This window comes from Nuphar pumila, chromosome 2 (genome assembly GCF_984573655.1).
Source record: "Nuphar pumila chromosome 2, dmNupPumi1.hap1.1, whole genome shotgun sequence".
Classification (NCBI taxonomy): Eukaryota; Viridiplantae; Streptophyta; class Magnoliopsida; order Nymphaeales; family Nymphaeaceae; genus Nuphar; species Nuphar pumila.
Window position 1 is genome coordinate 130,021,224 of NC_143250.1, and position 144,179 is coordinate 130,165,402.

At 37.9% G+C, this 144,179-nt stretch overlaps 2 protein-coding genes across 4 annotated transcripts; both read right to left on the reverse strand.

The window, feature by feature from the left end:
• Positions 1 to 26,361: 26,361 nt before the first annotated feature.
• On the reverse strand, positions 26,362 to 47,146 carry LOC149847103 (uncharacterized). Its single transcript, XM_089998297.1, has 5 exons — positions 46,940 to 47,146; positions 46,327 to 46,580; positions 45,993 to 46,204; positions 39,068 to 39,335; positions 26,362 to 26,794 (listed from the first exon to the last, which is right to left on the reverse strand). The coding sequence occupies exons 1-5, from the start codon at positions 47,028 to 47,030 to the stop codon at positions 26,501 to 26,503; spliced, it is 1,119 nt and encodes a 372-aa protein (XP_089854423.1). The 5' UTR covers positions 47,031 to 47,146; the 3' UTR covers positions 26,362 to 26,500.
• An 11,290-nt stretch (positions 47,147 to 58,436) lies between these two features.
• Positions 58,437 to 82,014, reverse strand: LOC149847104 (uncharacterized). 3 transcript variants are annotated; one of them, XM_089996813.1, is made up of 16 exons: positions 81,640 to 82,014; positions 80,510 to 81,081; positions 80,010 to 80,283; positions 79,052 to 79,329; positions 71,915 to 72,088; positions 71,019 to 71,795; positions 70,830 to 70,921; positions 70,655 to 70,717; positions 70,455 to 70,543; positions 70,300 to 70,365; positions 63,076 to 63,741; positions 61,813 to 61,887; positions 61,382 to 61,452; positions 61,252 to 61,309; positions 59,476 to 59,749; positions 58,437 to 59,343 (listed from the first exon to the last, which is right to left on the reverse strand). In XM_089996813.1, the coding sequence occupies exons 2-16, from the start codon at positions 80,932 to 80,934 to the stop codon at positions 58,649 to 58,651; spliced, it is 4,077 nt and encodes a 1,358-aa protein (XP_089852939.1). In that variant the 5' UTR covers positions 80,935 to 81,081; positions 81,640 to 82,014; the 3' UTR covers positions 58,437 to 58,648. The 3 variants fall into 3 exon arrangements, with proteins under 3 accessions (XP_089852939.1, XP_089852938.1, XP_089852940.1); XM_089996812.1 differs by having other exon boundaries at positions 80,004 to 80,283; XM_089996814.1 differs by lacking the exon at positions 80,510 to 81,081 and having other exon boundaries at positions 80,004 to 80,283; positions 81,640 to 81,947.
• Between the last annotated feature and the right edge of the window lie 62,165 nt (positions 82,015 to 144,179).

A 144,179-nucleotide genomic window follows, 5' to 3' on the forward strand; every position in this document is an offset into this window, starting at 1 on the left:
TGAGAAATTATAACCCGAGGGTTGATGAAATTCTGAAGATATTGCAACCAGAGGTTGGGAAACTGATAGAATTTTAAAAGATTGAAGATCTTGAAGGTTTTGGAAATGATAGGATTGAGAAGTCGCACCCTAAGGGTTTGATCTTCTGGAATACATGACCAACGGAAGCTGGATCTTTTGGAATACAGGACCAACGAGATGTTGGATCCTCTGGAAATACATGACCAGCGAGATGCTGGATCTTTTGGAAATACATGACCAGCGAGATGCTGGATCCTTTGGAAATACATGACCGGCAAAAGCTGGATGAAGTTTTGGAATATTTAAGTCAGAACTTGAATTTAGAAGGAGAAAGGTCTTTGGTCAGAAGACTGATTTTAGAAGGTTACCGGTGTGAGAACCGGGTTTTTCAAATGTGCTCTATATATGATTGAAAAGTTTGAAAACAACCAGTGCGAGAACTGGGTTTTGAAGATGAGCTTAGATTTTCCAAAATGAATTTTTAGAAGATAATTCAGGATTTATCCCCTTATCCTGAACGGGGGAAATAAATAGAAGAATACCTCATTGAAAGGAGGCATCAGGTTTATCCCTTATCCTGAAAGGGTGCATTTTAAAGATAAAGGTAGATGAAATTTTAATAAGATTGAAAAATTTGTTAAAACTTGACAGGGATGGGCATTAGCTTGATGTAAATTTGATCAAAGCAAAATGAATCAAATGAAAAGACAATAAAGATCACAAGATCAATTAAGAATTAACAAAATTTGAGGAGAAGAACTTTCGTCTAATCCTGTCTGCATATGATGGAAGAAGATGATTATGGATTAAAATAAAATGCCCCAGTATCATGGAGAAGAATGTAAGAATTGATAGAAGATCATTATTTTTATTGAAATGGCTCTTTGAATAGTACAAAAGATCTTTGAATGAAAATTCTAAGTATAAAATTTCTTCAAATGCAGAGCATTGATGGGATCTGGCATCTCCACTCCATCTGCATTGATTAGACGATACGAATTGCGAGGCAAAGCTTCCTTAACCATATAAGGGCCTTCCCAATTGGGTGACCACTTGCCTTGTGGTCGATGCTTGAGATGAGCTGTCGATCTGAGCACCAAATCGTTAACTCAAAATTTTCTCTCAATGACAGACTTGGCATAATGTCGAGCTATCCTCTGTCGATAAGCTTGAGCGTGCTCTGCTGCTTTGAGCCTCTTTTCATCCAGTAAATCTAGCTGCACCAATCTCTGCTGCTGATACTGATCAAGTGGCAATTCTATAAGTGAAGCAAATTTGAGAGCGGGCTTTTGGATATGGAGAGGTAACACCACTTCAGTCCCGTAAACAAGTTCTGAAGGAGTGGCATTAGTCGGAGTCCGAATGGTGGTTCGATATGCCCAAAGCGCGTCATGAATTTTCTCATGCCAGTCTCGACCTGTCTTCACAGTCCTTTCCAAAATACGAATCAAGATTTTGTTGGTGGCCTCTGCTTGGCCATTCCCTTGAGGATAATAAGGAGCTGAGAAGTGATGGCAAATCCTGAATTTAGAACAGAAGGTTTTCATCCTCTCATTTTTGAAATGGGTTCCATTATCTGAGACAATATCATGTGGAATGCCAAAGCGGCAAAGAATGTTCTTGTGAATGAAAGAAACCACATGGCGGCCTTCTACTGTGCGTAGAGTAACAGCTTCAACCCATTTCGTGAAGTACTCTGTCGCAGCCAGGAAGTATTTGTGGCCGTTGGAAGCAGAAGGAGTAATCGGGCCGACGACGTCAAAAGCCCACATAGAAAATGGCCAAGGAGAAACAACTGATTGTAGATATGTGGCCGGAGCATGAATATAAGGCGCGTGTAATTGGCACTTGACGCATTTCTTCACAAATCTATGACAGTCTTGCTGCATGGTATTCCAATAGTACCCTGCTCGAACGATCTGTTTGACGAGAGTTTGATAGCCAGCATGGCCACCACAAATCCCTTCATGTGCCTCTTGGATAACTTCCATAGCTTCTTCTTTGTCTAAGCACCTTGAATACTCAGAACTGAATCCACGGCGGTAGAGGACATTGGCGAGAATGAAATATCGGGTAGACATATGCTGGATTGCACGTTGCTCCCTTTTAGGCATTTCTGGTGGAAATTCACCAGACTCAATGAAATTCTTGATACTTTGATACCAAGGCTTCTCCTTCTGATTGACCTGGTTTACTTGCATAATTGAAGCGAAAGCAGGTTGCTCAAGTCTGCCAACTTCGAAAGAACGACATGATTCACCACCTTTGAATGATAAAATGGAGCCCAAACTGGCTAAGCCATCGGCTATCTGATTATGCTCTCTTCTGATGTGATTGAGCTGAAATTCTTCGAAGCTGTCCACAAGAGCTAAGACGATCTTCTGATATGGGATCAATTTGGGATCTTTCACTTGCCATTCAGTGTTAACTTGACTGACAACAAGTAGTGAGTCGCCAAAGGCATGCACTCTCTTGACATTGAAACATTGCAGAATTTTGAGGCCTTGTATTAAAGCTTCATACTCGGCCATATTATGAGTGCATTGGAAACCAAGCTTAAGAGAATAAGGGATCATTTCTTTTTCTGGAGTGATTAACAAGACTCCAACCTCGATGCCAGACATGTTTTTAGAGCCATCGAAGAACAAGTTCCAAACTGGGGGCTGTTGGACATTACAGATGTGCTCGTCAGGAAAATCATCCTCTGTTTTAATTTCTTCTGTCAGAGGGAAATCTGCCAACTGATCTGCGATCGCTTGGCCCTTAATCGACTTTTGAGAAACATACTCTAAGTCATATTGCATCAACAGGACTTGCCACTTTGCGATTCGTCCAGTGAGAAAAGGTTGTTCAAGAATGTATCTGAGCGGATTGAGCTTTGAAAGAAACTTAATTTCAGAAGCCAACAAGTAATGTCTCAATTTCTGGCACATCCAGACCAGAGCCAGACAAGTTTTCTCCATCTGAGAATACTTCTTTTCATAATCAATGAACGTTTTGCTCACGTAGTAGATGGCGTGCTCTATCAAACTGCCTTCTTCATACTGAGCGAGGAATCCACCACAGGCATTCTGATTGACTGAAATATATAGCAAGAGAGGCTTTCCCAGCTTTGGCGGCTTCAAAACTGGTGGATTAAGGAGATACTGCTTGATGCGCTCAAACGAGAGTTGGCATTCTGATCCCCATTCGAATTTAACTCCTTTTCTTAGCAAATGGTTAAAAGGCTCACATCTCATAGCCAAATTGGAGATGAACCTGCGAATAGACTGAATACGCCCTTGAAGGCTTCGCAGTTCTCTCTGATTAGTTGGAGGCGGTATGTCAATAATGGCTTTTGCTTTAGCCGGATCCACCTTGATCCCTTTCTTGCTGATGATGAAGCCGAGCAGCTTGCCGGACTCGACTCCAAAAACACATTTCTGAGGGTTAAGTCTCAATTTGTAAAGAATAAGTCTTTCAAAAACTTGACTAAGAGCATCAAGGTGATCCTCTTCTTCTTTAGACTTAACCAAAATGCCATCCACATATGCATCCATATTCTTGTGCATTTGATCGTGGAAAATAACGGCCATCGCCCTTTGATAAGTTGCCCCGGCATTCTTGAGCCCAAATGGCATCACTGTATAGCAGAAGGTTCCCCATGGGGTAGTAAATGAAGTCTTTGACTGATCACGAACGGCCAACTTAATCTGATTATAACCTGAATATCCGTCCATGAAGGAAAACATGGCATGACCTACTGTGCTATCGATCAACAGGTCAATATTAGGAAGTGGATAATCATCTTTCGGGGTGGCCTTATTGAGATCCCTGAAATCAATGCAAATCCGAACTTTTCCGTTCTTTTTAGGGACTGCTACAATATTTGCCAACCAATCTGGGTAATCAATGGCCCGGATGAAGCCTGCTTTTAATAAATCTTCAAGTCCTTCCTTGACTTGTTGCTCAATTCGAGGGTCTAATTTTCTCAATTTTTGCTTGATTGGTCTGGCTTCTGGTTTCAACTTGAGTCGATGCTCAACCAGCTTGATATCCAATCCTGGCATATCTTCGTAAGTCCAGGCGAATACTTCTTGATGCTTTTTGAGGAATTGGATGAGTCTAGCCTTTTCAATTTCGCTTAGACTCGACCCGATTTTGAGAATTTTCGTATCATCTTCCGATCCAATGTTAATATCCTCAGTTGGATCCTGAACCAAAGATGATGGTTCATCCTGCTTCTGAATGTGAGCAAATTCTGGCAAATCCTGAATAGTGGAATCAAATTCAGCTGGCTCTTCAGTCTGTTCCGCTGTCTGACTGACCTCTGCTCTGTTTTTCATCTCAGGAAACCTTGCCAATTTTAGATACTTGGGATTGATAACAAATCTTGTCATTGATTCAGGAGTTAATGGTCCTGAAAATGTAAGAAAGGTTTTTATTTAAGAGAAAGTACGAGCCAAATCAAACTTTTGTATAAGTAAAGAACAATGATATAGACAAAAATATAAGAAGAAATGATGGATGCTCAAAATGTGAAGAGAGAATTGATTTTTCATTGATTGGAAATGAAGTATTTACAAGACATTGATAAAAGATGGGATCGCGTTGTCCCTACAAGATTTAATAAAAGATAAGAAAAGAAAGCAGGAAAACTAAGGCATCATCTTCATTTGTTTCCTCTGACAAATATTGTTTTCTCGCTGGAATCCTGGCCGGTAAATCCCAACCCTGAACTGTCCGCATGCCGAACTGGAATGATGGGCTCTATCATGCCATCTTCATCTTTCCCCATGCCTCGGAATGGCTGGTATCCGTGTTTTATCAGCAGATCAAATCCCTTTCTTGCTTTAGAAAACTGAGGAAATAAGGGATGATCTTTGAAGGAGGCGTAATTAATGCATCCTCCTAGCTTGAAGAAACAAGGTCCCTGCCATTGGATTGTGGCTGCAACATTTTCCTCTCCCATGACATCTTTTAGCTTCAGCATCTCTAGACTGTCACTGAGATTGATCTCATCCGCTTCTCGGATGCTTGGAATATCAGCTGTGAATGTCGGAAGAGGAATCATAGGCTGTGGCAGCCTCTCTTCAGGATCTTCACCCAAAATGGTGGTGATCATTCCACCTTTGGACCACTTTATGCATTGGTGGAGAGTTGAGGGAACGGCATTAGCATTGTGGATCCATGTTCGTCCCAACAGAAGATTGTAAGTCGGCGATACATTGACGACATGGAACAATACCGTATGCACTGAGTAGTTGATGAAGATTTCCAAAAAGACTTTGCCTTTGGCAGTTTGCCCATGATTATCGAAGCCATAGATGGTGATGGGATCAGGCATATATTCTTCCTCTTTTAATCCCAATGCTTTCGCTGTCATTTCTGGGCAAATATTCAGACTGTTGCCCCCATCGACAAGAACATGTGGGACGGTCATGCCTCTGGTCCTGACCACTATATACAATGCATTGTAGTGGAATGAATGAGGCTTAGGCAAGTCCTCATCTGAAAAGGTAATAGGCGCGTTAGTCATTGCTTGGTTTACTATCTGCGCCATGTCTTCGGGCGTGGTGCCCGGCTTTACTTTGATCTTTCTTAATAGATCATTGAGCTTTTCCTGATGCTGGGGAGAATCATGAGTCAATTCGAAAATGGAGATGTTGGAGAGCGCTGTGATGGGCTTCTGAAGGCTTTTGGCCCGTTCTTCTGCTGCTTCCGAGGTTTCTGCTTCCTCTATGCAAGCTTCCCTTTTCACAAATCTTTTTGGAAAAACTTGGATCTTTCCACTCTCAACTGACATGTTTCTAATATTTAAAAATGAGAGGATATCCCCTCTCTGAAATGCAGGTTGATTCTGATGTAGAACCATCACCTGATGCTGCAAACTTATTTCATTGCTGGAGCAAGGATGTATGTGGCTCTGCGGGAGAAAAGAACCTTCTGAAATGGTTGACACTGAATGTTTTGGGAATGGGGCGGACAGAATGTCCATTTTGCCCTCTTCTTCATCCTCGATGAGGATGCTTTTATCAATACAATCCTGAATCAGATGCTTCAGGACGCAACAATACTCAGTGTCGTGGCCCATCGCTCTGTGGAATTTGCAGTATTGTTCCTTAAATCTTCCCATGAGTACTGGTGGATCTGCCACCTTGGGAAGTTTTACCATCCCGTGAGACAACAAATACTCCAAAATTTTCTCCAGTGGCTGGTCGAGGGGAGTAAACTTCTGATCCCTGCTCCAGTTTATATGTTTAGGTTTTTCTTGAAGGCCCCCCTTTTGTTGAGGACCGGTCGGGAGAGGCTTATCATTGTTCTTGAAGAATTTCCCTTTCCTTCCTCTGTTCTGCTCGGGCTTTGTGCCACTGCCACTGCCCTGTTTACTGCTACTGCCTTGATCATCCCCTAGAACCTCGGCGGAGTAGGTGAAGTGTGCCTTCTTCTTTGGGTCTTGCACGTTTTTGGCTAAGGCGACACCTTCATACATCCCGTTCTCTACCCCCATCTCGAGCCATTCTGCTCGCTCCGTTAGTTCGATGAATGATTTGGAGGGATATGGGAAGAGGAGGCTTTTTAGGGGCTGGGAGAAGTTGTTGAGGATGACTTGGAGGGCATGTTCCTCGGAGATAGGGTTCCTCATTTTGTTGCACAGACTTCTCCACTTGTGGATAAAATCCCTAGCCTTTTCATTGGGCTCTTGCTTCAGGTTGCATAGGTGGTTCAGGGTGGGCAGAGCTTCCGTGTTGAATAGGAAGCGTTCAACAAACATGTTGACCACCTTGTCAAAATCCCTTAGTTCGATGGGATTGACGTGCTCAGCATACCATTTGGCAGCTATCCCCTCCAGACTGCGGGGAAAACAGAGAAATAGGGCACGGTTGTCTTCGCTGAACCGGGCGCATTCTGCGAAGAACATGGCAAGGTGGGCCTTGGGATCTCCGGATCCATCGAATTTAATGAATTTTCGGGGGAGATTCTCCAAATTGATGTCTCCCTCCAAACCAAGGTAGAAATCTTGTCTGGTGTATGACCTTTTTCCTTTATCCCGGACCTGTAGGTCTTTGACAATTTTGGTCAGTGCCTGGATCGAGTCTTCTGCGGGGGCCCCAGGCTTGGGCTTGTTCACTGATACTGGCTCTTCTACCGGCCTCTTGGACTGCCGCAGATGTTTCGGGATGTAGATCAACTGCTCTTCTTCAGAATTTTCTTCTGCTGACTCAGAATCTTCAGAGGTACTGTCACGCTGTACCTTTTGCTTGCTGATCTTGACGGGCTTTTTCATGGGCTTCTTCTTAGCCTTGGTCTTAGGAGCCGCCTTCTTTGGAGCCGCCTTAGCCTGCTCGGCCATCATTTTAGTCATCATTTTCTGAAAAACCCGGTACATGGCCGGATCAACATCGCTTTCATCTCCGGAGTCATGCTTCTTGGACAATCTAGGAGAATTCATCTCTTCTGACTCGTTGTCACTGTGTTGTTGAGCAGCCCTCTTGTCAGCCCTTGTCTGAACCATTTTTCAGATGCCAGAGCTTTCCTGCAGAATATGGGAATGGTTAGAGTATGGAGAAGCTTTTTTTGAAAATCATTATTTCTTTGAGAGAAAGCAAGAAATGAAGGGATTTGGTAGACAATTTCAAGAGATTATCCCATTACCCGGGATTGGGTCATCACACGATTTGTGATAATTGTGTTACCATTTGATGATAGCAGAGAAATGTGCCTTGTTACCTAGGCGAGGTCGTCAACCATGATAAGATATATTGAAGAAATGCGGAAGGAATATCCCTTTTTCCCGGGATTAGGTCGTCATCCAAAATTTGTGACTTTTATTTGTGCTACAAACAAAATATAAAGAACAACATTTTTGGCCAGAAAAGTAAATTTTTATTGATATTTTTAACTTTCAAAGACAAAGAGAGGGTGGACAGACAGTTTGCCACCACTCCTGATATTCAGATGATACATTTGGTCCAGGAAATATAGACAGAGAAATAAAGGAGTTCCAGGTATATTTTGCGACATGATATGCCCCAGACCACTGATCCGACTGCAGGTTGAATTCTGACACGTTGCCTGTCGGGAAACGGGTGTTGGCACGAACCTGCCGCTGCGAAAACTGCCTCAGACATCGTTCCGGCTGATAATCAACACAAAAGAAAGGTCCCATCAACTTGTAGCGCTTGTCACGGGCATAAGTGTATCGAGGAACAGTCTCTTTTCTGTCAGAGAAATCCCAGGTGATCTCCTCCTGATGCAGCATCTCGATCAGAGCTCGGCATTGGATGACCGTCTTCGGCTGCTTACTGTTGAACCTGAAAGAATTGGCCTTCGAGGGAACGTGGCGTAGGAACCACGACTGCAAGGCATAAGTGCATCCTTCTACCAGAATGGTCTCCCCAAGAGCGAATCGAGCCAAACCTCTGTAGAGGAAGGCTAATGCGGCCATGGAGACTGAGAGCTGACGGGTCTGCTTGCTTCCCCATCTTCGAAAGAGCTGAGCAACTCTGATGTCTATAAAATTCTGACCATATTGGAAGAAGGCTAACCCCACTGTGCACAGGATCATGGCGTGCTTAATTCTGTCCTTCGCTGCTCGGGACAAAGTGTCAACCCCTTTGTAGGCTCCGTACTTTTGATATAATTCGAACAGGTCGATGAACTGATTCCCACCAATATCGGTGAGAGGCCAGGATCTGCTCCCTGTTGCTCTTGCTAAGGCTTCTCGAACATCTACCCCTTTGATGTTGATCAAAAATTGCTGCTCGACAGGATCATCTGGCTGACCAGCTGGTTCGGGCAATCCCATAATGTCATTGAATTCGTCCATCAGCAGAGTCATCTCTCCCCAGGGAAACCAGAAGGTGCAGGTACGTGGATTCCATCGTTCTGTCATGGCCTGAATCAACGCTCCATTGATGACTCGCTTGCCTACCGCTGATGCCATCTCCAACCCGCAGTCATCCAAGTGGTCTGGGAACATACGTGAGAAGGTGGCGAACCAAGAATAATACCACCGTGGGAAGAAAGTACGAGACTGGATGACCCGCAGATCTGGGGTTCCATCCCTTATTTGATAGAAGACATGATCCCAAGGAAAGATAGTATCGGGAGATTCAGATGCCATCGGAGTGATACTGAGGCAAAAAGAGGAAGCGAGTCAGATAGAATGCAGGACTTACGGATAGACTGGAAATTTTGAAAGATTGAGGGGATTTTTTAAAAGAGTTTTCCAGGGTTTTGAAGAAAAATTGACCTAAAAAGAGAAAAAAAAAGAAGATGTAGGTAGATAGAAAATATACACCTGGGGTTTTTGAAAATAAAGGTAAGTTTTGAATGATACACCCAGGGTTTTTTGAAAAAGGTTTGATACATATATGAGAAAAATAAGAGAAATATCACACAACCAAAGCTGCACAAACAAGGATGCGCATACAGCACTCCCTAAAGGCTGACTCTAAATGCAATATTTGAAAATGGCTTGTAGGACCTTAATCCTAACTCTAAGGTTCAAATTATCTGATTCCGATCAAGATACGCCGATATACCCAAGCCGAAGCTCGAAGTACGTGGCATAGAAATATTTCTTCGGTTCTAAGATAATGGCTTCCCAACATCCTTGAGCACCTACCGATATACCTCGGACTATGGCCCTTAGGTACGTGGTAGGGGGCGCGAACCCAAATAGGTGGTCCAGTTGTGAGGCTCTCTCCCGAACTATGGTTCAGTGAGACAGCCCAGCAACGTGAAGACCGGGACAATATAGGTAAGGGATGTTTTTGAAAACATGTTCAACATGCAAAAGTCAGATGGTTCTAATGCAAGTCCTAAAGAGATAGATCTAAAATGAAAGGAAGCATACACTTGCATACATTGTTTACATTCAATCCCTAGAATTGAGGAGAGTTGTATTCAAGACCTAAGTCTAATGTGAGCATGGAATAATCTCCTCAATATGGTCCTACCAAACCATACTTAAATCCTATATGCAATAATGTCAGCTTTAGGACAGAGTCTAGGCTCCTAAGGTTTGCATGGAGATGAAGCTGACATATGAAGAAGGAAGACTTAGATAATATCAAAGCAAAAGAAAAAGGCATAGATTCAACCAGACGAAGACGGGTCCCATCACGGTCGCCAAACCTGTGATCATCGCAAAATTTTTCCTCTCGTGGTTTCTTTCTCTTCCTTCTCCTTCCCTTTTCCAACCTCTATTTTCCTCCTTTTTGAAGGGAGTAAAATAAAAGAAAGAAAAGAAAGAGAGAATAGAAAAGAAAGAAAGAGAAAAGAGGAATTCTTTTGCGGGTTTTCACTTGACCTTAATTTTAAAAAATATTTTGAAATAACTCGCCTCCGTTTTTGAAATATTTGCGGGAAAACTGGGAGACAGGATCCGCTCGTCGGTACGAGGTTTGATCGTTCCTGGCGCCTTTACCAGGGGTAATCGAACCAAGGGTCGAATTAATGCATTTTGCTTTGCTAAGAAATTATCTAAGTATTTATCGTAGGTCTAAAATGCACAATGAATCATGTTTGTGCAAATGCAAAGATGTATGCTCCTTTTGAAAATGTTTTGAAGAAATCCCAAGTGAATCCGATAAAGTGAAGAAATGTTTTCTAACTTAGAACTTAAGATTAAAGTTCCAATTTTTTTAGAATAATCAGGAGCTTGGGAAAATAAATCTGGAATTTGGAAGTTGATCTTGAAGTCTTGAAAAAAAAGAGAATGAAGGAAATTTTCAAAGTCATAAATGGACTTTGAATTTAGAAGTTTGAACTCAGATGAACATTTGGAATGGGATTGAATTTTAACTTTGAAGTTTTGAATTTTAGAAGGAAATGTGGGAAATCTAAAGGAATTGAGAAATGAAATTGATTTAAAAGTTGGGATCCGAATCCAAGGTTTGGATTCTGAATATAATTCAAAGTTGAATTTTGAATTTAGGATGGGGAAATTGATCTGAAATCTAGAATGAAATGGAATTGGTTTTAGAAGTTGTTTTAAAATATGGGATTCAAGATGGGATTTGAATCTGGAACTTTTGGAATGGAATTGGATTCAAGGTTTTGAATCCCAAGATGGTTTTTGGATATGAAAATAGAGTTGGACTCTGGATCCTAATATGGAATTGGATCTGAAATTTGAGATCCAAAGTAGAATTGGATCCTGGATCCTAAGATGGAATTGGATCTGAAATCTGAGATCCACAATAGAATTGGGTTCTGGATCCTAGAGTGGATTTGGATCTGAAGTCTGAGATCCAAAGTGAAGTTTGAGTCTGGATCCTAAGATAAATTTGGATCTGATGTCTGAGATCCAATGCAAAGTTGGGCTCTGGATCCTAAGATGGATTTGGATCTGAAATCAGAGATCCAATGTAGAGTTGGGTTCTAGACCCTAAGATGGAATTTGGACCAAAAGTCTAAAATCCAAAGTGAAATCGGAGTCTGGATCCTGAGGAGGAATTGGATTTGGAGTCTGAGATCTAATATGAGTGTTGAATCCTAGATCCTAAAATGGATTTGTAGTTAAATTCTGAAAATGAATCAAGAATTTCAAAGTTAATTTGAACTTTGATTTTGATTGAAAATGTGAATATAAAATGAACTTGGAATTTCAAAGTCAATTTGAACTTTGAAATTTGATTTGAATTTGAATAAAATGACTTTGAAATCTCAAAGTTAAATTGAACTTTGAGAATGAAAATGAAATTGAATTTTGAAAATGAAAAGGATGAATTGGATTTGATAAGGATCGAAGATAGATTGAAGAAGATATTAACATCACTTGGAGTTTTTTTTTGAAAAAGGAAGTTTTGAAAACATGATACAATTCTATCCTATATGATGAATGAATTTGGATAATTTTGAAATTGGAATTTGAAAAGCTATTTCATTCTTTAAATGAATTAAAATAAGATTGGAAATATAATACATCCTTGACTATGGTCATTGAATGTATTATATAGTAATCTATATTAAAATTCTAGTGAAGAATGAAACACATTTTTTTGTGCTTTTATAGAGTTTAGAATGGAATTAACTCTCAATATACCCTGACTATGGCCATTGGTATATATATTGAATTAATTCTAAGTTACACTCTGATAAAAGGTAAAATATTTGAAGAATATGATGATTTTTGAAAGAGGATCCAGTGTGGATCAAGTGTTATTTCATAAAAGATAAGAATACTAAGTCTTGTTTACACCCCGACTATGGCCGTTGATGTAAATCGTCAACTTAGAATTAACTTACCTCTTACGAAATGGTGCACGTGCCATTCGTGTTTCACCATTGTGGGGATTTGAGAAATAAAATAAAATGATATGGAACAAACAATTTGAGATCTATATGCACATACATTTTAATCTAAAACTGGAAAGTAAAGCTTCTCATTATCATCTAGCTATTACAACTTTGAATTTGAAATTCGAAGTTAATATCCATAATCTAAGAAGGAGATCAGCATCTTATATGTATTTCCTGCAAAATAAGGTTATTATATGGCAAAACCACCATGTATGAAGAGAAATTCAAAGGTTATAATAAAACTAGAATGTACATGATGATATATGAATGTTAATGAAGAAATATACATAAAATGTATAAACAATGTATGATGATGATAAAGTATATATATTGAAGTATACGTGTAATATACCAAGCTACTGAGAAAACGAATGCTATGCATCTATACATGATACCCTAAACTGATGATGAGACATAAAAGGTATATGGATGATATGAGGATAATGACTGAAAATAGATGCTAAAAAGTATTAAGTAAAAGGGGATTTTGCAAGTAGGCTATTAACCAAAAGAATTTTACAGTTTTTGTTCTGGAAGGGAATGGTGGAGTATGAGGTGATGAAGAAGGTAAAACGATATGGGTAAGTAGTAGCAGTTGAAATAGGGTTGGATCTTAGGAGGCTGATGGAAATGTACAGAGGGAACAGGGTATGCTCCTACCACTGCTAAAAAAAAAAACTGTAACAGGGAGATGACAGGGTAATAAATGGGGAGGCTATTACTTTTGACTGTTGTAGGTTGACCTATAGCGATACTGGCAGCTGAGCTTTGATGATATCAGTGGGCGTGTTCTGGCAACACCCATCCACGAATTTTGATACATCATTAAAAAAAATCTAACATAGATTTAAACTAGTAGATCCTTCATAGTGTTGAGTCATTTCTAACACAGCCTAACCAGGTAAGTCCCCAACCAGTATATTAGCACAACTTTGATTTTGGATAGATCAACTTTTCAAACTAGTTATATGTTGTTCAGTAACTTAAGTATTTGATCTGCTGAGGCATTAAGGCAGTGATGATGAAGCACTAGTAATGTATTTCATATGGGCCAGGAACTGGAATACTATGGATGACAACCCAGAGGTTGTCCATTCAAATTAAGTCCCAATAACCACCAACCGTGTGAAGCACAGGGTGTGAGAGCACAGTTATATGCTAAAACATCTATCAACACATTCAGCAGAGACTACAAAACCCCAAGCCATCCTTTATGCTACTGACACCCAAAATGTAATGGTTGGAACCAATAACCAATGAGCTTGCTTCACGTTTCAAAATATTCAAAAGCACATATCACATTCAGCAAATTAAATTCTCAGCAATTTCCATTTCTATATCTAATAAACCAAAAAAAAAAATACTAAAATTACCTTCAGAGCACGATATGCTTGGCGCATGATACCTCTATCAAGCTGCCAACATGGAAGCAACCAGAATCAATCATTATAAACCCATCAATCCAGCATTGGGTCAATGACGCCCCCTTTTCTTTTCTTTTTTTTTTGGCTGAGAACCATATATGCTCTCAATGATAACTATACATTCCACAGAGGATATTCCAACATTGGGGGCAACCAGAGATGTTATCCATAAGATTATAAAAAAAAAAAAAAAACTGAGGACACGAGTAGCTGAAGGGCACTCTTAACAACTGACAATAACCTGGAAAGACATGGTTAACAAATAAAATCTATTGCAAGCAACTCTCCTATCAGCAATTAGAAGCATTAGTTCAGAGTGTCATATTTCAGTAGTCCGAGCTGTTAAGGGAATGGAGATGGTGGGATGGAGTAAGTTTGTAACAAATGGCAAGAGCAGGGAATTAAATACAGATGGGTATAGACGTTGGACTGTGGTTTGAAAGGGGAATACAAATCAGCACAAAGCCCACCTCTGTAGGGAATCCTGGTCACACGTCGGATGCTACTCCAACTCTGATCTGAATTTAAAAACAATGGCGTTGGATGTCACTCTAACATCCATCGTGGCAAATTCAGAAGTCCATTTATCATCCAATGCCTTGTTGAGAAATTCAATAAGAGCTCCAATCAATGCAGGCCCGTCTTTTCTTGAGAGCAAAACACCAGACCAAGAGGGAAAAAGTGCAGTATTCCCCCCTCCATTAGTAAGCACGTCAAGCCTTTGACGCCGTTGTAGCTTTTGTTTTTCCTCTTTTACCCCTCTTTTTTTTTTGACAAGGCAACATCCAGAATTTGTGAATCTCGTTAAACGAAGGACCAATAAACTCTCGTTCATGGGATTATTCCTCTGTGTGAACTATACTGAAACATAAGATGCAACTAGTTTCCGAAATACAAGATGCAGAACGACTGATGAAAACAGGTATGAGCATATTATTTTGACAATAGCAATGCAATATCAAATGGCAAAAGAACAGGGATTTTAACGAAAAGAATGATCCTAATGTTGTATTAAACCCAATGCAGATGCGGTACTAAACTAAATATGATGCTATAAACTCTAAGATAAGGAATCAATCAAATGAAATACGTTACTGAACTTGAAAGAAGGAAAAGGAAAAGAAAAAAAAAAAAAGAATGACAGTGATAGCATTACATCAGAATGAGAAATTAATCGTGTAGAGACAGGGAATCCATGTTACACAGAAATTAAAAAAAAAATCAAAAGGAAGTTCAGAGATAAATTGAGGAAAAGAAAAATGAATGTCGGAACCAGAAGGTCCCGTTAATGTAGCAATGGATGGGTCGATCCTGCTATATGCAGGTCGATCCCATCCTTAATGCCTTGAGGGGAAAACAAAATTCAAAACAGGAAAGGTGATAATATGAAATTCCTATAGAAAATCAAAATAAAAGAAAAGGAAGGAAAACTTAAGAAAATCAGGGACAAATACGATAAGCAACAGGAAAGGGAGGGGAAGGGGAAGAAAATCATGAAGAATTAAAAGAGCTACGATGAGAAAACGTAAAAGAAATAAGACAATCGAAAAATTAAAATAAAGGGAAGAAGAAGGGTGTTACCTACCGTAATTTGATGGAAGATCCGATGGTAGAAGGATGGAGTTGATCCTTCGATGCCCTCTGTGATCGCAATCTATACTCCGATTGGGAGGGAAGAGGCTCTTCTGTTATAAAGCTGCAGGGGGCTGACCATCGTAGCACTTCTGAGTGATAGTTAATCTTCGATTGGTTAGGGAAAAAGACCAGGAAACTAAGAAGAAGGAGAAAGGGAGAGAGAAGGAGGAAGAAGATTGAGAAATGGGGCAATGCGGAGGTGAAGAAGTGGTTGTCGATTGAGAGGAGGGGGGCTGGGGTGAAAACCGTTGGTGATGGAAGGTGGAGAAGGAGATGGATCGAGCGGCAATGGAGAGGAGATACCAGAGTGAGGGAGGCGGCTCTCTTTCGTCTCTTTCTCATTTACGAAGGGTTTTAAAACCCTAAAAGAGGATTTTGCGTATGACCCCTCTGGTTTTTGAGTTTTTACAAAAACAGGCTCTCAGGGCTTTTTAGCGAAAATTTGACTTTTAAAGTTTAAACTAATTCATTTTTTTCTCACAATTCTTCCATTTTTTTGGTTTTTGGTGTTATCTCTCTATTTTTTTGTTTTTGTAAAAAATCCTAAGATTTACGAGAAATAAAGATTTTTAAAACTGATTTTTTTTTGTAGTTTTGCAAAAACATTTATAAAAGAGTCTTTTGAGAATTCGGGTTCTTATTTTTTGAAATTTTTCTCAAAGCGGGAGATCGGATCCGATTTGGATCAAAATTGGGTCAGAGCTAAGACTTTGGGTCCGAATTCTAACGAATCCAGGGGATGAATGAAATTTTTGGTTAAAAATTTACCCGATTATTCAGAGGACGGAGGTCAGGGGCAAAAAGGTCATTTTTTGATTTTTTTGGAAAATTTGTGGTGTTCACAATGGCCATGATACTTCCTGAGTTCATCTCATGTCAGTGCCCTCATCGGTCACGTAAAGTCCCTCATATGGGTTATAAGACAGATAGTTTTGGCATGGATGAGTCTACCGCATTTCAAGGCTAGGTCTAAAGAATGACACCCCCATCAGTCTTGTAAAGTTTTTCACGTGGGTTATAAGATAGATAGCTCTAACGCATGTGAGTACCAAAAGATGAACCTCTAGGACCCTGCATTTCAAAGCTCAGTCAAAGAAAGACGATGTTCTAGCACAAACTAGAAGTAATATGGAGAAGATGGAGGAGAAGATGAGAGTGATACAAGAATAGTTGGGAACAAAGCAAGCACGAGACCAGAGGAGAGCTCGAAGAACCCAGTAGTCAGAATATGAGAGGGATCGATCAGATAGAGAGGTTAGGAGAAGAAACAAACAAACTCAAGAGTTTTGAGAGGAGTACAATCAGTGGGGAGAGTCTCAATCTAATCTTATTGGACATGGTGGGCTATGATGTTATTCTTGGCATAGACTGAATGTATGAACACTATGCTTGTATGATATGTCGGGAGCGACATATCTAGTTTACTCACCCAGATCAGCCTGTACTTGAGTACAAGACAAGTAAAAAGGAAAGAAAGGATAGATGATCTCAATGATGAAGGAGCAACAATGTATGGAGAAGGGTGTGAGGCCTTCTTGGTCAGTGTTTCTTTGATAGACCCCATCATGACCCCGATGAAGGACTTAGACGTGGTTTGTGAGTTTGCGGATGTCTTCTCAGATGACTTGTCAGTCATACCACCTATAAGAGAGGTTGATTTTGTCATAGATTTGGTGCTTGGTATGACCCCAATATCTAGAGCTTCTTATTGCATGGCCCCTGCATAGTTGGAGGAACTGAAGAAGCAACTACAAAAATTGATGGATAAAGGTTTTATTCGGCCAAGCGTTTTACCGTGGGGTGCTCCAGTTTGTTCGTCAAGAAGAATGATGGGTCAATGCACTTATGCATTGACTATCACATGTTGAACCAAGTGATGATCAAGAATAAGTATCCTCTTCCATGGATCAATGACTTGTTCGATCAACTTCATGATGCTAGGGTCTTCTCCAAGATAGATCTTTGATCGAGTTACCACCAATTGAGGATTAAGAAATAAGATATGCAGAAGATAACTTTCAGATGAGGTATAGCCATTATGAGTTTTTGGTGATGCCTTTCAGGCTAACAAATGCTCCAGCAGCGTTCATGGATCTGATAAATCGAATTTTTTGACCTTACCTAGATCTGTTTGTAATCGTGTTTATTGATGATATATTGATCTACTCAAAGAGCGAGGAAGACCATCGAGCGCACTTGAGGATTATCCTTGAGACACTTAAACAACATCAGTTGTATGCGAAGTTCTCCTAGTGTGAGTTTTGGTTGGATCAGGTCATGTTTTGGGGACATATGATCTCTAAAGACTGTCAGTGGACCCTGCCAAGGTAATACACATCAACGATTATATTTTGAGGAAATTTTTTCTTGGATCTGCATCTTAATCTGTTTGAATATTGTGTTTGGAATTAGGCGGAATCAATCTTAGACTGGAAATCGCCTAAGTGTGTGTCAAACATTCATAGTTTCTTTGAACTTGCAGAATACTACAGGAGGTTTATTCAAGACTTCTCAAAGATCGCGACACTGATGACAAAGTTGCTTTGCAAGGAAATAAAATTCGTATGGACTCAGCAGTATGAAGAAAGCTTTTAGGAGCTGTGTTGATGCAACATGACAAAGTCATAATGTACGCTTCGTGCCAACTGAAAGTGCATGAGTGAAATTACTTTACATATGACCTGGAGCTAGTAGCAATGGTCTTTGCACTTAAGGTTTTGTGGCACTACTTATACGGAGAGCAATTTAAGGTTTTCTCTGATCATAAGAGCTTTAAATATATCTTCTCGCAAAAGGACCTTAACATGAGGCAGAGAAGGTGGTTAGAGTTCTTAAAGGACTATGACTTCTCCATATCATACCACCCAAGAAAAATCTAATGTAGTGGCAGATGCTTTGAGCAGAAAGGCAAGAAGTCTTGCAAGTTTGATTAGCAACGAGTGGAGACTGCTTATGGACCTAATCAACTAGAGGTTATTCAACATAGATTCAGGTCACATCTAGATTGTTAGTTTAGTTGTGAAGATGAAGCTTATAGATCGGATCATTGCTCAACAGAATGATGACCCAAGCTTGACGAAAATGGTTGCAGCGTGCCAGCAGGATGAGACAGCTCCACATCTAGAAGAGGATAAAAGTATTTGGTATAATTAAAGGCTTTGGATACCAGAGGATCCACAGTTGAGGAAAGAACTACTAGATGAGGTGCATTGGACCAGGTTTACTATACATCTGGGTAGCACAAATATATATAATGACCTTTAGAGGAACTATTGGTGGCACAACATGAAGAGAGACATTGCCAAATATGTATCAAGATGCTTAGTTTGCCAATAGGTCAAGATAGAGCATCAAAGGCCTAGCAACATGTTGCAGATGATAGAGATTTCACAGTAAAAGTGAGGAGGACATTATCGTGGACTTTGTGGTAGGTCTGCCCAGGACACGACACAAGTATAACACCATTTGGGTTATTGTAGATCACCTTATGAAGTCGGCACACTTCTTACCGACTAGGGTGAATCAGACATTGAAGAGTCTGGCAAATTTGTACATCAACGAGATCGTCAGGTTACATAGAGTGCATGTCTCGATCATCTCAGACAGAGATTCGAGGTTCACATCAAAGTTTTGGGGGCAACTTCAGAAAGCTTTGGAGACAAAGCTTAAGTTCAGTACAGTGTTTTACCCACAGACGCACAGACAGTCAGAGAGGACTATCTAGACCTTAAAGGATATGTTGTGATCTTGTGCTTTAGAGTGAAAGGAAAATTAGAGCAAACATCTGAAGCTAGCTGAATTTGCCTATAATAATAGCTATCACTTGAGTAACAACATGGCTTCATATGAGGCATTATACAAAGGACCTTGTAGATCCCCAGTTTGTTGGAGTGAGGTTGGTGATCGAGTTACCAAGTCACTGATAGTTTTGCAGCACTATACGGATCAGGAGAAATTGATTCAAGAGAGACTTTTGACTTTTTAGAGCATGAACATGCTCCCACATGAGGAATCAATCATTTGTTTGTCTTTCTCAGTCAGGCCATCATAGAAATACTACACCAGTTGCTATCAGGGCACCTGGTGGTGGAGGCACTTTCTAAGTAGGTCTTTTAACCTATCACATGTCTCATAAAACTATTCTCCCTTAATCTGAGAAAAAATGGTGATAGCCTTTCAAAATTGGTTCGTCTTACCAATTGGGAAGTATTTCTTGAGAAACTCTCTTTGCATCTGTTTTCAAGTGGTAATCTGAACTGTATCTAAAGACTTAAGTTAGTGCATGGCTTTATCCTTGAGGGAGAATAGAAACAAGGTTAACCTCAATGCATCATCTCTGAAATTGTTGATCTGCACCATAGAGAAAATCTCGAGAAACTCATCGAGATGACGGTAGGGGTCCTCGTTACTAAGGTCGTAAAAAGATGGTAACATCTGGATAATACTAGCCTTGATCTCGAACGGGTTTGCTCCTACAGCGGGTCTAGCAATGTAAGAGGTGAGAGTGTATTCAATGAAAATGAAAGACTCTCAAAGGGGACGGGTCAACTACTGATCCTCAGCCATGGGGCCGGATCGACAGGCTCTGCTAATGATAGACTCGGGGTCCTCTACTAGCTCAGCAAGCTCGGGGTCAAGCGATCATCGCCCTTGCATACACCTAAGGGTAGATCGGTGTAGCAATCATCCTAAAGAAAGGTGTTCTACTTAAACCTAGTGTGCACACGTGATCAACCACACAAATCATAAAGCAGGCAAAATAATAGAAATAAATAAAGCAGAAAACACACACCACATACTTGCATCCAATCAGATATTTTGTGGAAAGCAAACTATGTGCACAGTATCAATTGTGTACATTCACCTACTAAGGAGGTAACCTACTAGGTGGGTCGTGCAGGAAAAGTAAATTGATCTCTAGAGCTTGCAAGCAACGTGGTTCTACAAATCCTAATTACAAAAATAAACTAGCAATCCTAATTAATGAGCAGGAAAATAAACTAGCAATCCTAAATAAATAACAAAAATGAAACTAACAATCCTAATTAAAATGAGAACACACTGGAGGCAATAAAGTGAATAATTGTTTCTATTGTCGTTCCCCAACAATAGTGCCAAAAAAATGGTATAAGTTTTGTGAAATGGATTTTTAAAAGAATTTTTTGATAAAAATGATTTTGTGAAAGTCAGACACCAAATAATAAAAACTGGCTCACACTAGGGTGAGATCCGGGTCGAACTCAAGGAACGGGAGAAAAAACTTTGTATTTCATAGAATGACAAGTTTTATTGTGTTTAAAATAAAAATAAATGAAAATAACTAACTATTACAATGAATTACCCTCTTGCAGAGGGCTCAAAAAGAATAATAATTGGTTTTATTACAAACCCAAATTAATGAAATAAGTAAACCTAATCTAAAAGAAAAGAAAAAGAAGTCTTCAGTTGCTTGAGTATAGTCCCTTTGATCTTCATTGCTTCCCTTTCGAACCTCGAGAATGCTACTGGTGTTTTATTCCTATTTAAATGTCTTACATTCATGAGGGCTCTCTAAGGGCTTGAAGGGCCTTTTGAGATGACCTTTTAAGGACCTCAGAGGGCTCTTCAGGGATACTTTTAAGGGGCTATCGCATGTCCAACCTCTTTCCTGCAAAACAAAACGATAAAACACCAAAGCAAACGAAAAAAAACTATACCAAAATCTAAGGTTAGTTTTATCAAAAATCATAAAAGGAATATTCTAACAAACTCAAAACAACTAACCAACATGTAACAATTTTAAAACAAACTTGAAACTAACATGTAACAACTAACTAACTGAATAACAAACTATGAAACAAACTAACCGGCATGAAACAATAAAAAAACTAACTTAATAACAAACTAATTAACATAAACCAAACTAACTAAGTTACAATAAGATCTAACCGAATTTAGACTTAATCAATTAATATTAATAAACAAAATGATAACTAGCAATTAAATTAAAACTAATTAACTATAAAAAAAATGATAATGGAATAAAATAATTATTCTTAATCTAATTACTTAAATTAAATTTCTAAAATTAAACCAAAATAAAATTTAACTAATCAAATAAGAATTCAATCCTACTCTATTCAGTGACTAATTAAAATTAAACAACTATCTTATTTTATCGATTTCAAGAAAACAAATTAATTAAATAGCAACTAATTAAAAGAAAAGCAAAATGTTGACTAATCTAATAGAATAACACAAAGACGCATTTTAAATATTATATATTCTAACCTATTAACAGAAATAAATAACTAAAATATAATCTATACTATGGTATTTAAAATAATTAAAAAGAAAGATAACACTCTACACTAATCAACTACTTAAACTACTCTATTTTAACTCTAATCAAGAACTAAATATGAAAAACTATTTTAAACTAAACCTGAATTAAATTTGTCCTAAACTGAATGAAATATAACGTGATTAAGGGAAAACATCTAACTACATGCATTGATCCAATTAAAATAATATGATTAAGCACAAAAATCAAGAAAATCGATCAAAACTAAATTAATCTATTTTATTTTTTTATTTTTATTTTGCAGTTTATAAAAACAAAACTCATCTAAACTATGTGCAGTGGTTAAACTATTCTATATGCAATGATGAAATACTATTCATGTATTCTACGAAATAAAATAAAAAACTAATCTAAATAATAAACTATGGCGAGACGGGGAAGAAGAAACAAACCTCACGATTCGCCTCTGATAGAGGGGTTGAGAAGAAGAATGGTCTCTCTTTGGGCTGCACGTACCTCTGACGATGGGGATAAGAAGAACCGGTGCCAAAAGGGATTAGAAGCAAGAAGAGAATGGAGAAAAGGAAGAAGAAAATTAGGGAGAACCGGTTGGGAACAAAAAGGAGGAGGAAGAGAAGAGAAGGAGGAAGGCAAAGGCACAATTTTCTCAAGAGGGAGACACCCCTCTCTGCTGAAAAAGATGTTTTTATACTAAAAAATTAGGTCACACAATTTTTCCTGAAAGCCCCAATTAATTTTTAAAATTTTCAAATGCACACTTTTTGAAGAACGTGTTTCCAAAAAAGAACACTTCTAAACCAACTAAGATATCATTTGACAAATCCTAAACTAATTAAACTATGAATTAAAAAGTCTTAAACTAATCAAAATACTAAAAAATGCAGGAAATGATTTAAATATACAATTTTATCTTTATTTTGAATTTCAAAGCCGTTTCTCAAAAACATTGATAAGAATGAGTTTTTAATTCAATTTTTTGATGGATCATGCATAGAAATATATGTATAAAATGCAGAATTTATGCATGATCAGCAGTGTATCCAAAGTTTTGAGGTTGGGGTTTTTTTTGTGCCCAAATTGACACAACTTAAGTAAGATTTTAGGTGAGCTCATCTTCCAACCAAAACTAGTAAAACCATGATAAGATTTTGCATAAGTCATAGTTTCATGCAATACTAGAACAACAGTTCATGAACATAATCATGACCATATTTGAATATTCATGGATTTCATCAAAAGTTATGCAAGGCCATATAAAATATCCAACATCTTTCACTTTGCCTAAATAACTTTTCAAGAAAGCATAATCTCACATACATGTAAAACCAACGTCCTTATCTCCCCGACAATCCCAAGATCACCATATCACCCTCATTCTGGGTGCAGAATCTATAAGTGTTCCCTACCGGTATGCATACTCCTAGAAGGATGAGATAGAAAGACTGATTTAGAAGATGCTTGATAGTGGGGCAATACGACCAAGTTCAATCCATTACTCATTACCAGTCTTGCTAGTAAGAAAGAAGGATAACACCTAGTGGTTCTATATTGATTATGGTGCTCTCAATGTAGTAACCTCAAAGGACAAACATTCAATTTTAGTCATTGATGAATTATTGGATAAATGGTATGGGGCCTGGGTATTCATGAAGATTGATCTTAGAGCAGCAGGGTATCACTAGATTCGAGTTGCGGATGATGATATACCAAAAATGGCATTTAGGACTCATGACGACCAATTTTAGTTCCTCGTAATCTCTTTCAAATTAACAAATGCCCCCACTACTTTTCAGAGAGTCATGAATGATGTCTTCTAGCCGATGCTTAGAAAGTTTGCCCTTGTGTTCTTCAATGACATATTTGTCTATAGTCAAACATAGAAAGAACATATGGAGCATGTTGGGGTAGTCCTACATGCTCTAAAGGAGCATCAATTTGTAGCCAAATAAACTAAGTGCAACTTTGGATAACCTTGCATGTCCTACCTTGGCCACATCGTAGGTGAGCATGGCGTTAGTGAGAACCCCAAGAAAATTAAAGCAATGATCTCTTGGCCTAAGCCTACTTTCATTAAGGCCTTGAGAGGGTTTCTCGGCCTCACTGAGTAAAATAAAAGGTTCGTGCAAATTTATGGAATCATTGTTTCCCCATTGGCAACAATGTTGAAGAAAAATGCCTTCTCATGGATGAATGGAGATGAGCTCACCTTTGAGAAGCTCAAGCAAACCATGTATGAGGCCTTGGTACTTGCCCTGCATGATTTCTCTAAGGAGGTCATCATGAAAACTGATGCTTGTGACATCGGTATTAGAGTCATATTAATGCAAGAGGGCCACCCATTGGCTTTCATTAGCAAGAGCCTTGCCAATCGTACCAAAGCACTATCAATATATGAGAAGGAGATGCTTACAATTATTCTGGCTCTCGAAAAATGGAAGCCCTATATGCTCGTAAGGCACTTCATGGTCTGCATCGACCACAAAAGCCTTGAGTATCTTATGGAGCAACGCATTACAATGTTGTTTCAGTACAAGTGGATCACCAAGATGATGAGATATGACTTCAAGCTCCAATATAAGAAAGAGCCTGAAAAGCGAGTCGTCAATACACTATCTCTGCAAATGGAAGAAGCAAGAACAAAAGTCATCACTATCAAAGCAGGAGGATTCTTGCCTAGTGGACTAGGAAAACCTCAAGGAAAAGGGGATGATGCAGGCCAAGTTGTGAACAACCCAAATCTGACTCCTTATTCCAAAGACTTGAGGTGGATCCAAGAATTGCATATTCAGACCCAGAATCCAAGCTCTAGTTGCTCTAAGCTCTGAGACTTGCCCATGGGACGCCACCTCAACACTCCATCCAAGTGGGACAAGTGAGACCCTCCTAAGGAATGCCACCTCAGCACCTCAACCAAGTGGGACCCATCTTGGAACATCATATCTAAAATCATCCAATGAAGGTCCAATGGGCCTCACCCCTTGGGCACCATTAACCATTTTAATGGCCTAGGAAATTTGTGTAACCCTCTTAAAGTCTTACCCTAAATGGTCTTGAGAAGACTAAGTGATACATTGTGAATTTGGTTCTTCATTAAGTGAGTCCAAAGAGGTATCTAGAGTGAGTAGGTTTTATTTATGTTTAGGCTTTTTCTAATTATTATGCTTTGTGGGCAGTGGGAAGCTACCCGACTGCATCCCTACCATATGGTACTTGATTGCTTGGGACCATCAATTTTCAATGTTTTTTCAAAATTCTGACCTTAGAGATGTGTTCAACATGATTTATTTACTAGGAAATTGACACTTAGATCATTTGATTTTGATGCATGGATAAGTTTTTATAAGGTTCAAAAATCACCTATCTATAATTTTCATAAATTTTTGAGGCTTCAAATATCTTTTTTTCATCCAAAATGCACCGATCTATAATTTTCGTAAATTTTTGAGGCTTCAAATATCTTTTTTTCATCCAAAATGCATGATCCAGGTGTCAATTTCTAGTAAATCAATCATGTTTTACACATTTGTAAGGTCAATTAAAAAACAGACAAAAAAACTCTTAGTGGATAGGATTGGTAGTTTTCTATCTGGTATGTTTATATTGTGTAGCATCCTTAGCCTATATAAGAGGTTCATTTTGTAGTGTGAAGTATGAATGAACAATTGAAGACTCGACTCCCTCTTTAAAATCGTCTCCCACCTCTCTTTGGGTGTCGCCCTCTCCTCTCTCTATCTATTGTGAGTCCCTATCTTTTCTCTTTCTATTACGAGTTCCTACCCTACTTGTCTCACTCTCGCTCTTTCTTTCTAAGGGTTTATCCCTTCAACATTCGGTGAATTAGACCCTACTTGGGTCTAACCTTGGTTTGTGCGATCTAGTGTGGCAACAAGACTCAACCATCTTAAACTCATTTGTGGAACCTGGCCAACTTCGAACAACTCAGCTCCATACCAGACCTCACTATACCTAGACCAACTCTTGTAAGTCGTTAGAACCCTTGCCTTGAGCCAAAACCAAGCCTAAAACCCCCCTAAACTAAATTTTGTCTTAAACCTATTTTTTGACGAAGCTTGTTTTTTGTCAAACTTCCCTAGGTCACCCAACCAAAACCATAAATTCCTTGAGCTGAAAATTGGACCCAACATTTCTCAACATATTTAGTTTAAACCCTCCAAAAATTCTGATTTTATCATATCTTAATACTGATACATTATTTTTTTAAGTAAAGTCTGTTTTGACCAAACCTAATCCAGCCTACAAAACCTTAACCCGACCTGCCACTTGCCCGAATCAGTTTTCCTAAAATACTAAGCTTTGACCCGGAAATTTTAGCCAGGTGTGAAATCATCTCTTCAAATTTAAGATTTTTTTCTCCATACCGTCTGAGTGTACATAATTTTCTACAACTTATCTGAAAATTAGAAACCTGTCACCCGAAATTGACTTTGACCTAAACATAGACCTAACTAAGCCTTCTAAAATCTAACCCTAAGTCCCAGCCATACATCAATTGTGGGCTTAGATGTTTTTAACAGATATTGCAACAACCATGATCAACAAAGAAAAAGTATCGATAATAGCTGGCAGGAGAGCCACTTGATGATGAGGTATTGAACGGTAATAGAGCAAACACCAACTTATATATATATATATATATATATATATATATATATATATAGAGAGAGAGAGAGAGAGAGAGGTTGCCAGAGTACTAATATAAGATCAATCATACAGACGCAGTCTTTAGGAAAAGAAAAAGGAAAAGAAACAGATTGGAGCACTGAACCATGGACATGGCCAACTCAGCCTCAAAGACAGTAGAAGATTATTCTCCCAGCAAAAGCGCCTTCAAAATTGCACTGCTGAAACCATCTTTGAACATGAACAGATGGCCTGCACCTTTGACCTCGTGATAGTGGACCCAAGGAAGCTTTTCAGAAACGTAGTGCTGAAGAGTTACAGGAACCAGCCCATCCTCATCCCCATGCCAAAGGTGAACAGAGGCTTCATTGTTGGGAAATGGGTTATCGATATCCATCGGATCAAATTCCCACCTTCCAAAACCAACATTCATGTCACGAATGATAGAAACATAAACACCCTGTTGTCTAACTTGTTCCTGAAAATTCAGACCATAAAGGAAAAGATAAGCGTTACAGAAAGAAAAGGAGGTACCACTTGCAAAAAATAAACGATTTCAAGCATAGCATACAGTAAGCATCAGGTGGTTATACCCTCGTACAGTAAGCATAGCAGTTGAACAATTCTGTAGGAAAATTGTACCTACATGTTAAGTGTGTCACAATATGACAGCACATTAAACAGAATGCCACAAACATCGATGTTCAAAAACACACAGATGGACAACATGAAGCGAATGAACTGAAGGTTCAAACGGTCAAATCTAAGAACCTGTACGAGCGATGACTATATGGAGCTACAAAAAGTCTGTACTTATCTAGTCAAACAACGCATTGCTGTAATATCTTCACAAGAAATGTGAAATATATAGAAAGGAAAAGAATAAGCAGAAGAGTTCCAAGGATTTAACCACTGACAGGGCAACCACAAATTGTTGACAGTGAAAAAGTGAAAAGTTTACATTTGTTAAGCTGTAAGGCGACCACCTCCAGTAGAATGGGTTAAGGTCTCACTGTGTAGTATAATTCGTCATCATTGGCAAATCAACTACACGATCAGCAATCAGAGGTTCGCTATTCCACCATAGGATAGATTAAAGATCTTGAGAATCAGCATAGGATGGCACTGTATTCTTCAAGGTCTCAGTGATTCTCAGCTTGTTATTCTATAATTTTCAAGGATTGATCAAGTTAAATTGATCCATTGGTTGCTAGAGGAAAGAATTGCCCATGTAATTGATTGGCAGTTTTACAAGAATAAGGGTGATATACAAGATTGCACAAACTATCGTGGTATAAAACTCATGAGTCATACTATAAAACTTTGGGAGAGGGTGATTGAGTATAGGTTGAGGACGGTTGTCATGATATCGGAGAATCAATTTGGTTTTATGCCTGGAATATCAACTATGGAAGCTATACATCTTCTTAGACAACTTATTAAGAGATATAGAAAAAGGAACAAAGATTTACATATGGTTTTTATTGATTTGGAGAAGGCATACGATAGAGATGTTCTCTGGTGGACAATGATGAAGAAAGGTGTTTCTCTCAAGTACATTAGTATAATTAAAAATATGTACGAAGAAGTAGTAACCAATGTCCACACTTGTGGAGGGGTGACAACCAATTTTCCTATAACGGTTGGGTTACATCAAGGATCTGCATTAAGCCATTTCCTATTTGCTATAGTGATGGATGAGCTTACGAGATCAATTCAAGAAAATGTGCCGTGTTGTATGTTGTTTGTTGATGATATTGTTTGGATTGATGAGTCTAAAGCTGGGGTTAATGCTAAGTTAGAATTATGGAGACAGACATTGGAAGCAAGAGGTTTTAAGTTGAGTAAGAGTAAGACAGAATATATGAAATGTCGGTTTAGTAAGCAACGAAGTAGTGATGGGAGTGTAGTGAAGCTTGGTGAGCAAGAAATACCGATGGATGACTGTTTCAAATATTTGGGATTGCGGTTGAAGGGAAAGTTTTATAGGATGACAATTAGGCCGCTTTACTATATGGTACGGAATGTTGGGCTGCCAAGAGACATCATATTCAAAAAATGAGTGTAGCTGAGATGCGTATGCTTAGATGGATGTGTGGAAATACAATAAAAGATAAGATTCAAAATGAGGAGACACGTAAGAAGGTAGGCATTGCATCCATTGAAAATAAGATGAGAGAGAATCGTTTACGGTGGTTTGGACATATTCGGCGAAGGCCTAATGATGCTCCAGTTAGAAGTATGGAGAAATGAGAAAATATATTAGTTAAAAGAGGTCGGGGTAGGCCTAAGAAGACTTGGATGGAGATGATAGGAAAGGATATGAATGTTTTGAACCTCACCGAAGACATGACATTGGATAGAAATGATTGGAGAAGGATTCATGTGGAAGACCCAGAATGATTTTCTTTTTTGGTTCATATCGCCGACCCCAATTGTTTTGGGATGAAAGCGTAGTTGTTGTTGTTTGTTGTTGTATTGATAGGCAGTTTTACAGGCGTTCCTGGTCAAACGATTGGATTGTACATGGATCCCTGGGAATTGTAACTATATTGCTCTTTGAAATTATAATGCTCATCAATTGGCAAAATTGGGGGCCCAATGTTTTAACCGAATGTAGAACACCACCACCAGAGTGTTTTCCTAGTTCTGCAGATTTGTAAATCTATTGTACTACTGGTAAGGGCAGGTCAAACCCCAGCTTGATTATCCAAAAGAAAAGTTGGATGGCAGCTATGTGCATAGCCACTACTAATATATTGCATATCCTTACAAAAAAGCATTCCCAGATAAAGCTAACTGAGAAAGGTTATACAATTCCACTTTGTGTCGTGAATTTTCAATAAAACAACACATATGACATGATCCTTCAAAAGATGGCATTTTGTTGCTTACCCATACAAATGTAGAAGCTCCCCCTAGTGAGATTTAAAGCAATAATATGAAGGGAACTATTGCTGAACAACATTCTTAAGCAACACTCAGATTTCCATATTCATAGATGCACCAAAACACATAAGGGAAACTAAAAGGAATTTAAAGTTTTAAACAAAATATGACATGATCAGCACATAGTAATGAAAATGTGGCACTTGGGTAACGGGGTTAACCAATCTTAAAGATCCATTGTAGAGGTTAATAGTTGATCCCTCTCATTATCATGACAGCATGATAGGAATAAAAATAGGGCGTGTACAGGTTGAATCAACACTTAAACAAGTCATGAGTCAAGCCCATCTGGACAGGAATGGATTCAGTTTGTCAATCAGTTTTCCAAAGACATCTCATAGTGCCCAACCAGGGACTATACGCAAAGTCAGTTGGTCAAGCAATTTCCACCGAGCAAGATTTGGAAGACTTGGAAATTTTTAATAGACTGTTCATACGGTTAACAAAAAAATACTTTTTGTACCTAGACCAATGTCCAATCAATCAAATTTTGATAATCTTATCCAAAAATACTTTCAACAACTAGTCCAGTGTAAAAATAATAAAAGAAGAATTTACAAATACCTGCCCAACTGTTGCCCAATTAACAAATACATGCCTAATCATTGAAATATTACAAATGGCCGCCTGAGCTTAAAAATTAATTCTCAAACACACGCCTGATGTAACTCTTTGACCCTGGTCAAATACTGTTTACCCATTGTAAAATGACATATTTACCCTGTCTAGGTCCCTTTCATCATCATCCCCTTCTCTCTTATGGGGTAAAACAAGAGTTCCAACGCAAATTTAGCCACCAGAGACTCACCATCAAAGCCAGGCCAAGCCACCGTACATCTTGTTGCTGGAGTGCACACACTGGAACCATGCCGGAGTCCCTTCTCCCTCTGCCTCAACCAATTTCACCAGCCATCTTTCATATTTGGGACTGAGCAACTCATTGAGTTTTTTCCATGTTCAGGACTAAGAAACTGGTTGAGTTTTTTTCAGAGTTACCGGAAGCTTCTTAGGTAGGTGGGAAGTGTGCTTCCCAAGAACTCGTTTAGAAAGCGCAATTTTTTTCGCTTTCGAAACTTCATGGGAATCTCGATTCCCCCATGCTTTTTCTATACTTCCCATACACATTATTCATGCTTTATATATGCTTTTCTCACGTTTCTTTTCATGTTTTCCATGTGCTTTCTCTCATGCTTTCACTCACTTTTTGATATGGTCCAAATTCTGAAGGACCCTGCTACGGATCCATTGCCTCAGTCAAACAAAGCAGATCCCAGTGTGGAACACCTCAACCCACATCCATTGGCCCAAATGGATCTAAGTATCACATACTCATATCCAGATCTATATTCACAAAACTAAGGGACTTGGATGAATTCAATTGATGCTACATATTCATATGTTGAAGACCTTGTACAAGTTGTGAAGGACCCAAATCCAAGTTCAGTGGTCCAAGCACTTGACATGGTCCTAGTAGAACCCAGATCCAATTCGGTGTTGGAAGGAGCGAAGCATGAGGAAATTGGATCCCATTTGGAAGGACCCGGATCCAAGGAGGCCAATGAGGACCAGCTGGCCCTTGTGGGGCCCAACTAGAGTGTCAACCTCCCCTATTTTGGGACTTAGAAGGTCGTGTGGAAGGAGTTATTGGTAGCTGGAATTAGGTCTCCTAATTGTGGCTAAGTCAAAGTAGAGCTCCCTAAGTTTGGCTAAGTCCAAATATGACTTACCTACTTTTGACTCTTAGTTAAGTAGGCTTTTCCTAAGTTAGATTTTATTTACTTCTGGTGTTGTAGCTTGTGTGGGGTGATAATGAACCTCCTTTTGCCTATATATAGGCTACCTAATGTACCTTGAAGGGATATGAAAATGGATATGAATTGAAATTGAAAGATTGCCTCACTCTGAAAATTTGTCCCTCTTCTCTCTCTATTTCACGCCTAGCACTTTCTCTCTATCTCTCTCTTCTACCTCAAGTCTCTCTCCCTCTCTCTCTCACTTACCTCTATACCGTTGAAGATCATGTCGTGAAGCTCTTAGACTTGGCTGATGTCCAAGTCCAAGCTTCAACTAGCATTGGTGAACTCTCAAAGACTTGGCTGGCCCATTTGGACAAACCCTGGTGAACTCGACCCCTTGCAGACTCTCAGCCTTTCCTAAGCCATGGACTACCCTAGACATCCCAAGTAAGTCCGACCAAGCCTTCCCTTAAGCCTAGACCAACCCTTGACCTCTCCCCAATTTGTTGAACCCAAGCCCTAGTTCAGATTTTGTTTGTTGTAATCAGCAGAATTTGACCCGACTTGCCTTAATCATATCTCCCCAACCAAACCTAGTTTAAGCCTAAGCCCTAGGTCCACCCACGTGTCCCCATTCAATCCACCAAAAACCAGATTTTTCCTCTATCCCAATGAGGAGAAATAAATCTTACAATCATACCTGTTTTTGCCAAATCTTAGTCAAAACCCAAAACCCATTTTTCCTATTCCCGTATTTTTATCTCCCCAACCCTGACAAGTCAGACCTTCAAATTTTACCGGAACCCTTCCCTACCTATCCTAAGACTTGCCCTAAATTTTTATAATTCTGATGCAGCACAGACTCGGGTCCGGTCCCTACAGAATGACCCAAGAGGTGGATTGGATTTGCACAAATGGAATCGATGATCGGATCCAAGTGGTGGATCGGATCGGATCCAATCCAGTTCACTGAACCGAGGCACGGAGATGTCCTGTTCGTACCTACCTCGGGCGAGCACGAAGGGCACGAGTGAGACGCCCCAGATCCAGTAGCAATCAGCCTTTGGATCGGGTCCAAGGACTGGACCCGAGAACCAGATCCAGGCCGACATTATTAATACCCTGTCTAGGGTTTCGTGGGAAGGGAGGAGATGGGAATTAACGCAGCCGCTCTTTTCTTTTTTTTGGGTTCCCTGTAGCTTTTCTTTCTTTTCAGCAGCCTTTGTCATTCCTTTTGGTTTTCTTTATTACTTCCTGTCAGTACATTATTGCTTTTGTCAATACTTCCTTTCTTTATTATTGTTTCTTTTTGTTTCTTTGCTGTTTCATGTCAGTTTTTTGCAGCCTTTCTCCCCATTGTTTGTCTCAGCCTACAGCATGCTATTGGCATTTTGTTTATTCCAGCATTTTGTTTATTCCCTATTAGCTATTGTTTTCTTTACTATTATCATTATCAGTTTGCACGTCATCAGCCTGTTAATACGTTGTTGCTCGGATCCATTGATCTGAGCCTTTCCTCTTCTACGTGCAATTGGATATCGAGTATTGCACAGTCGTGGGTTGACAGGACCTTTCCAACGTCAACCTGTAGCGTGACAGCGTCGGTTCATTCACTGATTAAGAAGCAATCACGTCAGCAACCTTTTCGTGAATACTTTCGGCATTTCCTGCTGCATCAAATGGTATCAGAGCCCAGCCCCTCCTCCTTCGTCAATGGCATGACGCAAGAGGCGAGGAACGGTCCTACGAACGGAAAGGCACAAGAGAAGATCATAAAGTGGATGCTCAACATGGTGACGGAGATACAAGAAGATATGCTACACCTAGAAAATGAGATAGCTGGTTTGTCGAAGCGTATGGATGGAATCGAAGATCGGCTGGCTGTCCTAGAATCGACGATGGAGACGCACCCAACGTCCACATTGAAAACGAGTGGTGGATTGAGCATCGATGTGGTTGGCCACCCGAGTGCGGTGACAGTCGACCCATGCCCAGCGAACCTCCAACTGTCGAGCGTGCCATCAGAGTCCATCGAAGCGAACCTGCACAGGGATGCCCAATGCACGATGCTCCAGCAAGAAGCATATGCAATATTTGATAATCAGTTTAAGAGTCGCCTTTTGCATCAAAAATTGTTTCAACCATTCAGTGACCAGCAGCAACAACAATTGCAAGAGGACTCACCAAGAATTCTCCAAAATTCGAGACTTGACCCACCTGACCAAACATTTATGAAGGTTTACAAATCAGGCTGTGTTGGGCGATCACTAGACATTGCTCGGTTTAGCAGCTATCATGAGTTTTGACTCCGTTTGGGATTGCTTTTGGAAACAAGATCTTGGATGGGTATTCCTCTATGAACGGTGTGCAGAGCCACTATGCATCCGGGGGAGATATAGTGAAGTTTTCAGAAGGTGGTCCGGTTTTTTGTAAGCATGCTTGTATTGTTGGTATTCTAGCCAAACCCTTAAGACCGCGTGCTGGAGGGACAGAAATTCAGCCTGTGCCTCCATGGGGTGACATAGCAGATGGCACAGACGGATAATTTCAAAACAAATCTACAGGCTTTGATTTGGAGTCATCTAGGAATATAGATACATGTTGCCTATCATCAATATGTCTGATTTATATGCATATCGTGGTGACAACAAGTCGTCAGAGCCGACTTCTTCCCAACCAGGGGAGAATGATGCAGAGCAGACTCGGGTCCGGTCCCTACAGAATGACCCAAGAGGTGGATTGGATTTGCACAAATGGAATCGATGATCGGATCCAAGTGGTGGATCGGATCAGATCCAAGTAGTGGATCCGATCCAGTTCACTGAACTGAGGCACGGAGATGTCCTGTTCGTACCTACCTTGGGCGAGCACGAAGGGCACGAGTCAGACACCCCAGATCCAGTAGCAATCAGCCTTTGGATCGGGTCCAATGACTGGACCCGAGAACCAGATTCAGGCCGACATTATTAATACCCTGTCTAGGGTTTCGTGGGAAGGGGGGAGATGGGAATTAACGCAACCGCTCTTTTCTTTTCTTTTCTTTTGGGTTCCTTGTAGCTTTTTTTTCTTTTCAGCAGCCTTTGTCATTCCTTTTGGTTTTCTTTATTACTTCATGTCAGTCCATTATTGCTTTTGTCAGTACTTCCTTTCTTTATTATTGTTTCTTTGTTGTTTCACATCAGTTTTTTGCCGTCTTTCTCCCTATTGTTTGTCTCAGCCTACAGCAGGCTATTGGCATTTTGTTTATTCCAGCATTCTGTTTATTCCCTATTAGCTATTGTTTTCTTTACTATTATCATTATCAGTTTGCACGTCATCAGCCTGTTAATACGTTGTTGCTCGGATCCATTGATCCGAGCCTTTCCTCTTCTACGTGCAATTGGATATCGAGTATTGCACAGTCGTGCGTTGACAGGACCTTTCCAACGTCAACCTGTAGCGTGACAGTGTCGGTTCATTCGCTGACTAAGAAGCAATCACGTCGACAACCTTTTCGTGAATACTTTCGGCATTTCCCGCTGCATCAAATTCTCTGTACAGTATTTTGAGAGACTTGATCTTTCACTCAAGGTATGTTAGAATCCAGTCTGAAAACCTGCAACTAGAAAACTCACAACTTGACATGATTGTATCTCTCAGAATACAGAACCTATAACCCTGAGATTTTAACCCAAAGTTAGCCCTAGGTGTCCAGAACCTCCCCATAAAATTTCAACATTTTATCTATTGTAGATTAAAAGTTCTGAATTTTTTCCCAACCTCTATCAGAACAGCCTTAAAAAAACCATGTTTTCTAACCTAGCCAACCTACCTAAACCTAGGCTTGAACCCAAACCTACCCTGTGTGCCCAGGCACGTAACACTTCCCATGTGCTTTTTCTAAATTGGTAACCATCATTGTTAGATTTTAATAAAAATTTAATTCTATTATTGAAAAATCATGAAATATAAAACTAATCAATTTTATTTTAGTTTTTATTTGCTTTTTGTTCGATTCGTATTCAGTCCTCATATTTCTTCTTTTTTATTCCTGTTTCGCTTTCAAATTGATACTTCGTTTATCGCTTCCTATAAAAGATTTCAATCTTAGTGGTCACAGGTGTTAGGCGGAGCCTAGGCGATGAACCTTTAAAAAGACCTAGGCGGTACCCAAAATAAATAAAAAATAAAAAAAATATAATAAGAAACGTGTATACAACATAAAATCAATCAATAATAAGCAATAGACAAATAATATATTGTTGAACACTGTAAAACAATTATATTACATAACCTTAACTTGCTCAAACAAATTAAGAATAAATTAACAATTGAATAAACAAACCATACAACTAACAATGTGAATGAACAATACACAAAAAATAAAATCATTTATACAAAAAAATTAACAACAACAATAGACAAATAATGTCTTCTTCTTCTCAATAATAGACATAATACAAGCAATAGACAAATAATATGTCTTCTTATTCTTCTCAACAATAGACATAATACAAGCAATAGACAAATAACATGTCTTAGCTTTTTTCTTCTCCTCCTCCCTGAAGAAGAAAACAAATGATGTCTTCAAAAAAAAAAAAAAAAACTTAAGCAGTGACAGCCTAGGTAACCTAGACGGCAATATAGGGCCCCACCGCCTAGATCTCTTCGCCCAGGCGGTGGGGCAGTGCCTAGGTCGCCTAGGTGTCGCCTTTGACAACTAAGATTCCAATATGGACCATCTTAAGAACCCCAACTCATCTAATCCAGGACAGAGTTTCGAGAACCTTGACCTAGATATGCAACCTAAGTCTATAGCTTAAGATTAAACTAGAAATCCTGAGAAAAAACCCAGAGGCACCAAGGAATTGAGGGCCCTGTTGGCAGGAATTCATTCCAAGAAATGAAGATGCATCTTCTGCTTGGAGGGGATTCTTTTGTTCTGCATGAAGGGGAGAAGATAAATCCAGAAGATAAAGCAGAAAAAGTCCAATATGATGTATTAGACAAGGTCAAAGGGATAGCTCAAGGGGGCGGGGCTGGGTTTATTTTGGAAGAGCTAGAAAAATCCAATGTTTCCTTAAGACAGATACAACAAAAATTCTTGGAGAATGAAGCAAATTTGAGAAATTACAAACAAGCTCATAGACAAAAAAGTCAATATGTCCCTGTCAGAAAGATTTAGTTCTCTAATGTACTAGAGACAGTGATCCCAAAGGTCAGAACTTTATCTTCCCAGTCCAGTGAATATAAGGATCGAGTTCGAAATCAGGAAGAATTGAGAAATGTGAGTCGTTAGGTGAAAAGAACTAAGGGAGAGAGAAGATTCAGGACTTTGTCCTGAGTCAAGACACACAACCTTTGGGTCTCACCTCTCGAAAGTTCGCTAAATTCAATGGAACAAAAAATCCTTAAGACTCATGTCACCCTGTTCTTAGATGCCTGTTTAGACTATCTGAAGAACAACTGAATCCTGATTCGATGGTTCCCGAAGAGTCTTGAGGAAAAAGCTCTGTCTTGATTTTCAACCTTGGATGTTCATTAGATCAGACAATTTCAAACCCTCATGAACATGTTTATTAAGAGACTCTGGTTTTAAGTGAATGTCCTGTCGATGATCAGTCAACTCTATGATCTCAAGCAGAAGAAAGATGAGGATGCTCAAGACTTCATCAACCGATGGAGATCATTATACTACCATTCGAAGGACCCTATCATAGAGTCTCATGCCATCACTCTTATTATGAACAACTTTAACCAGCCGTTGAAGGGGCTCCAGACCACACAAAAGTATGATACATTTGTGGAGCTCATAGACACAGCCAACTGAATAAAGTCAAATCACAATTAATGTATGATGGTTTCCTGGTCAATGTTGAGAATAACAAGGACTCTGGGATCAAAAAGTCAGATCCCAAGAATCAGGTCAGCAATGTAAACCCAAAGAAAGACAAAAAACAGTCTGGATCGTCTCAGAACTAGAATCAACAAAAGCCCCAATTGGAATCCTAATTGGTCACGGGAAGGTTCACTTAGTCTCTCACTGAGGTCATGGAATCCTTGCTAATAGCCTGAATGATCAAGTTATCAAAGGTTCCTAACCCTCCTTCAGTTAAGGGAAAGGATCCTACCAAATTCAGCAAGTTCCATCAGACTGTAGGACATGATACTGAGAAATGTATTACTCTCAAACACATCATTCAAGATCTCCTAGACAAAGGGGACCTCAAGCTCACAGGAAACAAAGAGCAAACAACAGGAAACAACAAACTAAGTATTTATACCCACTTGTTCCTTGATCATGAACAAACAAACAATTTAGAGGTAGTTGAATCTACCGATCACAAGGAACAATCACAACGATTCTCAGACCATAGGCAATCACATATTATGATACTCCCTTAAGTCTTTGTCAGCCAAGAGGATAGAAGTGAGTACCAAACAGTTCTGAAGTGGACCATCGTGTCAGTTGTCAAGGTGGGACAGACAATGCAAAAAAAATAGAATTATGCCGTGTACCTGGACCAGTCCACAGGAGAGATCTTTGAACCAACTAAACAAGGTGGTGGTTAGCAAAAAAGGTCAAGGGCACTACCTTCCATCACCATCCCCTCGGATCGGGCTCCAACCAAAAGGGTCGACCACCCCACCCAGTCCGAACAGATTTATCAACTAGAGCACCAAAGAAAAGGAGCTCTCCTCCTCCCCCATCAATTGGGATTCTGTACACAGCAAACACCTGAAGCAGAAATTCTGACTGCTCTCGTTGGGGCAGATCCTGCGAAGAACGGACAGTACGATATCAAAAGTCACTTGTCCAAAATCACAATGCCTATCACCATATTGAAACTTATCAGGGTGTCAGCCGAGCACTGAACAACACTCAAAGACATCCTAAACAAGGTGAAAGTCCCTCTAGGCACAAAAACAGAAAGTTTGGCAGCACTAGTATCCTAGGTCATGACCCAGATGCCCATAATATTCTCAGAGGATGACTCGCCTAAGCTTGTTTTCCCTCACACCAAGGCCCTACACATTACTATCCAGATCAAAGGATTCTTTATTCCCAATTGTCTGGTGGATGATGGTGGAGATTTGAATAAATGTCCCTACATTATTACTCGAAAGCTTAACATTACCCGGTTAGAATTAGGAGACCACTGCATACAAATTAGTGGTTATGACAGGAATGTCACCATGGCTCTAAGGACAATAATATTGGATGTGGAGATCGGTCCAATCTCCAACTAGACCCTATTCCATGTGGTAGCCTGGCTTCTCGCTTCTGCTTCCCGTATCATTTTCGGCTTCTGCTTCCTATTCTGACAACCTTAATTCTTTTCATCTCCTTTTGATATATATGTGTGTGTGAGAGAGAGAGAGAGGCAAGCAAAGTGCAGCAAGATGGCAATCAAAATCTTATGGTGACCAAGGGGCAGAGAAGTCTTCAATGAGTTGTTGATGCAATGAAAAGTGGTGAACAAAGAGCATTGAGTAAAGGGTAGTGATTCGCCTATGGGTAAACTACAGAAGAAGTTCTGCGACAATGAAATGGAGGCAAATCTCTAGTCATTATATTGTAGAAACCTCATTTTAGCTCATGGGAGGGAAGGAGATTTTCACAATAAAATTTTCAGCTGACTACAAAATCAGTCCAAAGAATCAAGGTGTGTCCAAGTCTTAACCCTCTGGTTACATGTGAATGATAAGAGATTATGTAAAACCATTTTACATTTTTTTTAGGGTAATGATTTTGTATCTCAAACTGATTATATATGACACATTACTATCAATGTTGTGGATAGAAATACTATATCAATCATGAATTGTATTTTATATCTTTTGCAATAGTTTCTCCAATAACTTCTACCATAAATCATGTTGATAAAAGAATCACACAAGATAAGAGACAATCAGCCAGCCTATGCACTTCCTTTCAAGTATGTGATTAAACAATTGTCAAATTACCATCAGTCACTACATGGATAAGTGAAAATTTAATCAGTGGTGTAAAAAAAATACTGCAAATTCTCTGAAACCAAAGGATTCAATTGAAAAAGTATATTTTAACATCTAAAAATACATACCTCATAAAAATTTTTGTTAAACCCAAGCTTGTGTATTAATTCCATATCTTGGGAGCTAAAAATTCTAGTATCGTGAGATGCAACGCTAGAAGCAGGGAACCATCTTTGAGTCATCCACCAATACGTCAACCAAGGAGCATAGTGAGCAACCCGAAGGGCCCACTGATCCTGTAACAGCTGCTTGTCATAAGCTTCTCTTGATAGATTAGAAGGAAAACCAGGCCACCAATAGTTGACAAGTGGAGCAATTAGTCCTGCTCCGGCTATCCTATTATCATTCAATTTTGAAACATTAGTCATTCTTACAGTGAAAAGCACAAGATTATCATAACCTACAAATCCATGAAAATTAGCGTACTATGTACCTCTCTATACAAATATAACCTGGCATATTTGACAAGAATAGACAGGCATTATATCACCAGCTTATTTCCAGATAGACACAATAATTATTGTCGATACCGAGAGGATTAACAATTAAATACAAAATATTTCTCTTGCCAAACAAAACTGTTGAGAATATAGGTGGTTTTAAGTAAAGTTATTTTACATTAAGATGCTATTTGTAATTTAGGTTTTAGAATGGGGCTTTATTGTAATTATGTCTTTAAGCCTCTCTCTATTTAACATAGAGAGAGGCCCTAATATCGATAAGTTATTGGAGGTTTTCTGTGCAGCCGTCTCTCTCTCTCTCTCTCTCTCTCTCTCTCTCTCTCTCTCTCTCTCTCTCTCTCTCTCTCTCTCTCTCTCTCTCTTATCTCTCTCTAGGACTCGAGTTAGGTTTCTACATGGTATCAAAGCCATCGCCGATCGTGGGAGCGTGATCGAGTGTGATCAAAACTCGGCGTGGGAGCGTGATCGTGGGAGCCTCATCGACTGTTACGTGGGAGTGTGATAGAGTCTGATCAAGGCTCCCACGATTGTGGAGGCCATTGTGATCGTGATCAAACTCCGATCCAATGAGTAAAATAAATCAATAGAGCGATCAGGTCAGCGATGTGATTTTTTTTTATCTGATGACAGATCTGGTCATGTTGTGGGTTCGTAGATGCTTGCTGTGGGTTCATCGCCTCCTGTTTTTTATTGTTCGTGACTACCTACTGCTTCGGTGGTCGTTCCTGCCGTCAGTCTAGTGACTATCTGTTGAAAATGTGATTGCTGATTGGTAAGTTTACATATGGTTGCGGCCCTGGTTTTTGGTTATTTTGATATAGCTGCTGTGGGAAATTGACTGCTGTTGGTACAATTTCCACTGAAAAAGGTCGTGGCTTCCTGCTTATTTTTGGGTAGCAATCCAACACGTGGTGGTGTTGCTCGAAAAAAAAAATATGAATGACTTAGTGCCGAATTGTATATTTCTGGGGAGCTGCCCCTGTTATGAAGAAACAAATTACTGCTGCATATGCAGAAGTCATGTTAGTAGTTAGTCACTGAAGTGCTGAATCATATTTCTGTTTGTGGGTTGCTGCTCACTATTGTCGTGGGGATTTTTGTTGTTCGTGAGTGAGCAACTGCTGATTGGAATTTCAGTTGGCGTGTGAGTGTAACACACGGTTGTTTATCCTGTTTAGTTTGGGGATTGTCCTGTTTTTCTTGAAATTTCAGTTGGCGTGTGAGTGTAACACACAGTTGTTTCCCCCTGGTTAGTTTGGACATTGTCCAGTTTTTCTTTAACCAGAAGTATGGCTGAAACTTCGAAATATGATTCAAAATTGGAACATATGGGAGAATATAAGGCATTTGCCAATCCATTTTCGTACGGTTCGTCTGTAAGGCTAAATGAAACTAACTATGCCAGGTGGTCCAGAACATTTATGATGTCAGTATCTGGACATCGTAGAAAACATATCTTGTTGGAAGATGATCCCACTGAAAAGGTGGGAAAATATGTTACCTGGGATGAAGATAATGACATAGTTATGTCATGGATTATGAATAGTGTCGAACCCCATATTGCAGATGGTTTAATTTATTACAATACAGCCAAACAGATGTGGGACAATCTTCGAGATACATACTCACAAGAGACTAATGTGAGTCGTATCCTACAAGTCGAACAGGAAATATACAATTTACAGCAGGGAGATCAAACCTTGGCCCAGTACTATGCCTCCGTAAAAGCTGCGTTTGAAAGACTTAATGCTCACAGACCTCTATGTTGTTCGAAACAAAAAGATCATCAAGAATAAACTATGGTTGCTAGGTTTCTTACAGGTTTATCTTCAGAATTTTTTGTTGCAAAAGTACAAATGTTGACTGGTTCGGATGTACCTACTCTTGCTGAGGCATATAACCGTCTAAGCAGACTTGCGATATCTCTTCCACATTCTCAGCCTGTGACTCAGTCATCTGCCTTAGTTGTCTCCTCTGGTTATGGACGTGGAAATCTTCAGAACATCAGAGGACGAGGTCGCGGACGAGGTGTGGGAGGCAGAGGAAAGCTTCAATGTACATTCTGTGGAAAATCTGGACATTTAGAAGATCGTTGCTGGGATAAGCATTGCCGACCAACCTCTTCTTCATCAAAGTCATATGTTCCTAGAGCTAATACTACTTCTCTCGAGGCAACAAAGACACAAGAAAATATCTCTGCAAGTGACAGTAGTATAACCCTCAGTCGTGCTGAATATGATGAGCTGATAGCTCTTCGTCCTTTGAGTTCTACCTCTCCTGTGGCTGGTGTTGCCTATTCAACCGGAAATCTTCTTCATCCGACTGACAGTAAGTGGATTATTGATTCCGGTGCATCCAGACATTTGTGTGGAAATTCACTTGTTTTTTCAGATCTAAAGGATATTAAGGCTCAACTTGGAGTCTCATTAGCCGATGGGAGTACCTCCCCGGTTGTTGGTCAGGGAAATATTTCTATATCCTCCTCATTACAGTTGAAAAATGCTCTACATGCTCCAAAATTTCCTCAAAGTTTACTTTCTGTGAGTTGTCTTATAAAAGAACAAAACTGTAGAGTAATATTTGATCCAATGGGTTGTCATTTTCAGGATTTGCTGACGGGGAAGAAGATTGGTGGAGGCTATGAAGAAAAAGGAATCTACTACTTACATCATCCAATGGGTACTGTTCATGCTGCAGTGGAACATTCATTTAGTCCTGTTCAGTGGCATCGTCGTCTTGGTCATCCTTCATTGTCAAAGCTTCGTTCGGTCTTTCCTCAGATTCCCTCCACCACATCATTTCAGTGTGAAGCATGTCAGCTGGGCAAGCATCATCGAAGTTCGTTTCCTTCGAGTCAGAGTCAGTCTAGTAATAAAGTCTTTGAACTTCTTCATGCAGATGTATGGGGTCCTAGTAAGATTCTTACTAGGACTCAGTGTCGATACTATTTAGTTATTATTGATGATTTCTCTAAGTTATCATGGGTGTTTTTAATAAAGGAACGATCTGATGTTCCAAATATTATCAAATCTTTAATTCTTGAAATAAAAACTCAATTTGAATCTAGTGTCAAGATTGTTCGCACTGATAATGCTCTCGAGTTTAAATCAAAAAGTCTGTTACAGTTTTACCAAGATAATGGCATCCAACCACAAACTTCTTGTGCCTATTCATCTCAACAAAATGGGGTGGCTGAGCGAAAACATCGTCACCTACTTGATGTTGCCAGGACCATTATGATTCAATCAAATGTTCCTGCGTTATACTGGGGAGATGCAATTACAACTGCTTGCTATCTGATCAACCGCATGCCTTCCTCTTCTGTGGGTGATCAAATTCCAATTCATATCCTAAAACCAAATACCCCTCTCTTCTCCATCTCGCCCAAAGTGTTTGGATGTGTTTGTTTTGTACACAAACTTGGCCCTGACCGTGATAAATTAGCTGCTCAAGCCACAAAATGCATATTTATTGGTTACCCCAAAAATCAAAAGGGATATCGATGTTATGATCCTACTTCTCGCCGAGAGTATGTCAGTGCGGATGCATCTTTCTTGGAATCCACTCCATATTACTCTAATACCGGTTCCCCGCTGCAGGTTGATCCAGCTGAGTCATGTCCATTACCTATACCTCCTTTTCCCTTGGAATCCGTGCCCTCATTCCCGAACCACACTTCATCCTCTTCCAGATTTCATAATCCTCCATTGGTTTATGTGCGTAGAGATCCACCTCCGCAAGTGCCTCCATCTTCCTCTTCCCCTGAGGTAAGTTCTACTGACAATATTGATCTTCTTGATGATGATAACAGGCTGATTGCTCTACGAAAGGGGACACGACAATGTACTTTATATCCCATGTCTCATTTTGTCTCAGAAGCCAGAATTGGAAATCGGTTGAAATCTTTTATTTCAGCTTTATCTGCTGAAGTTATTCCTCTGAACTATCAGCAAGCAGAGCGTGATACTCGCTGGAAGATGGCTATGCAAGAAGAAATGGATGCCTTAATATCTCAGCATACTTGGGATCTAGTTGATTCCCCAGCAGATGCTGACATTGTTGGATGTAAATGGGTATATACGATAAAGTACAAATCGGATGGTTCAATTGAACGGTACAAGGCCAGATTAGTAGCCAAGGGCTATACTCAGACATATGGTATTGATTTCTTTGAAACTTTTTCTCCTGTTGCACGGATGGGTACCATTCGTCTTGTTCTCTCAGTAGCTGTGCAACATGGTTGGAACCTGTACCAATTAGATGTGAAAAATGCATTTCTATATGGGGACCTATCTGAGACTGTTTACATGCAACAACCTCCTGGATTCGAGGTTGAGGGGGAGTGCCAGAAGGTGTGTAGATTGAAAAAGGCAATTTATGGCTTGAAACAAAGTCCTCGAGCATGGTTTCAGAAGTTGTTTGAAGTGATGTCAGGTTTTGGTTTTAATAGGTCAGCAGCAGATCATACACTATTCATAAAGAAAACGAGCTCTGGCATAGTTGTTATGGTGGTATATGTGGATGACATCATTCTTACAGGTGATGATGTGAAAGCTATTGAAGCCACAAAGGCTCATCTTCAAAAACACTTTGTTACAAAAGACCTTGGTTCACTCAGGTATTTTCTGGGTATAGAAGTTGCCAGGAGCAGTGAAGGGATGGTTTTGTCTCAACAGAAGTATGTTCTTGACTTATTAAAGGAAACAGGAATGTTGGGAGCTAAACCAGCAAATATTCCCATGGACCATAAAGTTCAGTTGTTTGAAGAAGGGTCAAAACTGGTTGATAGCAAAAGCTATCGCTCCCTAGTTGGGAAACTACTGTATGTAACTGTGACCAGGCCTGATATTGCTTTAGCAGTAAGTAAAGTCAGTCAGTTTATGGACAAACCAACTGAGGTACACTGGAATGCAGCTATTATGATTCTCAGATATCTAAAATCTTCTCCTGGAAAGGGGTTATTGTTCAAGAAAGGTGGAACTCTGGATATAGTGGCCTATTCTGATGCTGACTATGCAGGATCTATAGTAGATAGAAAATCTACCACAGGATTTTGTGTGTTCCTGGGAGACAACTTGATCTCTTGGAGAAGTAAGAAGCAAAATGTGGTTTCTAGGTCGAGTGCAGAATCAGAATATCGGGCTATGGCCCAAACAGCTGCTGAATTGATGTGGGTTCGTATTGTTCTTCTTGATCTCCAGGTGAAGGTTTTCTCTCCCATGACCATGATGTGCGATAACAAAGCTGCAACATATATAGCGAACAATCCTGTATTTCATGAGAGAACAAAGCACATTGAGGTTGATTGCCACTATGTAAGGGATATGGTTCAAGCGGGTCATATCACTACCCAATATCTAAAGTCGGAAGACCAAGTTGCAGATATGTTCACAAAACCTCTTGCCAGACCAAATTTTTCAAAATGTTGTGACAAGCTGAGCATGATTGATATCTATGCTCCAGCTTGAGGGGGAGTGTTGAGAATATAGGTGGTTTTAAGTAAAGTTATTTTACATTAAGATGCTATTTCTAATTTAGGTTTTAGAATGGGGCTTTATTGTAATTATGTCTTTAAGCCTCTCTCTATTTAACATAGAGAGAGGCCCTAATATCGATAAGTTATTGGAGGTTTTCTGTGCAGCCGTCTCTCTCTCTCTCTCTCTCTCTCTCTCTCTCTCTCTCTCTCTCTCTCTCTCTCTCTCTCTCTCTCTCTCTCTCATCTCTCTCTAGGCCTCGAGTTAGGTTTCTACAAAAACAATGTACAAGACTTCTTCTAGAGATGTAAGCTTCATAGTTAGGAGGAATTGCAAACCGCACTAAAAGAATAAAGCAATATTTGATCTTCAGGGGAGACCATGTGTGCATTCATTATGACACTATTGGTTTCCATCATTGTCACAGACATCAGCGATATTTTCAAAATATCGCAATATTATCACTGTATTTTCAGTGTGCATTCATTATAACACTATTGGTTTCCATCATTGTCACAGACATCAGCGATATTTTCAAAATATCGCAATATTATCGCTGTATTTTCAGTGAATGATAATATAGGTAAAATATCGCTATATTTTGAAAATATTGCCAATTTGATAATATAGTGATATTATCACGAGAATATCTCAATATTCTCATGATATTCTCACGATATTATCAATTGTTTTTACTGTTTTTATTTATTTTTAAATCTTAAAGATTATCAATAGTTTCTTTTATTATATATGTATTTTTTGTATAAACATGATATTTTTGTACTTATTTTTGTTATTTCTTATATTTTTTAAGCACCAAAATTTATCACCAAACCTATAATATCGTGAGAAATAGCCTCACCGAGATATAGTCGATACCGATATTTGTGACTATGGTTTGCATAGCAACGAACCTCATAAGCACCATAGCAGCATTTAGAAGGTCATTTCTTAACAATGCTAAGAGTGTAAGTGTGCCATAAGCAGTTTTCTTACTAAATTAATATAACTCAATAGCTCAAGAGCTAGATGTGGATGAATAACATGGAACCAAGTACCTATGAGATATGTACTTAAGACAACTCCACACATCATGGCCTCCCATGGAGAATCCAACAACATAGAACCTTGATCCCAACTGCAACTGATCTGCGAGTTCTTGGATGTCAAAAGCTTTGCTCTTGATTGACTCAGTTGGGTTTGGATCGCTCTCTCCATATCCTGCTCTGTCATAAGACAGTAAGTACACCCCCAATTCCTCCAAAACATCCTGAAATCCCACACGCATTTATTCATTTCAATCCGAATCAGTTACATGGAAATATCATGTACTACTAGAAGATAAAAAAAAAAGTAAAAAACTAAACAAGAAAATAATCAAAATGCTCATACCGGAGACACGGGCAAGGTATGGTAACGACATGAATCGAAGCCATGAACGAAAACAATCTTATATTTTGCTTCTGTTTTAGGAACACCAGCTTCTTTGTAAGCCAGAAACCTCCCATCTCTGAGTTTAATTCTAGGTGAAGTCACAGGAGGGCCATTTGGAGACCCACATATTTTAGGGGGAGGTGGCTTGATGACTTGATATCCCCATGCTAGAAATCCAACTAACACCACAATGAGAATCTTTGACAAGATACCTGAAGTTATCCATTTCACATCAAATTCACAATCAAGAAGGGAATAAGAAAATGAAACGCCAACTATGACTCTGAAGCGGAATAAAAAATCAAAATTCGAACAATCATTGGGGCTACAGGAACAAGAAGGATAGAGAGTAAAATGAAAATAAGAATAAGGAAAAATGAATTGGGTACTGAAGTATTGTAACTCTAAAGCTAATATGCAAACAAAAATCCAACAAAAATAACCATTCATATTCCGAAAAAGAATAATGCAGAAAAAGAATAAGATGAAGTCAATGAACTATGCATCCAGACATTCACCGCCGAAATGAGGTAAGAAAACAAAGAAAGAGTGGAAGCAAAAGAAGACCCACCTGAGGGAAATCGAAAATTAGATCCTTGCTTTAATTTCCTGGTGTGAGCCCTCGCTGATGCAGCCGATATCTTCCGATGGGCAACCGCCATCTTCTGATACTCTTACCCTGTTTTTTGGGAACCCCAACAACAGAGAAATGCTTGAAAATTTTGATACTGAGAGAGAGAGAGAGAACGCGGTGAGATCTATAGCTCCTTGAGCACCGGACAGATTGAATTTCTGCTGCGCTGTTTGGATGCCCTCTAGTCTGTAAAACTACCAAACAGACCCTTCGCTTTTCCATTACTCCAAGAGCCTCAGTGCCGTATGACATGGCCAAAGACTCACTTTTCTAGTAGGATTGTAGTTGCAAACGGGCTGGGTCCATATAAACCAATCCCCATCTGACGGTTAGGTTCATAAGGGTTTGGAGATATCTCAATCTATCCATCAAGATTTTAGGCTTGAAGCACTCTTGCATTATAGGCCTGGAAAGTTGGCAATGAACCCAAGCCCTCCATGGGCCAAGTCGCGCCTCTATTTATATCACAAGTAAACGACCAAGTTGTACTGGGAGTTTACTCGAATGAACAAGTGCACAGTGCATGTTATCAAGCTAGCCAATTCTTCAGTGTTGGCTGCACCGACTTCTATGAAGTTAGGACCAGTTTTAGCTCAATTCCAACATTTAAATTCCAGTCCCAAAGGGATTTGGCGTAGTGGGATGGGGGCCTAGGCTGCTAGACTAGCAGTCTAGGTTCAAATCTAATGAGTCACCCCTTGCACAAGCCGAAGCGTGGTGACTCCCTTGGAGCAAGGGGTAAGCTCACGGAGTTTTATGCTACCAGGACAGTGATCCTAAGTATGGCAGGGAAAGCCAACGCGGTTGGGTCTCTGATCCTGGGGCTGTTTCTCCATGTAAATATTGAAAAAAACATTTAATTTCCAAAAGTCTTTTTTAAAATATAATTTCTTCACAAAAAAACAAACATGTTTTCTTGTCACTTAGAAGTTTCAAACTCATTGCGGTCCCATGTTGAGGTGTAGAGAACGGTGTAGTCGAGTCAGTGCTAATCTCCAGATTTTCTATCTTTTTTTTCTTAATTTTAAGTTTTGAAATTGACAGGAAGCCTACTTTACTATAAGCAATTGCCCTCATTTTTTGTTCACTTGATGAAGTTAACATGCACAAAGTTAAGACCGTGATTAGGTCATAGGATTAATTTTGTCACTAGAAAAAAGTTTTATAAGAGTCTTATGGTTCTTTTATTTATTTTGTTACCACTTGTGAGCATAAGAACTTGGCTGAGGTTCTCCTCGAGCGTTGAGATGGAGGTAGGCAATGGGTCGGCCAGCCTGCCAAGGGACCTGTAAAGCTTTAAAATTTTAACTCAAAAATACAGTACTATTTTTTAAAGAAAGTGAATGATATCACGACTGATCTGGGGTCATGTTTCAATCAAACTAAGCTCTAGGAAGTCAGCTTGTATGCAACATTAGTGTATACTAGCTTACTAGAATTAGGTTTAACAAAGAGACAACCAAAGACAAAAATCATTTATTAAAGAAAAAGAAACATACAGTGAAAACAAACATTTCATTTTGGTTCTGATTACAAATTTTGAACGGTGGGTCTGGATCCAATATATATATATATATATATAACATACGAGTCTAGCCTGGGTGAATCAGTTGGAGGGTTTAGCCTAGGCGGGTTCATGAAGACTTAGGATGGAAAATAATGCTTTGTAATGGGATAAGGGTCATTTAGTATGGACTCAGGTGACTATTTATATTGGGCCATTTGCATGTCCTGATCCCAAGTTAGCCTTATTCACTAGAAACTGAGTTAGAAGGGTTAGCTTCCATATTGAATGGGATTGATCTTGGAGGTGACACCACTATGACCATGTTTGACAGGGATGATTACAATAATTATGAAGGTTTTAATAATCTCATATCTGATATTGATTCTATTGGTTTTTATGATGATAGTGAACGTTTACCACCACCACCACCTCTTGAAATTTAGAGTTTAGAGAATAGAATTAGATATCAAGATTTGATTAGACTCCTTAGTCGTAACAGGGAGGTACAAGCTGCATTTAAGGTCTGGCTAGGTTTGTTTATATGCCAAAGCTCCAAATGTGAACACAAAGTATACTCGCATGCAAGGAGCAAGGCACTTTCGCAAAAGAATCAGTTGTGTAAGGTTGGTTAACACTTAAGACACATTTTTGAGTCATGAGAGAAAAAATCTTTTTCATAAAATCCCACAAGAGCATGCAAATGTATTTCAAAGCATTTTTAGCAAAGACTTAATTCAAACAATACTTTCTCTGCAAAATGACATCCTCCAAATATTTTTATCAAAAACTAGTGATTTCAAGCTTTCTAACCAAATAAAAACCACTTTGATCTGCCATCGAAGTGAAAAATTATGAGTGAAACAAGTTTAAGTCTTGAAAAATAGTTTTGGGAAGAAGGACCCACTTTCAATGCATTTTTTACCAACCAAATTACACTTTTCACCCAAAATGAACTTATAGAGGAAGGTAGCTTTCAAATGCTTTGAACCACTTGTTTATGGCCAAAATATCATAGTGGTACACAAGTTTGAGATATATGTCAACATGCATTAAGCTTATTGACACATATATGTCATCATGCCTTATATATATACATACATATATGTATATATATATATATGCATATATATATGTCGACAGGACTAAAGCCTGTGGACAGATAATGTTGACAGGCTTGAAACCTATTGATATGTGTTGACAGGTCTTAATACCGTTGATAGATATATGTCGACAAGCTTGTGTTTTCCACCCATTTTGGTTGTTTCTTGCGTGGGAAGAGCATGGGGGACCTCGAGTCTGTAAATAGGATTTCTGATGTGGTCCAAGTTGTGAGGAACCATGATCCAGCTTTAAGAGTCCAAATCTTGCAAACTTATCCAAGTATAATTGATCTGAATTCGAGATCCAAGATTTATTTGATGCAAGCCAACCTCAATCTGCAACCACATCACCAATGTGAGACCCACCCTTTGGTACCTTCTTTAATGGAGACATTGAATGCAAGTGGGGACCCACAAGGAAAGTCCTTACTAGAAAGCCATGGAAGGATGTGTGGGCCCCACCCATTGGGTGCCCTAACCATTTTAATGGCTTTGGTGAACTGTGCAACCCTATTGAAGTCTCTCCCTAATGATCTTGGGAAAGACCAAGTGATGCCTTGTGGAATGGGTTCTACCTTAAGTGAGTCCAAGGAGATTCTATCTATGACTTGTGGAATGGGTTCTACCTTAAGTGAGTCCAAGGAGATTCTATCTAGGGTGTGAGTAGGTTCTATATAGGCTTAGACTTTTCTAATTAATTATGCTTTGTAATTTATGTAGCTTTAATGTGGCCTCTCAAGCCTATATAAGGGGCTCTATTTAATGTGTTGGGTATAATATGATGAATGAATTCTCTCTTAAATTGTCTCACTCTATTCTCTTTCTTCTCTCTAGTTAAAGTCTCCCATCTCTTGTGGATGTCTCACTCTCTCTTTCCTTACCCATGTGAGTCCATACCCTTTAACTCATTTACCCTTTTTAAAGGCTCTTTCTTATCCGCTAAAGGTGCTTTAGACCTTGCTTAGGTCTAAAGTACTTTAAGTGCAAAGTATTGATTATCTCTACTTTTGGTTTATTTGCACTGCATCAACATCTTGGAGGACTCGACCTAATTTGCCCTTAAACATGGAATCTTGGCCAACTCAAATGGACCTGACCTTCCATTAGCCTTACAACCTTCATCCTAAGCATGTAAGTCGTTGGAACCTTTCTCCTAAGCCCCACTTAAGCCGTAACCCCTCCTAAGGCCAAACCAATCCAGAATTTGTTTTCTGACATAGCTGAATTTTTGTCAAACTTGCATGAGTTTCCCAACCCAAATCGTTAGTCATTTTGGGTCTAAAACTTTAACCCAAATACCCTTAAGATACCTATATTAGACAAGCTAAAATTTAGAATTTTATCATATCTTTGTACGCAGATATTAATTTTATAAATCGGGTTTGTTTTACCTAAACTCAATCCTGCTTGCAGAAAACCCAATCATGACCTACAACTTGTTTGATTTTTAATTTCTAAAATACAAGTACCCAACTCATTAAAGTGTCTAGATTCATATCCTAATTTTTTGGATTTTTCTATCACACCATTTGGTCATAACCAAGCTACCCTATTATCTGAATTGACTTTTGACCTGACCTAGAACCTAACCTAGCCACCTAAGCTCTAAACCTTGAACCTAGGAACATTGGAATACATTACTTTTCTACTCTCCTTTTAAACCATCTTCTCCCATCATTGAGCTTCTAAAGCTTCAAAAAGGCTCTCGATTGTTCATTTATCCCTTCAGTAAATCAAGAGAAGTTTAAGAAACCTTCTCTTTTGGGCTTTGAAGTTTTGAGGAGCATCTCTCCCTCTTTTTCTCTTTTTCTCTTTTTCTCTTTTTCTTGCTTTGAGGAGTCACCCCCAAGCCAACCTATTCAACCTTTATCTTTTGAGGAGGGGCCTCGAGGTAAATTCTATATTCTTTTCAATCAAGATTTCAATTTTTACGTACTTTTTCTTTGCATTTTTTGATCTTTTTGTCCAAGATCGCATTTTCTTAGAATCTTTATTCCAAGAAATCTCCATTCTTATAGAAAAGCCCATTTTTTTATAAGAAATCACATGGTATGAGCTTAGAAACTCTGTCGAAATTACATCGTGATCATCAACGGAATGAGGAATCGCTATCAGAATCAAGAAGGGGCTAGGGTTTTACTGAAAGCCTGAGTAAATTCTCTATATCTCACTTGTTTATTTCTTTTATTTTTTAGTTATTTTCTTGGAATCTTGAAAATCTTACTCTTCTTAATCAAACACACACATTTTTTGTTTTGGGTGTTGCTTGGGTGGGTCCACCATCCAAGCTTACCTCATAGGTGTGCATTGAAGAATCAAGAAAGCTCAAGACTTCAACCCTGATCAGGTCATCATTTGCTATTTGGAAAGGAAATACTCGATCTCATACTGTGCAAGCAAATCTCATCACTATTTGAAAATGAAGGCAAGTTTTACAAAATCTTTTCTAAAAATCTTCAAAAAACCTTGTTGGTGAATTTTTCCATCAACAAAAATCTTTTGTGATCATAGAGGGACCTACTCTCTTCTATTGTTGAGATCTTGTTTTCTTGAGAATTCTTGATTTCCTATCACCTCTCTCACACACCCACATTGATAGGAATCTACTTGACACGTAGATTTCAGGATTTGAATCTTCAACCCCTAGCAATATCATAAAATTATGTCTATACAATGTTTGTTTCGTGTGTACTCTCTCTCTTTATATATATATATATATATATATATATATATATATATATATATATATATATATATATATATATATATATATATATATATATTCTCTTTATCTTCTCTTTCTCTTTAGGGCTTAGAAACCCCTCTTGTTTTTCGTGTACAAAGATTTTCAAACTCCCTTGTCCCATTCTTGGAACGTAAGATCATCTTACCACGTACTAGGAGCCCTTAGCTCGGCTATATAGGTAGGTGCTCATGGATTGTTGGTATCCCTTATTGCATGTACTAGAAGTCTTTAGCTTCGGTATATGAACAAGAACCCTAACCCTAAAGTGACTTGCTTGGATAAACCTTGATTAGGACACGCAAATTTTTAAAAGTTTTGTGTAAGTTGTTCTTGATTGCATCCTTGGTTATCCTAATCCATGGTTAGGTCTAGGAAGGGTATAACTGATATGGATGGGAGAGTTTAACTTAAAAGAGGGGAGTACATACCTTGACCATATCTAAGGTACTTACTAGTGATTAGAAAGCTAAGATAACAAGATTTGTGATCCCAAAAGTGCCCTCAGAGGATAAGAAATGTTCATCCAACTGTGTAGAGGTAGAGAATGAGAGTGAGGGTGAGGAGCTAGAGGAAGCACCCAAGAAGAACGAAACTTAGTAAAATGAAACAAAAGAGAAAGAAATCATAGGATATGATGAAGAGGACTGTGAAAGTCCCAAGAAAGAAAAATCTCACAAAATCAACCAAGAGGACCTTATGAGGGAATGATAAAAAAGGTGCTGAAAACCGTGGTTGAAGAGAGAAATCCTACCAAGAAGAATAAATTCCCAAAAAAGAAACTTAAGAAAGCCAAGGGTGGGGGATATTACCAGCTACTTGATGACAAGGAGTTTCCTAGGAAAACAAGATCCAAGAAAGTAAGGAGCAAAAAAAGGTTATGAGAGCCCATATGAAGATGAAATTTACCTTAGGAAAGTAAGACCTAAGGAAGTTAGAAGTAAGAGGGGTTATGACAGCTCAGAAAAGGAGGAGGATTATCCTAAAAGAATGAAATCTAGGAAAATTAGAAGAGGAAAGAAATATGAAAGTTTCGATGATAAGGACAGAATCTAACCCAAAAAAGTGAGATCCAATGAAGTTAGAAGCAGAAAATACTATGAGAATTCAGAAGAAGAGAGGGAACATTATCCCAAGAAATTAAGAACCTTGAAAAAGTGATACCAAGAAGAAGGACCTAAAATCAAGGAACCTAAAAAATATCATGAAGAATTTGAAAAAGAAGAAGAATATTACCCTAGAAAGAGAATTCATCAGAAGTACTATAAGGAGTAGTATCAACTAAAAGGAAAGAAGACACCCAAGAAATATAAAGTCTCATCCCATGAGGAATACTTCCCTCCAAAAAAGCGACCCCAAGAAAAATATGAAAAATATCAAAGGGGATATGGTAGAAGAGTACCAAGAAAGTATCAAGATTATTCGAAGAAGAAATTCCCAAAAAAGTAAAGTACCTTAAAAGGATGGAGGAACCAAGCATGATGACACCTCTTCTGAATAAGAAAGTGAGTTCATCTCCAAAAAGAAAGAAATCCTCGAACTCAAGAAAAGGGTTGAGATAAGAAAAGAAGAAAAATCCTGAAGAAAATAAGAGAGGGAAGAAAGGACAAAAAAGAATGCCATGGAATTGAGAGGCGAGGTTGAAGAAGGAGAAGAGATTCTTGAAATGAAGAACTTTGAGAAAAGAGAGTTGGTTACTTCATTACAAGAACTGCAGATTCAAGAATTTCATAACACAGTAGTTGTCTTGCAAATGAAAAACCAAGGTGAGAAGAAAGAGTATGATCTCATAGACTTTCTGTTACAAGGCGAAGAGGATCTAACTGAGGCTCCCAAAAAGTTTGTGAAGTTCAATGAAACAGGTTCCCTCATATGATGATGTTTGTTAGCATATATGCCAAACACCATAAGAATGATTGTCTTATGATAAGATGGTTCCCAAGAAGCTTGGATGGGGATGCATTAACTTAGTTCTCAATAATGAACTTCAAAAGAATTCAAAATGGATCCGGTAAGGATCCATAAACATGGTGGTCGGATTGAGCAAACCCTGAGGTGAGTAAGGTGAGGTTTGGTGCAGTGGGAGGGGGCCTTGGCTGCTAGGCAGGCGGTCAAGGTTTCTTTTTCTTTTTTGAAAAAAAAAATGAAAGGTGAAAATAGAGAAAAGTTGCAGTCAGTCAAGCAGCACGCCACGTGGATAAACACACAAGACTCCTAAGGACAATCTGATTGCTCTTTGATTCTGCAGATGCCCGCGATCCACATTCTGTGCAATGTGTGGCGTCTGCTTGCCCATGCAAACATGGGACGTGCGGAGAGCGAAACACTATGTTCGGTGCATCCCTTTGAGACGTGTTTTGGTGTCCAGAGGAATTCCATTCTTTTCCTTGAAACAAGGGAGTACAGGACACTCCTGGACACCTTTGAAAAAAAATTAAAACAAAAAAAAAAGTGTCATTGAGTGTTCTTGTCCAGGGTTGTCTGTGGACAGGACAAGACATGGTATTCTTGTCTTCTCCTGTCCTAATTAAAGACCCCTAAAGTCTGATCAATTAAAGTTAACCAAAGTGATGCAAAATCCAGTAGAGAAAAAAGGAAATAGGGAATATCCACAAAGATGATATTTATGATATATTCTATTGAATGAACTCATGATTTCCCAGAAAACTAACACATCAAATTAAAGGAACTAAGTTAAGTTCAGATTATGCAGTCGTCCCAAAGTCAATAAGCACTTTATAAACGGATGGGAACTACTAAAACCACATCTGAAAAAAGATGGTATACTCCATAGTTACCAAGAAACAAAATAGATGTGAGAAAGGCTCATGAAGCAGAAGCAAGGAAGAGAGTATTAAAAGGTAGTGCAAAGCAAGAAGCTGTGTACAGGTGCGAAGTGATTATGAAAATGCATGAGAAATGAAAAGAAGCGCATTTCAAGCAATATGAAGCGGGAGCATATGTGAATAAGAAATTACACGAAAATGAGTAAACAGCAATAGAAAATCAAAAGTATTCTTTAATATGAAAAAACATAAAAAGTGACGGGGTATGTGTGGAAAATAAGGCTAGTAAACAAAGAACGAACCTAACAGGGTCTTCAGGCTTGGCTCATTTCTTGTGTCGAGCATGAGCTAATGAAAAGCCCGAGCTAAATGAGCCAAGCATGAGCAAGCTCATATATATATATATATATATATATATATATATATATATATATATATAAGTTGAAAACAATAGTATTCGGACCCTAAACCTATTAATACAAGCTCAAACTGGCTCATTTATAAAATAAATAATTGTTTAAAACTTGTAAGCAATAGGATTTGAACTCTAAACTTATTGCTTGCAGGCCAAACAGTTGTAAACTACAGTTATTGTTAATAAATGAGCTTATATGAGCCGAGCCCAGACAAACATTGGTTGTTCAAGCTCAAGCTTGTCGAGACTATTTTACTAGTTCAAAAAAAAACTCTTTCCGAACCAAACATGAGCCGAGCCACGAATGGCTCATCTTGTTTCCCATACCTATGTGGAAAGAAACAAGAAACTAGAGAGAAACGCTAAGGATGCGAAGAGGAATTAATTTGGAAAGAGAGAGAAGTGGGCTTCCCATGAAAGGGAAGTATGTTTCCTAAATCTTTCTCTCGCTTTGAGAAAGCAAGGAGCGTCCGGCTTTCAAAGCACACTTCCGGTGAAGCAAGCTTCACATGTAGCAACTAGCAAGAAGCTTTCGACAACTATGGTATACTCATTAACCGTGCCTCTATAAGCCACCACTTATGATCCGGAACAAACCACTGTAATTTTCACCATCAATGTCATACATCTGAAACGATTAATATGTTATTTGAGTTATGACCAGCAGCGAAATTTGTGCAGAATTTGTTCATACGCTTAACAGGAACTGATGGTGCAATTCAGCCTGCAGCAAATTAGTATAACGGGCCAATGCCCATGTACCTCACAAGTGCCCTCTCAAAACTGTTCAAATTCCAGGATGAAAGCATACGCAAAACCAGATCAAGGACATAAAGCTTCAGTTCCTTGCAGTACATCAAAGCAGTTTCATATCAGTTTTTTTTCAAAAATAATAACCAATAATACATATCGTTTCACAATTGCAATGATTGGCAGAATACATAATTGGACATTTTGGAAGCATGCATTTTGATGTTCTTTGGGACAGTAAAGCAATTTTGAGGACAAAGTTTACCTTTTGCACATTTTTGTGGCTTAAACATCTTTCCTTCAATCTATTTTCATATGCAGCTGTCAAGCTTAGCATGCAGCAAGTATACATGTAAATTGGCATATAATGCTGATTTAAATCGTGTATATACAACAAATCATAAAACCAAATATCCTCAATAGCTCAAATGCTTGATTTGCAAGCTTGCTTCTTAGGTGGACAGGTTCATGATAGTTCATATGCACCTGACTTTTGGTTCCTCCACGGGGAGTGCAGCCTAAGCAAAGAACTACAACACACATTAAACTTCAAGTTAATTTTTAGCATATAAAGAATAAATATGAACAAGGAGCATGGAACTAAAACTAAAACTTCAACTTTATTACACACCTACCAAGCCAGGCTACTCGCAAAATGATCTTGACTGATGTTGCTCGATCAAAGTGCACACAAGCTAGACAACATGATGGATCAAATCAACCAGAAACAACATGATTGAAGACACAGCGACAGTTTCATGAATAGTTAATAAGAGGCTTAATCAAATGATTTTTCATATCTGTACCCCATATACCAGTTACAGCATATGATTTTAATTGATAACCAGATGCACTTCACGAGTCTGATGATTAGAGTACAATCCCCAAAAAACTTCCAAACTGCATTGTCAAGAAACTTTGCTTTCACAGCGTGACTACAATATTTCTCCTAGCTAGCTGCCTGTGAAGCTAAGTCACAAGAAAGTGCACATAACATTTTCTGGTAATACTGGAAATCAAGCATCACTTTGCATCAGCAGAGTACGGAATCAAACACCATGTCAAAATAAGGCTTTTGGAATTTCAATTACCAAATATGATATGTAAAAAGATATTTATACTCCAAAGTCCAAACAGATAAGCATGCATGGAGATGTTAAAACTTGGTCAAAAGCCTAATTCAGTGTCACTCATTCTCTCCAAATGGCAAATTATCATGTTTGTGTAAAAGTTCCTAAAATAGATGGATGCAATAGAATAGTTAATAAGTGAAGATAATGGTTAGAATGTTTCCATCACCACCATATCTAATCCCCTTGTTTCTGTACATTTATTCTCTTTTTATTTTGTCTATAGAACTCTCTGTCATGGTTATATACTTGAAACCAACATCTTTCTTTTTTTCATCAGGACTATGTATCTTGGAAAACAATGGAAAGTAACTCATAACTTGTCATTTTTTCAGTATGTCATGGGTTTGCAGAATGGAAGAACACTAATGCATAAAATAACATCAGAAAAAACGGAAGGAACAAGAAAGTTCCCATTCATGACGAAAATTAACAACTTCAAAGGAAACAGAATAGAGATCACCTTTTCTCTACAAGTTAGTTGCCGTCAGTCAAAAGCTGGAGAACTATCAAATATATAATAAAATATAACAATTAAAAGAGCAATTAGGAACAGTTACCTCTTTAGTTGGCAAAAGTGAAATGGTAATACATTTTACCATAATCAATCTCAATAGAAAGTGTAGCATCATAGTGGTCAATTATATCTTTACTGCATCTCAATCAGCATATCATTTGAGTTGTAGTTAAGCAAGAATTTGATCCAGTGAGTCAAATAAGAGTGCAAACATTTAGAAGAAGTTGTGGCCCTAAGGTCATGGCATCACGGAGTGAGAGAGAGAGTTACAACAAGAAAAAAATCTAAAGATAGAGAAAATATCTCAATATTATTCAGTAAGAGAAATGAATGTACAACCGACATGGGACCAAATGGAAAAGTGAAAGGCTACAATACAGGGCAATTAGCTTACAGATAAGCTAGAACGCTGGCAGAAACTGGTACTGAGAAGCAATCTTCTCAGGCAGGATTTCAATGTGAGGAAAAAGAGAAAAAAAATTATCATGATGACAAATAGCACACTTGCCTTTGAAGTATATTTTATAAATGCATACAAAAGAATGGCCTCTGCTAATTACAAGCTCTAGTGTGGGTGAGATGGATAACTTGACCAGATGGTTAAATAACTAACATACATTTTTCTGGACCCTAAAAGCAATGCAGGAGGATGTACAGCAGAGAGTCAAATATCTGACAGGATCATCTATGGAAATTACTTAGACAACGTCTGACAGATCATCCATGGGAATTAGGAGCCCATCAAAATCATGATCATGGTCTTGCATGCCATCATCTGGAAAGCTCAACCAAGTACCAAGATCTTGGCTTTGGTCAACAAGATCATCAGAAACATCCAATTCTTCCATTCCAGGTAAAGGCAAATGTGTAAGGTCAATGGCTCCCTCAGGATCAAGAGAATCTTGAGCGACAATACAAGGGTTAGATAGTACTTCTTTGACTTTAGTGCTCCCATGTGTAGCTGTTTCACTGGATTCCCTCATTGAATTCAACATGGAATCAGACATTTCTGAAGTCCTACCAAGAAGACCATTGACAGAATTTGACAACGGAGCTGTTTTCTGTCTCGGTTTTGTCTTAGTTTTGCGCTCACCCCTGACAGTGCCTATTGTTGGCCTACCAGCTTTTGGCACAGAGTTTCTTATGGTTTCCTCCCTGTTGTGATCACGATCCTTCTCACTCCTCTTTCCCTTAGTTCCACCCAAGAGCGCACCTCTTGCCACATTGCTTACAACATCATCAAGCAATAATTCCTTCTTCACTCGGTTTGGCCATGGTTCATCTTTTACAAAACTTTGGTCTGATGAATGAACAAGAGGCTGAAGTGCATCAGATAGATCCCTGTTGAGACTATGCTCAACTGAATTTATGACAAGACCAGAAGCCAAAATGCCTGCAGCAAAATATGCACAAACATAAGGCAAAAAACTAGAGAAAGAAACGCTTGGAAAAGTTGAGTCTCAAGAAAACGAACTGTATGCAATTCAATATACAGAATAGGAAGAATCCATAATGAAGCACATGCCTGTTGTCTTAGAATCATTTTGACTTGTAAAAGCCTCAGGACATGGTTTTACAGCAAGATCCTCTCTACTAGTATCAGTGCATTTTGCATCAGGGTTGCAGATGGGTGCAGATAGAAATCCATCCTTGGAGAGATGCTCATTAAAGCAGCTTGTACCTGTCTCATCAAATTTCCTACACCTGGCAAGCGTCCGCTTAACAAATGATAGGGCAGCTTGTTTTGATATCTTACTGCCTCCACTTTTGTTATGTGATGCATTACAGCCTCGACAAGCCTGTTAAAATGAGAACAAGAATGAAGCATAAACAATAGAAGCACCATGATATATGCTTGAGCAAAAGACAGTCATAGTAACATGCTAGAGTACACCTAAAATGTTACAGAATACAATATTAGTTATCGAGCATCCTACACATAGAGAAGGTTAAAATTATCAATAACTTTTAAAATGTAAGCTGCCAGAACTTACAAAGCTTTCCAGGTCAAAGCTCCAAATAGTGTACAAAAGGCAGAGGAGTCCTCGTTCCAAAGCCAGAACCCCATCTCTCAAGGGTCACAATCCATTAAGTCTCCCCATGAGTAAATAATGTTTTTTATCTGTTCCAATATTTCTACCAATGATGCTTCTTTAGCATGAATACTCTGAGAAGGTTCAGCTTCCACAGATTTTGAAGCATAGCAAGATGAATGATTTGCAAAGCTAATGACAAGCCTCTAGGCTTGTAAATCTAAGTTGGCTGCTACCCTATGAAAGCTAAAATCTATGTGAAAAATATATGGTTTGGCAAACCTAACCTTAATCCAAAAACATAAGACATAAATGCCTACCTAGAACATTGAAGAATAGTTGGGTGACAATTTTCCAGGCCATGGGAAGAATGGATAATAAGCTGTCCTAACAGTATGGCTCCAAACGTATGAAACCAAAAGACTAAGTTGGCTGCTAGCCTGCTACCCTATGAAAGCTAAAATCTATGTGAAAATTATATGGTTTGGCAAACCTAACCCTAATAAAAAAACATAGGGCACAAATGCCTACCTAGAACATTGAAGAACAGTTGGGTGACAAAGTTTTCCAGGCCATGGGAAGAATGGATAATAAGCTGTCCTAACAGTATGGATGCAAGCAGATCGGATCCGGATCAGGTAAATACATAGGAAAGTCAGATCCGGATAGGGTCAGAACAGCTAAAATTCATAAAAATTTCACACTGGATCTGGTCTGTTTGCATCCCTACCTAACAGCTCCATCCCCACCAATTTCAGGGTTTTCAGGTGCCAAAAACCATTGGATAGTGGACCATTGCACTTCAGGTGCTGAAAGAGTAATTTCAGGTGACTTCAGGTGCCGAAAATGCTATCTCTATGGTAGATTAACTGGAATGTGCCACCATAAAAGACAACATAGTGGATGTGTTCTTCAGTTCAGATTTTCATCGCTTCAGCATCACTCAATTCATCCAAGGATATCCCCTGAGCAAAATACTCTATTATGCATTATTTGTTGATGATTTTCCATGATAATTATTGACCAAATATTCAAGACTTGTTAATAGAAGCCGCATCATTGTGGCAACTCATGCATATTGAATAAGCATTAGATAAAGATGCAAATAACTTTCTTTAAATGAGAGTAATTTTTAGCCATGTGATAAAGGTCAAATAGTTTTTTAACATACAACACAAAACAATGCAAATATTTGAATCTGGAAAATCTAGTTATTAAAGTAAGAGCAATCAAAAGACTACAAATCACAAAGAGACATGACAAATCACCATATTCTTTTTGTATGCTATCTCCACAAGCTTGTTTAGTGCCAGATGTTCAAGATCCCTGCAGAGTAAACCATAATGAGGGTAAAAAAGACATTCAACAGACAGTGTCACAAATATACACACGTTTCACCTTTCTTCAAGCTCTCTTGCTCTGAGAACAGCCTTCTCCAACTTGCACAGCTGGCTTTTCTTTTTCTGCACCTGCCAAATGAGAAACATAAACTATACACCAATCAAAAGGTCAGCAATATCTGCCATCCATAAACTGTGATTCGAGCAGAATACAAGAGCACATTCATCTATAGCAGGAAAAGAGTTCGAAGTTATCCTTTTATCTAACCAGCTAGGTTTTCATTTTATTGTTCTATACTTTTTGTTAATGACACTAAAAGAAGACTCAGGATGCAGTACATACTGAGAGCAAAGATTAATTGGTTGATAAATCAATAATACAAACTATGAAAAGAAAACTGCCTATGTCTAAGAATTGAAAATGTGAAACAGCCATGCTGATATTGCCAAACCAAGTATACAGCAAACAGAGTTTCAAGTATAACTAACCTGTTGAAACAACCCCTTCTTAAGTTTGGAGATGTCTCTGTTAATGTCATCATCTTCCCCTTGCGCCAAATCAGGCTGAGAACAAAGGATATGTGAAGATGTAATGTCAACCATTTTAACCTTCAAACGTTAACATCTTAGAAATTTAAAACTCTATGCACAACCATAAGTGCAATATTCTAAAGACTGGCAGACAAATGGATTGGAAAAGAAACAATAACATAAAACATATCTAGATATCTGATACAAACAAGCGTAAAAATTTCACTTATAGACTAACATAAGATACAAAAAATTATTACAGCTTCTGTTGTCACTATTTTTAATTATCAATAAATTGCAAAACATTTGACTACACGAGATAATCTATCATAATGTGATGCTTAGATGCAATATCTAGATATCTCATATGAAGAAATGAAAATTTTTCATTTACAGAATAACTGAAGATACACAAAATGCAAAAGATTTGATGGAAAAAGCTAAACTATCATATATGCAGGCTTAGATGAAATATGCCTACCCGCACCCTAAGTCATACGGACTCGGCTAAAAGGTCGCCACGGGTGCGGCTTCGGACACGGGGCGGACACGGTCAACTAAGTGTCGGACTCGGTCAACGCACCGGGGCTGAGTCCGCCCACATTTTGGACTCTGTCAACTTTGACTGAGTCTATTTTTGTCCATTTATGATTGTTATATATATATTGTTATTATTGTTATATATATATTTTGTCAACTATGACTGGTCAACTTATTGCTTTAAAATTTACAATCTTATTATTGTTATATATATATATATATATATTTAAATATATATATAGCCATGTCCCCGTGTCCAAAAAAATTTAAATTGCTCCGCACCCGTGTTGCACCCGTACCCGTACCCGCACCCGTGTTGCACCCATGTGACATAGCCCGCACCTTTCTATGAGTCAATTACAAGCAGACATTTTATTTAAAAATGATTTTAAATAAAAAAAATCCACACAATATTCATGATCATGCCCACATCTCTAAACATTAAAGAGTCATTTGCAGAAATACATCTAAAGCTTATTAAATCTAGAAGCACAGTGAATAGCGACACAACAATAACAATCATGACATTGACCAAGAAGAAACTATAACATCAACTGTCAGAGAATATCTATCATACAACTACAATGAATTGTTTGTAAAACATAGTTGTTGAAATAAATTTATGCATATCTGATAACAAAATAAACAATGGGGTAAATGAGTGCTCAAATTGGCAATTACCACTGCTTCCGGGAATAATCCGATACTTTGAAGCTCCAATAGTATCCTGTCATCCAGTGACATCTGCTGATAACAGCAATCGACTGAACCGACACCAGAAACATTCATCTGAATGGGTTGTGATCCATTAACCCTATGCTGTTCACCAACGTCTGAATGCAGTACAATACCATCTTCCTGCACCACTTCCTCTTTATATGTCAGGTTCCTAGTTTTTGGGCTTCTAAAACCATTTGACATGGTACTTCCATCACATGAGAAGTTGTCAAGGGAATGATATCTATGATCCTTTAGCTCCCCCTCTGATTCCATTTCAGATTCATTTCTGTCCACATCTTTGCACTCACTGCCAATGTGGCTACAAGCACCACAAGGAGAATCATCACTTGTATACTGATAAATCTCTCTTTCAATTACACCTATACAATTAGCTTCACCCACCTCATCTTCAACAATCAGAGCTGCAAGAAGCCTCTGTGAAAGAGGCATAATCTTTTCAAGCAACCTGTTGGTTCTTATTTTCCCAGTTTCTACATCTTCAGATTCATCAACAGAACTCCCCGTCCTGCCCAACTCATTCAACCCAACTACATTTGACTGAACTGTTTGCTTCTCTTCATACACAACAGCAGGAAATGATGTGAATGTTTCACAGACAGAGTGATCCTGGGGATAATAAAAAGAAAAAACAGGGTTACAACTTACAACCAACAAGCAAAAGTATGGTGCAAGCATTCTCGTGGAGTAGCAAAAATGACCAATGCAAAGAATTGAGCAAGAAAAAGCACAAACAGAGCTTCCTGCAGCAAGGTCAATATATCATGTAGCGATGGCATCACTGAACTGCAGACAGATCTTAGTAGACCCTGAAAGGCCATAGGAATTTCAGATTATCTGTTTCCAATTAATGCTCAAGTTATTGGCCAATCTATAGTATTATAGGGAGTTTTCTTCAGCAAAGAACAGAAGAAGTTTGCAATATACAAAATTTAAATATTAAAAAACAATTAACATAAAAATACAAATAAAATAAGAGGTTCCAATCAAGAGTGAGGAAACCCTCAATTTCCAGGCAAAACAGAGAAGAATAGAGGTAAAATAGTGAGGAAAAGAGACAGAGAAGACATTTCCAGCTGGCCAGAGAACAACAGAGGGAAGGGAAACTGATCAGATCTCTCTTCCAAAAATCATGATTTTAAAATGCTATAGTTGAAGTTTTAAAGACTTATACCTTCATGCTGCACTGGTTTACCAGCCTTAAGCCTTTGAGGCCTACACTTCTTAAAGAGGTGCAAGCCTCTGCATGAAGATTAAGCCTTGATCAAAAGGCTTAAGCCTCTCAAAAATAGATTTCATATTTAAAAGTCATGGTGTAATCTAGTCAAATTTTTTTGGATAATCCAAGGGAAACACCCCCACCCCCCATCACCGACCGCACATTAGCTGGCCTCCGGTCAGTAAAAACCCTTGAGGTTGTTAAATATGTTTGTGCATATACATATGATGTGTGTGTATATACACTGTTGTAGTATATATATATATATACTTATTTTTTAATGTATTTTAAGATTTTATCCCTTGTTTTTTCTTTATTTCTTGTATTTTTATCACCTTTATAGGAATATTGTTGTCATTGTTAGCTAACCATTAGGCTAGTTCTAACAGCTAGCTAGTTAGCCATTAGACTAGGCTAACGGTTAACTAGCTAGCCATTGGGACTAGTGCAATGGCTAGTCCTCTCTTTGCTGTATATATATATATATATATATATATATATATATATATATATATATGTGGGGTAAAACCCCTTGCATTGGTTATGCTTCTCTAGAGCATTTTATTATCAATAAAATTAATAGTTTTTAGGTTGTTTTTAAATCCCATTAGTGGCTTGTGTGTGTGCTCTTGAGAGCTCTTGTTTTGCCCATAGTGGCTTATGTGCATAACCTTCAGTGGGTTTTCTTATTTGTGCGCATTCTTATTGTTCCATTACATGGTATCAGAGCATATAGGCTCTTATTCTTGGACCTTTGATCGGGTGCTCGTATGAGATCATGGTTATCAAGGTTCGTGGTGATCAAGTGCTTGTTGCCTTCTCTCTTCCTTCCACCTTCCTCGTGAGATTGTGGTGATCAAGGGATCGTTGTTTCTCTTCTTTTGTCCACATCATCCATCTTCCCCTTATTCTCTTTCTTCATTATGGTCGAGCCCAAGTCAAAGATTGAGCTCTCCTTCAAATTAAATGGGTCGAACAAATTGATGTGGGCCACCGCTATACAAAATTACCTCAGAGGGAGGAAAGTTTGAGGTTATGTTTGTGGCACGAATCCTGAGCCGCAACTCAAGCTCATAAAGAAGAAAGGATATCAAGATAAAGCTCTTGTTAGAGATGAAAGAAAAAAAATCAATTCCTATCTCCGTTGTGGGATGAGCTTGCTCTTCTTGAACCCAATTGGGGGCCCACCATTGACCTAAGACAAAGGCAAATGGAGATAGAGCACTTTTTTAATTCCTTCATGGCTTTCGCTCGGAATTTGAACAAGATTGGGATTCTCTTCTTCATCGTTTGTTTCCACCACCTTTAAAAGAGACTCTTGCAAAAATATGCCAAGAGAAAACTAGACTTAGCATGACTAAGGAAGGAGATGAAGTGCTTGTGGTTTCTAGACCATAAGCAATATGAAGACATACAAGCCTCTACATTTTGAGAGGCAAAATAATGGTGGAAATAGAAAAGACTATTTGTTATTTTTGTAATGAGTCGGGGTATATCAAGCCAAAATGTCCAAAGTTAAAGAAGAAAGTGGCATCCGTTGGAGACAACACCACCAAAAAAGAGTGATGATTTATCCATTGCCCAATTGGCGAAGGCACTCCAACAATTCCTAAAGTTATCTTCTAATACTGATGTTACGGTCTCTTCTTCTACACGCAGTATGTCTTCTTGGATTTTAAATTAGGGTGCTTCTTTTCACATGACCCCAAATGAGTCCCTTCTTTCTAACACATGCACCAACTCCTATTTTTCTTATGTTTTCACTGTCGATGGCAATCTTTGGAAATTAAGGATATTGAAAATTTGAAAAATGATTTAAAAATTTTCTTCATTTCAAAAGTTAGAATTATTCCTAAATTAAATTTGAATTTACTCTCAATTTCTCAAATTTCCGATCATGAATGTCAAATCTCCTTCTCATCTAAAGGTTGATTTGTGTAGGATCTCCAGTCAGCTGAATGGGCAAGGTCATAGAAGAAATCTACACATGGAACTTTTATCTATTCCTAGAAATTCTTTTTGTAATTTTGTCAAATAAAAGGATATTCAAATATGGCATCAAAGATTAGGACATCCAAGTGTATCTAAACCAGAGTTACTGAAAGTTTCTTAAGCAAGTTGGAAGAGCGCCTCCCAGAAACTCGCTTTGGAAGAATGATACTCCTCGCTTATTAAATTTCATGGGGATCTCGATTCTCACATGCTTCTTTTATGCTTCCCTACGTGCTTCCTATATGTTTTTCGCACATTTCTTTTAATATTTTTCATGTGCTTCCTCCTGCGCTTCTACTCACTTCCCATGTGTTTTCTCTAAATTGGTAACCATCATTGTTAGACTTTAATAAAAATTTAATTTTTTCCTGAAAAATCATGAAATATAAGAATAATCAATTTTATTTTAGTTTTTATTTGCTTCTTGTTTGATTCCTATTCAATTCTTATATTACTTCATTTTTTATTCTTGTTTCGCTTTCAAATTGATACCTTGCTTCCTTGTTTCTCGCTTCCACTTTCCCGTATTGTTTTCCGCTTTCACTTCCTATTCTAAACTAACTCTTTTTCATTTTTTGAAAAGTTATTGTAATGAAAAAAAGATTCTATGCAATAATTATATTCTTTGCACGATGACATCTCCACCCTTTTCTAATAGAACATTTGTGTATCGTTCGAGTTGGTACATACCGATGTGCGGGAACCTGCTCTAGTCATGTCAAAAGGAGGATACTCTTATTATGTGGTGTTTATAAATGATTTTACTAAATATGTATGGATTTACTTAAGCTTAAATCTGAATTTTTTGCATGTTTTAAAGAATTCCATAATTTAATCAAAAATCAATTTCAAACAAATATCTCCATATTTTGATCCGACTTGGGAGGAGAATTTATGTCCAATGAATTTATAGACTATTTAAAAGAAAATGAGATTTCTTATCAAAGGTCTTGCTCAAACACTTCTCAACGAAATGGACTTCTCGAACAAAAACATAGACATAATTAAAACAACTAAGACATTATTTCTAAAAATGTTCCTAAGAACTTTTGGGCCGAAGTCATGCGTAACTCTACTTGATAAATATGATGCCTTCTTCCTCTTTGAATAATGTCTCACCCGTAGAAAAGCTATTCAAGATCTCACCTGATTTCAAAAGGCTAAGGATTTTTGGATGCATATGTTTTGTGCCTTTTGATAAGAATGACAAACTTTCACTAAAAGCTATTGAGTGTATTTTTCTTGATTATGGGGGAAAACCAAAAAGGCTATAGATGTTTTGATATAAAAAAAGATAAACCTTATGTATCTAAAAAAGTGATATTTCTTGAAAATGAAAATGGTTTTGATAAAGATAAGTCTAAGGAAAACGTTGATTACTCCTTGTTTGACCTATTGCCCAAAAATAAGAAAGTAGCTTATAATGATCATTGTTTTCCTAATTCTTGCAATGATGATTGCACCTCTATTGATGATTATTGTAATATTGATATTGATAATGATAATGGTGGTACTCCTAATCATGAAATTGATAATGGTGGTTCTCCTAATCATGATCATGTTGAAACTAATAATATTTAAGAGCTTCATGTTTACTCTCGATGGGAAAATGAGGATCGTCCATGTGCACTTGATAAATTCTTGGAAAGTCGGTCTTTAGAAGAACCTAGTGTTAGGAGGTTTGATCGTGTATCTAGATCCCTTAGTAGGTTTGTATTTTATGATTCTGTTTCCCCTTAGTATAGAGCTTGTCTCATCATCATTTACTATCATCATGAACCCTCAACCTACAAGGAAGCTAAAGATCGATCTCAATGGGTAGAATCCATGAAAATGGAGTTATATGCTCTTCATAGAGTCAAAACATGGGAAATTGTGACCATACCTTTAGGAAAGAAAACAATATGATGTAGATGGGTATTCAAGGTTAAAACAAGGGTTACTGGAAGCGCTACATGACATGGGGAAGCGTGCTTCCCCGAAACGTGGTTCGGAAGCATGAAACACCGCACTTCCAAAACATCAAGTGAAGTGCACTTTTAATTTGGGAATCGCGCCTCCCATTTAAGCGAAGTGTGATTCACCCTAAAATGGAAATGCGCTTCTCCAAAATGGGAAATGTAGTTTCCTCAAATGGGGAAGCGATCTTCCCATTTTAACCTCGTGTTTTGAATTTTTATAAAAAAAAAAGAATTAAAATTATAAAATACCTATTTTTTAAAGGATATTATGGTAAATGGTCCCTATAAAAGGAAATGTTGAAACACTCTCTCTCCCTCGATTTTCTGGCGACCTCCATCCTTCTTATGGTGACGGCGAGGTAGCATGGGTAGAATCGCAAGGTACTCTCTCTCTCTCTCTCTCTCTCTCTCTCTCTCTCTCTCTCTCTCTCTCTCATTTGTCTCTCACTCGCTCTCTTTTTCTCTCACGCTCTATGTTTCTCTTCCTATCTCGCTCTCGTTCTCTCATGCTCTTTCACTCTCTGTATGTCTCCCATTGGTATCTTGCTCTCTTTTTCTCTCACGCCCTCTCGGTCTATGTCCTCTTCCTCTCTCGCTCTGTCTCTCACGCTCTCTCACTCTCTTTATATTGTTCTTAAATATGATATTTTAGTTTCAGATTTCTCAATGCATCTCTAATTGGATGAAAAACTGAAATTTCTTCCTTTTTAATTAAAAATCAAAATTAATGTAACTCGGTTGATGAAAATTCTGTGTTTTTATTAAGCAGTGAAACTTCTGTTTGCTTTTAGACGTTATGAAAAAATCCAAAATTTAAAACCTGAAGTTACTGGTATTGTTTTCTTTTTCCTTGTGAACCTTATTTGCTTTTCATGTCATATTGAGAATGACTCTTACAAGTTACAAGTTATAACCAAACTTGTTAATTATTTCTTAGAAAACTTTATCTTATAAATAAGAAATGTGCTTTGAATTTATTTGTTATCTTGGCTAACTGTAATTTATAAAAAGTTGCTTAGCATTTGGATTATTGCACATAAACCCATGCTTTTACATTTTACATTCCAATTCAATGTTATTGAGCTTTAACAGAGGTTTCGTAAATCATGATTAAATTATGTTTTTACTTTTTAGGGATTAAATATATAATTTGTTTTGTGCACTTAAAAATTTAACTATATCTCCATGTAATCTTTTAGATTATTGATTTCTCATTTTCTACCTTGCAGAGATCACAACATTAAATAACAAGTAATTTGATTCATTTCTTAAAAAATGTATGTTTCTTAATCAATTTTATTAGTTTTCTTAATGTATTATTTATTAAATGCTTGCATGCATTTGTCAAATGATTGCAATAGAAATAAGAAGTATGATTTTTTCTTGATGTATTATTTATTAAATGCATGTAAGTTGCAACAGGATGCATTTGTTAAATAGTTGTAAGTACAATGATAAATATCTATTTGAAACAGGATCCAAATTTGCATTGGATGACCAGAGCAAGAAGAGACCCAACCCAAAATGGCATTGGGTAGATCGGGGCTTGCTGCAGATCAGGTTCTCGTAACGGCACCTCTTCCCCTTTCTATCGTCAGAGAAAGCAGTTTGTTTGTGTTGTCCTGATTCTCATATTTTTGCTTTCTAGATAGTCCCATATAGATAGGATCTCCTTTCTAAAGGCTATGTGTAAGTTCAACTTCTAAAATTTTAAATTTAGTTTTGAAATTAAAATGTTTAATTGTTTTGTTCTAAAAATAAGAATAAGTGTATGACATTATTACTCCTGACATTTTATTTTATCACGACTTCATTAAAAGATGTGATAAAACTAAGATGGACCAAATTATAGTGATACATTGAATATCACATTTTAATAAATGTGTATATCAGTTAATATATTTATCAAGAAACAGCAAATTAAAAATAAGCTGATATTTGCAGTGATGGTTTCATCAAGTAGGTGTAATATAAGCAGAAAAGAACATCACACACCTTTCTGTTCTGATCAATTCCAGCTTGGAGGCACAAACTGTTCTCCAACTCCTCTGTGAGCCTCTTCTGCTCCAATATGAGCAAAAAATCAGAAAACTAAACAAATTATATAAAAATATCGAGGCACATATTTCATGTGTGTGTGCATAAGTTACCTGTTCCTGCAAGCAGGCTATATCATCTGGTGTGACAAAGGCAAAAATAGGTTCAATTTGCTGCCAAAAAGAGCTCGAACATGCTTGATCTGCACAAGCAATTAAATTTATTGCCTACATCAATAATCTGAACATAAGTATTGAAACTCCCATTAATATGTTTCAGCATAAACACTGATCAGATAAAAAGAGACACATACAGCTGGCCTTGCGAGCAAAAGTAGCAGCTGCTATAAGTTCGCCACGGTCATCAGCTGCTTCACCTGAAGAAATTTTGGCAGATAAAAAGAAAAAGAAAAGAAAGCTTTCAGCAAGTTCAATGAGATAAGTTAAATAATAATGCCAAGAAGTTATTGCAAAAGAATTGCAGTTCACCAGTAAAATCTGAAGCAGCATTCACGACATGCCCCGGATGAGTAGAGGGCTTGCAGTCTGAAAACTTTTTGGTAGGAGGGCGTCCTGACTTACTGAAACCAGCATATGTAACAAAGAAGTTAAACTAAAGCAGAGAATGATAAGGTTCAAAAGATACGCCTGCATTTCAGTCAGGTGAAAGTTAAAAACCTTTCAATCTTATCTGAGACAGGTCTGGTGCTTCTATGCTTTGGGATAGATGAAATATCCAATTTTTCTCTAGAAAGAGGCAAACAGCTTCTTGAAGAAGCCAAACCTCTTCCACTCCTTCCTTGTCTCCGCACACCATCTCCAATTTCTTCTTTTGCAAGAACCTTGTTCTTCTTTGAGTGCACTGCAAAATTAGTAGCATTTTGAACTGAATTCACAGCCCTATCTTCAGCTTCACTACTTATCTTTCCCTTGTCTTTAGACTTGTCAACAGCTCCCGAGTCCTTACTCTCTGAGAATCCAGCTGGGGATGGAATGTTTTCAACTTTAAGTTTAAACTGCTGAGAAGTGTTAGAGACACGTCTTAAAGGCCCAGTCCCATTAGCCTCTACAGAAATCAATCTAGCCGCTGTATCAGAATTGGGGAACCCATCGGACAGTAGCTGAGCTTCATCTCTGTTTGGGACAGGAGGAACTAAATTTGTTCTTCTAGCAACACGTGAATTCTTCTGTGGCCGTTGACCGACCCACTGAGCAACAGGAGGTGAAGATGACCGAGTAGATAGAGGACGCTTGCGGTTGTTGTTAACTCCGTTTATTCCCTGTGCCTTATTCAAGCTTGAAGACTGCTCCCATCCTTCAAGAGCTCCAGCCATTCGTGAGAAGTTAGTGGATGAATTAAATAATGCACCAGATCCACTACGGGGTGCCCTGGAGGCCTTTAGTTTTGCAACTGGGGTAAGACTTCCTGCCTGATTTGCCTCACGGACATTTTGTCTGCATGTCATCATAAACATAAGTATGCGTATAAGAAATAAACTATGTATCTCAAAGACAAATAACAAGATCAAATCTACTGCAATAGTAGCTGAACAAGTTTTAAAGGTGGTTCATACTTGGTGATCCCCTTTACAGTAACCTTCTCTTTATCTGATCCAACAATTCGATCCCTTCTGTCCAGGGAGATATTATCCAGGTCCGTCCTTGGTATAGGGCGAATATTTAATCCACTTAGTTGAGTAGCATTATCCAACTTATTAACTCCAACAACTGCATTGGCAGATCCTGAACTGCAATAGGTGCAGAAGGTTCAAGAGATGCAACAAAGAAAGTAAAACATAAAAATGGTGTCAACAAGGTAACCATTTGCAGGAAAACAAAAGAAGATTCTCCAGGATCTGATACATTTACCAACACCATGAGCAAATACAATTTAAAGATACAGAAGAAAGGCAGGAAAACATATGAGGGATTGACCAATGTAACATACGAGGGATTAACCAATATAAAAGTAAGAAAAGGGGTGATGAAAAGTTATTACCTTTTTATCTTTTTCAAAATGGCATAATACTTCAAAGGATGTCTGAAGGAATCTTAGATTTCGTTTTGCCCTCACCATTATGGCAAAAAAATGCTCCTGGAACCCTACCAAACAATGTCTATGCTATCATTATTAATTTTTTACTCTATATAGAATATTTTAATATTTAAAAAGCACATCCCTTGTCCTCCATTCCCCTATTTTTGGCCAAACAACTCTATCAAACAGTGCCTAAATTACCATTTATAAATGGCTTATTCTAGTTAAAATATTCTAGAGGGCATAGTCCTGCTTTTCCTATCTTTCACTAAAATTTTGCATTAACCCATGCCAACCAACATGATCATTCTTACCATTATATTTTTTAACTATGCAAAGATTTAAAACTTATTTTCCTTTACCACTCTTTATAGGATGGGTACACAAACAAAATACTTGGGTTGACCTTTTTTCAATTGTCATTTTCAAACCCAAAAAAACTAAAAATGGTATTTATTTGCCTTAATTTTGTTTAAGTTATTTATTCTTTATCACAACAAAAATTTCTATATGACTTCATCATGTATCGTTTATTTTTTTCTTCATGATACAAATTCTAATATCACCTGGAGCCTAGCAATGGACTGCTATACTATTTTAGTATTAATAAACCTTTGCCTCTGCACCCTTTTCCCCATCGATACTGGAAAGGAATCATCTTTCATGACATGCAACTAGTCATGAAATTGTCCTAGGCCAGATGTGTAAAGCCCGTTAAAAAAAATCGTGTCGGACTCGTGTCAGACACGTATCGAGGTTTGATCCGCCGTGTCGGGCCAAGACCCGACCCGGACCCGGCTTCTCGAACAATCGAGAAGCCTGTGTCTTTTAAAAGACACAAGCGTCTCGGGCGAGGGGCAAAAACCCTCGCCCCTTCTCTCTCCTCTGCTTCGTCTTTCTCACGCTGCCGCTGGCGATTGGAGATGCCAGCGACCAACTCCATCCGGCCGCCTCCTCTCTAAGTCCGGCAGACCCCCCGACGACGCGAGAACCCCCTCTCCGTCCCCTGTGTCGCAGGACGACGGCGATCGAAGCCGACGGTAGACTCCGAGTTCGGCGACCTCCTTGAATCTTTGACGGTCGGCGACCATTGTCGTTGATGACCTCGCCGCTGACCTTCGAGCATCGCCGACCTCCGAGCGCCGACAACTCTCCTGTCCCCGACGCCTCTTCTCTATCTGGCTCCTCCTGTTTTCCTCTAGCCATCGACCTACTGCTGCCGCTTCCGGCCACCTGAGCTATCGGCGACAGCATTGTCGTTGCTCCCTCTCTGTTGTGTTTCCCGACGATCGCCGCCGTCAGGCACCCTCTCCCCCTCTGAGTCTTTTCGGCAACCTCAGCCATCAGCGACCACCCCCAATTTGTTAGCGCTTGCGAACGACCCCCGACTCCTCTCTTCTCCAGCCTCCTGACACCGGCAAACCCGAGAGCTCCTTCTTCATCGTTGCTCCCCTCTCTGCGTGCTCGCCCCTGACCCATCGCAATCTTACTCCTTGCGAGTCCCGATGACCTTGTTTCCCTACGACCATCGATGGTTGTTGTTGACGACAGCCTCGTCGGTCTTTCCCCTTTTCTCTCGTGTTGGGTCGGCACCACCCAACATCGGAGCAGCCCCGACGCCGGTGGTTCTCATGTGACCCCGTTGCCACCTTCTCTCTCGCCCTCCAGGAGCCTCCTGTCGTCGATGTCTTCTTGGTTGATGACCCTCGCCGCCTGAGTCCCTCGTCGTTGCGGTCTTCTGTGGTAAACCCTCCCCTCTTCTTTACTTCTTTTTCTTCTCTGTGAGGGGTCGATCGACAGGGGGGCTGAGCCCCTGTCGTCGCCTCTCGTCGGTAGGGGGTTACCCCCCCTGCCTTCCTCTTTGGAGTCGATCGACAGGGGGATTGAGCCATTGTCGTCGCCTCTCGTCGTCAGGGGGCTCCACCCCCTTGTCGCTTTTGTTGTTTTCGGTAGGGGGTTCTACCCCCTGCCACCTGTGGTCTTCTGTCAGGGGGGCTCTGCCCCCCTACCCCCATCTTGTTTCCGATGGGGGGCGGAGCCCCCCTGCTCTCCTGTTGATTCACGGCAGGGGGTTCTGCCCTCTTGCGTTTTGCCGGCAGGGGGCAAGGCTCCCCCTACCTCCTTTGGTTTCCCAGGAGGGGGTGAAGCCCCCATGCCCACTTCATGTTTTCGAGCAGGGGGCAAAGCCCCCTGCACCTCGCTTGTTCTCCGGCAAGGGGCTTTGCCCCTTGCCTTGTTCTTGCTGCCGGCAGGGGCAGAACCCCTGCATGTCTCGTGTCCCGCAGGGGGTTGCGCCCCCTGTCTTGATTCATGTTCTGACAGGAGGTGTTCCCCCCTGTCTTGTTGTGGCAGGGAACCTTTGCTCCCTCCCCTGTCTTTCTCTGCTCTGACAAGCAGGGAGCTCCTGCTCTCTGCCTCTGTTGCTTGTTGCCAAGCAGGGCTGAGGCCCCTGCCTCTGGCACCCTTGTCTGCAGGATGCAGACTTCTTGTCTTTGCCTCCTGCAGGCAGGAGGCCTTGTTGCCTTTCTGCTGGGAGCTGAGCTCCCTGCCTACCCTTGTGGCCCGGTACTACTGTGGGTGTTACCGAACCTGCTTTTGGCTTTCGGTTTGCATACTAACATTCTAAGCTTTCCAGGTTGAACGGTGGATCCAACTCACCTTCGTGGTTCGAGCTTGCGCTTACCTACGCCACAGGCGTACGAGGACCTGCAACCCCTCAAGATAGGGGATTCTTGTGTAAAAGGACAATGAATGGATAAATGCTAAATAAGGAAAGATAACTAAAAGAGGATGATGATATATATATACGTATAAAATATATATGTATGTCTTTACATTCAAGGACGCAGTTTCACGATCTTTGTCCTCTTTACTTTCTTGCACTTTCCTTTTTTGTTGTCGTCGCGCTATATGTGCCCAGGCTTTTAATTCATGTCTTTACATTCAAGGATGCAGTTTCGCGATCCTTGTCCTTTTTACTTTCTGTATTTTACTTTCTTGCTGCTCCGCGCTTTATGCGCCTTGGCATTTACTTTCTGTCTCGTCTTTTCTGTTGCCCCGCGCTTTATGCGTCATGGCATTTACTTGTATACCTTTTTTCTTTAGGATGCAATCCTGGTCCTCCTTTACGTTTTCGCACTTTACTTTCTACATTTACTTGTTGTCCCGTGCTTTATGCGCCATGGCCTTACTACTTACTTTTGCTCTCCATACCTTACTTTCCTGTTGTTGTCGTGCTTGCTCTTGCACTTATTTTTTGTATGTGTTATTCGTCCTTCCTTTGTTGCCAAATTGTGTGTATATGCTTTACTCGTGCATGTATTCTTATCTTTGTCGTATGCTCTTTTACTGGTTTACGCTTATCGATCTATCGAGGTATAACTCCATGCCTCGCGAGTCATCTTTTGCACTTGCTTAGTCAAGATAGGATCTCATACCCCGTAAGTTGCTTACGTAGTTGTTTGCTTGTGTGTTTCGATGGTCAAGATATGATTCCATACCTCGTGTGTGGCTTGTGTGTTTTACGCTTGAGGTGCAGCTTCGCACATCGAGTCTTGCTCCTCGATTTGCCACGACACTATATTGTGCACGGGTTTGCCCCTTGTCAGCTTGCACTCCCGGAGTGCAGCTTCGGGCGTATTTCAACTTGTTCATTTGTCTTAAAAGACACGCTCACACTTATGCACTTGGTTCTCCAAAGGATGACTTTTTAAGCACCAACCTATTTTCGAAACGTATAGTTTTGCAAAGCAGATTTCGAAAGCCTTTTACGAGATAGATCTCCCAAAATCGATGTATTTGGGAGAAGTGTGTTACAACTTCAGTTCACCTATCCGATATGACTCAGATAACCCTGTTTAGGAGCCTGTGCACGAGTAGGGCAAGAATCATATCGAGGTACTTGCACCATCGCTAGTTTGGCGTTACATCACCTTTGATGCGAAACCTAGTTTATAGGCTTTCTGGTCAAACCAAGATAGTTGGCGCACTTCCTTCTGTCACGAGATTATTGTTGGATTTCTTATGAAGAATCCATGTTCATCCTCTTGTAGTTGTACTCTTAGTCACGTACGATATGTTTGGACTACGAAGAGCAGGACGAGAGGTCTATAGTAACCTTGAAACATGTATTGACACTTTAAGTTAAATCTCGTTATGTTGATATTCGCCTAATAGGCAGAATGCTTGCGATTGTCTAAAGGACCCGAGCACGATAAGTTGGAACTTGAATGAGTTCACTGTGGACTTCTGTAAAGCAGATGTGTTGGAGGATTTCTTGCGAGAGATCCTTACCCCTCTCATCATGGTTGTACTTTTGAACAGGTACGTTGCGTATTGCAGTGAGTAGGATGAGAGGCCTGTGGTTGCCTCGAACGCGCAATGGTGCGTGTAATTCACATAATGATAATTATGTGCCTTCACAGGCAAGATGCTCGAATGGGTCGAAAGACCAGAGCATGTAGAATGGGACGGCGGTTAAGAAACCCCTCGTCGTGCCTGTTCGGGACGGTTCATCAAGAGAGATGATGGATGGTACAAAACTCTGATGGACAGGCCATTAATGGCTATTACGGGCAAAGGTTTGGCTTCCCCAGTCATCAGAGGTTAGGAAAAATAGAGCTACCATAATTATCCTAGGTGGTAGTCGTCTGGCACTTCTGCAGAAGATGGATGCATCCATAGGCCCAGTTTTGCCTTTGGGGACTTACTCTCTTGGCCACTGGTCGTCCTCTTAGGAGCGGACTCAGTCAGTCATTCGGGGTATAATAAAATACATAGCATAATGAACCCCTGAATCGATCTCGGTTGTTTCTATGTTTTGCCTTGTGCGTACTCACAATGGCATGTTCATAATGAGAACAAGATATAACATATGCACATGATTATGAGATATGTGTGTTGTGACGTGGATTGCTTGTTTGCTTATTCGGTAGTTCAATATGCTACTTGTTAAGCTATGCACGCATGTCGAGGCGTTACTCTAGTTAGTTAAACTGTTTACGCAGTTCCTTGCTTAGAAATAACTAGCTTCTCATACTAGTTAAATGTTATTCATTCGCGTGTGTCTCTTATGATTGATGTGATTGCATACAGCTCGTAATCTACGAACTGGTGGCAACTAGGATTGATGTAGCCGCTTGTCTTATAAGCTGCTTACATATTGTGATATAACTGCTACCGTATGATTGCTTATCCTGTGTACCTTATGAATTGTTTGTGATGCAATAGCTTCTGCCTTACAATTTAACTAGTTACTTGTCGATGGACTGAACCATCTAATGGTAATTATATGTATTACGAGCATTGTTATGAATGTTTGTCTTATTCAGTTGCTTTGTTTGAATGTTGGATAGAGTTAGTCACTCTTCACCTATAATCTCAGTCTAATCGCTATAGTTGCTTGTTTAGCACTATGGTCCCTACTGCTCTTGTATTTAGTTGCTTGCTTTACTAGAATTTTGCTTACTCCATAGTACGTTTGATTAGTTCTGCTAGTCATGCTTTTTCCCTGCTTGATCTAGCGGATATCTTGCTTATTGCAACATTTGTTTTTTCTTGTCTTTTGCACCCCTACTAGTCTGTAGTGAGACTGACCCATTTCATGGGCAGATGGTGAACAGGTTGAGATAGCTTACGATGGCACGATGACGTGATGTGTTCAAGGTAAGGCCCTTTCCATTACGTTGCGCTCTTGAGAACACTTTTGGTAAATGTGGTATAGAGTTTCTTTCAAAGCATCTCTTCTTATTAAAACTTTGGATTACTAAAACTATGTTACCAAAACTTCGTTCTTTCTTTTCATTTCAATAAAATATATACTTAAGTTGCAAAGAGTTTGTGTTGTAATGCGCCCAAGGTCTAGGGACTTGCTATTTCAAACATGATTTCCGCTGAACTTTTGTTTCAAACTCTGATAAATAATCGATTTCAAAGCTTTCAACCTTTTTCATAAAAGGTTTCAAGTCCACGATTTTTTGGCGTTACAAGATGTCTATCCCACTCATTACTTTCTAGTTTCTACGCCCCATTTGGGCTCCAAGACTTGGGCTGTAAAGACGGATGCTCACTAAGGGAGGGATTGGGCAAGATGAAAGGAATATTTCATGTAGAGAAGCTTCTTTCCCTCGTTCCGTCCATATCAAGAATGAAGAGAATTAAACTACCCACAAAGAACAAAAATAAAATATATCTACATCACTTAAACAACTAACATATACCTGTGTGCATAATATCATCCAATATCCCTCCTTGAATGGTTGGATGAAACACACAAGATTGAAGAATTAAATAAGAAGACCTCAATAGTAGCTTTTTGGACCAACAAATGATAAAACGTCACAAAAAGATAAGCTCAATTATGTACAGAGTAAAGGCCATTGCTCTCCTTTTCACTGACTCCCTCACAGAACCATCTTTCTTTCCCAGTTTTGTTACCAAAACAAAAACAATGTATATATAGTAAGCAATAGACTAACAAGAAAGATCACTAACACGTTCCAAAAAAAAACAAGGAAAGAAAAATCACTACACAAATGCATAATCTTTTACCACCAATGCGTAAAAATCAACAATAAGACGATGGGCTGAAGGCCACTGAAATGCAAACAAACATGCAGAAAACATCTTTAAATCCAATAACACACTTCCCAATGGGGATGGATATGTATATTACCTGAAACCATGGGCATTACTCAACCGTGATCTATTTTCATTGCTAAGACTTTGTTGCATATTACGCTTATGATCTTGATCACCATCTAAAGTCCTATTAGCTACAATGCCCATGGAACGCTTTCTTTTCATCTTCTTTTCCCAGCTATCACCACCAGCTGCCAGACCCCGAGCTTTTTCTTCAGCCTGAATTGGTGCTCCATTTGCAGACCTCACAAGTTCACGATCTTTTTCAACCAAACTAGAAGGCCGAGACAATGCATTGTTACGTCGCTCAGTCTGTTGAAACCAGGATGTAAAGAAAGAGAAAATTGAAGAAATATGTTCAAAAAATATATGCTAAAATATGATCTAGTAAATCACATGAAGCTTGTGAAGGTCTTGTAGAATGGACAAGACAAATGAGGTCATCATAGTGCATTAGTACAATGCTACATTATTATGAGAAATTTTGAGCTGAAGATTTGATCAAGAATGACGAAAATGAAGATCTATATTGCACCTATATGGTATGTTGAAAGGAATACTTCTACATCAAGACAACTTTAACCAAAGAATGTCTTGCACCAAAGGAAGCTTGATAACCCCATTAATACAAGTTCGTAATTGACAAATGAGATCATCAAACTGCCAAAATGTCAAGCAATACAACTAAACCAGAACACCACACTCCCGTAAATAATGGAACTCTGCAAATGAGGAAACCTGCAAATTGAATCCCTAGAAAGTACAGTAGACCCCTAGCATCATAAGCTCAAGCGGAAAGCAAAAGGAAACATATGCATTCCAAGCTACAACAAACAGGAAACCAAATCGATTTCAGATACAGGAACGCGGTGAGCAGAAAATAGGCATCAAATGGAAATGGCCATCAACCATGTTAATAAAGTCAAAAATATGAAAAGAAAAAGAGAGATAAGTTCACTTCCATTATAAATATAAAAAATACAAACCCGTACATCCACCATTGATGTGCGAATACGCCTATTAGGAATCATGTTCTTAGCTCTATCATCAGATCGTGGAGATATAAGGTCCATACTGCCTAATAATTGATGATTCTGTGACCCCATCTTCATCATGTTCATCCCAGAAGTAGTGCGATCTCCAGGGAGTAGACTACTAGACCTTTCATTTGGCAAACCCTCACCCCGTGGCCGCTTCCGAGACAAAAGAGCATGTCGATATCTATCCAACTTTGCCATGGATTCATTCAACAACTTTGTTCTATCCCTGGTCAATGAGATACAGTAAGTTAGAAACACACACATGGTTCAGAAACCTAATGTTACTAAAATAACTACAACAAGTTTTCTCAAAGATGAAGACTGTATATAGAGTTCTTTTTCTTTCTTCCTTTCTTTCCTTTCTTTCCTTTCTTTTATCGTAAGCTTAGGGTAGTAATATACACTAAAGGCCTTATCAGTAAGACATATTAACAAGGAACGGAAGTAAATACTTTGCTCGTGCAGAACTTTCCACAATGTTAGATTTAAAACGCTTCAATTCCTCCAACACCACTGGAGGGAGAGGCTTTGCATGCAGAACAGCACCAAATGAACCATCTTTTGCTGTGACATTAGATGAAACACCCATGACTCTCTTCAACTCTCCTAATCGAGTACTCTTTTGTTCAGCCGTGGAAATTGGATCAAGGTTCAAACACTGGGTTATTGGTGGCATATCCGCATAGGGGAAGACATCTCCTCTTGCTAATGTAGAACCAGTGTTCATCGTGCGATTGTCACTCCCCTCACGGAAGCTGCCTGATCTGTCCAACGCCCCAGAAGAAAATGACCCACGTTGCCCATTGGAGTAGCCCGTGGCAAGAATTGAACCTTCTGGACTACCAGAAGTGGGATCAAATCGAGTACCGGATGCCATTAGCGTCACTTCTCACTGATTCTCTACCAGACACCATCTTAGACACTCCCAGTATTCCTCGAACCGCATGACAGCTAACCAAATTCCAAACCAACAAGCTACCATGATCAACAATCCACGCTCACGACCAGCATTGGGATGCAACACCTGAAAGAATGATCATGAGTACAATCATTCTCTAAAAACATTTGCAACGATCAAAACTATCCACCACTAAGCACAACCTATGCTGTACAATTCCATCACTAGTCAAGCGAAAACCCCTCAAATTTCAGGGTAACGAAAAAAAAACTCCTAAAAGTATTCATCTTCCATAGTAATCCAAGCTGATACAAAGTAGCCTACGGGAAAACTTGTAGCCACGCGAGGAAACAAGTTTTCATTAAAGAATACAAATTCATCACGAAACTTAATAGTCACTGCAATTAAATGAGAAGAAAAACAACAAAGAGCTAGAATTACACTTCGAAGGAAAGAAACGAGCAGCAGCCGCACTAAATTTTAAGTAGCGTAACCATCCACTAATGAGATTTTCCAAGGAGGGAGGGGAATTAAGAGGATAACATACTTCACACACTATTTCAACAAAAGCAGATAACAACTGAAAAAGGGAAAACAATCAAACAACCAAGCACTAACAAACACGTTCAAATAAATTAGCACGCGAAAACCCTAAAAAACTCGACGCAGCGATGGAGAATTCACCAGGAAACGAGTAATCCGCCTTGGAAGGATCAAAGTCACAGGAAATCGGTCGAATTCCGGCCGAAGAGCTCGGAGAAAAACCTGGACGGTGAAACCCTAGCGCGGAGAGAGTTATAGGGTTTCGGGGAAGGGGGAACCGACGGGATCACGAAACCCAAGGTGGGAGGGTAGGGAAGAAGGGGCAGGGAGGTCGGAACGGGGAGAGGCTTATCGTAATCAGCCGCGATCGGGAGGGTCGGACGGCGAGGGATCGTCAGCGGAGTGAGATGGCCGAATATTCGGTGGCTGCGCGGACGCGCACGATTGGTGGCCGCTCTCTCTCTCTCTCTCTCTCTCTCTCTCTGGGTGGACCGGGGGGTTTACTTCCTCGGACATGGGATTGGGACCCGTCTTCGTCCCTTATGACCGACTGGCTGAGTTGGGGCACCTGGTACACCGTTCACGTAGGAATACACAGCCAAAACTTTGACTTTTTTTCTCCTTTTATTGCTTTTTTTGTCTTTCGAAATTGAAGGGTGCAAGTGAGTCGAATCCGTACCTTAATCTGAACCTAATAAAAAACATACCATCGGATGCAGTGAAAGTTGGAAAATCAATTTGTTCTATAACAACTGTACCATGTCAAACGTTAGTTTAGATTGAACAAGAAGTTGTGTTTCTTGTGTTACTTGGACAACTTGAATATATATGGATAATAGGTCAAACAATTTTATTTTGAATTGTACTACTCAATCCACCCAACCATATTTTATGAATTGTAACTTTATATATGAATCTTGGATTGGATATAAAAACTAAAAAAATACTAAAATTTAGGTTATTTAAGAAAAATAAGAATTAATATTTTTATTAATATATAAATGCTTTAATCGGTGTAATATTGGATCTAATTATGAAAGTTTATAAAAAAGTTATAGATTTTAGCCCATAATATGGATCTCAAAGTATGTCCAAGTAGGAAAAAAATGTTAAAATTTTGAGTAATTTGAGAAAAATAAAAAATTCATACTTTTATATACAAATATAAAAAACATAAATAAATCATAAAACCCTAAAATACAAGAAAATAAATCATAAATAAGTCAAAGAAAAATCAAAGCCCTAATTAAAAAAAATCAAAGAAAAAACTTTAAACAATGACAATCAAAGAAAAAACCTCAATTATTAAAAAAACCTAAGAGGATCAAAGAAAAATCAAAGTCCTAATCAAAGAAAAAATAAAAAATAAAACTTAATCAATGAAAATCAAAGAAACCCCCTAATTAATAAAAAAACCTAAGAAGAACAAAGAAAAATCAAAGCCCTAATCAAAGAAAAATCAAAGCTCTAATAAAAATAAATAAATAAACCCTAATCAATGACAATCAAAGAAAAAAACCCTAATCAATAAAAATAAAAATAAAATAACTCTAATCAAAGAAAATCAAATGCCCTAATAAAAAAATCAAAGCCTAATAAATAAAATAAAATAAAATAATGAAAGAAAAATCAAAGCTCTAATCAAATAAAATCAAAGAAAAAAAAACTAACAAAGAAGAACGAAAAAGAGGGAGAGAGAGTTCACGTCGACCTTGTCGACGGTTATTGCATAGGAGAGAGAGAGAGGAACGAAGAAGAGGAAGAAAGAAGAAAAGTGGGAGAGAGAAAGAGAGAGCTCATCTCCAACCTCGGCGTCGACCGCTACATAGGAGAGAGAGAGAGGGGTAGAGAATGAGAGGGTCAAGGAGACCTCTCCACCCAATTTTTTTAATGTATGTTCCCCCATCCTATTCTCGATGTAACAGGGGGTGGAACAGTGAAACATCATTTCAGAGATGTCGTGGACAGACCTTTTGGTAGTCTCAATATGATTTATGGTTGCACCATCCCAAATCACGTTGAGAATGGGCCACCAAACAAGCCCCAATATCTCATCTAAGCTCATAAAACAAGCTCACAATCCGCTTGTATGGTTTATTGAGCATAATACTAATAAGGACCCACACATACCCTCATGGGTAAGTAACCCGCTTGTTGAAACTTATAGTGAGAAGTTGTTTTGACCAAATATAACCCATGAATGTGTTCAACATTGTAACACCCCAAATTTTGTATCCCAAAAATCGTGATTTTTTTTAAACAGTTTTATAAAATTGCAATAACAAATTCAAACAGGACAAAAACTTGGCGTATTACTTCCCGATCACATCTTTTTTTCAAATATAAATTGAATTTAAAATCAATCATCCATAATTAAATAAATTATTCATTTCACTTTAAATTTAAACAATGACAATCTTTTAAATTTAAAGTAATATCATAATCTTGAGCAATATAAAATGCTCGCAATCCCAAATAGTCAAAGGAATGGGAAAGGCTTGGCTCCGCCTCCATCGCAACCTCCCTCCATCGCTTGTGAACTCATTTGCTATCTGAAAATAATTAAATTTAATAGAGTCAAATAATTAAGTTTGAGTAGGGTAGATCTATTCAAAACACATAAATTAAAACAAGTAAGCAGGAATTACTTTAATTTTTCATTAATTCAATAAGATTAAGGGCAACAAAAAAATAAACATGAATTTCTAATATATCATTCAAGCATACATCTGCCAAATTACTTTAAACTAATCATCCACCCAAATATGAATAATTAAATATGCATGAACAGTTAAAAAAATGCATGCACTTACCATTGTAGAAGTCGACTTTATGCATGATTCATTTATCATCTTTAATTATATTTTATTTCTTATATGATGCATGTCATGTCTATCTAATGCACAATCATTTAAGTTTCAGTTGTCATCTATGTAGGTACTAACACAAGCTTAAACCTGGATCAGGACTATGCCGTAGGCAGCATTTTCAAACATGGGTGGCTTTGGTCTGGCCAGACACCTTTCAGTAGTCCTACAGGTGAGGGATGAGCATATAGAGAGAGCGCTCCCAACATCGTCATCCTGATGCATCAGTTTTCTACTCATGAGTTTCATTCATCTACGATGTAGTCTATTGCAGAGTTTTTTTCTATTTTTGTGGTTGTGGAGGAGCAACCTTCTGTCCTCAAAACATTTTTCACGAAGTCTAAAGTACCACTTGCCCTCTCCTTGCAAGCATTGATCTTAGTGTTGTATGTTTAAACTTTTAACTTATTTACTTTGCATGCAACACACACATAGGAATCCACTAAAGGGGTTTGCCACCTTAGGGCCTATAGTTGCACATTTTAAAACATCAAGTTCGATAACATTGTTCATGCTTTTTTCATTTTAAACTTATACCCATATGCACAAATAAAGCAATGATTTTTCTTTAACACTAAATGCATCTAATCATTCACATCATCATCATCATCATGTACATAGCAGTTATATATAAAAATTACAGCATGCATAACCCATTAAGATTCGCAAGACGGATACTTCGGTCCATTCATTAGCGAGAGGCCACAAAGGCATGCTTTTTTATTAGCACATTACTCAGTTCATGCCCCATAAATGAGCACTTAATTTCCTGCAAAAATTTTAATTTTAACAATCTATAATTAGTACGTCATTCATTCGCAAAGTTATACCTGCAAATGCATAAAATTCGCAATCATTCGATAGTCAAGACTTAAACCGGTTTTAAACTTGTGAAAACTCAATTATGTTCGATTGTTATAGAGGTTATAGAAAATTTTACACTCGTCGGACAGAGCTGAATTTTTTATAGTTTGCAAAGAATTTTGTCAGCTTTTTGATGCCCTAAACTGTTCATAAAATTTTCTCCAACTGAGGGAGATACGACTGGTTTAGTGTATGCCTATACTTTTCTTTTCAGACTGTCACGGTTCAGTGCTCAATATGAGAATAGAGCTCAAAATCTCATAGAAGCTATAAAATTTTGTTAGCTTTCTAATGCAATACACCATTCATAAAATCTTCTCCAAACAAGAAAGATACGAATGATTTACCGGTCAGGTCAGAAATACGTATTAATGAAAAACATGTATTCAAGTAGGCCAAAAAAGGCCACCCAAAATCATATTTCTAAATTTCTTTACATGAACATATTACATAAAATCATAAAAATGACACTACACTACTTTTAACTACTCTACCATGGACAATCTCATTTTCTCAGTGGTTAGGCCGCAAAACAGACCCGTCTCTCCAAACTCTATTTTCTTAGAAATAGTTTCGGTATTTTTTGCAATAAAACACATAAACACGTATTTTTTCATGACAAAAATAAGAAAAATCATGCTAACCATTACAATACATTCACATGAATATTAACTATAATTTCTAACTAAAATTTGTAGGAAAACAATTAGATATTACATGTATTTTCCTAAAATTACAAATTTTATTTCTGATAAAATCGATAGCATGCATACATAGTTTTCTTTTTTATTTTAATTCAATAGTTTGGCTACTTTTGGGAGTGAATCAATTTCTTCTAGGGGTAATCGAAATCAACCGCTTTTTATTAAGTCCAATACGAATTTTTACATAAATCTCCTTTTTAACTTCTTTTATCAAAAGTTTGAATCAGATCCTCAAAACCGATTTTGGAGAAATCAGTTTTGAGAGAGGGTTTTCTTTAAAAACCCTCTCTATTTTACATTACAACAAACCCTACACCAAACCCACATATGGGGGGCATGGTATAGGGTATGTTCTTATGAAAAATTGAAAGAACACATGCTTACGAGTTCTGATTTACGTGTAGAGAATTCATGCCTATGCCAAATAGGGTAGAGTGTGAGCCCCTCCCATGCTTATATAGGACCTAGTTATGAGGTCAAGGGCTGGGTAAATCTCAGCCCTTAATCTCTCCAAGCCTTTCTTTCTATTTCCCCTTTCACTTCTATTTCCTTTTCTCTTTTTTTAATTTCTCTCTTTTTTTGTCATATATTATTTTTTTCTTTTTATTAGAATGTCATTTAGCTTAGATTAGCATAAGTTATATTTGTATATTCTTCATAGTACACATGGTATACTATGTTAATGAAGAGGGAATAGGTTGATCGACACCCCCTCCCTTGGGAGTTTCCAAGCTTCCCATATGCAAGAGTTGTCAAACTTCCTATATTTATTATTTTTTTGCTAGACTTTAGTTAGTATATATCACATATATGATCTATACTATATGCATAATATATCTCATATGAATAGGGTGTATGGACTAGTCGACCACCCATGGGGTTTCAACCTTTCCATAATACATGGCATCAAACTTGCTTGCTAGCAAGTTTGACTAGTCAAACTTATTTTTATTTACTAATATTTCTTTTCTTTCTTTGACTTAGGTATGTTTTGGGTTTAATACATAAATGATTTAGAAGCAAAGGGGTTCCACATGTGCTGGACGTCGCCCCCCCCCCCCCTACTTTCTTCCTATTTTTTTTTAAAGCTACTTTTCACTTGTGTAATTAGCAAGTATTGACCTTGCTTTAAAATGCCGCTTTTTTTGTAACTTTTAAAAGTTATCAATTTAAAGCTTTAATTTTTTTTCCTAAGCACACAAAGAGGTGCCACATAGGATCGAACGACCCACCTTAAGAACTGTACCATTTTATGCAATTTAGTTAAATTAAATTTTCCATTCTATTTTAATTATTTTACTAATTGACTTTATTTATTATTTTGAATTTCAATTCTTTTAAAACGAGAGTTTAAATTTTATGTGCAATAACTCTAAATACAACTCTAATTATTTTCAAATGTACGAAAACTACTTCTAAACCAAATTCACCTAGCTTAATTGTAGTATTTTCTAAAATTCCAATTTCTTAGAAATATATTTCAAAGATGATTTCCACTAGGGTCGGCAGGACCCGTTGTCATTTTGAGTGTGTTATTTTATTCTTTTTGTAAATTAGATTTCAACCTCATGAAACTAAAAATTCAAATTTATTAAATTTATATTATATAGATATCAAATTATCTTAAATTCATCTGAAATCCTACTCATTTATTTCGATAAAATTTACCTATTATTTCATTAAATTCTATCTTTTTCATAAATTCGATTCTGAATGCGAATTTTACTAAAATCAACTCGAATCAACTTTAATAAGATATTTTTTATAATTCATCTTAGGCTAATTTATATTTTTATACTTCTTTTTTATCAAATTTATTTTTAATATTGTTTTATTCATTAAAAATACCCTGAAGGATTCACAGGTATTACCTCTAAATTCAATTTAGAATTCCAAATTAAATTTTAACAAAAATACAAATCATTGTATATTTCAAACTTGAATTAACATTCAATTAAGTCTTAATTTAGATTCAAATCAAACTCAAATCTAATTATAATATTTGAGACATATTTATTAAATCTGATTTCAAATCCAAATTCGATTCGAATTCTAATTCCCAAATTGAAATCCAGATTCAATAAACTTTAGAAATTGAAATCGAGATTCAATAAGATTCTAATTTAATATATACACTCAATTTGAATCCTGACTAATATTAAAACTCAAATTAAATTTCAGTTAAGTTCAGTTAAACCCATATTAAATTCGATTGAAATAAAAACCCTAATTCAGAATAAATTCTCAACTTGAAATTTATTCTAAATCCTAATTGATGCTCAAATTATAATTTAATTTTGATCTTACTTTTAAATAATATTTTAGCCTTAAATTCATTGTTATTTCTCAAAAAATATTGAAAATTGATGGGTTTTACAAACATGATCAACATACTAAGAATTAACTCTTATATCATATATTTTCAATGTAAAATATTATTTTATGAGGGTTGAAAATTTGGTATGTTATAAATTATTGATTTTTTAAACCCTGTAAAATTCTTATATAAACATTGGAATAACATGATCCAAGCATTGATTTCGACTAACCCGAACATGTAGATTATATATGGAGGGTCGGATGTGTAAAAAAATATCAGACAAATTAAAAATGTTATACTTTTTTACTAGGGGTTCCTTACATAGGAGGGTAGCAAACATTAACCATATATATATATATATATATATATATATATATATATATATATATATATATATATATATATATATATATATTTAGAGAGAGAGAGAGAGTACACATTCTTATTCTGCACCCTTAAAATCATATTTTTGGTATTTTTCTCACATCTAACAACATAGAAGTGATCTATAGGTTTTATTGAATGATCACCAAAATTTGACCTGTATAAAGGTTTTTTTAGTGATCCAAAAACATTGGCTATGAAGGTACCAGTTTTTTCCAGCTCATAAAAGCATGTTTTTTCTTCAAAAAAACATGATCCAAGAGTTGAATCCCACTAAATCAAGCATGCTAACACATCTAAGGGTTCAAGTATATTATAAAACACTTCAAACTATGGGGCATAACGGGGCCAAACAAGAAATGGGGCCTAATATGTTCAGTTCTCTCTCTCTCTCTCTGTGTCTCTCTTATCTCTCTCTATATATATGAGAACTAGAAATGCGAGATCTACAATGTGAATTGGACATTTCCAATATTTTTTTGCAAGTCCAACCATGTAGATGTATTCAACATGGTGAATTTTTTGAAAGTCAAATGTTAGATTATGTATTTTCGGTGAAAAAATATAAATGTTGGATTCGTGAATATTTATAAAGATTATGAGCCATTCATTTTAAAGACTTAAATAATCTTGTTTGTGCATTATAAATAGATGATCGAAGAGTTGGTCCTTGTAAATTCAAGCATGTTGATCACATTTGTATGGATAGATTTAAGACAAAAAAAAATCAATGAAAAGCATGGTTCACATGATATTTCCCATAATCTAGTGAATATATATATATATATATATATATATATATATATATATATATATATATGTGTGTGTGTGTGTGTGTGTGTGTGTGTGAGAGAGAGAGAGAGAGAGAGAGAGAGAGAGAACTTGTAGCATCCAGATTATTATCTCTGGACAATCCCATACCCCTTTCAAAAATATATTTGCATGCATCTTTTGCTTAATCTAAACTCATAGATATAATCTCTATGCTTTATTTAGTAGAAAACACGCATTAGTTTAAACATTTTTTATGTTTAGGTGTATTTTTAGCTTTAAAAAAAATCAATGGTTCTGAGTTTATTTCTCGGAATGCCCTTTATATCTAGAATCTAAGCCAATTTGAAGAATTGTGATCATTGTAAAATTTTCTTCTCTTTATTACTTCTCTTCCCTCTCTTTTCCTTTCTACCCTCTATTCTTTTTTTGAAGGGGAATAAAAGATAGAAAAAGAAGAGAGAAAAGAAAAGGAAGAAAAGAGAGAGGAACTCTTTTGCAAAGGTTTCACTTGACTTTAATTTTGAAAATGTTTTGAAATTACTCGCCTTCGTTGTGAAAATTTGTGGGAAAATGGAGAGACGAGATTCGCTCGTCGGTACGAGGTTCAACCATTCCTGGCGTCTTTACCAGGGGTAATCGAACCAAGGATCAAATTTAATGCCTTTTGCTTTGCCTAAATATTGTCTAAGAATTTGTTCTAAGTCTAAAATGCACAAAGAATCATGCTTGTGCAATGTAAATGCAAATATGTATGCTTTTGAGAAGAATAATTTTAGAACTTTGATTTTTCCAACAATTTTGAAATAAACTTGAGAATATGGTGAGGAAATGTTTTTTGAAAGTTGAAGATTGACTTGAAAAAGTTAGATTTTGAATCTAACTTAAGACTTGAAATAAACCTGAAAGATTTGAATTTCTAAGTCTTGAAATAGTCAAAGATTTGAAAATAGCTCTTGGATTTGAAGAGAATTTTGAAACTTGAGATAAAATTTTTGAAGAAAATGAAGTCTCAAAGTCAAAATGGACTTTGAATTTGAATGGATCGATTCTGAAAAAGGAATTCTTGATTTCAGAACCTGAAACAGGAATTGAATTGATTTCAGACTCAGAGAACAAGTTTGAAAAAAATGGTTTTGGAAATAGGAATTAAAATTGGAATCTTGAGATCTAGATGAATTATGAAAAATTGGAATTGAAATTTGGAATTGGGAATCAATTTGGAAAATAGAATTGGATTTGAAAATATGAATCCAAGATGGAATTGGATCTGGAAATATGGAATCCAAGATGGAATTTGGAAAATTTGGAATTGAAATCTGGAATCCTAGATGGATTTGGATTTTGAAATCTGGATGGGATTTGAAGATAGATCTGGATTTTGGAAATCCAGATAGAACTTGGAATTGGATTCAAGAAATTCAGATTAAATTTGGATTGGAATCGGATTTGAGAAATCCTGATTGAATTTGAAAAATAGACTTGAATTTAGCATTAATCTTAATCTCAAAAGTGATTTGAAGATTAAAACTCAGAAGCTTTCAAAAGAACTTGGGAATTTGAGAACTTGAAGTGAAGAATAGAAAATAGACTTGTTTTAAAACTTGAATTTTTGAAATCAGATGATGAATCTGGGATTTCAAAGTTGAATTAAACTTTGAAATTCAATCTGGAATATTGAATTGATTTTGAAATTGAGTCCTAAAAATGAATTTGGAATTTCAAAGTTGAATTGAACTTTGAAATTTGATTTGAAATGGGAAGTTGAATTTTGAATTCATAGATGGTTTTGAAATTTCAAAGTTAAATTGAATTTTGAATTTGGAATATTGAATTTTGAAATAAAATAGAATTGAGAATAGAAAGATGAATTTGAATAAGAATTGAAGATTGATTTGAGAAATAAAGAAGATATTTTGAAGAATTATCTCAAAATTACTTGATTTTTGAAGAAAATTTAAAATAATTTGAAAGAATGATGTAATTCTACCCTAAATGATGAAATGAATTAAAAGATGTTAAAAATTGAATTTGAAAAACATATTTCATTCTTCAAGAGAATTGAAATAAGATTAAAAATATAATACATTTCTGACTATGGTCATAAAATGTATTATATAATAATCTATATTTAAATTCAGATAAAGAATAAAACACATTTTTGTGCCTTTATAGAGTTTGAAATGAAATTAACTCTCAATATATCCTAACTATGACCATTGATATATATTTTAAGTCAATTTCAAGTTAAACTCTGATAAAGGGAAAAAATTCAGAAAATATGATGATTTTTTAAAGAGATCCAGTGTGGATCCAATGCTATTCCATAAGAGATAAAAATCTTAAGCATTGTTCACATTTTGACTATGGCCATCAATATGAATCATTTGATTAAGATTAGTTACCTCTTATTAGAATGGTGCATGTGCCATTCGTGTTCTCATTCGTGAATTTTCGAAATGAAAGAGAAAATAAGATGAAACAGATAATTCTAGAAAGATGCTTGCTGATACATTCTGTTCTAAGCTGAAATTATAAAATTGTTATTGATATCTAGCTGTTACAATTATTAAATTAAAATTAAAATCCTAATCTAAGAGAGGGAATCAACATTTCCATGTATCCCTGCAAAACAAAGTTAGCATAAAGCAAGATATAGAAAATATATGAGAAAAAAATGAAGAATACTACATGAGAACTAACATGTATATGTGAAGGTTTATATCACAATGCATATGGGAATGTGTATATACATGAAGAAATAGAATATATATACATAAATACAAGACTTAGACTTAATGAGAAATGCACATGTACTGATATAATAAAAAAAAGGGAAGGTGCATATAGGATGTGGGTGCTGTGAAGGCAATGGTGGGTGCACAAGAAATGAAGGATGATATGCAAGTGTAGTGCAGGTGCCTTTAGCGAGATAAAGATGGCAAAATATATCATTAACCCGCAAAACATGAAGTGTCCAATGACTAGCAAATGCAAATGCATTGCTAATACTTAAACTGGGAAATATTCAGGGGTTAACATATGCAAATGCATTACTAATACACAAATGGTGAAATGTTCAATGGTTAACTACCACAAATGTATTGCTAACATACAAGCTGGAGATATTTAGTAACTTAGCAAATATAAACACACTCTAATATATAGACTGGGAAATATTCAGTTTAGCAAGTGCATCAGCTAACAACATTAATGTGCAACAGTGGAGATGTGTTGAAAGTGTAGCTACAATGTGATGGAAATGCGATGTAGAGGTGTGAGGAAGATGGGATTGAAGATGTGCTGTGGAAAGTAATACCGTGAACAACAACAAATGAAGCCGTGTGGCGGCACTAATGTAGAAAAAATGGTAATATGCTGGAGGTGTTACTGTGGGACTGTGAAGTCATGTAATGGAGTGAGTAGCATGCTTGTTGTGCATTTGTGAAAATGTAGGTGCTGTGGTGGATTGTGCTGCGGTAAGGGAGGATGTTGTTGTAAGAAGGTGACAACAGTGCTATGCTTTGAGGAATAGTACCATTTGCAGTAAAATGCAGGTGGATGGCATGTGCACAATGTCTATAGACGGTGGAGTGTATGATTTAACAGGTGGTGAAGGGATTGTAGTTGATGGAGCTTAGTAGAGTGATGGCAGCATACCGGTGATGACATGATGATGGCTGGAGGTGTAGTGTAGATGAGATGTTGTGAAGGTGACTAGCAGGTAGGGAATAAAAGCAGGTAATGGAAGTGTACAGGTGGCAAGTGGAGGTGGGAATAAAATGTTGTGCAGGGGAGGACAAGTGAATGTAACTGTAAGCATGGATGAACAATGCATTTAGCAGAAAAAAAATGCACCTGTATGATTAGATGCATTATGTAGTGCTGTGGGTGATGATTGACATTGGCAAACAGACCTATCGATGGCATACAAGTTGAAGTTTTCTACTGCTAAACAACATGAGACCCTGTAGCACCATTAGAGCTTTGAACTAAGGGGGGGCACTGCACCCTGGCATTATCAGATGGAACAACCTCAAACTATTGCTGCAATGGTACATCGGTGGACGCTGTAACTAGGAGTGCACTTTTAATTCCAGATGGCTATGAAAAAACATTGAGGGGAATCAAGTGTGGCCCATCCTTCACTGTTTAAGAATGAAGCAGTAGGAGGCGTCTGTTCTGAAGAAGCAGAAGATAATTGTCATTGTGTGACAGTGGCAACTAGATCATTAGATGTGGTGGAAATTGAAGATAATGGATTTAGGTAGATGACAATTCAAAGTATAAGTGCCCTGGAACCAAATAGCTGACGTATTGAGAATGTGGACAGAAGATTTAAATGTAGTGAGCATTAAATGAAATGTTGTTGTAGAGACACGGTGAAGCCTTGAAATATTGTGTTGTTGCAGAGGTGTTCCAGAGCACAACATAATCTGTATTTTCAATTTCTGATTTGAAAAACAGGCAACAAAAACTAATCATATTCTTATCATAATTCAAAAGACAAACACCTAAGGTCTGTATGTTGAGGACTCCATTTACTTTAAATTAACTTAACAACGGGAGGGGGGGGGGGTTGAAGTGATGGATGCCTAGATCATGCAAAAGACTTCAGAAAGAAGAATTTAAAATTCATCTTGTGAAATGGATTTAGAAAAGATCCTTATAAATTTCCCCAAAACCTCCTTCACCAAGCTTGTTCCCTTTGATAGTGGAAATTCATTGGACCATGTAATTCTGTTGTGCCTAATACATCCTTCTTTGTAGTAGTTGCCTTTCTTGATCGCTCCTGCTTGAAATGTTACGATATCGGTAGTCTAGTTGTCCAAAAGAAGACTAAATCCGAGTATCTCAGAAAACAACTAGCATTCGCAGCTCTTCCATCGACTTTAGGTGGACAAATTGGTATAGGCAACAATCCAGCAACTTGCGCATCCCCTCTCAGAAGCAGTCTCCATGGATTGAGCCATAGCATCTACAATAGAATTCCCATTTTCTTCAGACTTTACAACCACAAAATGACCTAGAATTCTTGGAGTAGCAGATTCTAAATCACTTAAAACTCCACCAGCAAGCTTGTAAATAACCCCATCTGGGTAATGATTCGGTTTTCGCATAATGCAACATTTCTTGGTAATGTTATTTGGTCAAAGAAGTAATTGCTTTCATATCTAACAAAATAACCATCGTAAATTACTCTAACACTATTTGCAGGGGAGCAATATAACGATCAAATATGCTTATATATTGTAACAAATGACCAGAACATAACAGGGAATCAAGAGCAACAAACAAAAGAAAATGGAAAGACGAAAAAAAATGTGTATATGGTGAGATTGTCGATGAAGAGGATGATGTTGAAATAGTGAATTTGCAGGTGAAATGAAATAGAACATGATGTCGGATACTGGTTTGGAAAGAAAATAAGCCAGCATAGAACCCATCCTCACGATAGATCAAATGTGAACCCAGTTTTTGGTTAGCTGATCAGGGCCTTTTACGGCAGATGCTAATATCTGCAAAATATTGATGCTCAACCATTTGGGTTTAAATTCAAACGCCATACTACGTTGGATCGATACAACAAGATCAAATGTTGAAAAGGAATGAAATATTATGAAACAAAAGCGAGAAATGCAGATGAAACTAAAAGTAGGAAACGAAAATAGGCAGATGCGATAGAGAAATGTAAACACCATCAAACTAAATATTCATAGTGTATAAAGATTGGGAAAATTCCAGAAGTAAATTACAAAAAAAAAGGAAAAAGAAAATGTAGAAATACAAAGATTCCATTACTATCGCAACCTGCCGGTCGATATTGCTAGAGGCAAACCGACGTTACAGATGATGCTTTTGATAAACATTAAAAGGAAAGCATGAACGAAGAAAGAATGTAATCGATTCCAAATTAAAACCAGAGATGATATAGGTGAAAGATTTTTTTTATAGAAATATAAAGACAAATGGGAGAAAATACTTACTGAATTGCAAGAGTTCTGAGGGAGGAAGCCAAGGCTCCTTCAATAACTTAGAGGGGTGGCTCTCAAAAGAGAAGGAGGAAAAAGATCGAGAGGAGGGAGAAGCGTGAATCTGGAGGGGTGAAGAAGCGATGCGAATGAAGGACCCTTGCAATGGATTTTTATAACAGCAAACCGTTACATTTTTTTCAAAGGGAGTCCTTTAATTTTTAAGAAAATTCGGAAACAAGGTTTTTGAAAGTAGTCTTTTTCAAAGCAATGGTTTTCTTTACAAAGTTTTTCAGAAAGGAGGTTTAAGCTAATATTTTTTTTTAAATCTTTTTTATATTTTTCGAGAAAATTCTAAGAATACGAGGAATTTAACAAAAAAATGGGATCCACACGAGATTTTTAAAAGATTTTTATAAAATATTTGTTTTGAAATTGTAAGTTTTTCTGAAATAGGTTTTTTTTATAAAATACATGATTTATTTCAGAAAATGAACCCCAAAATGGATTTGGATCCAAGATTTTGAGAAGATATTGATTTTGGATCTCGCATTGAGATTGGATCTAGATAAAATATTTGAGAAAATTCAAAGAATTGATTCGTTTGATTTTTTTTAAAATAAAAGATCTGGGATTATAATTAGATCTGGATATTCGATTTGGATCAGAAATTGGGTCAAAAATAAGAATTGAATCTGGATTCTAGTGAATCCGAGAAATAAATGGATTTTTTATCAGAAGTTGACCTGATTGTTCAGAAGATGTGAGGTCAGGGGCAAAAAGGGAATTTTTAGATTTTTGGAAAAATTTGGGGTGTTCACAAAAACTAGTCTGGAAACAGAGTATTGGGCTATCAAATTCACCAAAAAAATTTAAAGTGGCAAAAAGATGAGATAAAGTTCTTGAGAGTCACTCTGAAGAAAGGAATAACAATAATGTAGCCTCTTGTAATTAAGGAACTTAAAAGCATCCCATACATGCTATAGGAAATGAAGCAATGCCAAAACTTCTTGGGGTGCTAGGATGTTATCATCGCAAAATTTTTAACTTTTTGCGAGTCAAACTGACCTTTGAAATAGTTTTTGAAAATAACTCGCCTCCGTTTTAAAATGCGGGAAAATTCCGTAGAATGGGACTCGCTTGTCGGTACGAGGTTCGACCGTTCCTGCCACCTTTAACAGGGGTAATCGAACCAAGGATCAATCTACTGCTCTGCTCTATTCAACTTGTCTAAATCATATTCTAATTTCTAAATGCACATAGAATCAGGCATGTGCTATGAATTTTCTGAAAATGTATATTTGAAAACATGATGTTTGCTTTGAATAACTGAAGTACTTGGAAAGGATATCACATGAAAAATCGTGAATTAGGGTTGAGATGCTGTATTTGAGAAAGTGAAAATTGATTTCTGAAGTATACAAGAGATTTTTGTGAAAATCGATTTTCAAAAATGTGAAATAACTTTAGAGAACTTGATTTCTTTGAATTCAAACTTTGAAATTTAAAATATAACTTAGAAAATCGAATTTGAAACTTGGGAAATACTTTAAATATCATTGGCAAATCCATATTTTGAGAAAATTGATTTTTGAATAAGACTTAGAAAATTTTGAGAAAATGAACTTCTTTGAATTGAGATTTGAATTGGAATTGGCAAATGCATGAAATGAACGAATATGGATTTGAGGAGTTGAGAAATACTTTTTGTATTTTTGAGAAATGCAGTGCATTTTGAAATTAGCCTAAGAGTGTAGGCTGAATGTGGCTAATGTGAAGATCATAAATCTAGATATCTTTCATATTCTGACTATGGCCATAAATACGAATTCCACCAAGTTTATAAACTTCATAAAAGCTAGTGTATGTGCCATTTGTGTAGACCATAGTGAGTTTGAATATGCATGAATCATCTTCCATCACACATTAACATTATTTAAAAAAATAAACTATATGCAATGCTGCCTAAGCTAAGCAGGAATTGAAATTCTTATTCCAAAATTAATTATAATTTACATCACTAATCAAATTTAAATACATGAAATTAAAATCTTCAATGTACCTGCAAAACTAGAAAACTTTGTTAGTAATGATATGTTGGCTTTTCTAGATTTATCCAGTAATATCTAGAAATTACCGGATTTTGCTAGATATAAGCCTTTTCATTGATTCCCTTAAATCAAAATTATAAAAATATGAATTAAACTTGAATAAACATGAATATAAGATATGAAATTTCGAAATTGGGGTCAAAATGACCAAAATATCCCTAATAACAAGACTATGGCCTTGAAATTAGGGTTTTCAGAAAGATATTTGGTAAAATGCAAGTTTTGAAATACAAATAATGATGAATCAAACTAAATATGATGTGACATGATTAATAATATGAAAATTAGGGTTAGGAATTTCGAAATTTAGGTCAAAAGACCAAATTGCCCCCGATAGCAAGACTATGGCCTTGAAATTATGGTTTTCTGAAATAGATTTTGGTAAAAACTTAGGTTTTATGCACTAAATGAAATCAAATGAACATCAAATTTAACCTAAAGTATCATAATATGATTATGAATATGATTATGAATATGATTAAACCCTAAAAATACATGCTTATACACAAAAATCTAAGAATATCACAAATTTTGTGATTTTGCAGTGTTTTGGAATTCTTCGGGTGCCATGTTTTGTAATTCAAGCCATTCAAGCATCAAACGGATTCTAAAAATCCTCAAAATTGGTACCTGCACTTGTGATAACCCTAATATCAAATTAAAATTATAAAAATATTTTTTTGGCATTAAATTAATCCGAAAATAGCATCAAACCCTAAAAATATGCTATTTTTGACCTAGTTCACCAACCAGTCTCAGTCCAAGACCCGAACCAGGGGTCAAACTTCCATGAAAATCTATGAAATTTTACAAAGAACAAATAGACAGGAAAACAAAACTTTTCTTTTTTACAGATCTGAAAAAGCCTTTAAAACCAGGGAGATACTCATCCGACAATCCGGACTTGAATATATTGATTTTAACTTTGGTCCTGACTGATACTTTCAATTGAAAATTTTGGGATAAATAGCAGTACTCATTAAAAATATCTAATATTTTAACAGTGAATAGTTGACAGAAAAATAACAATACTCACTTTTTACAGATCATGAATTGGATCTGTAGTTTGGGATTTATAAACAACACAAGTCTGATTAGAGTTTTGGTAAACCCTAACGAATTTTAAATTGAAAATCAGAGTTTCTGACAAAAGAAAAATACTAAACAGTGGTAAAAAATTCTGAAAATTTCACAGTAGATATATCTAATCAACATGAATACATAGCAATTTACATATCTAAAATCGTATATAGGATGAGAAAAATATCATCACAGCAAGTTACCCTCTTGATTTTAACAACAATTTTAAAGTTTTAAAAACCCGACTTGATGTCTGATTTTTCTTAGAGGGTTCCCGAAGTCCAAAATCTTTGATTTTTTTACAGTAGTTTTATCACATATGCATGCATCACATATAAAAAAATCAGAAATAAATAACAAGGATTTAAATCCGAAATAACATTATCTTTACTGTTCTAAACCTAAAACACACAGAAAGCTAAGAAACTATAAAAACTATGCATTAATTAATGTAAAACAATAAAATAAACCATAAAACAGTAAATAAAAATTATTTCTATGCTATATAACGTAAAACAAACATGAATAAACCATGAAAATAAAATAAAATCAGGGAATCAATGGCTGGAATTTGCTTTCACCTTTGAAATCATGGATTTAACCCATTTAACGGGTAAATCTCACGTTTCGTCGATTAAGAACATGAAAAACATACCTCTCATCGATTATAATGGATTAGAATCCTTGAAATCACCCTAAAATTGAGTTAGATCATCTTCTTGGGTCGATTTTGGGGTTCTTGGAAGGAATCCATGGTTAAATCCATGAACACAAGAGTTTTCATGGTGAAATCTATTGAAAAATCATAAAAACTAATAAAATAATAATAAAATAATAATAAATAAACTCACCTTGGGGCTGCAGCTGCAATGGAGGAAGGTGGAGGTGCTGGAGAGGAGAGAGAGGACACGAAAATTTGAGAGAAAAATAGCCCTCTTTTGACCCCCCTTAGGTCCATTTTTATAGTTTTTCAAAAAGTCACTTAATTAGAGTTAATTAAGAGGTTTTTTATTTTTTAAGGACTCTTTCTAATAAATCCAATAAAGGCAACGATTTTTTGGAGAATTATAGCCTAGGTGAGACTCTAATTAATCCCTAATTAGCCCCTAACTAAACCTAGAAAACCCCCAAATGTGATGCCACTTGGCATCTTCCACATTTGGTTTTTTTTAAAAACCTTTAAAAACACTAGTTTTAAAAACTAAACTTCAAAATGGGTTTTCAAAATGATATTAACTCTTCTAAACCCCTAACACTAACCAAGACACTGACTAACCCTAGTCTAGCCCTGACTTACTCAAATATGGTGCCACCCCGAGTGGGCCCTACTTGAGTTTTTTTCAAAAAGCGATTTTAAAACTTGAAATTGAAGGAATTTTCAAAAGAGATTCAAAAGTAGATTTGAAATCAAAAGTTTTGAAATGGCACAGAGTTCCAACTGGGTCAGAACTCCTCTGGATATGGCGCCAACTGAGTGGACCCCACATCAAAGTTTTGAAAATTTGAAATAAATACTGAAAATGGCTTTGAAAAGGGTTAAGATCAACAGTTGAAATTTAAAGTTTTAAAAATAGAGTCTCAAGCGAACTGGACTCTGGGCTAGAGTCCTGGATTTTTAGGACTCTGTGATTTTGGTTTTTAAAAGCCAAATAAAGAAATTTTTGAAAAGATTTCATCAAAAATGGTGAAACAAGTCAGAAAATACAGTCAGGGTTAGACTCCTAACTCGATCAGAACTCTAAATTAGAGTTCTGGATTAACTGGACTCTACAAAATGACCTAAATTTTGAAAATAAATGGAAATAAATGAAAATGGAATAAAAACAGACTTTAAAATAGACTCCTGACTGGACTGGGACTCTGGGACAGAGTCTTGATCGGACTAAAACTCTAGATTTTTTTGGTATTTTCTGAAAAACAGTTGAAAGAACTTATGAAAACAGTTAAAATAATAACAAATATTGGAATAAACCAGAGTTCTGATTTAACTGAGACTCTGAGAACAGAGTCCTGATTGAACTAGGACTCTTATATTGTTGTATTTTCTGATAAGTAAGTGATGGAATTTAAGCAAAGCTTTTGAAAACCAGTGAAAATGAAGTGAGAAAATCAATTTTGGATAGAATCCTACTTCGATCAGGACTCTGGGGTAGAGTCCTGATCAAAGTCCTGATTTGATCAGGACTCTGAGATAAAACCTCAGAATTTTAAAATTCTTTGATAAAAGCGCAACAGTTTTGATAGATGAAAAGATTTTTGAAAGATTCTTTCAAAATTTGAAATCAGGATCGGAGTCCTGATCCAACTAGGACTCTCTGAACAGAGTCCTGTTTTGACTAAAACTCTGAGTTTCTGACTCATTTTAAAGATTTTGAAAGATTTGATTGAAAATGGTTGTGAAAGATTAGAGTTCTAATCCGATTAAAACTCTAAAGAAGAGTCCTGATCCGACTGGACTCTTGAAGAAGAGTCCTGATCCAACTAGAACTCTAAGATTTTGGCCAAAACAGAAGATTTTGAAAGGTTTTCTCCGAAAAAGGTGAAAAGGTAGTGAAAAGTAGAGTTTTGATCCGACTAGGACTCTAGAAAAAGAGTCCTGATCCAATTAGGACTCTAAAATTTTTGATAAATGAAGGAATCCAGAAGCGACACCACCTAAATGGGTCTCATCTGAGAATTGAAATCAATTAAAATTGAGTTTGAAATGAATCCAGATTGTTTTCTAAGAAAACATTACGAAATGTAAGGTCATGGGGGTTGGAAAATGACAGAATGTTGAATAAAACCCAAGTTTTGAAATTGATTTCGAAAGAAAAAGTTTTAAAACTCAAATCTGGATTAAATATTTTGAAAACAGGAGTGCTGGATCTCGAAAATGAAATGGGATGACATGTAGTGCTATGCAATGCGATGAAATGATATGCAAAATGTATGCAGTGATATGCAATTACATATGAAATGGACAAACACTGGATGATGGTGAAAATTTGGGGTGTTTACAGATGCCCCTCTTTGCTGCTAAGCCGGTTGAAAGTCGAGCTTAGTGGCAAAGAAAACATACCAAATTTGAACCATAAAAATGCCCCAGTTAGATAAATCTTACTGGGTATGAAAGAATTAATTCAAATGATGATGGTAGTTATAAAATGGAGAATTTTATTTCAAAAGAAGTGAGATTCAGGTTTTGCCCTTAACCTGGATGGGACGAGAAATACCTCGTATGGAACGAAGCTCAGGCTTAACCCTTAACCTGACCGGGTTGAAAATGGAATACCTCATCAAAGGAGGCTCAGGTTTGTACCCTTGACCTGATTGGGTGAAAAATGGAATACCTCATCAGAATGAAACCCAGGTTTATACCCTTAACCTGATTGGGCTGAAAAATGGAATACCTCATCAAAGGAGGCCCAGGTTTATACCCTTAACCTGATTGGGCAGAAAATGAAATACCTCATCAAAGGAGGCCCAGGTTTATACCCTTAACCTGATTGGGCAGAAAATGAACGAAATCCTCGAAAGAAGAGACCGTGATGAAACCTTCGGATTTCTGCACAATGAATCCGATAGGGGTTTTGCAAAAGGAAGTAAATTGGGGTCCCTAAAGTTTGAAAAGGGATTGATTTTGTGCGCCTCATTGCTGAGACTAATTAACTTTTGAAATTGCCTTTTGCTGGAATTGGTGGCTTAACCTCAAGCCGAAATTGGACTGTCTATGGTGGGACAGTGGGGACACAGGGAAGTGTGCGAATCTGAGAGCCCGTGCGCTCAGATTATACCAAAGAAGGGAAGGAATCTTGAAAACTCCCGTAATCAAGTCCTAAAAGAGATAACAACTGATGTCAGGATGCGCCAAAGATGAACCTCAAGCTCTAGCCTCACGCCAGGATAGCTAGAAAATATTGTCAAAATATTGAAAATTATTGTTGATTCAAAATAATTGAAAATGATGCACATTGTTTTGAAAGTATTCCCTCTTTTTTACTTGAAGTATTAACTCCCACTGAGCTTAACTCCGTAGAATCAAGATTCGAATTCAAATTGCTTGCGATTGACTTTCTTTCAAGGAAGCTATCTATTTCCTTGATATGGACGGAAAAGAAAGTATTCTTGATATTGCGAGAGCTATTGGTGAAAGAATATTGATAAAAGCATTTCACAAAATTAAAGAAGATTCTTGATAGATTTGGAAGTCTGATATCCTGGGATTCTTTTCTCATGATGATCTTTCTGCACTCTCTTTTTAGCAGATTAGAGCTCTCTTTGATTTTTCGGGAATTACATCATCCTTCATTTTGGAGATGTCCTGACTTGTCTCTCTCTTTTTTTTTTGGAAGGGTACATCACAAACTCCTTCATCTCAGAGATGTTCTGATCCTTCTTTTCTCTCAGGGGTTATCATGATGATTATTGGCTCTTTGGTAGAAAATCTCTTGGTGATAGCTGAAATCAAATATCTTTTAGGGTTTGTCGGTAGGCTCATCACACTCGCCTTCATCTCAACGGTGATCTGAACTTTCCCTGGAAGGATCCGTCACAAACAACGTCATCTTGGAGATGATCCAAATCTTCTTTGGCCCCGGGGGTCGACTCGCTTAATTCGCCTTCATCTTGACGACAATTGAGAGATCCCTTTTGCAGATATTTAATTGCAGCTTGGGTGTTTGAGGAGATATGAAGATTGAGTGGATTTTTTCTGTATCACCCAGGATATTTCGACTGCTTTATTTTTCAAGAAAGGTCTTTAAAAATGTGCCATTGACTGCGATCAATATCAATCACTTATGGCTTTGCAACAGCATTGAATTCTATTTGCTGGCCATATCACAGATTTATTCTTCATTCTTTTGGTTGGCCAATAGAAAGATTTTGAACTTTGAATCCTTTTTCGCGAAAGCATTGTCCTTTCAGAAGTAATACTGGAGGTATTCTGAAGTAATAATTTTGTGCGATAAAGATTTTTAAAATCAACAAATATTTAATGACAAATTGGCAAATTTTTTTTAAAATCCTTTTGTGAAAGCGAGCATTTGAAGCACAACGCAACACATCCATGACAAAAATTCTCTTCTCCTTTCCCCAAAGGAGAAGATTCAGAAATTGGAATTTGGGAATTACTCCTCTCTTCCCTGAAGAGGAGGTGTTTGCAAAACGAACTTTCGAAGAGAAATTAAGCTTTCGTCAAAACTTCCTAACATTAGGCTTCTCTTATGGAAAGGGGGCCGGAATTGGTGAGGTTGCTAAATTGGTCATGAAGGAACGAGTTCATCACACTCTCCCTGAAAAGAGGGTCCTTCATGATGAAATGGCCTAGTCTGAAATTTGGGGAGCCACAAGGAAAGCAAGTCTCCGTCGTGTCTCTCCCTATAAAAAGGGTTCCTTGTGTGAAATTTGGAAATTTGTTTTGCAAACGGTTCACAAAGACACGAGTCCCTTCAAACTCTTCTTGAAAAGGGGCTAAGTGAATGAATTGGATAGCATGCGAAAAGAGCGAGCTCCCTCGAACTCTCCCTATAAAAAGGGTCTCTCACAAGAAAAAATGATTGAAATTGGTATTGGATGACCAAAAGGGTCAAATTTTGGAAATTGGAATTTTGAAATTGGATATTTAAAATTGGAAATTGGAAATTGGAAATTGGAAATTGGAAATTGGAAATTGGAAATTGGAAATTGGAAATTGGAAATTAGAAATTGGAAATTGGAAATTGGAAATTGGAAATTGGAAATTGGAAATTGGAAATTGGAAATTGGAAATTGGAAATTGGAAATTGGAAATTAGAAATTGGAAATTGGAAATTGGAAATTGGAAATTGGAAATTGGAAATTGGAAATTGGAAATTGGAAATTGGAAATTTGAAATTTGAAATTGGAAATTGGAAATTGGAAATTGGAAATTGGAAATTGGAAATTTGGAAATTGATAATTGAAAATTGGAAATTGATTGACCCGAAGGTCGAAATTGTGAATTGGTTTACTGAGAATGACATGGGTTCTATAGGGATTCAGCCTAAGAACGACATTGGTTCGATTGAGAACGACATTGGTTCCGCAGGGGTTTGACCTACGAACTATCAATTCCATAGGAATTCAACCTAAGGATCATAGCTTAGGAAGGAATGATTCCAACTTGTGAGCTTTGAATGAACCAGGTGCTAAACTGGGTTTTTGAGGGAAGATTCGAATCAGAATTCAATTCTTCAAGGAAAACTAGATGAATTGGATTTTGAAAGACAATTCGAGTCGGAACTCGGATCTTCTAGACCAACTCGCAGAATAGTTTGAGTAGAAGTTCGAACTTTTAAAGGAAAGCCAAGCGAATTGGATTTGAAAGAAAATTCGAGTCGGAACTCTGATTTTCTAGACCAATTCTGAATTGGATTTGGAAGAAGATTCAAATTGGAACTCGACTCTTCTAGACCAATTCTAGAATCTAGAGGAAAGAAAATTATACGAATTGGATTTGTAAGAAAATTCAAGTCGGAACTTGGATTTTCTAGACCAATTCTGAATTGGATTTGAAAGAAGATTCGAATCGGAACTCGACTCTTCTAGACCAATTCTAGAATCTAGAGGAAAGAAAATTATACGAATTGGATTTGTAAGAAAATTCAAGTCGGAACTTGGATTTTCTAGACCAATTCTGAATTGGATTTGGAAGAAGATTCGAATCAGAACTCGACTCTTCTAGACCAATTCTAGAATCTAGAGGAAAGAAAATTATACGAATTGGATTTGTAAGAAAATTCAAGTCGGAACTTGGATTTTCTAGACCAATTCTGAATTGGATTTGAAAAAAGATTCGAATCGGAACTCGACTCTTCTAGACCAATTCTAGAATCTAGAGGAAAGAAAATTATACGAATTGGATTTGTAAGAAAATTCAAGTCGGAACTTGGATTTTCTAGACCAATTCTGAATTGGATTTGAAAGAAGATTCGAATCGAAACTCGACTCTTCTAGACCAATTCTAGAATCTAGAGGAAAGAAAATTATACGAATTGGATTTGTAAGAAAATTCAAGTCGGAACTTGGATTTTCTAGACCAATTCTGAATTGGATTTGGAAGAAGATTCGAATCGGAACTCGACTCTTCTAGACCAATTCTAGAATCTAGAGGAAAGAAAATTATACGAATTGGATTTGTAAGAAAATTCAAGTCGGAACTTGGATTTTCTAGACCAATTCTGAATTGGATTTGGAAGAAGATTCGAATCGGAACTCGACTCTTCTAGACCAATTCTAGAATCTAGAGGAAAGAAAATTATACGAATTGGATTTGTAAGAAAATTCAAGTCGGAACTTGGATTTTCTAGACCAATTCTGAATTGGATTTGGAAGAAGATTCGAATCGGAACTCGACTCTTCTAGACCAATTCTAACATTTAAAGGAAAGAAAAGTTGATAAGTATAAAGATGACATTTGGGACTAGTTCAACTAGTACGAGCATCAGATTTTGGAAGAGTACCAGTACGAGCACTGGATTTTGAAAGATTACCAGTACGAGCACTGGATTTTAAATGGTTACCAGTACGAGCATTGGGTTTTAAATGATTACCAGTACGAGTACTGGGTTTTGAAAGTTTACCAGCACGAACATTGGATTTTTGAAAAATTACCAGAACGAACACTGGATTCTGAAGAATTACTAATTGATTTTGATGGAAAATTTTCAGTCTTCACCCTTACGACAACTTGGGCGACTGTCGGGGCCTCAGGATTTATCCCTTATTTTGAATGGGGAGTTCAATGCAAATTGATGTAGATGAATGCAGATGAATGCGAATGAATGCATGCAAATGCAAATGAATGTAGATGGGTGCACATGTGTGCAAAATGAGAGATTTGTTTGATCCTGCCTGCATACAGAAAGTTTTGAAGCCAATTTTCAAAATAATGCCCCAGTATAACTGGGGAGTAAGAGTTTGGATGAAAGGATAAGTAGTTGATATTTGATGAGAATTCTTTGAGGATAACGAGGTAAAAACCGACAATGAGCTTCTTGGTTGATCAGAGAGGCACTTTGAAAAAGGTTACCCCTTATAAGAAGACATTTAAACATTTGCAAATGAGGAATATAAAAGATGACGCCAGGCCATAAGAAAGATTGACAAATTTATTAATGCATTGAAGAAGAAAATAACAAATTGATAGAAGAACTGGGACTATATTGTCCCTTCAAAATGACAAAATGATGAAAGTGACATAGTCTCGACATTGTCAATTTCTAGAAAACTTGCTCAGGATGGTCGACTGGTATTTTCCTCATCTTCAATAAGGATATTCTTGTCGATGCAATCTTGAATGATATTCTTCAGGACAAAACAATTCTCAGTGTCATGTCCCACTGTCCGATGAAATTTGCAAAATTTTCCTTTGAATCTGCCCATGATTGTTGCGGGATCAGCTGCTTTAGGTAAACAGATCATATCTTTCGCGAGCATGTATTCCAAAACACTCTCTAGTGTCTGGTCTAAAGGGGTGAACTTTCGATCCGTACTCCAATCCTTGCGCTTTGGCTTTTCTTGATCTTTCTCTTTATGCTGAGGACTAGATTGAAGAGACCTATCATTGTTGGAGAACTTTCCTTTTTGGCCCTTGGATCCCTCTGAATAGTGATCATGATTCTTCTTATTGCTTTTGCTATTATTGGCAGAAAGAGTAAAGTGAGCCTTCAGAGATTTTACTATATCTTTCGCGAGCATGTATTCCAAAAAACTTTCAAATATTTGATCCAAAGGGGCCATCTTGCGGTCCTGATTTCGATCATCATGTTGTACCTCTTGCCGAGTGCTTGATTTCTGCTGAGACTTGGCAAAGACAGTCGACTGGTATTCTTTCTCACCTTTAACAAAGAAATTCTTGTCGATATAATCTTGGACGATATTCTTAAAGACGAAACAATGTTCAATATCGTGCCCCGTTGTTTGGTGGAATTTGCAGAAGCGGTCTTTTCATTTCCCTAGGGCGACCAAAGGATTAGCAATTCTTGGAAGCTTAACCATTCATTTACTCAGCATGTATTCAAGGACCTCTTCGAGGGGCTGATCTAGAGGAGTGAATTCGCGATCATAACCCCAACTGTCATGCTTTTTCTTCTCTTTCTGTTGACTCAATTTTTCACTCTGCTTTAAAGATTTCTCTTTCTGACTTGTACGATTGCCTTTGTTATCCTTGCACCCCTCGCGGTGGGCCTTGACAAAATTTGTCTTTTTTGAATCTTGATCATTCCTGACGGGAGTGATGCTCTTGTAGAAATCTTTGCTCGTGAAGACCTTCTTGCCCTTGTCGCGGGCCTGCAAATCTTTAATCCTTTTTGTCATTTCCTTCAGCTGTGTTTGGACCGGATCATCCATTGCTTGATTTTTCAATTTATAGGTTGTCCCTTGCCTATGAGGAGATCTTTGAAGTGCTTGCCAGACTTCATACTCTTCATTAGTGCCACCTACCGATTCTGATTCATCAGATGCATCCTCGTGTTGGATATATTTCTTGGATAGTTTTAAAACTTTCTTGGCTGACCGGCCTTTTGCCCTCTGCTTGACCTGGATCTTTTCTGTACTGGCTTCAGCTTGTTCTGTCAACATTTTGGTCATCATCTCTTTGAACATAGCATATATCTGAGGATCAACATCATCCTCTGCTTGCTGACCTTGACTTCTGACTGATCGGGGTGAGTCCATTTCGTCTTCTGAAGTGACTGAGTATGCAACGCCTTCAACTGATGAGGTTTTCTTTTCGGACCTTGTCTGACCCATCGAGTATCACAAATGCTCTCTTGAATGTTACTGATGCTCTCTGCAAGGTAGAACTGATGGTTAGGCTTTTGAAAGAAATTGGGTTGGAGGAAGATATTTGTTGAGAATTTTGGTAGACAATTGAAAGAGTATCCCATTACTAAGGATTGAGTCGTCGCTAGAGTTACGACAATTGCGTTGCCATTCTTTGCAAAATAAACAACTGAAAATATGCCTTGTTACCTAGGCGAGGTCGTCAAACCAAGATGAGATGTAAAATTTTATTAAGGGAAAAAACATGATTTTATCAATAATACACTTGACAGAGGGGAGGGGGACAGACAATTTTCTACCATTCCGGATAATCAGACGACACTCGAGGGCCAGGAAAAATAGTAAGATTGACAAAGAAATCCCAGCCATGTCTGGCAGAATGGTATGCTCCGAACCACTGATTTGATGCGAGGTGGAATTCTGGCAGAACCCCTGCTAGTGAACGAATCTCTACGCGCTTCTGCCTTTGAGAGAACTGCCTGACACACCGCTCTGGATGATAGTACGCGCAGAAGAAGGGGCCAAGTAGCCTGAACCGTTTGCCATAAGCGTAAGTATATATGGGAGGTGATTCCTGATGATCAAAGTAGTCCCAGACGACTTCTTCCTCCTGAAGGTTGTCGATCAAGAATCGGTATCGCGCAACTGGCATAAGCTTTTTACCATTGTATCTAAAGGAACTGGCTCGGGCTAGCACATGCCGGAGGAACCAAGATTGTAATGCATAGGTGCACCCTTCGACTAGAATTGATTCTCCGAGTGCGAAACGAGTCAACCCTCGATATAGAAAGGCGAGTGCGGCCATGGCAATGGAGAGGCGGCTGGTCTGTCGACTTCCCCATCTCCTTAGAAGCTGAACTATTCTGATATCCATGTAATTCCGTCCGTCGGGAAAGAAAGCTAATCCCACCGTGCACAGAACCATCGCATGCTGAATTCTTTCTCGAGCTGTCCTGGACAACGAACTGACTTCTACGAATGTCCCATACTGTCTGTAGATTTCGAGCAGGTCCACATATTCGTTTCCATTCTCCTCTATCAATGGCCAAGACTTGCGTCCTGTCATGCGAACTAAAGCGTCTCGGGGATCCAGGCCCTTGACATTGATAAAAAACTGCTTCTCAAATGGATCTCCAGGCTGACTGGCTGGCTCGGGCAATCCCATAATCTCTGAAAATTCATCTATCAGCACCGTCATCTCGCCCCACGGGAATCAGAAGGTAGAAGTGCTCGGATTCCATCGTTCTGTTAGTGCATGGATCAAATTGCCGTTGACTGTCTGCTTTCCCACTGCGAACGCCAGTTCTAACCCATAATCGTCCAAGTGGTCCGGAAACATACGAGAGAAATTTTTGAACCATAAATAGTACCACCGGGGAAAGAAGGATCCGGTGCTGAGGACTCGATGCTCGGGAAGACTTTGTCGCACCTCGTAGGAGATATGACCCTCAAGAAAGACTGAATCAAGCTGACTGGATGCCATCAGACTGGAAAACATGGAAAATTGGAATAAGACTTGGGAAAATACAGGAAATTTGAGGAAAATGCAGGCAGGATAAAAATAAAGCAGGAAATTCGAGATCCAGAAGAAAGAAAGGATGTAAAATAACCTGGAGTTTTGAAGAAAATGGAGGGAAATTTGGAAAATCGTCCAAGGTTTATTGAAATATAAGGAAGTATTTCATAAAATGAAGTATTTAAAAATCGTCCAAGGTTTAAAACATGGACAGTATATGGAAATGGATTGGGGATTTCTGAAAAATTGTCCAGTATTTTGGAAAATTGGGAAAATATGGAAAATATGGAAAATAAAAAGGACATGACTACAACACATTTAATCACATCCTGCACAAACAAGTATGCACATACAACATTCTCTAAAAGCTGACTCTAGATGAACAAATTTTGAAATGGCTGTAGGATCTTAATCCTAACTCTAAGGTTCAGATCAATTGTATCCAATCCAGTTATGCCTATATACTCGAGCCAAGGCCCGATGTACGTGGAATAAAATCAAATTCTCCAGTTCTAGGTTCAAGTTTTCCAACATCCTTGAGCACCTGCCGATTTACGTTGGACTATGGCCCTTGGTACGTGGCAGGGGGGTTTTCACCCAAATAAGTGGCCCAGTTGTGAGGCTCTGTCCCGAACTATGGTTCTGGAAGAGAGCCCAGCAACGTGAAGACCGGGACAATATAGGTAGGGTGGTTTTTGAAAATATGATCACATGCAATCAAATCAGAAGGCTCTAAGTTCTAAAGAGATAGAAATTTTGAAATATTTGAAGAAACAAACATTGTTTTCAATCAAACCTAGATTGAGGAGGGTTGTATTAGACCAAAGTCTATGTGAGCATGAAAATTTCCTCCTCAATATGGTCCTACCAAACCATACCTAGTCTACATGCAGTCCATGTCAGCTGGGTTCAAGCCTAGGCTCCTAGGTTCACATGATAGCATAAACTAAAAGCTGACATTCCATGGAAATCGATTTTGACAATTTGAACTAAGTAGAGCATTAAATTGATCAGGCGAAGACAGGTCCCATCACGGTCGCCAAATCTGTTATCATCGCAAAATTTTTAACTTTTTGCGAGTCAAACTGACCTTTGAAATAGTTTTTGAAAATAACTCACCTTCGTTTTAAAATGCGGGAAAATTCCGTAGAATGGGACTCGCCTGTCGGTACGAGGTTCGACCGTTCCTGCCACCTTTAACAGGGGTAATCGAACCAAGGATCAATCTACTGCTCTGCTCTATTCAACTTGTCTAAATCATATTCTAATTTCTAAATGCACATAGAATCAGGCATGTGCTATGAATTTTCTGAAAATGTATATTTGAAAACATGATGTTTGCTTTGAATAACTGAAGTACTTGGAAAGGATATCACATGGAAAATCGTGAATTAGGTTTGAGATGCTGTATTTGAGAAAGTGAAAATTGATTTCTGAAGTATACAAGAGATTTTTGTGAAAATCGATTTTCAAAAATGTGAAATAACTTTAGAGAACTTGATTTCTTTGAATTCAAACTTTAAAATTGAAAATATAACTTAGAAAATTGAATTTGGAACTTGTTATCATCGCAAAATTTTTCCCCTCCCTTGCGAGAGAGAAATGAATTTCACGAGTCAAACTCGACCAAAGTTTTGAAAATGGTTTTGAAAATTACTCGCCTCCGTTTTGAAAATTTGCGGGAAAATTCCATGGAATGGGATCCGCCTGTCGGTACGAGGTTCAATCGTTCCTGGCACCTTTACCAGGGGTAATTGAACCAAGGACCAATTATGTGCTCTAACTCGATTCAAGTATCTAAATTATGCTCTATTTTTCCTAGAATGCACAAAGAATCAGGCTTGTGCTATGAAATTTTTAAAAATGCAAGTTTGAGAAAATATGATGTTTGCTTTGGAAAATTGAAATGCATTTAGAAAAGGACTGGAAAATGCTTGAAAATGGAATTCCTGGGAAAATCATTGAATTTTATTGGAAATCAGAATTTTGCATTGGAAAGTGCTTTCTCAGGAAAAATTGAACTTTGAAAAATCGATTTTTTTGAGATTTGGAATTTGCTTTCTCTAAGAAAAATGGATTTGAGAATTCTGAGAAAATCAAGAAATTCATTGGAAAATGACTTGTGAAATGGAAAATGGATTCTCAAGAACATGAGAACTCTGAGAAAATCGATTTCTGAAAACTTGGGATTTTTTTTTTTTTTGAAATTTGAGAATGTTAACATTGGAGAATCTTGATTTGAACTTGGGAAATGCCTTGAAATCTCATTTGAAAGTTTGGAATTCTGAGAAAATCCAATCCTGAGAAACTTGGAAATTTTTGGGAAAACTGATTTATCTAAAATTGAAATTAGAAAAATGAATTTGAAAATAATGCAATTTGAATGATATGAATGAATGAATATGAATTTGAAAAGGGAATTTCAATTGAGAAATTGGGAAATCCTTTTAAGACTTTGAAAAATGCAGTGCATTTTGAAGTTAGCCTAAGTGTGTAGGCTGAATGTGGCTAATATGAAGATCATAAATCTTGGTTTTCTTCGTATTCTGACTATGACCATAAATACAAATCCCACCGAGTTTATAAACTCCATAAAAGCTTGTGCACGTGCCATTCGTGTAAACCATAGTGAATTTAAAACAAATATGCATGAATCATACATCACATATTAAAATTTGCATAAATTAAACTATATGCAATGCAACCCTATTCTAAGCAGAAATGTAACTCTTATTCCAAATTATTACATTTGATGTTACATTGAATTGAAATAAAATAAGAAAATAAAATCTTCTTCTTGAATATTCCTGCAAAACTAGAAAACAAGGTTAGCACAAAAATGTAGGTTTTTCTGAATTTATCCGAAAATATGGGAAATTATCGGATATTATTCAGATATAAACCCAAAATCATACCCCCTTTGATATAAACATGATGAATAATGAATAAATTTCGAAAATAAACTTGAAAATTCGAAATTGGGGTCAAAATGACCAAAATACCCCTGATGACCTTGAAATCAGGGTTTTCTGAAAGAATTTTTGTAAATTTTGGAAATTTGAAAATAAAATGAAATAAATAAAACATAATATGATGAAATATGATGATATGCATGAAATTTTGGGAGAATTAGAAATTGAAATTTCGAAATTTAGGTCAAAATGACCAAAATACCCCCAATAACAAGACTATGGCCTTGAAACCAGGGTTTTCTGAAATAAATTTTGCAAAATTGAAAAATATGAAATGCAAAAGAGATTAAAATTAACCCTAATATGATTCTACATGCTTATGTACATGATAAAAACCCTAAAATGGCGAAAATATCATAAAATATCGAATTTAACCTGATTTTCGCTTCTGAATTTAAAGATAAACTAACACATGGAGCAAATGAACTTGGAATTAAACCAAATTTGGCATGGACACCTAAAATAACCCTAAAAATAGAATGTATCTCGAAAATCTAATTTTTTTTGTATTTTTAAATATGGAAATTCAAATAAAAACCCTAAATTTCATGATTTTTGCCTAAAATATTGATTCTAAAGGGGATTTAGGATATCAAACTTCCATAAAAATTTCCCAAATTTTATGGGATGACAGATGACAGTAAGGCAAGGATTTTTTCCTTTTACACTTTCTGGTTTTGACCTATGGTCGGAGCTGTACCACTCCGGCAAGTCGGATCGGAATCCGGCGACTCTAGTAAATGAAGGAAACAGACAGGTTTCGGTAGAAAATGTGGTAAAAATGGCAGACAGATGGGAAAATGGCTGAAATTATGGGAAAATGTCCCTGACAAATAGATGAAGATTTGATATTTTGACACTATTGGGATTCGGGTTACGGTTTGGAAAAGGCCATACTGTTATCAGAGACCTAAATCTCTGAGATTTCTGGACATTGGAATCTGTTAGACAGAAAGAGAAAATCCGGGAAAAATACTGGAACAGATCTAAAAATTCCCAAATTTTGGGAAATGACAGGAAATCATGTTAGGAACAACTTTCATGTTGAAAGTTTTTGCAGAAGGACTACATATTTGGAGGAGTCGGTGCATTAAAATCTGTCTATATCCTGACAAAAGAAAATCGAGATTTTCCCAGGGGTCTGAGAAATCCGATTTTTTACAGAGGTCAAAACTGACTGGAAAAACCTCAAAATTTCCAGATCATTAGTAGATTCAATCATGAATTTACTGTGATTTTTTGAGGACGATTTGGATTTCCCATGAGGGTGGTGCCGGAGGTTCTTGTCTGCTAAAGCGCAAACTGGAAATTTAAAAAGACAGAAAACCCGATATAGGGTTTGATTTGTTTAATAGGGATGTAAAGCTCAAATGGATTTCAATTTTTTGCAGGATATCACAGACAGATAATTGTAACTATCACAAAAATTTTAGGATTTTTGAACGAAAAGTTTTATATGAAATCATAGCTAAAGTGGATATCTAAAATAAAACATGATGAACTATCAATTGAATTGAGCTAAATAACAAGAAACGGAGAAATGAGACTAAATGCAATACATGAAACATAAAATTTATCTAGAACATGGAATGAAACATGAAAAATTCAAGGAGACACAAATCATATTTATTTTTATGGCTATGAGAAGGGAGGATCTGGTCCATTGATTGGACGGATCATTTTCCCTCAATAGCAACAACATGAAACAAGGAAATCAAATGAAAATAATAATAATAAAAAAAAACAAAAACAAAATGAATATCTTACCTTGGGTTAGTTTGGATCAATTGAAGGAAGATGACACCAACTGAAAAGGGATGCTTCCTTGTATATGCTGGACCAGCTATTGGGCGTGAAGGTGGTTGAAGTTGGGTAGGGGTCCGGCTAGAGGAGCTCTTGGAAGAGGTGGCTGTTGCAAGATGAAGTTCGATGATGGCTGCTGTGGAGGTGGCTGGAACCGATTGCAGAGAAGGCTTCCAAAGTGCTGGGGGTGTTGAAGCTGTGGTGGAGATGTTGGAGCTGCTATGCTGCTGTGGAGGTGGTGAAGGTGGAGCAATGGAGGTTGATGTTGATAGCTCAAATCCGAAGGAGCTGCCAAGGAAGCACCGGCTGGGAAAGATGGGGGTGAAGGAGGAAGCTTGGTTGCTGTGGTGGCTGAAGCTAAGGTGCTGCTGGAGGTTGGAAGGCTGCTGTGGCTGTAGCAGCCAAGGAGAGAAGAAGATAGCTAAAGGGAGAGAGAGAGAGAGAGAGAGAGAGAGAGAGAGGGAGATGGGTTAGAAAGATGGGGGCAGCCGTATGGCTTTTTTCCTTCTTTTTTTCTTTTTGTTTTAGAACTTAGGTTTTAATTCCTTCCATACTTAGGTCTTTCTAGGTTTAATGAAAAGAAATCTCCAAGAGGTTTACGTGAATGGCTGGGCAAGAGGGAAAGGAAGGGAGGAAGGAAGGGAAGAAGGAAAGAAGAAAGGGAAGAAAAGAAAGGAAAGAAAGAAGAAAAAGAAAAGGAAAGAAAGGAAGAAGAAAGGGAAAGAGAAAGGGGAAAAGAAAAAGGAAAGGAAGGAAAGGAGAGAGGGCTGGAGGTTTGGGTGACCACCTTGTGGGTCCCACCTCCTCTCTAAAAAAATAAAAATAAAAATAAAAATAAAAAAAATAAATAAAAATCAATAAAAACAACAATAAACAAATAAAAAGAAGCATCTTTTTTTTTTAATAAAATAAAAATGCAAATGAATGGGCCATCTCAGAGCGGGTCCAAATTTTGATTTTGAAATTCATTTTGACGATTTGAGGGGTAAAATAGTCTTTTTAGAAAATTTCCAGACGAAACGAGCTATTTTTGGTAGTTTTTGAAACGAGCTCCGATTTTAAAGTTCAATACCTCGTTGCGAAGCAAATCCAATGTAGAATTTGAAAATGTAATTTTGAAAGAAATCCAATTTGTTTTTCTCGAGAAAATGCTTCCAACAAAACGAGCTATTTTTGGCAGTTTTTGAAACGAGCTCAGATTTTGAAGTTCAATAGCTCATTGCGAAGCAAATCCAGTGTAAAACTTGAAAATTTGATTTTGAAAGAAATCCAGATTATTTTTCTTGAGAAAATATTTCCAAATTTAGACTCCCGGGGTGAAAATGTCAATTTTGGAAACCCGAGGTTTGAAATTGATTTCTGAAAACTTTTAAAACTCAATCTGGATTGAAATTTATAAAGCTGGAGTTCTGGACTTCGAAAATGAAATGAAATGTGATGAAATGTTATGAAATGCTGAGAAATGATATGAAATGATGAGAAATGACATGAAATGCTATGCAAAATGCTAACCCTGAATGAAGAATTTTGGATGTTAGACCCCGATTGACACTTGTACCAGTTCAAAAAGTGTTAAAATTGACAAAATTTGCAAAAATGGTTGAAGAAATGATTTTCGAGCTCTGCCAAGCTAGAGTAACGTTGAAAATTAGGGTTTGAGCTGTATTCAACTGAAATGAACTGGATTGAGCTGGGTTTTAGAGTTTCAGAACTCAAATGAACTCAACAAACACTGACTCAACTGACCTTTCCAACCGAATTTTCAAGAAAAGCTGCCATTTTTAGAGAAATGGTATGGAATGGTCATTGGAATGAAGTGAATTACGAACCTGAACTGGGTTTGAGCTAAAACAAAAGTCAGTAATACTGAGATGAACTAAAATCAAGTCTCAAACACTAACTCAACTGACTGAACTCGGCTCAATTTCAGCTGAAAGATCTGAAATGGACTAAAATGGGCTCCTAGACACTTGGAAATGGTTTTGAACTGAAATTGGAGCACTTGAACTTCTGGTGAGCTCAAGTTAGACTCTGGGGAACATGACTGACTGAGAATGACTGACTTTGAGACAATTGGCTTGGATTCGAGTGAGAAATGAGCTCATTTTTGAAGAAATGATCCCATTTTGGCAGGAATGGTCAGAAATGAAAATGGTCTGTTCATTGTGAGCTCAGATGAGCTTGAGATGACTGATATTCTAACTGTCTTGAACTGACCAATGAGCTTGGTTGACTCCGACTGACTGGGGTCCGGGATGACCTAGGGGTAAAATGGTAATTTTCCTAATGAAAATGGGTAAAATGGTGCTTTTCTGAAACTGACTCGGGGTTTGATTCCTACACTGACCTAACAGGGTTGGCACTGAACAAGGAGGATTGTTTGAGAATGAGTAAGGAAAATTTGGGGTGTTTACAGATGCCTCTCTTTGCTACTAAGCCGGCTTGAAGACGAGCTTAGTGGCAAAGAAAAACACACCAAATTTGGGCTATAAAAATGCCCCAGTTAGAAGGATCTGACTGGATATGAAGAGATTTAGCCCTGATGAAAATGGTAGATATGAAATGGAGAATGAAGAGGAAAGAATTTACTTCAAAAGAAGTGATATTCAGGTTTTGCCCTTAATCTGGATGGGACAGGAAATACCTCGTGTAGAAACGAAGCTCAGGTTTGACCCTTAACCTGACCGGGAAATGAAATACCTCATCAAAGGAGGCTCAGGTTTGTACCCTTATCCTGATTGGGCAGAAAATGAAATACCTCATCAAAGGAGGCTCAGGTTTGTACCCTTATCCTGATTGGGTAGAAAATGAAATACCTCATCAAAGGAGGCTCAGGTTTGTACCCTTATCCTGATTGGGTAGAAAATGAAATACCTCATCAAAGGAGGCTCAGGTTTGTACCCTTATCCTGATTGGGCAGAAAATGAAATACCTCATCAAAGGAGGCTCAGGTTTATACCCTTATCCTGATTGGGCAGAAAATGAAATACCTCATCAAAGGAGGCTCAGGTTTGTACCCTTATCCTGATTGGGAAGAAAATGAAATACCTCATCAAAGGAGGCTCAGGTTTGTACCCTTATCCTGATTGGGCAGAAAATGAAATACCTCATCAAAGGAGGCTCAGGTTTGTACCCTTATCCTGATTGGGCAGAAAATGAAATACCTTATCAAAGGAGGCTCAGGTTTGTACCCTTATCCTGATTGGGCGGAAAATGAAATACCTCATCAAAGGAGGCTCAGGTTTGTACCCTTATCCTGATTGGGCGGAAAATGAAATACCTCATCAAAGGAGGCTCAGGTTTGTACCCTTATCCTGATTGGGTAGAAAATGAAATACCTCATCAAAGGAGGCTCAGGTTTGTACCCTTATCCTGATTGGGTAGAAAATGAAATACCTCATCAAAGGAGGCTCAGGTTTGTACCCTTATCCTGATTGGGCAGAAAATGAAATACCTCATCAAAGGAGGCTCAGGTTTATACCCTTATCCTGATTGGGCAGAAAATGAAATACCTCATCAAAGGAGGCTCAGGTTTGTACCCTTATCCTGATTGGGAAGAAAATGAAATACCTCATCAAAGGAGGCTCAGGTTTGTACCCTTATCCTGATTGGGCAGAAAATGAAATACCTCATCAAAGGAGGCTCAGGTTTGTACCCTTATCCTGATTGGGCAGAAAATGAAATACCTCATCAAAGGAGGCTCAGGTTTGTACCCTTATCCTGATTGGGCGGAAGATGAAATACCTCATCAAAGGAGGCTCAGGTTTGTACCCTTATCCTGATTGGGCGGAAAATGAAATACCTCATCAAAGGAGGCTCAGGTTTGTACCCTTATCCTGATTGGGTAAAAAATGAAATACCTCATCAAAGGAGGCTCAGGTTTGTACCCTTATCCTGATTGGGCGGAAAATGAATGGAATCCTCGAAGGAAGAAACCATGATGGAACCTTCGGATCTTCGCACAATGAGTCCGATAGGGGTTTTGCAAAAGGATGAAATTGGGGTCCCTAAAGCTTGAAAAGGGGTTTGATTTTGGGCGCCTCATTACTGAGACTAAATAACTTTTGAAATTGGTGACCTTTTGCGAGAAAATGATTGGTGGCTTAACCTCAAGCCGAAATTGGACTGTCTATGGTGGGACAGTGGGGACACAGGGAAGTGTGCGAATCTGAGAGCCCATGCGCTCAGATTATACCAACAGAAGGGAAGGAATCTTGAAAACTCCCATTATCAAGTCCTTAAAAGGGATAACAACTTATGTCAGGATGCGCCAAAGATGAACCTCAAGCTCTCGCTTCACGCCAGGATAGCTAGAAAATATTATCAAAATGTTGAAAATTATTGTTGATTCGAAATAATTGAAAGTGATGCACATTGCTTTGAAAATATTCCCTCTTTTCTACCTGAAGTATTATCTCTGATTGGGCTTAACTTCGTAAAATCAAGATTCGAATTCAAATTGCTTGCAATTGGCTTTCTTTCAAGGAAGCTATCAATTTCCCTGATATGAGCAGAAAAGAGAGTATTCTTGATATTGTGAAAGCAATTTGTGAAAGAATATTGATAATAGAATTTCACAAAATTAAAGAAGATTCTTTGGCAAATTTGGCAGTCTGATATCCTGGGATTCTTTTCTCATGATGATCTTTTTGCCCACTTTTTTTTCTTTATTGGCAGAATTAGAGCTCTCTTGGGTTTTTGGAGATTACATCATCCTTCATTTTGGAGATGTCTTGACTTTTCTCTCTCTTTTTTTTTTAGAAGGGTACGTCACAAACTCCTTCATCTCAGAGATGTTTCGATCCTTCTTTTCTCTCAGGGATTATATTGACGGTTATTGGCTCATTGGTTGGAAATCTCTTGATGATAGCGGAAATTAAATATCCTTTAGGGTTTGTCGGGAGGCTCATCACAGTCGCCTTCATCTTGACGGTGCTCTGAACTTTCCCTGGAAGGATCCGTCACAAACTCCGTCATCTTGGAGATGATTCAAATCTTCTTTTGCCCCGGGGGTCTACTCGCATAATTCGTCTTCATCTTGACGACAGTTGAGAGATCCCTTTTGCAGATATTTAATTGCAGCTTTAGGTGATTGAGGAGATATAGAGATTGAATGGATTTTTCTGTATCACCCAGGATATTTCGACTGCTTTATTTTCCAAGAATGATCTTTAAAAATGTGCCATTGACTGCGATCAATACCGATCACTTATGGCTTTGCAACAATATTGAATTTCCTTTGCTGGCCATATCGGGGATTTATTCTTCATCCTTTTGGTTGGCCAATAGAAAGAATTTGAATTTTGAATCCTTCTTCGCGAAAGCTTTGTCCTTTCGAAAGTAATACTGAAGGTATTCTGAAGTAATGTTTTTGTACAGTAAAAATTTTGAAATCAACAAATGACAAATTGGCAAAATGTTCTTGAAATCCTTGGTGAGAGTGAGCATCTGAAGTACAACGCAACGCACCCATGACAAAAATATTTCTTCTCCTTTCCCCAAAGGAGAAGATTCAGAAATTGGAAATAGGAATTACTCCTCTCTTCCCTGAAGAGGAGGTGTTTGCAAAACGAACTTTCAAAGAGAAATTAAGCTTTCGTCAAAACTTCCTAACATTAGGCTTCTCTTATGGAAAGGGGGCCGGTAATGATGAGGTCGGTGAATTGGTCATGAAGGAACGAGTCCATCACACTCTCCCTGAAAAGCGGGTCCTTCATGATGAAATGGCCTAGTTTGAAATTGCGGTCACAAGGAAAGCGAGCTTTCGTCGAAGCTCTCCCTGAATTAAGGGTTCCTTGTATGAAATTGGAAATTTGTTTTGCAAACGGTTCACATAGACACGAGTCCCTTCAAACTCTCCCTGAAAAGGGGCTAGGTGAACAAAGGATAGCATGCGAAAAGAACGAGCTCCCTTGAACTCTCCCTGTACAAAGGGTCTCTCGCAAGAGGAAATGATTGGAATTGGTATGAAATTGGAATTTGGAAAATTTAAAATTTTGAAATTTGAAATTTGAAATTTGAAATTGGAAATTTGAAATTTTGGAAATTTGGAAATTGATATTTGGAAACTGGAAATTGATTGACTCGAAGGTCAAAATTGGTTGACCCAAAAGTCGAAATTGGAAATTTGGAATTTAAAAATTGGAAATTGGGACATTGATTGACCCGAAGGTCGAAATTGGAAATTTTGGAAATTGATTGGCCCGAAGGTCGAAATTGGAAATTAAGTGACCCGAAGATCGAATTTGAAAATTGGTTGACCCGGAGGTCGAAATTGGAATTGGTGGACTCAAAGGTCGAAATTAGGAATTTGGAAATTGGATGGCCTGAGGGCCAAAATTGGTAATTGGAATTTGAAGTTTGATGAATGATCAGCACAAAGACTGAACCTGAGAGGTTGACTGATACGACCCACCAGTGAGACACTAACACAAGTGCTCAATCTTGAAAGAACACCAGCATGAATACCGGGTTTTGAAAATATGTCAACATAGACATTGGATTTTAAAAATATATCAGTTCGAGCACTGGATTTTGGAAGTGTACCAGTTTGAGCACTGGATTTCAAAATTGTACCAGTTCAAGCACTGAGTTTTGAGAATATACCTTGTTTTTAATTTGAAATTTGAATTTTTAAAAGAGACCTATGCTCTTAAAGTATTTGGGAATTGTAACGAGAATGATTGTCGGGGTCTCAGGATTATCCCTTATCCTGAATGGGTAGCGAACTTGATGCAAATGCATGCCAATGAATGCAGATGTATGCAAATATGAAAATGATATAAATGAATGCACATGCGTGCAAAATGAGAGGTTTGTTTATCCTGCCTGCATACAGGATATTTGAAGATAAAAACAATTTTTTTTTTAAAATGCCCCAGTATAACTAGGAAAGGAGAATTTAACCACTATTGAACAAAATTTGGAGGAATTACAAAGAATAAGACATGGTTTAAGTATAGAATTTTTTCAAATGCCGAGCATTGATGGGATCTGATAATTCCACTCCGTCGGCATTTATGAGCCGATATGAATTACGAGGTAATGCCTCTTTGACAACATAGGGACCTTCCCAATTTGGTGACCACTTGCCACCTGGGCGGTGCTTGAGATAAGCCGTTGATCTGAGCACTAGATCATTGACTCGAAATTTTCTTTCAATGACTGATTTTGCATATTGTATGGCTATCCTCTGACGATATGATTGAGCGTGCTCTGCTGCTCTGAGTCTTCTTTCATCTAGCAAATCAAGTTGTACTAGCCGCTGTTGCTGATACTGATCAAGAGGTAATTCGAGAAGTGATGCAAATTTCAGAGCAGGTTTCTGAACATGTAGAGGCAATACTACTTCGGTTCTGTAGACAAGTTCTGACGGAGTAGCATTAGTTGGAGTTCGAATGGTGGTTCGATACGCCCACAATGCATCATGAATCTTCTCATGCCAGTCACGGCCTGTTTCCAAAGTTCGCTCCAGGATTCGAATCAAAATCTTATTGGTGGCCTCTGCTTGGCCATTTCCTTGAGGATAATAAGGAGCGGAGAAATGATGATGAATTTTGAACTTCAAACAAAAAATCCTCATTCTCTCATTCTTGAAATGACTGCCATTATCTGACACAATATCATGTGGTATGCCGAAACGACATAGGATATTCCTATGGATGAATGAGACCACATGTCGACCTTCTACTGTGCGTAGAGTGACTGCTTCTACCCATTTAGTAAAATATTCTGTTGCAGCAAGAAAATATTTATGGCCATTTGAAGCAGAAGGAGTAATGGGACCAACAACATCAAAAGCCCACATAGAAAATGGCCATGGCGAGACGACAGATTGCAAATATGTCGCTGGCGCATGAATGGAAGGTGCATGCATCTGGCATTGAACGCACTTCTTCACAAAATGATAACAATCTTGTTGCATAGTTCTCCAGTAATAGCCTGCTCGGATGATTTGTTTGACAATAATTTGGTAGCCAACATGACCACCGCAGATACCTTCATGTGCTTCTTCCATAACTTCTTTGGCTTCTTCTTCGTCCAAACATCTGGAATATTCAGAGCTGAATCCACGATGATAAAGGACGTCGGCAAGAATAAAATATCGCGCAGACATGCGCTGAATTGCTCGCCGCTCTTTCTTTGAGAGTTCTGGAGGAAATTCGCCAGTTTCAATGAAATTCTTGATGTCATGATACCAGGGCTTCTTCTTTTGCTCCGCCTGGTTTACCTGCTCTACTGGGACGAAAGCAGGTTGATCAAGTCTGCCAATTTCAAAGGAGCGACAAGATTCTTCGTTCCTGAAAGACATGATGGATCCCAGATTGGCTAAACTGTCTGCAATTTGATTGAAGTCTCTCTTGACATGGAAAAGTTTGAATTCTTCGAAATTGCTAACAAGAGCTGAGACGATCTTCTGATAAGGAAGTAACTTCTGATCCTTCACTTGCCATTCAGCTAAGACTTGATTGACGACGAGCAAAGAGTCGCCATAAGCATGCACTCTTTTGACATTGAAGTCTCGTAGAATTTTCAAACCTTGTATCAAAGCTTCATACTCGGCCATATTATGAGTGCACTGAAAATCTAATTTGAGAGAAAAGGGGATCATCTCCTTCTCAGGTGTGATCAACAGAATCCCGATTCCTATGCCTGCCATATTCTTGGAACCGTCAAAGAATAAATTCCAAATTGGATATTGTTGAATATTGCAGATACGCTCATCGGGGAAATCATCCTCGATTTTAACATCTTCTGCTAAAGGAAAATCTGCTAATTGATCTGCAATTGCTTGGCCCTTGATAGATTGCTGAGAGACATATTCCAAATCGTATTGCATCAATAAAACCTGCCATTTGGCAATCCGTCCACTGAGGAAGGGTTGCTCTAGAATATACTTGAGAGGATTTAATTTGGATAGGATCTTGACTTCAGATGTCAACAGATAGTGTCTCAATTTCTGACACATCCAAACCAGAGCTAGACATGTCTTCTCTATCTGAGAGTATTTCTTCTCATAATCAATGAAGGTTTTACTCACATAGTAAATGGCATGCTCTACCAGACTGCCTTTTTCGTATTGCGCCAAGAATCCGCCACAAGCCACTTGATTAACTGAAATGTATAGCAGTAGGGGTTTCCCTAATTCTGGCGGCTTTAACACAGGAGGATTGAGCAAATATTTCTTGATGCGTTCGAACGCTTGCTAACACTCTGGTCCCCATTCGAATTTCACTCCTTTTCTGAGCAAATGATTGAAAGGCTCACATCTCATGGCCAAATTGGATATGAATCGCCGAATTGATTGCATGCGTCCCTGAAGGCTACACAATTCTTTCAGATTAGTCGGGGGAGACATGTCAATGATAGCTTTGGCCTTAGCGGGATCAACTTCTATCCCCTTTTTGCTGACTAGAAAGCCTAACAATTTGCCAGATTCGACTCCAAAAACACATTTTTGTGGATTGAGTCTTAGCTTGTAAAGAATGAGCCGCTTGAAAACTTGATTGAGAGTTTCGATGTGATCTTCTTCTTCTTTGGATTTTACCAGAATATCATCGACATAGGCATCCATGATTTTGTGCATCTGATCATGGAAAATGACGGCCATAGCACGCTGATAAGTGGCTCCAGCATTCTTAAGCCCAAATGGCATGACTGTATAACAAAAAGTGCCCCAAGGAGTAGTGAAAGATGTCTTGGACTGATCACGAGCGGCCAACTTGATCTGATTATATCCGGAATATCCATCCATAAAAGAGAACATAGCGTGACCTGCTGTGCTATCAATCAAAAGATCAATATTAGGAAGTGGATAATCATCCTTAGGAGTCGCTTTATTGAGATCTCTGAAGTCGATGCAAATTCGAACTTTACCATTTTTCTTGGGAACAGCAACAATATTTGCTAGCCAATCTGGATAGTCAATGGTTCGAATGAACCCTGCTTTGAGTAGGTCTTCTAGACCTTCCTTAACTTGTTGTTCCACTCGAGGATCCATCTTTCTCAGTTTCTGCTTAACCGGCTTGACATTTGGTTTTAGGATGAGACGATGCTCAACCAATTTGGTATCTAGACCTGGCATGTCCTCATACGTCCACGCGAACACTTCTTCATGTTGCTTGAGAAAACGGGTGAGCCTTTCTTTCTCTTCCGGGCTCAAACTGCTGCCAATCTTGAGAATTTTAGGATCGTCTTCTGATCCAATATTGATATCCTCAGTCGGATCCTGAACTAAGGATGATGACTCATCTTGTTTCTGAATTGCTGCAAATTCTGGTAATTCTTGAAAAGCTGAATCAAATTTTGCAGGTTCTTCTGACTGCTTTGTAATCTGACTGCATTCTGCTCTTATTTTAACCTGATGAATCACTGTTGGCTTTGAAAAGGCCTCTGGATTAAGAACGAGCTTCTTGATAGATCGGGAAGACATTCTGAAAATTGGAGAATAAATCGATTCAGGAAAATCTCCTATCATAAAACAAATTACTTTTGTTAAGAAAATAATTTGAAAGATAAAAGAGAAGAATAATGGCAAATTTTCAAAGATTTGATAACGAGAAGTAAAGAGACAAATGGCATCCAGATAGACAAAGGAAATTTGCAACTTTATTGAAAGATTGAATTGAGGACAATGATTGAAATGAAACGGGATATCATCCTAAATGTGAAAACAAAAGAATAGAAATGAAAGACAAGCAGATGCCCTTAGTGCGTCCCTTTGATAAAGATAGTGCCCTTCTGAGATCTTCTGCCACTAAAGCCCAATCCGGCCCTCTGAGGATAGTGCTGAGGAATTACTGGCTCGAGACGACCATTCCCATTTTTTCCCAGGCCTTGAAAAGGCTGATAACCATGCTTTACTAACAGATCAAATCCCTTTTTGGCCTTCATAAATTGGGAGAATAGTGGATGATCTTTGAATGTACTATAGTCAATTCGTCCTCCAATCTTGAAAAACTGTGGGCCTCTCCATCGAGTCATGGCCACTGTATGTGCTGGCTGTTCAGCCGTCTGCAGTATTCCCGAATTTTCTTCAAAGCTGACCTCATCAATGCCCCTAATGCTAGGGATATCAGTAGTGAAAGTGGGCCTAGGAACCATGGGTTGTGCAAGCCTCTTCTCCGGATCCTCGCCCAAGACTGTTGTGATCATTCCACCTTTTGACCACTTGACACACTGATGCAAAGTAGACGGCACCGCGTTCGTGTTATGAATCCACGGTCGTCCCAACAACAGATTATACGTTGGGGGTACGTTGACCACATGAAAAAGGACAGAGTGGACCGAGTAGTCAATGAAAATTTCCAAGAAAATTTTCCCTTTAGCTGTCTGGCCATGATTATCAAACCCGTAGATAGTGATCGGGTCTGGGATATATTCCTCTTCTCTAATGCCCAAAGCTTTGGCTGTCATTTCTGGGCATATATTGAGGCTGCTGCCTCCATCTATCAGCACATGAGGAACAGTCATTCCTCTAGCTCGAATCACAACATACAAAGCGTTGTTGTGAAACACATGCGGCTTAGAAAGATCTTCATCTAAGAAAGTGATTGGAGCATTTGTCATGGCTTGATTGACTATCTGGGCCATGTCTTCAGGAGTTATGCTCGGTCTCACTTTGATTTTCCGCAACATGGTGCTTGGCGGAAGCTTGGGCTAAATCCAAGATTGAGACATTGGATAATGCAGTAATCGGCTTTGGTGTCGATGTCTCACCTTTCTCCGGAGCGGGCTTAATAAAGTGCTTGGGGAGCCATGGCATTCTTTTAGCCACCTCAGGAGATACCCCAGCGGGTTTATCAGATACTTTCATTTTACCAAAAGCTGCAATGAGATCTATTTTCTGAGCTTTGGACTCAGTTTGCTGCAGTACAAGGACCTGATGTTGGATTTGCATATCACTTTTAGAGCATGGCCTAATATGCTCCTGCGGCTGAAAAGGCTGTTCAGAGACGACCGCCGTAGAATGATGGGGAAAGGGTTTCTTTAGAATATCCATATTTTCATCTTCGGCACCCTCTACCAGAAGATTCTTGTCGATGAGATCCTGAACAATATTTTTGAGAACGAAGCAGTTCTCAGTATTGTGCCCCACTGTTCTGTGAAATTTACAAAATTGATCTTTGAATTTCCCCATGGGAATAGGGGGATCAACCAACCTAGGCAGTTTGACCATCTCCTTGGTCAACATATACTCGAGCACAGTCTCGAGGGATTGGTCTAGTGGAGTGAATTTCCTGTCATAACTCCACCCTTCATGCTTTACTTTTTCTCGGGGCTTCGGTCCCTGTTCTAATTGAAGTGGCTTATTGTATTGAGGCACTGATTTGCCTTTCTGATCATTCTTGTTGGAACTTCCTGCCCATAACAGAAATCTTTGTTCTGCCCCTTATAGTGGTTCCAATTATTATTTCTGACAGAATGAGTGAAGTGAGTTTTCTTCTTCTGCTCATTCTGGCCGTTGTTCTTGGTGAAAGTGAAGCCTTCGTAGAAACCGTTTTCCATGCTCAACTCGAGCCATTCAGCTCGTTCTGTCAGTTCAATGAATGTCCTTGATGGTGCAGTAGAGATGAGACCTCTTAGAGGCTGTGAGAAGTTACTCAGAATTAGGGACAAAGCATGTCCCTCTGATATGGGGTCCCTCATCTTGTTGCAAGCTGACCTCCATCGGTGGATAAAATCTCTGGCCTTCTCATTTTCTTTCTGTTTAAGGCCGCAAATATGGCTGAGGGTGGGAAGTGCCTCAGCATTGAAGAGAAATCGCTCAATGAACATGTTTACCACTTTGTCAAATTCCTTCAACTCAATTGGATTCACATGCTCCGAGTACCATTTAGCTGCAGTTCCCTCCAGACTGCGAGGGAAACATAGGAAAAGTGCACGATTGTCTCGTTTGAATCTGGAGCATTCAGCGAAGAACATGGCGAGATGAGCTTTAGGATCGCCAGAACCATCGAATTTGATAAACTTTCTGGGGAGATTCTCGAGATTGTCGTCCCCATCCAAACCATCATAGAAGTCTTCGCTGGTGAAGACTTTCTTGCCCTTGTCACGGGCCTGCAGGTCTCAAAGCATTCTGACCACATCTTTGAACTGCGGCTGGTTAGAGTCATTGAGAGATTGCTCTTTGAATTTGTGGGCTGACCCCTGCCCCTGGGTAGACTTGCGGAATGCCTGATGGGTCTCAAACTCTTCATCTGAATCTTCCACTGATTCCTCTTCATCAGTTGCATCAACATGCTGAGCAGGCTTCTTGGATATCTTCAAGGCTTTCTTGACTGCCCGGCCTTTTGTCTTTTGCTTCACCTGTGCTTTCTCTGTACTGGCTTCAGCTTGTTCTGCCAGCATCTTAGTCATCATCTTCTTAAACATGGCATACATTTGAGGATCAATGTCATCCTCAACCTGTTGCCCCTGATTTTTGCCTGAGCGCGGGGAATCCATTTCTTCGTCTGAAGCTGTCGAATATGCGATTCCCTCGACTGGTGCAGTCTTCTTCCCTGACCTTGTTTGAACCATTGACTATCACGAAGGCTCTCTGCAGAGCAAAATCGATGGTTAGGCTTTTGAGAGAGATTTTGATTAGAAGAAAATATTCGCTGAGAATTTTGGTAGACAATTTGAAAGAATATCCCATTACTAGGGATTGAGTCGTCGCTGGGATTACGACAATTGCGTTGTCATTCCTTTGCAAAGAAAATAAACAACTGAAATTTAAGCCTTGTTACCTAGGCGAGGTCGTCAAACCAAAAATTGAAGAATTTGCAAGATTTTTATTTATTGAAAGAAAACATGATTGCATCAATAATAAACTTGAGAAAGAGGGGGCGGACAGACAATTTGCCACCACTCTTTATAACTAGCAGAGACACGAGGACCGGGAAAAAGCGGAAGAGTAACAAAAGAGTCCCAGCCATATCTGGCAGAATGGTATGCTCCGGACCACTGTGCTGATGTAAGGTCGAACTCTGGCACGACTCCAGATAGCACCGCATCTCTATGTGCTTCTGTCTCTGAGAAAACTGTCGAACACACCGCTCCGGATGATAGTAAGCACAGAAGAATGGACCAAGCAACTTGAATCTCTTGCCATATGCATAGGTGTATCTGGGAGGCGATAATTCTCGATCAAAATAGTCCCACATCACTTCTTCTTCCTGCAGATAGTCGATCAGGAATCGGTACCGCGCAACTGGAAGGAGCTCCTTACCGTTGTATCTGAATGAACTAGCTCTGGTTGGTACATGCTGAAGGAACCAAGATTGAAGAGCATAAGTACATCCCTCGACTAAGATGGACTCTCCAAGTGTGAAGCGGGTCAGTCCTCTGTATAGAAAAGCAAGCGCGGCCATGGCTATCGAGAGACGGCTGGTCTGTCGACTTCCCCATCTTCTCAAAAGTTGAACTATTCTGACATCCACATAATTTTGTCCATCTGGAAAGAAAGCAAGTCCCGCAGTACACAAAACCATCGCATGCTGAATTCTCTCTCGAGCTGTCCTGGACAACAAGCTGACTTCTGCGAATTCTCCATACTGTCGGTAGATCTCGATCAGACTCACGTATTCATTCCCATTTTCTTCAATCAGTGGCCAAGACTTGCGCCCTGTCATGCGAGCTACGGCATCTTTGGGGTCCAGACCCTTGACATTGATCAGAAACTGCTGCTCTAACGGATCTCCAGGCTGACCGGCTGGCTCAGGCAGTCCCATAATCTCTGAGAATTCATCCATCAGTATTGTCATCTCGCCCCACGGGAACCAGAACGTGCAAGTGCGCGGATTCCACCGCTCCGCCAGTGCATGAATCAGATTGCCGTTGACTGTCAACTTTCCCACTGCAGATGCCAATTCCAACCCACAATCGCTCAAGTGGTCCGGAAACATACGAGAGAAATTTTTGAACCAGACATAATACCACCGGGGGAAGAAGGGTCCGGTGCTAAGAGATCGATGCTCAGGAAGACTTTGTCGCATCTCATAGGAGATGTGACCCTCAGGAAAAACAGAATCGAGCTGACTGGATGCCATTGGACTGAAAGACAAGAAGACTGGAATTAGACTTTGGAAAAATATAAGAAATTTGAAAATTGCAGGCAGGATAAAATGAAGGCTAGAAATTCGAAGTCCAGAGGAACGAAAGAATGGAAAATTTCCTGGAGTTTTGAAGGAAAAGGTGGATAATTTAGAAAAATCGTCCAGGGTTTTTGAGAAAAAGGAGATATTTCATAAAAGATGAAAAATGAGGTATTTTGGAAAATTGTTTGGTATTTTGGAAAACTTGGGAAAAATATGAGAAAATAAGGCGAAAATGAATATCATATATTCAATTACAAACAATTATGCACATACAGCAATCCCTAGGAAGCCAACTCTAAATGCATTGATTTTGAAAGAGCTTTAGGACCCTAATCCTGACTCTAGGCTTAGATCAACTGTGTCCAATCATGCTATGCCGATATACTCGAGCCGAGGCTCGATGTACGTGGCATAAAACTCATCTCCGGGTCTAGGCTTGTGTTTTCCCAACATCCTTGAGCGCCTGCCGATATACGTTGGACTATGGCCCTTGGTACGTGGCAGGGGGGCGTTAGCCCAAATAAGTGGCCCAGTTGTGAGGCTCTGTCCCGAACTATGGTTCTGGAAGAGAGCCCAGCAACGTGAAGACCGGGTAGACATAGGTGGGGTGGTTTTTGAAATATGATCACATGCAGGCAAACAGAAGGCTCTAAGTCCTAAAGAGATAGAATTTTGAAAACTTTTGAAGAAGCAAACATTGTTTTCATACAAGTCCTAGATTGAGGAGTGTTGTATTTCAGACCTAAGTCTAAGTGAGCATGCATAATTCTCCTCAATATGGTCCTACCAAACCATGCCTAGTCTATATGCAATCCATGTCAGCTGGGTTCAAGTCTACGCTCCTAGGTTCACATGATATCAGAATTTAAAGCTGACATTTCATAGAACATAATTTTGACAATTGGGCTAAGTTAAAGCATATAATTGATCAGGCGAGGACAAGTCCCATCTCGGTCGCCAAACCTGTTATCATCGGAAAATTTTTCCCCTCCCTTGCGAGAGAGAAATGAATTTCACGAGTCAAACTCGACCAAAGTTTTGAAAATGGTTTTGAAAATTATTCGCCTCCGTTTTGAAAATTTGCGGGAAAATTCCATGGAATGGGATCTGCCTGTCGGTACGAGGTTCAATCGTTCCTGGCACCTTTACCAGGGGTAATTGAACCAAGGACCAATTATGTGCTCTAACTCGATTCAAGTATCTAAATTATGCTCTATTTTTCCTAGAATGCACAAAGAATCAGGCTTGTGCTATGAAATTTTTAAAAATGCAAGTTTGAGAAAATATGATGTTTGCTTTGGAAAATTGAAATGCATTTAGAAAAGGACTGGAAAATGCTTGAAAATGGAATTCCTGGGAAAATCATTGAATTTTATTGGAAATCAGAATTTTGCATTGGAAAGTGCTTTCTCAGGAAAACTTGAACTTTGAAAAATCGATTTTTTTGAGATTTGGAATTTGCTTTCTCTAAGAAAAATGGATTTGAGAATTCTGAGAAAATCAAGAAATTCATTGGAAAATGACTTGTGAAATGGAAAATGGATTCTCAAGAACATGAGAACTCTGAGAAAATCGATTTCTGAAAACTTGGGATTTTTTTTTTTTGAAATTTGAGAATGTTAACATTGGAGAATCTTGATTTGAACTTGGGAAATGCCTTGAAATCTCATTTGAAAGTTTGGAATTCTGAGAAAATCCAATCCTGAGAAACTTGGAAATTTTTGGGAAAACTGATTTATCTAAAATTGAAATTAGAAAAATGAATTTGAAAATAATGCAATTTGAATGATATGAATGAATGAATATGAATTTGAAAAGGGAATTTCAATTGAGAAATTGGGAAATCCTTTTAAGACTTTGAAAAATGCAGTGCATTTTGAAGTTAGCCTAAGTGTGTAGGCTGAATGTGGCTAATATGAAGATCATAAATCTTGGTTTTCTTCGTATTCTGACTATGACCATAAATACAAATCCCACCGAGTTTATAAACTCCATAAAAGCTTGTGCACGTGCCATTCGTGTAAACCATAGTGAATTTGAAACAAATATGCATGAATCATACATCACATATTAAAATTTGCATAAATTAAACTATATGCAATGCAACCCTATTCTAAGCAGAAATGTAACTCTTATTCCAAATTATTACATTTGATGTTACATTGAATTGAAATAAAATAAGAAAATAAAATCTTCTTCTTGAATATTCCTGCAAAACTAGAAAACAAGGTTAGCACAAAAATGTAGGTTTTTCTGAATTTATCCGAAAATATGGGAAATTATCGGATATTATTCAGATATAAACCCAAAATCATACCCCCTTTGATATAAACATGATGAATAATGAATAAATTTCGAAAATAAACTTGAAAATTCGAAATTGGGGTCAAAATGACCAAAATACCCCTGATGACCTTGAAATCAGGGTTTTCTGAAAGAATTTTTGTAAATTTTGGAAATTTGAAAATAAAATGAAATAAATCAAACATAATATGATGAAATATGATGATATGCATGAAATTTTGGGAGAATTAGAAATTGAAATTTCGAAATTTAGGTCAAAATGACCAAAATACCCCCAATAACAAGACTATGGCCTTGAAACCAGGGTTTTCTGAAATAAATTTTGCAAAATTGAAAAATATGAAATGCAAAGAAGATTAAAATTAACCCTAATATGATTCTACATGCTTATGTACATGATAAAAACCCTAAAATGGCGAAAATATCATAAAATATCGAATTTAACCTGATTTTCGCTTCTGAATTTAAAGATAAACTAACACATGGAGCAAATGAACTTGGAATTAAACCAAATTTGGCATGTACACCTAAAATAACCCTAAAAATAGAATGTATCTCGAAAATCTAATTTTTTTTGTATTTTTAAATATGAAAATTCAAATAAAAACCCTAAATTTCATGATTTTTGCCTAAAATATTGATTCTAAAGGGGATTTAGGATATCAAACTTCCATAAAAATTTCCCAAATTTTATGGGATGACAGATGACAGTAAGGCAAGGATTTTTTCCTTTTACACTTTCTGGTTTTGACCTATGGTCGGAGCTGTACCACTCCGGCAAGTCGGATCGGAATCCGGCGACTCTAGTAAATGAAGGAAACAGACAGGTTTCGGTAGAAAATGTGGTAAAAATGGCAGACAGATGGGAAAATGGCTGAAATTGTGGGAAAATGTCCCTGACAAATAGATGAAAATTTGATATTTTGACACTATTGGGATTCGGGTTACGGTTTGGAAAAGGCCATACTGTTATCAGAGACCTAAATCTCTGAGATTTCTGGACATTGGAATCTGTTAGACAGAAAGAGAAAATCCGGGAAAAATACTGGAACAGATCTAAAAATTCCCAAATTTTGGGAAATGACAGGAAATCCTGTTAGGAACAACTTTCATGTTGAAAGTTTTTGCAGAAGGACTACATATTTGGAGGAGTCGGTGCATTAAAATCTGTCTATATCCTGACAAAAGAAAATCGAGATTTTCCCAGGGGTCTGAGAAATCCGATTTTTTACAGAGGTCAAAACTGACTGGAAAAACCTCAAAATTTCCAGATCATTAGTAGATTCAATCATGAATCTACTGTGATTTTTGGAGGACGATTTGGATTTCCCATGAGGGTGGTGCCGGTGGTTCTTGTCTGCTAAAGCGCAAACTGGAAATTTAAAAAGACAGAAAACCCGATATAGGGTTTGATTTGTTTAATAGAGATGTAAAGCTCAAATGGATTTCAATTTTTTGCAGGATATCACAGACAGATAATTGTAACTATCACAAAAATTTTAGGATTTTTGAACGAAAAGTTTTATATGAAATCATAGCTAAAGTGGATATCTAAAATAAAACATGATGAACTATCAATTGAATTGAGCTAAATAACAAGAAACGGAGAAATGAGACTAAATGCAATACATGAAACATAAAATTTATCTAGAACATGGAATGAAACATGAAAAATTCAAGGAGACACAAATCATATTTATTTTTATGGCTATGAGAAGGGAGGATCTGGTCCATTGATTGGACGGATCATTTTCCCTCAATAGCAACAACATGAAACAAGGAAATCAAATGAAAATAATAATAATAAAAAAAAACAAAAACAAAATGAATATCTTACCTTGGGTTAGTTTGGATCAATTGAAGGAAGATGACACCAACTGAAAAGGGATGCTTCCTTGTATATGCTGGACCAGCTATTGGGCGTGAAGGTGGTTGAAGTTGGGTAGGGGTCCGGCTAGAGGAGCTCTTGGAAGAGGTGGCTGTTGCAAGATGAAGTTCGATGATGGCTGCTGTGGAGGTGGCTGGAACCGATTGCAGAGAAGGCTTCCAAAGTGCTGGGGGTGTTGAAGCTGTGGTGGAGATGTTGGAGCTGCTATGCTGCTGTGGAGGTGGTGAAGGTGGAGCAATGGAGGTTGATGTTGATAGCTCAAATCCGAAGGAGCTGCCAAGGAAGCACCGGCTGGGAAAGATGGGGGTGAAGGAGGAAGCTTGGTTGCTGTGGTGGCTGAAGCTAAGGTGCTGCTGGAGGTTGGAAGGCTGCTGTGGCTGTAGCAGCCAAGGAGAGAAGAAGATAGCTAAAGGGAGAGAGAGAGAGAGAGAGAGAGAGAGAGAGAGAGAGAGAGGGATATGGGTTAGAAAGATGGGGGCAGCCGTATGGCTTTTTTCCTTCTTTTTTTCTTTTTGTTTTAGAACTTAGGTTTTAATTCCTTCCATACTTAGGTCTTTCTAGGTTTAATGAAAAGAAATCTCCAAGAGGTTACGTGAATGGCTGGGCAAGAGGGAAAGGAAGGGAGGAAGGAAGGGAAGAAGGAAAGAAGAAAGGGAAGAAAAGAAAGGAAAGAAAGAAGAAAAAGAAAAGGAAAGAAAGGAAGAAGAAAGGGAAAGAGAAAGGGGAAAAGAAAAAGGAAAGGAAGGAAAGGAGAGAGGGCTGGAGGTTTGGGTGACCACCTTGTGGGTCCCACCTCCTCTCTAAAAAAATAAAAATAAAAATAAAAATAAAAAAAATAAATAAAAATCAATAAAAACAACAATAAACAAATAAAAAGAAGCATCTTTTTTTTTTTAATAAAATAAAAATGCAAATGAATGGGCCATCTCAGAGCGGGTCCAAATTTTGATTTTGAAATTCATTTTGACGATTTGAGGGGTAAAATAGTCTTTTTAGAAAATTTCCAGACGAAACGAGCTATTTTTGGTAGTTTTTGAAACGAGCTCCGATTTTAAAGTTCAATACCTCGTTGCGAAGCAAATCCAATGTAGAATTTGAAAATGTAATTTTGAAAGAAATCCAATTTGTTTTTCTCGAGAAAATGCTTCCAACAAAACGAGCTATTTTTGGCAGTTTTTGAAACGAGCTCAGATTTTGAAGTTCAATAGCTCATTGCGAAGCAAATCCAGTGTAAAACTTGAAAATTTGATTTTGAAAGAAATCCAGATTATTTTTCTTGAGAAAATATTTCCAAATTTAGACTCCCGGGGTGAAAATGTCAATTTTGGAAACCCGAGGTTTGAAATTGATTTCTGAAAACTTTTAAAACTCAATCTGGATTGAAATTTATAAAGCTGGAGTTCTGGACTTCGAAAATGAAATGAAATGTGATGAAATGTTATGAAATGCTGAGAAATGATATGAAATGATGAGAAATGACATGAAATGCTATGCAAAATGCTAACCCTGAATGAAGAATTTTGGATGTTAGACCCCGATTGACACTTGTACCAGTTCAAAAAGTGTTAAAATTGACAAAATTTGCAAAAATGGTTGAAGAAATGATTTTCGAGCTCTGCCAAGCTAGAGTAACGTTGAAAATTAGGGTTTGAGCTGTATTCAACTGAAATGAACTGGATTGAGCTGGGTTTTAGAGTTTCAGAACTCAAATGAACTCAACAAACACTGACTCAACTGACCTTTCCAACTGAATTTTCAAGAAAAGCTGCCATTTTTAGAGAAATGGTATGGAATGGTCATTGGAATGAAGTGAATTACGAACCTGAACTGGGTTTGAGCTAAAACAAAAGTCAGTAATACTGAGATGAACTAAAATCAAGTCTCAAACACTAACTCAACTGACTGAACTCGGCTCAATTTCAGCTGAAAGATCTGAAATGGACTAAAATGGGCTCCTAGACACTTGGAAATGGTTTTGAACTGAAATTGGAGCACTTGAACTTCTGGTGAGCTCAAGTTAGACTCTGGGGAATATGACTGACTGGGAATGACTGACTTTGAGACAATTGGCTTGGATTCGAGTGAGAAATGAGCTCATTTTTGAAGAAATGATCCCATTTTGGCAGGAATGGTCAGAAATGAAAATGGTCTGTTCATTGTGAGCTCAGATGAGCTTGAGATGACTGATATTCTAACTGTCTTGAACTGACCAATGAGCTTGGTTGACTCCGACTGACTGGGGTCCGGGATGACCTAGGGGTAAAATGGTAATTTTCCTAATGAAAATGGGTAAAATGGTGCTTTTCTGAAACTGACTCGGGGTTTGACTCCTACACTGACCTAACAGGGTTGGCACTGAACAAGGAGGATTGTTTGAGAATGAGTGAGGAAAATTTGGGGTGTTTACAGAACTTGGGAAATACTTGAAATATCATTGACAAATCCATATTTTGAGAAAATTAATTTTTGAATAAGACTTAGAAAATTTTGAGAAAATGAACTTCTTTGAATTGAGATTTGAATTGGAATTCGCAAATGCATGAAATGAACGAATATGGATTTGAGGAATTGAGAAATACTTTTTGTATTTTTGAGAAATGCAGTGCATTTTGAAGTTAGCCGAAGAGTGTAGGCTGAATGTGGCTAATGTGAAGATCATAAATCTAGATATCCTTTATATTCTGACTATGGCCATAAATACGAATTCCACCAAGTTTATAAACTTTATAAAAGCTAGTGTATGTGCCATTTGTGTAGACCATAGTGAGTTTGAATATGCATGAATCATCATCCATCACACATTAACATTATTTAAAAAAATAAACTATATGCAATGCTGCCTAAGCTAAGCAGGAATTGAAATTCTTATTCCAAAATTAATTATAATTTACATCACTAATCAAATTTAAATACATGAAATTAAAATCTTCAATGTACCTGCAAAACTAGAAAACTTTGTTAGTAATGATATGTTGGCTTTTCTAGATTTATCCAGTAATATCTAGAAATTACCGGATTTTGCTAGATATAAGCCTTTTCATTGATTCCCTTAAATCAAAATTATAAAAATATGAATTAAACTTGAATAAACATGAATATAAGATATGAAATTTCGAAATTGGGGTCAAAATGACCAAAATATCCCTAATAACAAGACTATGGCCTTGAAATTAGGGTTTTCAGAAAGATATTTGGTAAAATGCAAGTTTTTAAATACAAATAATGATGAATCAAACTAAATATGATGTGACATGATTAATAATATGAAAATTAGGGTTAGGGATTTCGAAATTTAGGTCAAAGGACCAAATTGCCCCCGATAGCAAGACTATGGCCTTGAAATCAGGGTTTTCTGAAATAGATTTTGGTAAAAACTTAGGTTTTATGCACTAAATGAAATCAAATGAACATCAAATTTAACCTAAAGTATCATAATATGATTATAAACATGATTAAACCCTAAAAATACATGCTTATACACAAAAATCTAAGAATATCACAAATTTTGTGATTTTGCAGTGTTTTGGAATTCTTCGGGTGCCCTGTTTTGCAATTCAAGCCATTCAAGCATCAAACGGATTCTAAAAATCCTCAAAATTGGTACCTGCACTTGTGATAACCCTAATATCAAATTAGAATTATAAAAATATTTTTTTGGCATTAAATTAATCCGAAAATAGCATCAAACCCTAAAAATATGCTATTTTTGACCTAGTTCACCAACCAGTCTCAGTCCAAGACCTGAACCAGGGGTCAAACTTCCATGAAAATCTATGAAGTTTTACAAAGAACAAATAGACAGGAAAGCAGAACTTTTCCTTTTTATAGATCTGAAAAAGCCTTTAAAACCAGGGAGATACCCATCTGACAATCCAGACTTGAATATATTGATTTGTATTTTTCAGAATTTTCAGAAAGTTTCCGCCCATTTGCAGACCCTACTTGAGTTTTTTTTAAAAAAAAATGATTTTAAAACTTGAAATTGAGAAAGTTTTCAAAAGATTTTCAAAAGTAAACTTTGAAATTAAAATTTTTGAAATGGCATAGGGTCCTAACTAGGTCAGGACTCCTCTGGATATGGTACCAACTGAGTGGGCCCACATCGAGTTTTGCAAATTTTGAAATAAACACTGAAAATACCTTTGAAAAGGGGTTAAATTAATAATTAAAATTCAAGATTTTTGAAAATAGAGTCTCAAGCTAACTGGAACTCCGGGTTAGAGTCCTGAACTCTTAGGACTCTGAGATTTTAGATTTTAAAAGCCAAATGAAAGAATTTTCAAAAGATTTTATCAAGAACTGATGAAATAAGTCAGAAAACACAGTCCGGGTTAGACTCCTAACTCGACCGAACTCTAAAATAGAGTCCTGAACTAACTGGACTCTGTAAAATGACCTAAATTTTGAAAATAATCGAAAAAGACTGAAAATGGAAGTAGAACAGACTTAAAAACAGACTCCTGACCGGATTAGGACTCTGAGACAGAGTCCTGATCGGACTGAAACTTTCAAGAATTTGAGAAATTTTATGAATAGAGGAATTCAGAAGCGACACCACCTCAATGGGTCTCATCTGTGTATTGAAATCGATTAAAATTTGAATTTGAAATGAATCCAGATTGTTTCCTTGAGAAAATATTTCAAAATATAAAGTCCTGGGGTTGGAAAATGACAGAGTATTGAATAAAAACCCAGGTTTTGAAATTGATTTTGAAATAAAGCTTTAAAATTCAAATTTGGATTGAATGTTTTGAAAACAGGAGTGTTGGATCTCGAAAATGAGATGGGATGACATGCAATGCTATGCGATGCAATGAAATGGTATGCTGAATGCATGCAATGATATGCAATGACACATGAAATGTAAGTACTGGATGAGGGTGAAAATTTAGGGTGTTTACAGATGTCCCTCTTTGCTGCTAAGCCGGTTGAAAGCCGAGCTTAGTGGCAAAGAAAACACACCAAATTTGGATTATAAAAATGCCCCAGTTAGATGAATCTGACTGGGTATGAAAGAATTAGTTCAAGTGATGATGATAGATATCAAATGAAGAACAAGGAGAAAATTTTACTTCGAAAAGAAATGAGATTCAGGTTTTGCCCTTAACCTGGATGGGACAAAAAATACCTCGTATAGAAACGAAGCTCAGGTTTGACCCTTAACCTGACCGGGAAATGAAATATCTCATCAAAGTGAAGCTCAGGTTTAACCCTTAACCTGATCGGGCGGAAAATGGAATACCTCATCAAAGGAGGCTCAGGTTTGTACCCTTAACCTGATTGGGCAGAAAATGAAATACCTCATCAAAGGAGGCTCAGGTTTGTACCCTTAACCTGATTGGGCAAAAAATGGAATACCTCATCAAAGGAGGCTCAGGTTTGTACCCTTAACCTGATTGGGCAAAAAATGGAATAACTTATCAAAGGAGGCTCAGGTTTGTACCCTTAACCTGATTGGGCAGAAAATGGAATACCTCATTAAAGGAGGCTCAGGTTTGTACCCTTAACCTGATTGGGCAAAAAATGGAATACCTCATTAAAGGAGGCTCAGGTTTGTACCCTTAACCTGATTGGGCAGAAAATGGAATACCTCATCAAAGGAGGCCCAGGTTTGTACCCTTATCCTGATTGGGCGGGAAATGGAATACCTCATCAAAAGAGGCCCAGGTTTGTACCATTATCCTGATTGGGCAGAAAATGAACGGAATCCTCGAAAGAAGAGACCGTGATGGAACCTTATGAATCCGAAAGGGGTTTTGCAAAAGGAAGGAAATTGGGGTCCCTAAAGTTTGAAAAGGGATTGATTTTGGGCGCCTCATTGCTGAGACTAATTAACTTTTGAAATTGCCTTTTGCTGAAATTGGTGGCTTAACCTCAAGCCGAAATTGGACTGTCTATGGTGGGACAGTGGGAACATAGGGAAGTGTGCGAATCCGAGAGCCCGTGCGCTCAGATTATACCAAAGAAGGGAAGGAATCTTGAAAACTCCCGTAATCAAGTCCTAAAAGGGATAACAACTGATGTCAGGATGCGCCAAAGATGAACCTCAAGCTCTCGCTTCACGTCAGGATAGCTAGAAAATATTGTCAAAATATTGAAAATTATTGTTGATTCAAAATAATTGAAAATGATGCACATTGTTTTGAAAGTATTCCCTCTTTTCTACCTGAAGTATTACCTCTGACTGGGCTTAACTCCGTAGAATCAAGATTTAAATTCAAATTGCTTGCGATTGACTTTCTTTCAAGGAAGCTATCAATTTCCTTGATATGGACGGAAAAGAAAGTATTCTTGATATTGCGAGAGCTATTGTTGAAAGAATATTGATAAAAGAATTTCACAAAATTAAAGAAGATTCTTGATAGATTCGGCAGTCTGATATCCTGGGATTCTTTTCTCATGATGATTTTTCTGCACTCTTTTTGACAGAATTGGAGCTCTCTTGGATTTTTCGGGAATTACATCATCCTTCATTTTGGAGATGTCCTGACTTGTCTCTCTCTCTTTTTTTTTTTTGGAAGGGTACGTCACAAACTCCTTCATCTCAGAGATGTTCCGATCCTTCTTTTCTCTCAGGGATTATCTTGATAGTTATTGGCTCATTGGTTGGGAATCTCTTGATGATAGCTGGAATCAAATATCTTTTAGGGTTTGTCGGTAGGCTCATCACACTCGCCTTCATCTCGACGGTGATCTGAACTTTCCCTGGAAGGATCCGTCACAAACTCCGTCATCTTGGAGATGATCCAAATCTTCTTTGGCCCCGAGGGTCGACTCGCTTAATTCGCCTTCATCTTGACGACAATTGAGAGATCCCTTTTGCAGATATTTAATTGCAGCTTGGGTGTTTGAGGAGATATGGAGATTGAGTGGATTTTTTCTGTATCACCCAGGATATTTCGACTGCTTTATTTTTCAAGAAAGGTCTTTAAAAATGTGCCATTGACTGCGATCAATATCAATCACTTATGGCTTTGCAACAACATTGAATTCTATTTGCTGGCCATATCACGGATTTATTCTTCATCCTTTTGGTTGGCCAATAGAAAGATTTTGAACTTTGAATCCTTTTTCGCGAAAGCATTGTCCTTTCAGAAGTAATACTGGAGGTATTCTGAAGTAATAATTTTGTGCGATAAAGATTTTTGAAATCAACAAATATTTAATGACAAATTGGCAAAATTTTCTTAAAATCCTTTTGTGAAAGCGAGCATTTGAAGCACAACGCAACACATCCATGACAAAAATTCTCTTCTCCTTTCCCCAAAGGAGAAGATTCAGAAATTGGAATTTAGGAATTACTCCTCTCTTCCCTGAAGAGGAGGTGTTTGCAAAACGAACTTTCGAAGAGAAATTAAGCTTTCATCAAAACTTCCTAACATTAGGCTTCTCTTATGGAAAGGGGGCCGAAATTGGTGAGGTTGGTAAATTGGTCATGAAGGAACGAGTTCATCACACTCTCCCTGAAAAGAGGGTCCTTCATGATGAAATGGCCTAGTCTGAAATTTGGGGAGCCACAAGGAAAGCAAGTCTCCGTCGAGTCTCTCCCTATAAAAAGGGTTCCTTGTGTGAAATTTGGAAATTTGTTTTGCAAACGGTTCACAAAGACACGAGTCCCTTCAAACTCTCCTTGAAAAGGGGCTAAGTGAACGAATTGGATAGCATGCGAAAAGAGCGAGCTCCCTCGAACTCTCCCTATAAAAAGGGTCTCTCGCAAGAAAAAATGATTGAAATTGGTATTGGATGACCAAAAGGGTCAAATTTTGGAAATTGGAATTTTGAAATTGGATATTTGAAATTGGAAATTGGAAATTTGAAATTTTGGAAATTGATTGGCTAAAACAAGTCGAAATTGTGAATTGGTTTACTGAGAATGACATGGATTCTGTAGGGATTCGACCTACGAACTATCTATTCCATAGGGATTTAACCTAAGGATCATAGTTTAAGAAGGAATGATTCCAACTTGTGAGCTTTTGAATGGACCAGGTGCTAAACTGGGTTTTGAGGGAAGATTCGAATCAGAATTCAACTCTTCAAGGAAAACTAGATGAATTGGATTTTGAAAGACAATTCGAGTCGGAACACGAATCTTCTAGACCAACTCGCAGGATAGTTTGAGTAGAAGTTCAAACTTGTAAAGGAAAGCTAAGCGAATTGGATTTGAAAGAAAATTCGAGTCGGAACTCTGATTTTCTAGACCAATTCTGAAGGAAAGGAAAACTCGGATCGGAACCCGAATCTTTGAAGGAAAACTAGATCCATCGTGGAAGGAGAAGAAATTCGAGTCGGAACCCGAATCCCAAAGGCAAACTGGATCAACTAGAAGGAAAAAAGATTCAAGTTGGAACTCGATTCTCGAAGGAAAACTAAACCGGTTAGAAGGAAAGGAAATTCGAGTCGGAACTCGAATTCCGGAGGAAAACTAGGTTAACCAAAAGGAAAGAGGATTCGAGTCGGAACTCGAGTCCCGCAGGAAAACTTAAACCGGTGTGGAAGGAAAGGAAATTCGAGTCGGAACTCGAATTCCGAAGGAAAACTAGGTTAACCAGAAGGAAAGAAGATTCGAGTCGGAACTTGAATCCCAAAGGCAAACTTAAACCGGTGTGGAAGGAAAGGAAATTCGAGTCGAAACTCGAATTCCGAAGGAAAACTAGGTTAACCAGAAGGAAAGAAGATTCGAGTCGGAACTCGAATCCCAAAGGCAAACTTAAACCGGTGTGGAAGGAAAGAAAATTCGAGTCGAAACTCGAATCCCAAAGAAAAACTAAATTAGTGGACACTAAATTTTAAAGTGTACCAGTGCAAACACCGGATTTTGAAAATGTGCCAATACAAGCATTATGTTTTGAAAAATTACCAGTACGAATACCGGGTTTTGGAAGATTACCAGTACGAGTGCTGGATTTTGGAAGATTACCAGTACGAGCACTGGATTTTGAAAGATTACCAGTACGAGCACTGGATTTTTAAAGGATACCAGTTCGAGCACTGGACTTTAAAAGGCTACCAGTACGAGCACTGGATTTTGGAAGGATACCAGCATAAGCACTGGATTTTAAAAAAAAGTACCCGCACGAACGCTGGGCTTTGAAAAAGTCTGACCAGTGAATACTGAATTTAGAAAGTTCGACCAGTAAAAACAGATTTAGGAAGTTCGACCAGTGAAAACTGGATTCAGGAAGTTCGACCAGTGAAAACTGGATTTAAGAAATTCGACCAGCGAAAACTGGATTCAAGAAGTTTGACCAGTAAAAACCGGATTTAGGAAGTTCGACCAGTAAAAACCGGATTTAGGAAGTTCGACCAGTGAAAACTGGATTTAGAAAGTTCGACCAGTAAAAACAGATTCAGAAAGTTCGACCAGTGAAAACTGGATTCAGGAAGTTTGACCAGTGAAAACTGGATTTAGGAAGTTCGACCAGTAAAAACCGGATTTAGGAAGTTCGACCAGTGAAAACTGGATTTTGTTATCATCGCAAAATTTTTCCCCTCCCTTGCGAGAGAGAAACGAATTTGCGAGTCAAACTCGACCAAAGTTTTGAAAATGATTTTGAAAATTTACTCGCCTCCGTTTTGAAAATTTGCGGGAAAACTCCGTGGAATGGGATCCGCCTGTCGGTACGAGGTTCAACCGTTCCTGGCGCCTTTACCTGGGGTAATTAAACCAAGGACCAATTATGTGCTTTAACTCGACTAAAATATCTAAATTATGCTCTATTTTTCCTAGAATACACAAAGAATCAGGCTTGTGCTATGAAATTTTGAAAATAATGCAAGTTTGAGAAACATGATGTTTGCTTTGGAAAATTGAAATATGCTGGAAAAATGATTGGAAAAGTACTTGAAATTGGGATTCCTGGGAAAATCATTGAAGTTCATTGAAAATCAGAAATTTGCATTGGAAAGTGATTTCTCAGGAAAACTTGAACTTTGGAAAATCGATTTTGAAATTTGGAATTGCTTTTCTGAGAAAATGGATTTGAGAATTCTGAGAAAATCTAAGAAATTAATTGGAAAATGACTTTTGAAATGGAAAATGAATTCTCAGGAAAACTGGAAAATATGAGAAAATTGATTTCTGAAAACTTGGGATTTTGAAATTTGAGAATTTGAAAACATAGGAAAATCTTGATTTGAACTTGGGAAATGCCTTGAAATCTCATTTGAAAATTTGGAATTCTGAGAAAATCCAATCCTGAGAAACTTGGAAATTTTTGGGAAAACTGATTTATCTAAAATTGAAATTGGAAAATGAA

Coding starts and splice junctions, on each gene's coding strand:
- LOC149847103 (XM_089998297.1), bottom strand. CDS start 47,030: ATGGCGGTTGCCCATCGGAAGATATCGGCTGCATCAGCGAGGGCTCAC. Junction 46,205..46,326: donor ATACCTTGCCCGTGTCTCCG/GTATGAGCATTT, acceptor GTGGGATTTCAG/GATGTTTTGGAGGAATTGGG. Junction 39,336..45,992: donor CTTAAGTACATATCTCATAG/GTACTTGGTTCC, acceptor GAATGATAATAG/GATAGCCGGAGCAGGACTAA.
- LOC149847104 (XM_089996812.1), bottom strand. CDS start 80,934: ATGGCATCCGGTACTCGATTTGATCCCACTTCTGGTAGTCCAGAAGGT. Junction 70,718..70,829: donor TGCTGCTTCAGATTTTACTG/GTGAACTGCAAT, acceptor AAATTTCTTCAG/GTGAAGCAGCTGATGACCGT. Junction 61,888..63,075: donor GATTATTCCCGGAAGCAGTG/GTAATTGCCAAT, acceptor CTTTGTTCTCAG/CCTGATTTGGCGCAAGGGGA.